The 144,179-nt window shown below is 36.9% G+C and overlaps 5 protein-coding genes, 1 long non-coding RNA gene, 1 other non-coding gene and 1 pseudogene across 9 annotated transcripts; 2 read left to right on the top strand and 6 right to left on the bottom strand.

Moving 5' to 3' along the window:
• Positions 1 to 25,773: 25,773 nt before the first annotated feature.
• LOC113272016 (F-box protein CPR1-like) lies at positions 25,774 to 26,973 on the bottom strand. The gene has a single exon (XM_026521933.1). It carries the CDS (start codon positions 26,971 to 26,973, stop codon positions 25,774 to 25,776), a length of 1,200 nt encoding a protein of 399 aa, XP_026377718.1.
• Positions 26,974 to 28,860: 1,887 nt separating this feature from the next.
• LOC113272018 lies at positions 28,861 to 32,018 on the bottom strand (annotated as a pseudogene).
• A 3,208-nt stretch (positions 32,019 to 35,226) lies between these two features.
• LOC113274750 (general transcription and DNA repair factor IIH helicase subunit XPB1) lies at positions 35,227 to 40,967 on the bottom strand. Of its 2 annotated transcripts, none has more exons than XM_026524137.1 (19): positions 40,877 to 40,967; positions 40,655 to 40,780; positions 40,484 to 40,570; positions 40,086 to 40,308; positions 39,940 to 39,996; positions 39,629 to 39,769; positions 39,446 to 39,526; positions 38,613 to 38,700; positions 38,030 to 38,367; positions 37,859 to 37,934; positions 37,575 to 37,768; positions 37,192 to 37,355; positions 37,029 to 37,101; positions 36,762 to 36,875; positions 36,412 to 36,492; positions 36,176 to 36,235; positions 35,912 to 35,995; positions 35,664 to 35,806; positions 35,227 to 35,545 (listed from the first exon to the last, which is right to left on the bottom strand). In XM_026524137.1, exons 4-19 carry the CDS (start codon positions 40,296 to 40,298, stop codon positions 35,452 to 35,454), a joined length of 2,001 nt encoding a protein of 666 aa, XP_026379922.1. In that variant the 5' UTR covers positions 40,299 to 40,308; positions 40,484 to 40,570; positions 40,655 to 40,780; positions 40,877 to 40,967; the 3' UTR covers positions 35,227 to 35,451. The 2 variants fall into 2 exon arrangements, with proteins under 2 accessions (XP_026379922.1, XP_026379921.1); XM_026524136.1 differs by having other exon boundaries at positions 40,402 to 40,570.
• An 18,069-nt stretch (positions 40,968 to 59,036) lies between these two features.
• Positions 59,037 to 60,868, top strand: LOC113273539 (uncharacterized protein DDB_G0283697-like). The gene is made up of 3 exons (XM_026523226.1): positions 59,037 to 59,353; positions 59,559 to 59,632; positions 59,878 to 60,868. The coding sequence occupies exons 1-3, from the start codon at positions 59,090 to 59,092 to the stop codon at positions 60,713 to 60,715; spliced, it is 1,176 nt and encodes a 391-aa protein (XP_026379011.1). The 5' UTR covers positions 59,037 to 59,089; the 3' UTR covers positions 60,716 to 60,868.
• A 629-nt stretch (positions 60,869 to 61,497) lies between these two features.
• On the bottom strand, positions 61,498 to 61,598 carry LOC113276954. The gene has a single exon (XR_003324737.1). It is a non-coding gene; the product is annotated as a U6 spliceosomal RNA (small nuclear RNA).
• Positions 61,599 to 72,375: 10,777 nt separating this feature from the next.
• Positions 72,376 to 74,500, bottom strand: LOC113273540 (nuclear polyadenylated RNA-binding protein 3-like). The gene is made up of 3 exons (XM_026523227.1): positions 74,181 to 74,500; positions 73,878 to 73,969; positions 72,376 to 73,705 (listed from the first exon to the last, which is right to left on the bottom strand). Exons 1-3 carry the CDS (start codon positions 74,457 to 74,459, stop codon positions 73,438 to 73,440), a joined length of 639 nt encoding a protein of 212 aa, XP_026379012.1. The 5' UTR covers positions 74,460 to 74,500; the 3' UTR covers positions 72,376 to 73,437.
• A 23,195-nt stretch (positions 74,501 to 97,695) lies between these two features.
• LOC113274752 lies at positions 97,696 to 99,883 on the top strand. Of its 2 annotated transcripts, none has more exons than XR_003323197.1 (5): positions 97,696 to 97,768; positions 97,855 to 97,937; positions 98,128 to 98,592; positions 99,059 to 99,139; positions 99,232 to 99,883. It is a non-coding gene; the product is annotated as an uncharacterized LOC113274752 (long non-coding RNA). The 2 variants fall into 2 exon arrangements; XR_003323196.1 differs by having other exon boundaries at positions 99,421 to 99,883.
• A 1,346-nt stretch (positions 99,884 to 101,229) lies between these two features.
• LOC113273541 (stress response protein nst1-like) lies at positions 101,230 to 103,144 on the bottom strand. Its single transcript, XM_026523228.1, has 3 exons — positions 102,806 to 103,144; positions 102,500 to 102,594; positions 101,230 to 102,239 (listed from the first exon to the last, which is right to left on the bottom strand). The coding sequence occupies exons 1-3, from the start codon at positions 103,061 to 103,063 to the stop codon at positions 101,417 to 101,419; spliced, it is 1,176 nt and encodes a 391-aa protein (XP_026379013.1). The 5' UTR covers positions 103,064 to 103,144; the 3' UTR covers positions 101,230 to 101,416.
• Between the last annotated feature and the right edge of the window lie 41,035 nt (positions 103,145 to 144,179).

Here is a 144,179-nt window from a genome sequence, read left to right on the forward strand (position 1 = left end):
CAATAACAGAAACAGTATAACAACAAGAAACTACAAGACCAAGAAGAAAATATATCATACCTGCTAGGTTGAATGATTATATTGTATCAAGAGATGGTGAAGATACTGATGATGAAGTAGTGAATTTTGCACTATTTGGAGATTGTGATCCTGTAACTTATGAAGAAGCATCAAAAGAACAAGGTTGGATTCAATCTATGAATGAAGAACTGAATTCAATTGAGAAGAATGATACATGAGAACTAACAGAACTTCCACCAGGGAAGAAACCCGTAGGTGTTAATTGGGTTTATAAAATAAAATACAAGTCAAATGGTGAAGTGGATAGAAAGAAAGCAAGGTTAGTTGCTAAGGGATATATACAAAGACAAGGAGTAGATTACTCAGAAGTATTTGCACCAGTTGCAAGATTCGACACAGTGAGAATGATAATTGCATTAGCTGCACAAAAGGAGTGGAAGATTTTTCAGATGGATGTGAAGTCAACATTTTTGAATGGATTATTGGAAGAAGAAGTTTATATTGAGCAACCAGCTAGTTACATTATGGAGGGGAAGGAGGATGAAGTATACAAGCTAAACAAAGCTGTAGTTGCAGGAAATCCTACACTACACCCCTCATATGATTTCATTATTAATCGACTCATTTTTAGGTTTACACTCTTAATTTTATTGATTAATCTTTGAATGTTCTTACAAGAAAAGATAAAGAAATCAAGAATGATCTCTGCTCTAGACTTTCTCTCTTCTATTTACTTGTTTCTTACTCAAAAAAGATCTCCCCTTCTCTTTACAACTCGAACGACTATTTATAAGGAAATACATAGTGGATGACAGCTAATCTGTCCTTTATTTTCGGATATGGCTTGCGACATTCTCGCAACCTTATAAATGTTAATTTCTCAAGCTCTCTAATTTTCGCAGGACCATCACATCTTTCTCATGATCCTAGCTGACGTCATTTGTTATATTCTTCCTGAAATTGCTCTGCGACGCTATTGTGCTGTGCTATTGATAATTTCGCTAAGACATTATTGTTGTGAGATTTTGATCCTACATCTTGCCTTTTCTCATATCTTCTCTGCAAAGTAGAGAATGATGTGAGAAATGCCGCAGCTGCTTATCTTTTCATATTCCACATTTATCACACGTATTCTTTCTTCCATTTATTTCTCGACACGTCTTTTGTAACCGTTGCCTTTTAACCGCTTATATCTTTCCGCATTAATCGTGTTTATTTTCTCGAGGAGAAATTCCCTCTATATATATTCCTTCTCACTCTCTTTCTTCCTCTTTTTATTTTCTCTGCAATTTCATCGTTCTTCTGCAAATTCTTCATCATTCTTCTGCAAATTCCATTATTGCAACTTTTCTTCAACCTTCTTAAGTTCTTCTTCATCTTCATACTAGATCTTCACAGTTCGTAATTTTCCTCGAGACGATCTCCCTGCTATTATTTTTCATGGATCCATCAAGGTTAGTCTTCTTTTTTCTTCTTTATGGGTTTTGTAGAAATTGATATATTTGAATTTGATCTTGTTTGATGTTGTTTACGTTGTTTATGTGATTCCCATACTCTTGTTATTTCAGCAAATGCGGCTCCAACACTAAATTTACAGTTCAGAACCCTAACATTCCCAAATCACAGCATAAGGTTGTCGCACATAAAAGAAAGTCTGTGAATGAGAAGGTAGTAAGAAACACTATCTTTTTCTAATAACAATATTGTTTCCTCTGTTTCTTATCTGGATTGTAATTCGCAGGGTGATAAAGATCTTCATAAACCTCACAAGAAATCTCGCCACCTTAAAACTGTCCCAACTTTTGTTCCCTTCCACCTACTCATTTCTTCCAAATCTCCTGCGACATCTTCGCAAGATAAACCTTTATCTCCAATTCGCGAAAATGTTGCCTCTGATTTCATTTCTTCAATTGACCTTTATATGATTGAAATTCCCCCTGTGGATCCTTCTGCGAATGAAACCTCTTCTCTTCCCATTGAGAATGTTTCTCAACCTTCTATCTCTACCAGTTCTCTACCCAAGTCTCTCCTCTTCGAAAGAAACCGTGGAAGGGATAGATATTGCTTTCAAAGTTTTATCTGAAATTCTGGATGATGGCAAGAAGTCTTCTACTGATCCTATCAAGTCTAATGTTTGCGAAATTCTGAGCAAGCATTTGGGTTCTGACAGAGCTGCTTCGCAGACAGCTTTAGAAAAAGAATGTAATGCTCTTCGTCTTGAAAATCAGAAGCTTCAGAATGTTTTGCTGGATCGTGACAATCTTCGCAAGAAGAATGATGAATTGAGAGGTATGATTTTTCTGTCTATGTCTTTAATTTGCCTTTTCGATGGTTTTATCCTTCCCATTTAATTATCCTTGAAATCCCTCTTTCGCATGTTAAGCATTAAACAGAAACGAATAATGGAGAGATATCAATTTGAATCTGCTGTTGAAGAAGCCCGTGTTGATAAAGAAATCTTGATGGATCAATATAACCAATTAGATAACCTCTATTCATATTCTCTTGATCAGATAAATAATCTTACCAATGAAAATACCCAATTAGTTCAAAGACAAGATCTATTAAGTAATGAAGTATCTCGTCTTTCTTATTCTTTAACTAAAGCTAATTTAGGGATGGAAACTTTATCAGATGAGAATAAAACCTTATCTCAAGAGAAGCGAACTTATTTAAACAAGATGGCGATATCTTCGCAACAACTTAGTATTCTCAAAAAGTATGTGCTGACCAAGAGCAATCTCTTCGCTCTTTGAGAAATGAACTTAAAGAAGTAACAGAATCATCTATCGCTGAAAGAGATACACTCATTCAAGGTAGAATAGCTTTAAGTGTAAGGAATCAGCTTAAAGAACAATATTCCAAATTAGAAGAATCTTATTCTTCTCTTGCGAAGAAAAATGCCTTTCTTATTTCTAAAGAGAAAAATCTCAGTCTCGACTTAAAGGTTTAGTTGGAGATAAATTTGATGACGCAATGGACCGTTGGGAGAATAGTTGTCTATCCTTGATTCAACACCTTATTTCGCAAAAGGAAGGTAGTCATAATAGTTTGACTGCCTTAATTATCTTTTCTTTGTCATATCTCTCTGAATTCCTTATCTTAATAAAATTTTGTATTCTATTTTCGCAGAGTCTGAGAAGAATCTTCATTCTTCTATTTCTGTTTTGGAGGCTAAATATGCCAAAATTCGCAAAGAAAATGCATTGCTCGTCTCTACCCTTACTGGTTCTCGCGACCGAGCAGAAAGAAGACTTGATTATCTTGCTTATTTTAAGGATATTCAAGATAGGAATCATCAAGAGCACTTCTTCGCCAAGTTCATCTCCGGGCTGAAGTCCTTGTAAATGACATTTTATTGTCCAACTCTCTTCCTCCTACATCAATTGATCCTTTAGAAGTAGATGATGATGAAGTTCCTCGTCCTGCTGATAGTGATTATGATTACGAAAGCGGTGCAGAGGATAATTTCTTGGAAGATGAAGAAGAGGTTCCTTCTAAAGAAGTATCTGCTGGTGTTAATCAGAATGAGAAAGAAATTTCTCCTGAAGAAGTAATTTGGCGATAATCAAGATGCTAGTCATGGAAGATCAAAACCGAAATGAAGGAGAGGCTTGCGAGAATATTGGCGAAGAATTTCTGTCATCTCCTGCTACTGAATTAATATGAAGCTTGAGCTTCTTATCTAGCTTTGTCTTCTTGAACTGTCTTATTTTTATCACTTTTGAGAGTTACATTTTTCAACCAACTTTGGAGTCAACTTTTCCTTTTAATATTTTGTTGATAAGAAAGATAATGCTTCTTTGTATTGATTCCCATACTTGCCTCTCATTATCTTTCTTGCAAAAAATCTGTTACGAATACTTATAATTAATTTGTTTTATCATATGGTCTTATTTTGCCTTCCTAATTAAAGGTCTTATTATGCCACTCTTGTCATTGCGACAAAATCGCAGGACGTCCTTGCACTTTCATGCAAAACCCATTGATCTTGCCTTAACTTTTTCTTTTGTATTATGGCCTCTTCAGGAATGTTGCGACAATATGACAGGCCTAAATATTCTTGCGAAAATAAAGCCCCATGACATTGCCGTCTTGCGACGAAATCGCAGGACGTCTTCGCACTTTCATGCGAAAACCCATTGATCTCGTCTTATCCTTTTCTTTTGTATTATTGCCTCTTCAGGATTGTTGCACAAATATGACAAGCCTTAATATCCTTGCGAATAAAAAGCCTCATGACATTTGCGTCTTAAGACACTTATCAGCTCCCTAATGGAGGGTGCCGCCCTTATCTCCCCCTGGTTGCCCCTTCAAGGAGGCGTACTTCTACCATACAAGGTTAGCTCCTCCCATCCAGTCTTAACAACAACCAGTTGTTTTCGCAGCCTCTTATCCCTTTTACCTATAGGGCTTATGGTTACGAGACTGCACCCTAAGTGGGGTTTTCTTCAGGCCGAGTGCAGTATAAGCCAAGACTTGTCAAGAATGGCAAGGACGCTTCAAACGTCCCTGGCACTCTTGACTCAACCGTGTACCTCGGCGCCTTGATCAGATCTGCACTCCTTGGGAGAGTCCTTATTACCTTAGTCGCCCAACCCAAGTCATATGCTTAAGTGAGAATCCAAGGTGCCTCTCCCGGATGGGCTTTATTGACCCCAAATCTCCATGACTCAGGTTCCGGTGGCGGTGTAGCCTTTCCCTGAGCCATGTAACAGGTACCCCCTAATATGACGTACTTTAGGTCTTACATTTGCCTCTTGCGAAATTTTATTCGCGAACTAGGGTGTACGCCATAAAGGTTCGCCCCTTTCTTTTATGTCAGTTGTTCTCTGCGAAAATTTCGCACATCATGATCTTGTTTTGATATGAGTAATCTTGCAATTATTCTTTCAGAATTCCAACTTCTCAAAGCTTCTTACGGATAATATCTTTTTAAGTACAATGTTCCATGGTCTATCTAATCTATGACCAACATCTCTTCCTTCTGGATCCATTAATCTATAAGCTCTTGTTCCAACTATTTCCTTAATGATGTAAGGTCCATCCCATTTTTTCGCTAATTTTCCATCATTTTCTCGTTGATATATTGGTGTTTCTCGCAGAACTAATTCTCTTAGTTGAAATTCGCGTATTTTGACACGTTTATTATATTCTCGAGTTAATCTTCGCTGATAATTCTCCATATGTTGTAAAGATTTTCCCTTCTTTCCTCTAACTCATCAAGTTTGTTTAAAATTAAGCCCGCACTAAGATTTTTTCTCCCAATCTTCTCTTTTTGTTGTCGGAATAACAACTTTTGTTGGTAACACCGCTTCAACTCCGTATGTTAAACAAAAAGGTGACATTCCAGTAGCTTCTCTTTTAGTTGTATTATAAGCCCATACTGCATTATGTACTTGTTCGCACCATGATCTGTGATGTCCTTCCAATTTCTTCTTTAATATATTTGCAATTGTTTTATTTGTTGCTTCTACTTGCCCATTAGCTTGTGGATACAAAGGAGTGGACTTTCCACATTTTATCTTGAATGCATTAAGTAACATTTCTATATTCTGCCCCTCAAACTGTTTCCGATTATCAGATACCAACTGTGCAGGAATTCCAAATCTGCAAATGATATTTTCGAATATGAATGTAAAGATATCTTTGTCATGAATATGGTGTACTGCCTTCACTTCTGTCCATTTTGTGAAATAATCTGTTGCGACTATTAAGTATCTTCTTTGTCCAGTTCCTGGTAAAAATGGCCCCACAATGTCTAAGCCCCATTTTCCAAAGGGCCACACACTGGTTGAAGATGACAATGGTGCTCCTGGTGCATGTATTTTCTTTCCATGCCGCTGACAATCTTCGCAACGTCTTGATATTTGTTTTGCATCTTCATGCATGTATGGCCAGTAATAACCTTGCATTTTTGCTCTATGTGCCAAAGATCTTCCTCCACTATGATTGCCAGCATCTCCACTATGTAACATTTTCAGCACCTTTTCTCCTTCCTCTCGTGTCAAACATCTGAGTGATGGTCCACTAAAGGATTTTCGGTATAGCAACCCATCTCTTAATTCATAATTCGTTGCTCGGCTTTTTAACTTGTGTGTTTCCAATCTATTTCTTGGTGTTTCTCCTTTCGCCAAATATGCATGAAGTTCCATTCTCCAGTCTGCGACATTGTTTATTTTTCTTTTTTCATTATCTTATCATCACATCCACATCTTCCTCTTCTTTATTATTGATGGTGACAGAGTGTTTGTATTTTTATGCATCTCGCAGTTGGATCTGTCATCATGCTTGAGATGAAAGCAAAAGCGTCTGCGAGTCTATTATCCTTTCTTGAAATGTGCCTCCATTTTATTTTGGGATTTTCGCTGAAATTCTTCAACCAGCTTCTTGTATTTCTTCAAGGATGGTTCATTTGTAGTATACTCTCCTTTTATTTGGCGAATAACTAGCTGCGAATCACTAGTGATCCTGGCATTTTCTAGTTTCATTTCTATTGCGAATTTTAAGGCATGTATCACAGCTTCATATTCTGTTTCATTATTAGTGGATGCAAATTCCAATCTGAATGAAAAAGCCATCTTTATTCCTTCTGGCGAAATTAAAACAATTCCAACTCCATTTCCTTCTCCATTTGATGATCCATCTACCAATATTTCCCATCTATTTGGTTCTGTTAATAAATCTTTTGGATCTCCATGTTCTTCTTCTACATCCATCATTTCTTCTACTGCTTCATCTTCTTCTAAAGGAAATTCTGCCAAGAAATCCGCAACAACTTGTGATTTTGGTGAAGACAAAATTTCATATTTAATATCAAAGTGGCCTACTTGTGCATTCCATCTCTCCACCCTTCCTGATCTTTTAGAATTCTTCATCACTGATTCAATTGGTACTTTTGTTAATACCTTTATCTTGTGTGCTTGAAAGTATATGCGGAGCTTAAATGATGCATAAACTAATGCTAAGATTAACTTTTCAATCTTTGAGTAATTCTTCTCGCGGTATTAAAAGTTTTGCTAATGTAATAAATGGGTTTCTCCACTCCTGCGTCTACTCGCAATAACACAACACTTAATGCATGCGACGTTGTCGCAAGGTAATCAATAATTCTTCTCCTGGTTCTGCCTTTTGTAAAATAGTTGTATTCATAAGATGTTCTTTGATTCCTTGAAAAGCCTTTTCACATTCATCACTCCATTTAAATTTTGCACCCTTCTTGAGTATATCGAAAAAATATTTGCATTTGTCTGATGATCGCGAAATGAATCTCCCCAGCGAAGCTAGAAGCCCATTCAACTTCTGTACATCTTTTATTGTTGCTGGTGTTGGCATGTCACGAACTGCTTGCACTTTTTCTGGATCAACCTGTATTCCTTCCTTTGATACAATGTAGCCTAAAAATTTTCCCGATGCAACTCCAATAGTACACTTCTCAGGATTCAATTTAATGTTATACTGCCGCATTTGTTCAAAAATCTCCCTCAAGTCTTGTACATGGTCTTTAGCTTCTTTACTCTTTACTAACATGTCGTCCACGTATACTTCTAATGTTTTATGTATCCATTTTGCGAACACCTTCTCTACCATTCTTTGATATGTCGCTCCCGCATTTCGCAAACCAAATGGCATTTTCGTGTAACAATATAAACCTCTAGGGGCAAAGAAAGCAGTATTTTCTTGATCTTCTTCAGCGAGAGGGATTTGGTTATACCCTTTGTATCCATCTAAAGATGATACCCTATCGTTTCCCGCTGCGGATTCTACCATTTGAGGAATATCTGGTAGCGGAAAACTGTCTTTGGGGCAAGCTTTGTTTAAATCAGTGAAATCTATGCAAACCCTGATTCCTTTGTTTTTCTTTGGGACAATGACCATATTTGCTATCCATTCTGGGTATTTAGCTTCTCTTATGATTCCCGCATCAAGCATTTTCTGTAATTCTTCTTCTATTTGGGAATGGTAAGTTGTTGCTATTTTTCTTATTCTCTATTTAAATGGTCTCACATTTTTGTTAATCTCCAACTTGTGGCATGCAATTGATGGATCTATTCCCGATATCTCAGCCATGCTTCCTGCGAAAACATCTTTATATTCTCGCAACAAGTTAACAGTTCTTTCTTCTTCTTCCTTATCCATTTTGGTTCTAATTGTCAATATTAGAGGTTCCTCTATAGTCCCAACATTTATTTCTTTTGTTGGTTCTGTGGCAGTGTAATCGGGTTTAGGTTCTCCCATTGGTGTTGGTTCTTTTATTGTTTTCATAGGCTCTTCTCCTTCTTCTGAAATTTCGCTGGGTATTCCTTTGCCTTCTTTTGCCCTTATCATATATACTCTAAATTCTTCTTCTTTCTTTTCTTCCTTTGCAAATTTTCTGCGAAATTGCTTCTTTTTTGCTTGTCCTTCATAATGCTTTACTTCAATCTGAAGAAATAATTTTGCATTATCAACATCTCCTCTGATTTCATCTACTCCATTTGGAGTGGGGAATTTAATACATTGATGCAACGTTGATACCACAGCTTTTATCGCATGTATCCATGATCTTCCTAGCAACATATTATATGGTGATTCCATATCCACTACGCACAATGTTACATGTGTTTCGATTTTTCCAAGTGGAATTCGTACCACTATCTCTCCTTTAGGTTTTGTTGTGGATTTTCCGTAGCAGTGAACAAAATATGTTGAACTGGACATTTCTTCATCTTTAAATCCCATTCCCCGGAATGCGTGATAAAATATTATATCAACTGAACTTCCTGTATCGATTAAAGTTCTGTTCAACATCCATTCTCCTGTGGATTTTATTGTTGTCTCCTTCTCTTTTCGTGTAATAGGCACTGTTATGACCAATGGAGACGTGTGGTTCAAATTTTCCTTTGGTATTTCTTCCGCCATGAATGCAATTTTTTGCTTTTCCCAATCTTTCAAGGGTGATGTTTTTTCTACCGCCATAACTTTCCTTCCTTCAAAATTTCGTTTATGTATTCTTCCTTTGATGTTTTCATGGAATTCATTAATCATCGTTTTTGTTATCATATTAGACTCCAATCTTTTGCCATTTTAATTAATTCTATTCATCTTTCTTCTAACTGATTCACTGATTTATTTAATCACTTTCTTGACTTGAATATTCTCAATCAACAATCTTCAACTTTCGACCTTCAATCCCTGTTTCTAGCGCCATTATGTAGTTGCAGGAAATCCTACACTACACCACTCATATGATTTCATGGATGATCAGCTCATTTTTAGGTTTTCACTCTTAATTTTATTGATTAATTTTTGAATGTTCTTACAAGAAAGATAAAGAAGTCAAGAATGATCTCTGCTCTGAACTTTCTCTCTCCTATTTACTTGTTTCTTACTCAAAAAAGATCTCTCCCCCTCTTTACAACTCGAATGACTATTTATAGGGAAATACATAGTGGATGACAGCTAATTTGTCCTTTATTTTCGGATATGACTTGCGACATTCTCGCAACCTTACAAATGTTAATTTCGCAAGCTCTCTAATTTTCGCAGGACCATCACATCTTTCTCATGATCCTAGCTGACGTCATTCGTTATATTCTTCCTGAAATTGCTCTGCGACGCTATTGTGCTGTGCTATTGATAATTTCGCTAAGACATTATTGTTGCGAGATTCTGATCCTACAAAAGCTTTGTATGGTTTGAAACAAGCACCAAGAGATTGGTATACAAGAATAGATTCCTATTTCATTAAGAAAGGATTTACAAGATGTCCACATGAGCATACTTTGAATTTGAAAGCTAATACTCTTGGAAATCATATCATAGTGTGTCTATATGTGGATGATCTTATATTTACTGGAAATAGTTCGGAGATGATTAATGAATTCAGGGAGGATATGGTGAAGGAGTTTGAGATGATAGATCTTGGTTTAATGTCATATTTTCTTGGCATAGAGGTACAACAAACTGAAAAAGGAATTTTCATCAATCGGCAAAGATATGCAGAAGGAATACTAAAGTGTTTCAAGATGGATAATTGTAATCCAATCTTAACACCAGTAGAAGAGAGATTGAAGTTGACAAGAGAAGACTCAGGAGAACTTGTGAATTCAACAGACTTTAAAGGTCTTGTTGGATGTCTTAGATATCTGACCGCTACAAGACCTGACATTATGTATGCAGTTGGATTGGTTAGCAGATTTATGGAAGAACCCGGACAATCACATTTACAAGCTGCAAAACGTATTCTGAGATATGTCAAAGGTACAACCAGTATGGGAATTCTCTATAATGTTTCAGAAGATCCAAAACTAGTTGGTTTTACTGATAGTGATTGGGCTGGTGATACAGAAGGAAGAAGAAGCACATCAGGTTATGGATTTCAGTTAGGAACTGGTTTTTTCTCTTGGTCATCAAAGAAACAACAAGTTGTTGCATTATCTACAACAAAAGCTGAGTATATAGCTGCTAGCAACTGTGCTACACAAGATGTATGGCTAAGAATGATGTTGAAGTCATTTTTTCAAGAACAGATGACACCAACAACAATAGTTTGTGACAACAAGTATAAAATTTCATTAACTAAGAATCCAGTGCTTCATGGAAGGAGTAAGCACATTGATATTAAGTATCATTACATTAGAGATCTTGTCAGTAATAAGGAGATAGTTGTGGAGTTTGTTGAGAGTGAAGAGCAAGTAGCAGATATTTTCACCAAGTCTTTGAAGTCTAACACTTTCATTTACTTGTGTGGAAAGTTGGGAATAATTAGCAAAGAGTATCTTTGTTTAAGGGAGGATGTTGAGAAGTAAACCAAGATACTATGAAAAAGATAGAAGGGATCAACAATCTATGTTGATACAGTGTGAAGAAAGTGATATGGATCAACAGTGTGTGTTGATCCAGTATAGTATGGATCAACTGGGACAGTTGACATGAAGTGGATGGATCAACAAGAGTTGTTGATCCATGGTACGGTATTTAGAAGTTTACTTGGGTTGCAAGTATTACTGGTTTTAAGAATTTGTTTACGTGAGAATTGTCTAGAAGTTTCTTGTTAGAGTTTGTTTTTGATTAGGAAAGTCTTTTTACTTGAGAGTCAAGTTTGTGAGTCATATAAATAGGATGTTGATCCATGAGACGAAATACATCAATTGAAGAGAGTTTGTTTGAGTTAAGTTTTGTGTTCTTTTCATTAAGTCTTTGATATCATATTTTCTACAGTGCATGGAATAGTGAAACTACCGGGATCTTTCAATTTAGATGGGAGTTTCTTTTTAAGATACGCCGAAGCGTTTTCCCACACACTCATTACCTCATTACCGGTTAGCTTGTCCTTGTTATTGCACAATTCCTTTACACACTTTGCATAGCGAGGAGATTTTCGAATTACTTCAATGAGTGTAATATTGACTTGGACCTTCTTAAAAACATCCCAAACATCTCTATCTTGTTCCACCTTCCTATTAGATTTAGCGAACCTGCCAGGAAAAGGTAAAGGAGGAACTAAGTAGATGTAGTTGCAGGAAATCCTACACTACACCCCTCACAAGATTTCATTAACATTCAACTCATTTTAGATTAACAATCTTAATTTTATTGATGAATCTTTGAACAATCTTACAAGAAAAGATAATGAATCAAGAATAACCACTGCTCTAGATTTTCTCTCTCCTATTTACTTGAGGGAAATCAGCATCCTTTTCCTCCAAAACTGGTTCCTTTGGGGTTTCTTCTTCACCCGAATCAGTAATTTCAGGTTGCAAAAGTTGTGTACCACTTCTCAACGTAATAGTATTGGCACCCTATATTGGGTTAATAAGTTGGGAAGGGAGTTTCTCACCATTTTGTGCATGCAACTGATTAATTTCCTCGGCCATCGAACCAACTTGTGTTTGCAAGTCCTTGATTGCACCCTCCGTTCTTTGCATAAAAGGTTTCAGCAACTCTTCCATATTGGACCCTTGATTTTGAGGTTGTTGTTGTTGTGGTTTACCAACTTGTGATTGCAACTCCTTAATTGCGTTATCTGTTTTCTGCTGATTTAAGTTCACTAGTTGTTGATTTTGTTGTACTACGGACATTAGAGCCTCCACCAAAGTAACCATCTTTGCCAATTCTGAATTTTGGGCTTGTTGCGGTTGTTGCACTTGTTGTTGGAACTCACTCGGATGGTTGTAAACAGAACTTGTACTTGCAACTTTCTCGTAAGTGTTGGAGTAAATACCATATGGCTGAGTTGAGAATATAGCATTGACATGCTCTACGTTCTCATAAGCTGGACGTGATGGTTTTACAACCACTGCTACAATTTGTTGCATCATTGCCATCATGTTGCTCATTTGTTGACGTAATTCAATAATCTCGTCAACTTGATTAACTCCCTTGGTAGGTGGTTATGATCCACGACTTGAAAATTATTGAGAATTTGTTGTCATACTCTCAATCAACTCTCTAGCTTGGATCACCGTCTTGTTCATAAGTGCACCACCACTTGCAGCGTCAATAAGATTCCTATAACTTGCTTGGATACCTTCATAGAAGTATTGGATAATCATTGCGTCACTAAATTGGTGGTGAGGGCAGCTTGCTACCAATCTCTTGTACCGTTCCCAACATTCATACAACAATTCCCCCACACTTTGTTTCATCCCACAAATCTCCTTGCGAATTTGAGTCGCTTTCAACTCAGGAAAATATCTCTCCAAGAAAAGTCTCTTCAACCCATTCCATGTTGTAATACTACCAGGCGATAAGTAATATAACCAATCTTTAGCTGCATCGAGTAAAGAGAAAGGAAAAGAACGCAACATTCCTTCATCTACATTAGCTCCATTAGGTATCATGTTTGTCATCAACCATTGAAATTCCATAAGATGTTTGTTCGGATCTTCCCATACACATCCATGGAACTTTGGTATTTGACTGATCAACCCTGACTTGATATCAAAAGTGGAAGTTGCTTCAATCGACTATTGTTGTTGATCCAACTTCTGAGAAGCTAGCTCCTTGAGTTTGCGATTTGCATCACCCATTGCTTCTCCCAATTTGTATTACAATAAGGTACCTGAAACACAATTCTCAAAAACAAGTGAGAAACAAGACAAGAAACAAAAAGAAAATAGGAAATCAGAAATGATGATAAGATACTAAAAACTTAATAACAAGCTGTATGCCTTCTCGGAAACGGCGCCAAAATTTGATCGCTGTCGTATGCGTCAAAAATAATTCGCTTTCTCACTTAACTAAATTTTAATGAAGTATGTGGTAAGAAAGAGTTTGTTCCCACATAGACGCTTTTGTTGTTATGCAAATTTCAGTTTCTTAGTAACCAAGGGGGGGATTTTTGTTTTAGCAAAGCAATAAAAGTAATTTAAAGCAATAAAATAATTTGAATAATCAATAAAGAAGATATTGGTCACGGGATAGTATCATTCACAAACATGTATTTTCATCAATGACTAGAATTGGTATTTTAATCTCTCATTTACTAAAAGTCCTAGGATACCTTGATCGCAAGTATATCCCGCTAATTCCCTGATTTCATCACAACCACATTAAAAGATGTATAAGTGAATTCTTCCTAAAAAGCATCCTAAAGTGTAAAAGAACAAATAAGTTTAACTCCCTAAAAGCACTAAGTTCTATGGAATAAGACTAATCAAGGCAATCAAACGTGTAAATGCACTAATTCAATTTACCAAGGTTATGATTCACTTGTGACTAGTAGGATATATCACTACAAGCACTACCCACAATTATGCTACTTAGAATCAGGGATAAACAACTTTTTCGTATTGAAAACCCTAATATAGCTTTAGAAATGAATGCAAATCGGATTGATTCCGGACTCAACCAAACAAACAATCAAATCATATAACACTATTGATTGTGAAACATAAACAATAAATTATTGAGACAAAACTAAATCATAGATGCAAATACCATTTGTGAAATCCACTTAATCCCATAACCAATAATAGTTATTTAGCTACTCATATTAATGGAGTTCATCATAATCATTTTCATAAAATAAAGAAATGAAAAAAAATATACGAAAGCAAAACCTAGTAGAATCGTCGCTCTCCAAAACTCCCAGTAGAAAAATACGTCCCCCAAAGATGTAAAAATATTTCCTTTTGTAGTTCCTCATAACACACCACAATCCAGTTTACCATCGTCTCTCAGCTGACCATTTCAGCAACACTGCAATAACAACATCAATAAAATCACTTGTAGCTTTTTGACCCTAACATACATCTAGGCACTTCAGCAGCACCACCAGGGTCACTTCAATCTCATCCATGGAAACACACTGAACCTTCATGCAGTTACTCATCAATGCAACTTCAGATGCAACTTCTTCCTTATAATGCCAACATGACAGCAAACCCATTTCCTGCAGCTGCAATGCCAACCAGTTCACAGCTCAAGCCAACCTGCAATCCATTACTGCACTTTAACTCTCATTCACAATCCATATCGCTTCAGTTCTCAAACAAACTACCACCACTGAATCAAACCAGACTCCATCAACACTGCCAACAATTCCATTAGCATCTTCTTAACATCAAGTTCTTCATATCCTCCTTCATCTCGTCACCAGCAGCAACAGATTTATCTCCTTTACCAAATCATCCAGTACCTTATGTAATCAAACCAAAACCCAGGCCAATTCTCGATCAATAACAAATCCTTCATTCTTAGCTTCAGTCGACAACAACAACACTTTTACCTTGATGTAAACTTGAATATGAGACATTCCCATGTTTCTAATTCATCTCAAAACCCATGAACATCTGTTTTCTTTATTTGCATCTCAGAAAACCCTAACTCGATTTCAAATCTCAGATCCCCAAAAGAAGTAGAGATTCTCTTCTTTTCAAACCCTAATGGATCTCAAACCACCATCGTACCCAAGATCAGACTACCAATTGTTCAGCGTCTTCTCTTCTTCTCTCAGCTTCAGAATCATCATCCATCAACCCCTGAATATGTTCTTCACTATCTTGAGTTCAGTAAAAAATCCTCCATTACTCCAATTGGGAGCAACTTCGCCTAATTCTTTCATAACCCATCGCAGATTCCTTCTCGAACTCTCTCGGCAATAACATCAGCCGTTTTCCTACTCCTCTGAGTCTGAGTTCGAAAAAATGATTGAGAGAATTAAATTTCTCTTAATTTTAGGGCTTGACTGCCTGTAATAACATGTGATGGTCATTGACACCCACAGTGGATTAGGGCCACCTATGTTGTCTGATTCTACTTCCAACTGTCAGTCTTAGAAGACTGACAATATAATTTCCTGCATAATTCTTGTTCTTAACGCCTTGGAGAGTTGTGTGCTTGCTAGCTTCGAGTCCTCAAATATCCAATGTTGCCAATTGATGCCATAAGCCTCCATTTCTTCTTCTTTTGCTCGGAATAACTCCAAAGTACCTAAAAAATCAAAAGTAAACATAAGATACATAATTTACATGAAAATTCGCAAAGAAGGTATAAACAATAGATAAATATCAAGGTGTTTTAGACACCTATCAAAAGCTACAAGAGATACCGTAGAGCAAGAGAAGTTACTGAGAGAGTTCAAAGAGAAGCACGACTGGACGAACAAATACGAAACGATGTACAAAAACGACTGGATATGAGAAGATCAGCACGAATGAACCATTGCAAGGATGGGGGAAGAACAAATCGGCACCAAGTATGGATAAGAAGGAATAATGACGAACATCAACAATGCAATGCCATAATATCAACTGCAAAAGATGTTAAGGCGTTTCACGATAAAGTGCTAAGGCGACTCTTTAAACGCGACTTCAACGGAACAGAAATATACCCGAGGGGGAAGGAAGAACCCTTGAAGGAGTGGCAGAAACAACTGATAATACTCAATGCAGAGGATGCCCCAAAATAAGGAACACCACATGAAGAAAACTTGGTCGTGACCTTAATAATGAAATCATACTGTCGAGATGTAGACAGTGCGATACCACCCGTGGCAGTTGACAGAGTTTTGGTGGACAATGGAAGCTCTGTAGATGTGTTATTCTACCGTACGTTCAAGGCGATGGTATATGATGCGATAAACCTCGCACCTGTGGAATATGATATATTCGGCTTCAACGGAACAACGACAAGACCCAAGGGCGAAATCACACTGACAATACCAATAGATACGTTGGAAACAATAGTGACATTAAGTGTCGTGGAAGTGGATATCCCTTACAATGCGATTATAGGGAGGCCCTGGATATATAGAGTGAGAGGAATTGCATCCACCTTCCACCAGTGCATTCGCTTCCCCGTACCAGATGGGATTGGAGAAATCAAGGGAGACATCATACATGCGAAGGAATATAAAGATTTGAACGTGCGACATCAAGAAGGACGGCAACAAAGAAAGAAAGATAAGAAGAAAAGGGCGACAGAAGTTAAACAAAAGAGAGAATTCCAAGTCTACATGGTAAAAGCAGCTGAAGGCAAAGGAATCCCCAGTGAGATTCCCGAAAAAGAAGGAGACCCAATACACCAGATAAGAGAGCCAACGCCACAGGGGGAGCCTACATCAAATTTCACAGCTGAAGAACCTACAAAAGACATCAATCTAGGAACAAAGGATGAACCTAAAATGATAAAGATAGGAACCACAATGGAGGAAGAAGAAAAGAAAAACCTCATACAATTGCTCAAAGACTACCAAGATGTCTTCGCATGGAATATGGATGAGATGCCTGGCATAAATCCTTCTCTTGCCTGCCACAAATTAGCTATTAATCCAGCTGCAAAACCGGTTAGACAAAGGATCCGAAAGATAGCAACGATGTATCACGAGCAAATCGAGATCGAACTACAGAAGATGATCGACGCGGGAATTATTAGGCCAGCAAAGTACGCAGAATGGGTCGCAAATATGGTAATAGTCCCTAAAAAGAATAAAAAGATTTGCATTTGTATCGATTTCACCGATCTAAATAAGGCATGCCCAAAGACAGCTATCCAGATATCCCCCAGACTGTAGAATCTGTTATCGGATACGAAAGGGTATCATTAATGGACGGCTATTCAGGGTATAATCATATACCGTTAGCAGAAGAATACCAAGAGAATACGGCATTCTTCGCGCCAAGAGGCCTATACTATTACAACCGAATGCCATTTGGATTGCGAAACGCTGGGGCCACCTGCCAGCGAATGGTGGAAGAAGTGTTTACACCATGGATACCCAACACCTTAGCGGTCTACTTTGACGACATGTTGGTAAAAAGCAAAAAATCTATTAATCACGCGAAGGATCTGGGAGAAATATTCGAGCAAATGCGAAAAATTAAAATGAAGATAAATCCGGAGAAATGTATATTCGGAGTCGCGTCAGGAAAATTATTGGGATACATTATCTCCAAGGAAGGAATTCGGGTTGATCTCATCAAAGTACAAGCTACACGCGAAATGCCTCACCCGCCACCATCAAAGATGTACAAAAATTAAATAGTCTGGTCGCATCGCTAGGAAGATTTGTATCACGCTCATCTGACAAGTGCAAGAATTTCTTTAACATCTTGAAGAAAGGAAGTAAAATCGCATGGACACAGGAGTGCGATGCCTCTTTGAAAAGCATAAAAGACTACTTGGAAAATATATCAATGCTACAGAAACCTGAGCCAGGCGAAGAACTACTGATATACCTGGCTACCACACCTTATGCACTCAGCACTATGCTGCTACGATCAGACCAAGGGGTAGAAAAACCAATCTACTACATCAGCAAAACTTTCAACTCTGCCGAGCGAAATTACACTAATATAGAAAAACTTCTCCTCGTGTTACTCTACGCGACTCAGAAACTCTGAATTTACTTCCACGCGCATAAAGTCAAAGTACTCACCAAAGCACCCATTGAGTCAGTGTTAAAATCCTCCAAAAGAGTGGGAATAATCGAGAGGTGGAATGCACATATCGAACAGTTTGGGTTGAGTTACGAAGTTTTATCCTCACCAAAGTCTCAAGTAATAGCAGATTTTATCGCGGAATTTCCCCTAGAAGAAGATGATCCTGTGAGCGAAATCATAGATATTGACGAAGAACGTCCTGATCCGGAAGACCTACTTAAGGCGGATAACCCAAAAAGATGGGAAATATTCGTGGATGGATCAGTGAACAGTCAGGGAAATTAGATAGGAATTGTCTTTGTCTCACCAGCCGGGGAAAGAATAGTCTATTGTTTCAGATTGGAGTTCGAAACTACGAACAATGAGGCTGAATACGAAGCCGTCATACACGGATTAAGATTGGAAGTCGAAATGGAGTTGGAAGACATCAGGCTTACTAGTGATTCACAGCTAGTCATTCTCCAGTTGGATGGGAGATACAAAATCAACGATCTCGCACTACAATGATATCCACAACTAGCGAAACAGTACACCGATCGTATTCCAAGTGTTATATGGAGACACATAGGTCGGATAAAAAATCGACATGCAGATGCTCTCGCCTTCATCACTTCAATGATGGTGAACCCTGAAACAAGATTCATTCGCATTGACAGTTTGAGGCAACCATCAATCGACATTCGAGGATGTGCTCCGGAGGTTATAAATGTAAAAAATAACACTGGAAGCGTTGAAAAGACCGATTGGAGGACCCAAATCCAAAAATATCTACAAGATGGAGAGACACCCCGCGATAGGTTGGAGGCACATAAACTCAAAAGTAGAGCTACAAACTATGAACTACGCGACAGAGTATTATACACAAGATCTTTCCAAGGGCCACTTTTAAGATGCTTATTACCAGAAGAAGGCATCAAGATTATGAAAGTTATACACTATGGGTACGCTTGGAATCACAGCAGAAGAAGGTCTTTGGCTCTCAAAACTATAGGGCAAGGTTATTATTGGCCACACATGCACGAAGAGGCAAAGTATATCGCAACTAAATGCGAAGAATGCCAAAGATACGGGAAACGCATCCACGTACCAGGAAGAACCTTAAATTCTGTGTTAAGTGTTTGTCCCTTCGCAAAGTGGGGCATGGATAAAGTACGACCCCTCGTACCAGGCAGTAAACAGCGAAGATTCTTGATTGTACCGAATAATTACTTCACAAAGTGGGTTGAAGCAAGGGCGACACAACACATCAGAGACTCCGACGTATTCTCTTTCATATTCGAACAAATCATATGCAGATTCGGGATACCGGTACAACTGGTATTAGACAATGGAAATCAATTCGAAGGACAGAACATTGCCATGTTACTCAATGCATTCAAAATCCAGAGTGAAAAATCTACTCCACTATACCCCCAGAGCAATGGTCAGGCAGAGGCAACTAATAAGACCCTGGCAGACGTTCTGAAGAAAAAAATCGATGGTCATTATAAAGGATGGTGCGAACAGCTCCATAACACTCTATGGGCATACAACACGACGCGACGGGAAGCTACTGGAATGTCTCCCTTCTGTCTAACATATGGTATAGAGGTTGTGCTACCAACAGAAGTTATCATACCAACCACTAAGAGTGAATCTTGGGAGAACAATTTAAATACAGATCTCATATTGGCGAAACTTGATGACGTAGAAGAAAATGGAGAAATCGCGCTGCAGCACATGATCAATTACTACAGAAGACTATCGCGGGAATACAACAATAAAGTCAAACCAAGGCACTTCAAAGTGGGGGATTTAGTGTCGCGTGAAATCCCACCATACCAAAGAGAATCAGGAGGAAAACTCGCGAAAAAATGAGAAGGGCCTTATATCGTGAAGAGCATTGTTAGGAATGGAGCCTATGAGCTAACAGATAAGGACGGAGAACATACGCTCACACATCCATGGAATAGCACCTATCTCAAGAAATACTACCCATGAGGCAGTAAGATATGCAATGTACTCAAGTACTCGACATCTATTCCCAGAAGATATGAAACAAGTTCTTTTGAAAAGCAAGCGAGCAGGACAAATGCGAAATCAAAAGCTACATAGCAAAGCTGCAAGGATTACTCGTAAGACCTCAATAGGGGGCTGCGAGATACTATTAAAACCTCTACCTAGGGAGGCTGGGACTACAATTATGGCGTGCCAACTTAGTTCGCACAAAACTGTGCGGCCGGAGGACTGCACAGTGTGTAAGAGGCGACCCTTAAGCCCTAACGCGCGTCATAGCTGCTGATCCCAGGAAAGTTACTTATATTGGGGTGAAATGCCTATCCATCAGAGGCCACTGAGAATGAACCACTCAGCGAATAAGTTCTCCGGTATGGGGTGTAAAAGCATGCCAGTGGAGATAGAAGATGGCCTGGAACTTGTGATACACTCGGTCCAAAGAAACCCCACTTATGGTGTGATCTCGTGCCTAATAAGCCACACAGGCTAAAAGCATGAGGTTGCGACAACACTGGTCGTTGTATCACCGGATGGGTGGAGCCCAACTGATATGGTTAGGGGTGACCTCCTTGAAGGGGCGATTCAGGGGGAATATAAATGGACGGCACCCTCCATTAGGGAGCTGATTGTGTCAAAGACGACAATTTATTGGGGCTTTCTACTCACGGGAGTACCTAGGCCCGGTACATTGTCGCAGAATAGCCTCAGGAGGTAAGAATACTAACACCGATAAGGCGAGAACGATGGCCAATGACTCGCAAGAGCATATGGAACTGAGATCTCGTCGCCCAGCAGGTGGAAGACCCTACCCAAGGCGACCATAAGTCCTTTAAAGTTCTATGTGGGGAAGGCAGTAAGACTTTACCTAGGAGGCGATTAAGACCTATAAATATCACATGAAGACAAGCAATCTAAGGAGCGCGAGTGGACATTGAGGCACAAAAAGGATACACTGAGGCAGGAAAACACACACACCTCTCGAGCTAAGTATACCCAACTCTAAGATTTAAATATTGTAATAACCAAACCATGACTTAAGAGCACAACCATAATTCACGCACACAGGGTTCGCATTCTAAAAACTTATTTTATACAGATGTCAATGTAGGAAGTCGCAGAGCTTATATAATCTTCGCATTCTCATGCTCGCATGTCTATACATGATCATCTTAAAAGCATAGGATGATGAACAAAAATTGCATTCGCATACTAAATTTAAGAATCTTCCTCGGAGATAGAAAGCGAGGGAAGATAGGTGAGAAGTGCTTCCCACCTCCTTGGAAGATACCCAAACATATTTTCGCACAAGCATGAAACAAACAGAACTTAAAAATTCAATCAAAATATTAATTTATTATTTAGATTATTTGGGTACATGCTCGTTTACAAGGTTAGAATACAGAAAGCAACCGCAACATATAAACAAAGACATGTAAAAGCACGCGATTAAGATCTCCATCCGCGAAGCCGTGGGAGCAACTGGGATCAGTATCACCGGAGTAATTAGGATCAACATCACAAGGAGACTCCAAACTAAGATGCGAGCAACAAAATAAGTCCTCCCGATAGACCCGACGGTTCAACCATTCTGAAGAGTGATCAGAGATAACTCCAAGATCAAGGCGAGAATCACAGTGAAGTAGATCCTTCCAACAGGATCGGTGGATAGCCCTTTCCGAAGAGTGATCCTACCGACAGGCTCGGTAAACAACTCTTTCCGAATAGTGACCCGAGGATGAAATTGGGTACCTTACAGCTGAGAGGAAATACCATCATGCTCAAAGAACAAAACGCATCTGCAAAAGACCCCCAGTCATGATGAAAACAAGATCTAGACCTGCAAAAGAAGAAAAGCACCAAAATGAGATAAGGAATTTCATAAGGCAAGAGAAAGTTACAAAGCATGGAGGACTGAGGCAAAGATTTACCGGAAATGTGACACAACAACAGCAGGAGGAAGCATACCACAATCTACCATCAAAAACATGAAGTTTGAAGAGCACATAAAACCCTAAAATCTAAAGAGAAAGGGAAATATGAGAAAATGTTCCTCACCACTCCTGGTATTTATATAGGGAAAGCAATAAAGACGCACCGCCGGAAAAGAAGGAAGTTGACAACACATGTAATAAATATGCGGAAATCACGGAGATACATTGAATAAAGAAGATTTACCAAGAATTCTCGCATTATTCCACTTGCAGAAGAATAACGCGAGAAGAGGCAAAATGTAAGGGCGAAATACCGCACAGAGTTAACCCACAACCTCGCCCTCACTAAAATAATTACTGGTATAAGCGAAGAGAGAAATCATGTGAAGGAATACAAATGCGACAAAGGGGACAAACACAAGAACACCCACACGACGAGCACAACACGAAGAGTACGAAGCTGCAACGCGAGAGATAGCGACATCTTCCCAAAGCATGGTGAATAAGACAGAATGAACAGGGATCAGGTAACAGAGATTTGCACGTGAACTCAGTTGTCTTCTATCATGATGACCGGCTATATATATAAGGGTTCAAATAATGAAGAGAGAGGCAGGTTGAAAAGAATTCAGTCAAGAACAAGAGTAGAAAATCACCACTAGAAAAGAGAAAACACTAGAGTTATCTTATCATCATCATCTTCCTTATATGTATAAATCTTTGTGATATCAATAAGAACATCATTTTTCTCCATACATAGCTTGTGTAAAGCTCATATCTAGTGTCAAGGGGTGTATAATATCATTAATGTTTGAGTTTATTTTCATGACTTAGACTTAGTGTTCTTATCACTTTTTTGGATGTAGTTGTGGGATTTTCCGCAACTACACTTCCGGAAGTAGGAGGTCTGACATAGCTGCTGCTTCTCGTATGAGATTGGGGTTTCTCGGCAAAAATGAGGAACTAGACTTGTATACCTTCTGGTGACGGGTCCATTATGATCGGGTCCCATCCGCGAAATTCGCACTAGTCACTACAGACCTTTTCGCAAAGTGGAGGTTCGCTTGAACTATGCCTAACCAATGAAGAGCTCCATTAAAAAGCACAGCCTTTTTTTCACAAGGAAAAGAATAATGGCAGCGTGTTTGACGTGTGTTCTATGCCATTCATCTGATCCTAATCTATAAACTCGAATGTCAGAGCGGCTAAAATTCATACACTATTATTCTTAATCCTTACCAACTTTTAACCATCCCGACTCAACCAATCATAACCAAACCCATATCTAGTGGCATAACGAGGGGCTATAGCTCTATAAAACTCGAAACTTGGTTGCAGTACTTCTTTGTACTCTCTGGTTGATGGATTCCAAATACAAGTGACATTGTTTTCATATTGAGCACCGGAAACACATAAGCAAATCAACCGACTGCATGAACCCAAAATTTCAACGTAATCTATTATATTGTAGTCTTGAAAAGGAAATTCTATAGCAACAGATCCTTTCCATAGAATGGATTGTGATAATGCCTTCGGTGTTGAAGCATAAACCGAAGAGTATAGCACTGAAGGGGAAGGTTGGTGGTTAGAGTAACCATGACCCTACTATTGTTTGTCTGGATACTTCGAATCAGGTGATTCTTAACAAATTCAGGGTTACAAAAAGTGATGATACTCATGATTCCTGAAACGTACTCATAACTACAGAATAGATTTCTTGTTTAACAAATTCACGTATGAGAAAAGCCGACTTTCTTTTGTTCACGGAGCTTAGTTTGCGAGACACATGGACTAGGCATGCCTTGTGATCAACTTAATTCATAAACTGAGATCGAATTAATAGATGAAGTGATCAGAAGCAAAAATAATTAATCCTAACCAAAAACCAATCAGCTACAAATGAAGAGGCCCGGACAGCATTTTGAACATTTTCAAGTGTTTCGCTAATAGCCCAGCTAGGGCTATGTTGTTGTTGCATAACTTTATCCTATAGGATGTACGGGGTTAGCTAATAGCTCATATAGAGCTATTGGATGGGGCATTCAATTCATAGCTGATTGGCGATATGGAATGCAAAGCTAACTTATTATGTGCACAATCTCCAAGATAGTGTTCTCCGATGTAGTTTTAAGGACATTTTAGCATAACAAGAAGCAGGGTTGGGGTGTTTGGACCTCAAAGTATGGGAGTGCCTCTAGGTCAACTAACAAATGTCACGTATTGACCAGCCAATTCAGAATTACCCACCTGCTGTATGCTGCCCAAGTAGTTTTCTAGTTTCTCTGAGTATAGGCCAATCATACATACTTTTCTAGTAGTCGTCTCTGGTGCCGATCCAGACACCATAGGTCCACAGCTGCTGCTAATCCTCCCATCATTATGAAGGAGGCCTTGACTGTGAGTCTTCTCTTCTTTCTCCATTTTTTAAAAATCTTCTTCTTTTCTCGATCTATGCTTTGGATTTTTGAACCTTGGTTGTTATTTTACTAAAATTGTGTCTGATTGTGATTATATATGTAGGGTCGTGGAAAGTGAAATGTATGTTGTTAATGTTGATTGTTTCATTTTTATTTTATTTTTGTTTGTAGTTACAGTCAATTGTCATTACTCCACATTTCTGAACGTTAACTCATGTTATTATGGAATCGGATTAGTACATATGAGTAAGAATAGTGTTGTTATCCATCGGCATGAGCATGCCCAACAACCGCACATGACCACCCAAGCTTTCCGGAGACCAAACAATCCATTGAGCTCCAGTTTTGACATCAAATGAATGGAAGATACTAGCCAGTACCTAGAACCGTAGGAGTTGTTATTCCGAGCTGCACCATGATCATTTTGTTTACTAGTGACTAATGTCGTTGTAGTACGGTGGTAAAGGCACGGATAATCTGAATTTAGAATTTGTAAGCACCAAAAAAATAAAATTTAACTACCGAATAAATTTCTAGCAGTGCCTCGCCTTTTCTCTATAAAACTCGAAAAATCTAACCTGCTGTGATATTAGATTTACTCGAAAAATATTTTCTATAAATTTCTAGCAGCGCCACGCCTAGCGCCCAAGTACTTCTTTGTACTCTCTGGTTGATGGATTCCAAATACAAATCAAGCCATTGCAAGGACCCAAAAATTCAACGTGATATTATTTTTTAGTCCTGGAAAGGAAATTCTATAGCAACAGATCCATTCCATGCATGGAAAGGATTGTGATAATACTTTCGGTACGTGTTGAAGAATAATCCGAAGAGTATAGCACTGAAAGGAAAGGTTGGTGGTTAGAGCTAACCATGACCCTACTGTTGTTTGTCTGGATACTGCGATTCAGGTGATTCTTAACAAATTCAGGGTTACAAAGTAATCGACTCCATTGTTTTCTTCCGTTTTCTTACACACTTGCAAGTTAAGATTGAATGCACAAGTAACTTTAGAAATTAAGAGCATAAGAACCACAATCAGGAGAACGAAATTGATGCGAGGCTAAGTGAAATTCAACATGAAGTCGCTTCTAACTTCCTCGATAATGAAAGTGATGATACTCATGATTCCTGAAACGTACTACTAATGAAAATAATGATACTTATGATTGCTACAATAATGTGAATGAGGATGATGCTCATGATTCCTTAAACGTACTCATAATAAAAATGATGATACATATGATTCCTACAATAACGTGAATGCGGACGTCCAACATACGCATCACGAACTTCCTCACCAAGCCGATCGAATCATCGAAATTGCTTGCAGGGTTTTATCGTTAAATTTATATTCTAGTACAAGTAAAAAGAAAAGAAACGATTCATTCATTGTCTAATTAATGGACTCTGATCATAAGAACGACACCCAGAATTTGAATATTAATAAAAAAGGGTAAAAATATCAGAGTGTATATGGTGCTCATGACAGCAAATAAAACATGTTGATCTAGTTTCAAGAAAATAGTTCAGCATATACCTTCACTCATAATGCGTAGTCCGTTTTCTTTTTTTCTTGTTCTTTTTAAGTACGTAATTACCCGAGTTCAGTGAAACTAAGCTCTCCACATAGCTTGCGGAATCCATTATCGTCGTCCCATCAAGAGAAGAAATGCACACTTTTCTAATACTTCCTTCCTCTGGGTCACATACAACAGATTGCCAGATAGTATCTGCCAGAATATCACCATTTTTAAAAACCAAAATAGGCTTCCAAAAGGAAAAATCAATAATGCTATCTGCATTTTGGATAAAGGTGAACTGTTTAGTCCAGGAGTCTCTCAATCTGTAATCCTTCATAACCCATACGTCAGTACTGACACGAGGAACAACAAAAACTAAACAAAGGCAATCTTCTAATACTCCCAAATTTTTATACTGCTTAGCTTCTGGGTGTGGCGGTACTGCAGGTAAAGGCATATCCACCATTTTGTCATTGCTTAGATTGAAAGACACAATAACTTCAGTGAAGGTTACACGGATTGTGCCTAACAAATGAAGAGCTCCATTAGAAAGCAAACCATCCGATTTTCTTTCGTAAGGAAAAGAGTAACGACGACGTGTTTGACGTGTTCCAGTTCTATACCATTTATCTGATCTTAGTCTGTAAACGTGAATTTCAGAGCGACTACAGATTTTATTATTATTAATTCTTACCAACTTATAATCATCCCTGACACAATCATAATCAAACCCATATCTAGTGGCATAAGGGGAATATATAGCACTATACAACTCAGAACCTGATACTGGTACTTTTTTATGCTCTCGGGTTGATGGATTCCAGATACAAATGACATTGTTTTCATATTTTCTGCGGGCGTCAGAAACAAGTAAACAAATCAAACCATTGCAAGAACCCAATATTTCGAAGCGACCAAATCCTCGGTAATTATGAAAAGGGAAGTCGATTGCAACAGATCCATTCCATGAAAAGGATTGTGATGATGATTTTGATATTGAAGCATAATCGGAAGAGTAAAGCATAAACGGGTGGTAACTACTAACCATAACCTTACGTTGGTTGGTTTGGATACTACGATTAAGGTGATTCTTGACAAATTCAGGGTTACAAAGTAACTGACGCCATGATTTACATACGCACTTGCAGGCTAAGATTGAGTTCACTGGTAACTTTAGAAAGATCTCTACCTGGATATCTTTTGGAAGGAGTTCTGACATGGTGCCTCCGCGCTGCTTCTCGTACGAGAGATTCACAAGAATTATAAGATCTAGTCTGTTTTGACGGGTCCCACTATGGTCCCTGTCCAAAACATTTTTTTTTCTTTTTCTATTTTCTAGAGACGGTCTTGGACTTCACGCTGCCATGTGCTCATGTCTTCCACACCAGATGCATCATACGTTCCCCTGATGCAAAGAGTCGCTGCCCAAGTTGCCGCTATCACTTTCGAGTACTACCCCTTCACAAGTGTTCATATCAAATCATGTGCATCATCCATTTACTGAAAGACGCTAACGAAGGGGATGATTTTCCAGAGCTTTTTTATTTATTTTGTTAAGTGTTTCAAAGCATATGCATCGCACCCACCTTATTCTTACTTCTGCAACACTACTATTGTTTTATTCCCAGTGCTTCCCAGTAGCCATGTTTGGGTTTCGTTTCTTTGATTTATCTATTTAATGGGCCGATATCTATTTGTCTCAACTTTTGATGATATTTGTATCTTCTCTTAATATGTAGGAGTATGTTTGCAGTTATATTGGGAGAATATAAAGAGATGTTTCTAGATTGGACTGTATTTATACCTTTCTGATTATTACTGTAAAAGGTTGCTTCATGCCTGCATTGTTTGCAGGATATCAGAAATTTTATATATTTAAGAATGGCAATACTTGCTTGTATTATTAGACCAAAAGATATGGCTCACAAAATTACAACTTCTTGCAATTAGTTGATAGATATGGGACAACCAAAATTACAAATCCTACATAAATCGACATGACTATATCTTTCATTCTCTGCGAAGTAGAGTTTAGGCTAGATGGTGACTTGAATTGGTTTCATTCATCTTGCAAAATTCACATTCGAAAGTACATAAATGGTTAGTTTTCTTAGATTTCACTTATAGCTTTCTACTATTATTTTCTACTCTTTAGTTTTTGTTTGTACACATCTACTATTCTATGCCCTGGCATCTTTCTGCTAGTTGTTCCACCGACTATTGCTAAACTATAGGAGCCTTGGCTCCTTGGGGAACTTTTGATGAACAAATCAGCTAATGTAGCCTTCTCAAGCTGCTGTCCGGAAAGTAGTGTTCAAACAAATAGCCGTCAGAATTTAGTTAACTTCAGAAAGTGGTTACTGGTGTTTTGTGTTCTGGATATCATTATAGATAATAAGGTCATAAGGATAAGTACTGAGAAAAACTAGAAGCCAATGGGCATGAGCTAAACCCTGAAATTTTGTATCCAATTAGAGTCTGCATTTTATAACTGTAGACGTATTTGCAAACTACAATGCATGTCTTGAGAGACCTAACCTAAGGCCTAATTGAATCCATGAGTTGTTGCATTTGTTTTTCTTTCTTGTGTAGATTTTCCTCTTGGGCCTGGTCTTACAATTTTCGTTTTTTCTTTTGATCTTTGTTGAAAAAACAAGTGTCTGGGAGGCGGGAGGCTGGAGCAGTGAAAGAACTATAATTATTCCATAATGCATAAATCCAAGAGGTTTCCAATTGTTTATAGGATTTCATCTTGCATTGGGTTATAGTAATTTGACAATTCTGGTTGCAGTAATTTGACAATTCTGGTTGCAGTGATAAAGCTGTTCTGCTCTTTATTGGGTTATAGGTGTACTTTTTCAGAAATAATTCGTGGATGTGCAACAGGCAGGCAACGTAAGGTAGGAATTCAAACTTGATCAAAGTTGAATGTCATACCGTCCTTCTCTAATTTCTTTCACTCATCCCTAATGTCCTTCTCTATCAAGTACCCAAACTGGTTTATTTGAGGCTGCAGATACGAAAGGTATGGTGTACCAGCAAGAAATAAAAAAAAAAACTTAATTTTCAGCAACGGCATATTTTGAAATGGCTTCGAAAGCAGATCTCATAGTGCACTCGTAGTCGTAGGTCTCGCAGAGCGGCGTGCTTTTAGAAGTGCAATATCATCTGTATCCTCATCTAATTGCTCCAAACCAACAGTATCATCACCAGCATCTAGTACCTGCCCATGACACCACAAAAAAGTATCTTAAAACTCTTACTATTCAACCAACAAACAAGAAAGAGTAACTGAAGTGTTACATAGGAACGTAGCAAACCAACTTTACCTTGCAAAGAAGTTGTAGTTGATCGTCGCGGGTGTGATAGCTTAGATTTGATCCGGAATCCGATGGTGGTAAAGTTGTGATGATCTGCCAATATTTCAAAGTCTACCGTTATACAACAAAGTTGAAAGGAACTACAATGCACTTGTGCGTGTGCACAGACATGAGACATCACAGAATGGTATCTCAGATACTAAGAAAACAAATTCAGATAAAAGCTAAGAAGAATTGCTAAAAATATCTGCACCTTAAAGCTGAAACTTTGATCGATTAAAAATTGTTGCCTTTTAGTAGAATAGTACATCTCCTGCACAAGCAGCAACCCTTTAATAAGCATCCGCATTTACAGAAAAGATTATGTTCAATTTTCAGACATTCAAACGTATTATTAGCATGGAAAGATCAAACAAAATAAACGCGAGAATTAAAATAGTTTGATATAAAACTGAGAGCTAAAACTATGAGCTACCTGCGTATTTGTAGATACTAGGGAATAGAAAAAGGCATTGTCCTCTTCTTTATCTCCAGCCATTCGATCTTGATTTTTACCCTGTCAATAAAATGTTGAAACTGGTAAATCGAATATCATAATCACATACAAACACAAGAACCGATGTACATGATACTTATGAAGCTGCAGGATGAGGTGCAGAAATCCATCACAAGTGACTGAAAGCTAAAGCCTAGACAGTGAAGGCATGTCCCAAATACTGGACTTCCTGACGCTGAACTTCCTTTGCTCTCAAAATACGACCCAGACGCTGGACTTCCTGACGTGGAGAATCGGGATGAGATGATATCTGGATAATCACATTGGCCTCAGGGATATCTATTAGGTTATCACCAACCTGCGAACCACATGGCATCGTCAAGATTCAATGTTAGATGCATCTGCTTGCAAAAACATGAATCAACCATGAAGCTTAATGTACTCGCAGTACTTGGAAAATTTGAGTTTTTAATGCAAACAAAGATATCAAAGACCAAAAGGAAATATACCTTTGAAAGGAAAAGTGTATTAACATCTGGACCGTTCTTAAAAGCGTGAACAATTCTTGATCTCTCCTGGTGGCTACAAAGGCAAACTCCCAATAAGAAATGTGAACTTAGCTAGCATAGGAAACCCTGACAAGTAAATCTATGACATATATTGATTATTAACCTGGTGGAACCATAAATCATAGGTTTCCGAAGCTTCATGGCATACTCAGTAAGCCCGAAAAGATTATCAGAAAAAACAATGATCTTATCACCCCGCTGCTGTTCGTGAAACCGTATCAAGAACTCGCATGCCCGGAACTTGTTCGGATTCATCACGTAGAGAGCCTAATAACGAATTAGAAATGAGTTGCATAAAAGTAATCACTGAAAACAGCTACTGATGAAAGAGATATTCCCTGACTAATGGACTACATGCACTGAAATGAATTATGGAAGTAGGCAACATATAAAGAGTCTTTTCTTGGAGTTTTCTTTTCTCAAATACTCAGCAAAGAACTCCTTTGTCATCGGGCACCATACTTCAGCACACTGGACATTTTCAATGAACCCTCCCTTTACCAAGTCCAACCGATTGGCTTCATATAATTTTGGACCAATAAGGAAATTCAAATCTGTAATAGGGTCATCTTCTCTCAATAGTGTTGCTGCAATACAGGAGACCACAAAATATCTTGTGTGAGAACGGTGGAACCCATAGATGATTTTTGTTAATACATGCACATGTGTTAAAACAAACACCCACCAGTGAGTCCAAGCTTGCAATGTGATTTTGTTATACTGATGACTTTACGTAACATATGCACAGGAACCACATCCACCTACAGATCCAAAATTGCAGAAAAAAATTATGGGAAATGGGACATAAGCAAATCAGATAAAAAGTTCACAAGAGATATTACCTCGTCCAGAATAAGTAATCCCCACTCCTTGTTTCTTATCTCTTCAATAATTTTCTCAGATTTTTTGATTGCTTACCACCGGATGCCACCATGTTATATGTGGTCACAACGACCCCAGCATTACCACGGAGTCTTTCCTTGCTATCAGATGTGAACCGACATATTAGATCTTCTCTAATAGTAGACCACAAACTGAACTGAAATGCCCACTGATCCACGGAAGCAGCATTTTTTGTGAGACAAAGGCAACTCTTGCGTATTTGGCAAGCTGCAGACACTCCAACTAACGACTTTCCTGCTCCATAAGGGAGAACAATAATGCCTGATCTTGCTCTACCAGAAAGTTCTTGCTGTTAGAAACTTTTCAAGGTGAAATCAAATATCCCATGCCTGCTTTGTCCATTTCAAACAAGAATCTAGTTTCAATATAATACAACATGCATCTACTAAAAAGGTGCAAGACGTTTTGATAAAAAGAAAAAAAAAAAGTTTATGACAGTTTACGAAGCACAAGGATGGGATATCGTTTATGCCTCACCATTTCCAAAAATTTTACTAAGACTCTCTTCCTGGTAAGGTCGTAGTTGTGCTTGAGGCTTTAGATCCATGTTCAGGTCAGCATTAACCTGCAATCCCAAAGTAGCATTGACCTAAGCAAGCATATGGTGCCATACAGTGTACAACTGTCCATGTGTAGATTGGGTGAAACGTCTATAATATCTAAACATCTTCTGGTTAACTAATGAATATACAACATGTCTTTGTTAAACAAAACTCACCGTATCGTTTCTGAAGTCATATTCCTCCAACATAGGGTAATTTAAAGCATTCGACCAGCAACATTGCTTAACATTTTCCATCTGTTAAGAGGCAAATGAGTCAAATTTCTTGTGCTACAAAACACACATTTAGTTTCATCGATTAATTAATATATTCCGAGCAACCATTACTTAGGGCATCAGAATGGTTCTTACCTGGAAAGGATCGACTTCGAAGACGTGTTTCTTTTTCGTTAGCTGCTGCCAACTCACTTCCATTCAGCAACTCATCAGAGTACTTTCTAGTTCTATCTCTCCTATGGCTTTGCTGATCGACAAAGAATCAATCCCAACCCAACCCTACAGAAGACAAAGAGTGCGAATAAAGAAAAGAACGGGAAGTTAGCAGCCGGGAAGCATTGCGAATTGAGATCCATTGGAAGGATTGTGACGATGACTCTAATATTGAAGCATAATCCGCAGAGGAAAGCACCGGAGGGAATAACAAAGATCTTTACCTGGATATCCATTTCTGATCGTTCTGACATAACTTCTGCTGCTGCTTCTGCTTCTCGTATGAGATTAGGGTTTTCCTCGTAAATTATATGACGGGTGCCTGGGCCATTATGATCGGAGTCCAAAACTTCTGAAATCTTCCAAAAATTGCTTGTAACCTTGTACGACCAAGCATCTAGATGGAACTAGACTACTTCTACTTCTGTCACGGGACTATAATACGATACAACCAGATACTTGAATATTGTTTTTCTCTAGTTAGTCATTGAAACATCTGGTTCGACTATCTATATATCATGGTATTCATGTTGTATGTTAAGGTGTAGGTGGGTAAATGTCGACCTGATCTTCGGTCAGCTAAGCTGGCCAGGTTTAGATTTTGATCCAACTGCAGCGAGACCGTAAGAAAACAAGCTGAAAGTTACTTGCAGGTTCTATCTTTAGATTTTCTTCTAGTGCACATGCAAGTAAAAGAGGCACTTCAAATTAATATCCATCAGGTTTGTCTACTCGTATGGTGGACTCTTGATCATATAAAGAAAAACTAGAAATCAAACATTAGAAGAAGAAAAAAATGCTAGTTAACTTAAATATCAGAACTAAATGGTGCTCATGGCAGGAAGTTGATCTAGCTTCAAGAAGATAGATCAGCATATCATTCATAAATCGAACTGTCCTCTTCTCTTCTTATTGAAATGCAGATAATTACCGGAGTTGAGTGAAACTAAGCTCTCCATGTAACTTGTGGATTCCATTATCCATTTCCTAACAAGAGAACGGCACACCTTTCTAATACTACCTTTCTTTGGGACACATACAACAGATCCCCGGGTAGTATCTACCAGAATATCACCATTTTGAAGAACCAAAATAGGCTTCCAAAAGGGAAAATCAATAATGCCATCTGCACTTTGGACAATGGTGAATTGTTTAGTCCAGGAGTCTCTCAATCCGTAATCCTTCATCACCCATAAGTCAGTCCTGACACTAGGAATAACAAAAACCAAACATAGGCAATCTTCTAATACTCCCAAATTTTATATTGCTCAACTTCTAGGTGTGGCATTGGTACTGCAGGTAACTCTATATCCACCGTTCTACCATTGCTTACATTGAAAGACATGATAACTTCAATGGAGGTTACTTGGACTACGCCTAACCAGTGAAGAGCTCCATTAAAAAACAAACCATCAGATTTCGTTTCGTCAGGAAAAGAGTAATGAGTTAATATTCCATTACTATTCCATGAATCTGATCCTAATTTATAAACTTGAATTTCAGAGCAGTAAGGTTTTATTGCTACTAATTTTTACCAACTTAAAATCGTCCCTGACACAATCATAACCAAACCCATATCTAGCGTCATCTGTTGCTCCAAGAAACTCGAAACTTAGTTCTGGACCTTCCGGTACTTTTTTATACTCTCTGGTTGATGGATTCCAAATACAAATTAATGCAGTATTTTCAGATTTTAACCTAGCACCACACATATGTAAGCAAATCAAACCATCGCATGAGCCCAAAATTTCAACGCAGTCAAATTTATCTTGAAATGGAAAATCTATCTTAGCTGATCCATTAATCCATGAAAAGGATTGTGTCGATGATGCCTTGGATATTGAAGCATAATCCAGAGAGTAAACCACTGGAAAGTAAAACTTGTGGTTAGCGCTAAGTATGACCTTATGATTGTTTGCTTGGATACTGCGATTCAAGTGATACTTAACAAATTCACGGCTACAGATCAACTGACGCCATGGTTTGCATACACATTTGCAAGTTAAGATCGAATGCAGCGGTAGCTTTAGAAAGATCTCTACCTGGATATCTTTTGGAGGTCTGACATAGCTGTAGCGGCTGCTGCTTCTCGTATGAGAGATTAGGGTTTTCTCGGCAAAGATTGATGCTAAAAAAGGACAAAGAAGCAATATACTTACATCCCTTTTGGTGACGGGGTCCTATTATTTTATTTTATATGCTGTTTGGAATAGTTTTCTTACATAACAGCGCTAACACCAAGATATTTGCTGCCCACTCACTTGAATTGCCCATTGGAAAGAAGATTTAGCCCCATCTTTGTTCTAATTCTATCTGGAGTTCCATCTCTAGGACTCTCCCCAACTAGTTCTCTGCAGTTTCCAACTGTTTATAGGATTTATTTGCAGGTGTTCATCCTCCATTGGGTTATAGTAAAGATTTCGCATTAGACTACAGATAACATTATCGACATTCAAGAAGGCATCAAGGAATTTGACGGTGCTGGTTGCTGTAATAAAGCTGTTCACTGCGTTCGGCTCTTTTTTACTAGGACACATGGTTGCGTTTGGCTTTCCAGATGTGCCATATTACTATGCTGGGTAGCTCAGCTCATCCCAGCCCATTGCAATCCCATCTCTGTCAATACTAGTATTGAGGTTACACGAAAGTTCGCAGTATTATGTTGGCATATAATGAATGCTGAAAATTAAAGGTTAAATGTCCCCGGACTTCACAAATTATAAGCTCCAAATTCCATTCATTTGAGGGTGTCCTGCAAAATTAGCTCACACGTACTAGAAACTAGTAGACACACAATCCCTCTTCCTTTATGAACCGGACAATTACTGTCAGGCAGCCAGCCAAATTACCATCAGGTAGCCAGCCAAGGATCCTCAAAAATCTGGATGTTTTTCCAGTCACCTTGTTTCATATCCCCTCTGCAACTCATCATAGCAGAAGCCCATGTGGAGGAACATCTGTCATGGTTCAGAAAGTCTGTCCTAAGATATTTTGCTTTCATTAATCTGCCTCATATGCTGTTAGGATCATCTAGGAATCTCCAAATAATTTAAGCCAGCATGATTAGAAAGTTCCTCTTCCAATCAGCATCTTACTGGTTTTAGAAGTTGATATCCGAATTACTTATCGACTACATTCTGACACCAAGGATATTAGCAATGTCCATTTGTCTAGTACTAGGGACACCCTCACTAAAATAAATGTCAGATTCTCTGATTTTACATAGTTGAGAGATTTTACATAGTTCAAGAATTTGAATCATCCGAACATTATATACATTTCTCTGATTTTTCCTCGAGTGTTCTTATCACGCTCGGGAAAGTATTGACGTGCTAACAACAGAACATATAAAAGTTGTCAGTATCCCTGAGATATGAAGCTGCGTTTCAACCAAATCGCTTTTTGAACAAGCTGTGTTTCAACCAAATCGCTTTTTGAACAAGCTGTGTCGCTTTGTCGGGTCCTTAGGCTTAATACTTTTAAGATGCCCCTGTCCAGGATACTTCCCCTTGCTGCATACAAGTTAAGAGAAGGAATTACAAGTGCGCAACTATATAGCCAGAAGAAAAAAACGTATATAACATAGTACAAATGGGAGCTTTACTAAAGAGAAAAAGAGAGCTGTATTACGTGAATTCCATGTAAGCCATGCCATCAGCACCAGACATGTGACTCATAGATCTCATAGTGCGACGTGCTTTTATAAGTGCAATATCATCGGTATCCTCATCTAATTGCTCCAAACCAACCATATCATCACCTGCATTTAGTACCTGCGCATGACAACCAGAAAACCATCTTAAAACTCTTACTATTCAACCAACAAACAAGAAAGAGAAACTGAAGTGTTGCACAGGAACGCAGCAAACCAACTTCACCTTGCCGAGAAGTTGTAGTTGATCGTCGCGGGTGTGATAGCTTAGATCTGATCCGGAATCTGCTGGTGGTAAACTTGTGATGATCTGCCAATACTTCAAAGTCCACCGTTACACACATGACCAACAAAGTTGAAAGGAACTACAGCGCAATCCTTGCACAACTATGTACATGTTTTTGTGTGTGTGCTCAGACATCACAGAATTATCTCAAGTACTAAGAAAAAAATTCAGATAACAGTTGAGAAGAACTGCTAAAAACTGCACCTTAAAGCTGTAACCTTGATCGATCAAAAACTGTTGCCTCTTAGTAGAATAGTACATCTCCTGCACAAGCAGCAATCCTTTAATAAGCTTACGCATTTTCAGAAATCAGGATTATATTCATTCAGACATTCAAAAGTATTATTAGCAATGAAGGGCCAAACAAAATAAACGGGAGAACTAAAAAAAAAAAATTAGAATAGTCTGATATAAAACTGAGAGCTAATACTATGAGCTACCTGTGTATCAGTAGATACTAGGGAATAGAAAAAGGCATTGTACTCCTCCTTGCCTCCAGCCATTCGATCTTGATGTTTACCCTGTCAAGAAAATGTTGAAACTGGTAATTTGAGTCTCACGGTCCAGCATAATGACAAACAAACACGGGAGCTCATAAACATAATGCTTCTGAAGTTGCAGGATGAATTACACCGTACCACCATTTTATAGGTCCTATTTCAAGAAATGTGGGTTTCTTTTAACGAGTGACTGAAACCTAACTTGTTATAGATCCTGTATCAAGTCCAAAACAGTGAAAGATGTCATAAATGCTGGCCCCATTAAGATGGGTGTACATGAAGTTACAAACCTTTGCTCTCAGAATACGACCCAAACGTTGGGCTTCCTGACGTCGGGAACCGGCATGAGATGAGATCTGGATAATCACATTGGCCTCAGGGATATCTATTGAGTTATCACCAACCTATAAAACAAATGACATGGTCAAGATTCAAAGTTAGATGCGTCTGCTAGCAAAAACATGAATCAATTATGAAGCTAAAATGACATTACTGTGTTACTTGGAAGAATTTGAATTTTGAACGTAAACAACGATATCAAGACCAAACTCTTATACCTTCGAAAGGAAAACAGTATTAACATCTGGACTGTTTTTAAAAGCATGAAGAATTCTTGTTCTCTCCTGGTGGCTAAAAAACAAATTGTCAATCAGGTATGTAAACTTAGTAAGACGAGAAAACCCTGACAAGTAGATTTTTAGGCATGTATTGGTGATTCACCTGGTGGCACCATAAATCATAGGTTTCCGAAGCTTCATGGCATACTCGGTAAGCGCAAAAAGATTATCAGCAAAAACAATAATCTTATCACCACGCTGCTGTTCGTGAAACCGAATCAGGAACTCACACGCCCGGAATTTGTTTGGATTCATCACATACAGAGCCTAAAGATGAATGAAAAATGAGTTGCACAAAAATCAATCAGTAAAAACAGCCACTGACTGATGAAAGAGATAACCCCTAAACCCGTATGGTGGGAAATTGCGAAATTATTCGGGCAGTAGAATTAACAACTAAATGCACCAAAATAAGTTGTGGGTATAGAAAACATCTAATCTTATGACTCTCAGTGATAGATTCTAGTTGGAAAGTATTAAGAGGACCTGTTTTTTCTTGGAATTTTCTTTTCTCAAATACTCAGCAAAGAACTCCTTTGTCATCGGGCACCATACTTCAGCGCACTGGACATTCGCAATAAACCCTCCTTTTACCAAGTCCAACCAGTTGGCTTCATACAATTTTGGACCAATAAGAAAATTTAAATCCGTAATACGGTCATCTTCTCTCACTAGTGTTGCTGCATACAGGAGAGCACAAAGTACCTTGTGTGAGAACGGTAAAACCAATAAATGGCTTAGGTAATACATATGTTAAAACATACACCCACCAGTAAGTCCAAGCTTGCAATGTGATTTTGTTATACTGATGACTTTACGAAACATATGCGCAGGAACCACATGCGCCTACAGATCCAAAATTGCAGAAAAGAAAATTAAAGGAACTGAGACATGAGTAAATCTGATAAACTTGAAATTCACCAGAAAAACCAAGAGATTACCTCGTCCATAAGAAGTAATCCCCACTCTCTATTCCTTATCTCTTCAATAATTTTCTCAGATTCTTCGGATCGCTTACCACCAAATGCCACCATGTTATATGTGGTCACAACAACCCCAGCGTTACCACGGAATCTTTCCTTACTATCAGACGTGAATCGACATATTTGATCTTCTCTAATAGTAGACCACAAGCTGAACTGAAATGCCCACTGATCCACAGAAACAGCATTTGTTGCAAGACAAAGGCAACTCTTGCGTATTCGGCAAGCTGCGGAAACTCCAACTAACGACTTTCCTGCTCCACAAGGGAGAACAATAATGCCTGATCTTGCTCTACCTGAAATTTGTTAATTGAGGTGAAATCAATTATTCCACGGCTGCTTTTTCCATTTCAAACAAGAACCTGGTTTAAATAAAATACATCCTACATCTACTAAAATGGTGCAAGACATTTTAACAAAAACCAGAAGTTTATGACAATTTACTAAGCACAAGGATGGGCTATCTAAACTAATTTCACAGACCCGCAAGAAATGATTAGCCCGTAGCTAAGAAGATTTTATCATCTAATAGATGCCTCACCATTTCCAAACATTTTACTAAGACTCTTTTCCTGATAAGGTCGTGGTTGTGCTTGAGGCTTTAGTTCCATGTTCAGGTCAGCGTTAACCTGCATTCCCAAAGTAGAATTAACTTAAACACGCAGATGGTACAATACAGTGTAAAACTGTCCATATGAGCAAAACTCTTATCTCTCAAGGTATAAGAATAATAGCAAATTTCACATTCAGATATCAACACTAGTTCCATCTATATGTATATCTATATCAATCTGTCTAGGTCAACCAGGTCACTTTTCAAGCTCCATCAGATTTGAAGATTTAGCCTTTAAAATTAAATGGGAAGATATTGTAAGGCATAGGTGATATACTGTTCTCTGAGTAATATGTCCTGACATTAAATTCTATCCTACGCTTGGATGCTCTGGGTGATAAGCACTTGTCTCTCGACTTATTGTAATTCTTTCACTCATTTGTATTTAGAGAATTATATTGTTTTATTGATCAATAACAAAAAAAACATAACTATCTGTCTATACTAATACACACTATTTGGGAACCCTTGAGGCTGATGTGTCGGCACCAAATAACTCTCAAGATTTCTTAAAAGTAAGAATGCCACTAGTAACACATTTATTAAGTGACCCTCTGAAAATGGGTTGACGGTTGACCTAATGTGAAACCTCTATTGTCCACGGATGTTCCAGATAGACACAAAGAGATGCACCTCTATAAACATGAAACCTCAAACCTGTTTATTTACAAGATACACATGAAGAGATGTATCTCTACCAATGGTATCTAAACAGCTTCTGGTTAACTATTACAGCACGTCTTTGTTAAAGAAAGCCTTACCGTATCGTTTCTGAAGTCATACTCCTCCAACATAGGGTAATTTAAAGCATTCGGCAAACAACGTTGCTTCACATTTTCCACCTGTTAGAGGCAAACGAATCAAGTTTCTTGTGCTATAAAGAGACGAAACTTATCTATTTTTCCCCAAGTAACCATTCCTTCGGGCACCAGAACGATTCTCACCTGGGCAGGATCGACTTCAAAGGCATGTGTTTCTTTTTCTTCAGCTGCTGCCAATTCAATTCCATTCAGCAACTCATCATGAGTACCTTCTACCTCTCCTATGGCTTTGCTAATCGTGAAAGAATCAGTCCCAGCTGAACCCTAAACAGAAAAAAAAAGAGCGAACAGAGAAAAGAATAGGGAAGTTAGCATCTTGGCAGCAATGTGACGTGACAGTCACCCTTTATGATAAAGGAAAACCAACCACATGGCTCTCACTATTTCAGTTTAAATAGAGTAATAATCGAAAATATTCAACTAAATGAACAAACCTCAGAAGAAAGCCTTGCTCTATAAATGACCTCATCCCGCAGCAACGTCTTCAACACCTATAGAAAAACGAACACGCAAACCCCCTCTGATATCAATTGCCGTCCCAATAAGTAACAAAATAAATCTTATTCGACAAAGCACTTGCCTCTGGAAACGGAGATTCAACGAAATACCGATTCTTCTTAAGCACAAGCTTCACTTTCCCATAATTAGAAGTAGAAGCATATATAAAATCAATCATTTCTTTTGGTAACTTCGTTTTCGACAATTTATTCAGCACACTAATGATAGTTTCAGTCTCAAGGCCAACTGATACCGCAGCATATAACGAATGTGGTGTCAAATTATACTCATGCATCGACTCCGGTCTACAAAACCACACAAAGATCCAATTCTAATCAAACCCCACACATTAAACCCTTCTTCACTAATCAAATTCAAACTCAAATACACAAATTTACCTACAAACCGGCTCAGCAATTGCAATAAGGAAATCATAAGCTTGTTTATACAATGATGAGAATGTTTAAAGAAAGATTCTACCATCAGCACAAGCCCATAATGGACGGTTCAAATGATCTGGTTTTAGTTCTAGTTTTGTGAAATCCATCTTTTACCCTTCTCTATCACCTTCAAATAACAAAAACATCAAATCAAATTTTTTTCACTCCCAAAATCAAATAAGCAGAAGACACCAAAATTAAAATCCATTACCATCTCGATTATTATCATCATCGAATTCTTCTCCGTAATAAGCACTCTCATCATCTACGTTCTCGGTTATCTTTGCAGAGGAGGAGGATGATTTGTGTTTCTTACTAGGCCGGTGGTGCTTTTCACCTGAAAAAAAAAAAAAATCAAAGTACATGAAATTAGATTCAATAATAGGATTTTAGAGTGAGGTTAAAGAGAGTGATTTGGTTCTAAGTTTCTAACCATGTCCACCAGCCATTTTTGTATGAGGTTTTTTTTCTTTTGTCTTTTGAGATTTTGTTTTGGGGGAAGAAGAAGGCGGAGGAGGTTCAGATGAATTGGATCGGTGTTAAATGAACCGACTTGAAATATTTATAGAGGTGTTTTCTTACTTTTGCATCCTTCACATGTGACAAAATTTGCAATACCCCTTTACAAATGCGACCCTTTCCAAAAGACCCCACCTCCCATATAATGTACGTAATGAGGGTAGTTCCTACGGACTCGAATGAAAAAATGGCTGGGCGAATGAAAAATTTAATGATTTGCCCACTGCTGTCCTTGAAGAGTCGCGCATCTCTTTTTAAACTGCGTCAGTCATCAGATGACGCCAGTGGCCTGACTTAAACTGCGTGGTTCAAGTAAATCCACGGTCGGTCGTTGATAATCTGTCCGGCTCTTCTCTGTCCGCCAACGACTATATCTCATCTTCATCATTCAACGGCTCTTATTCTTTTCCCTATAAATTCTTATTCTTTCCCCTATAAATTCAGCTTATTTCAAACTCAAAATTCACGCCTTTTACATCCGTACCTCTAAATTTTTCAATTTCATACTATCTCAATATTCGTTTTTCCTTGATTTCAAGCACAATATTTATATACCATCTCAATCTGTCAGAAAAAATTCCAAAAAATCTCTTTCTACAACAACCATGGCAACCACCTCGTAACAATCACAACAACAAACGCAACCAAGATCCGGTAGAGTCTGTGGTGTCAAGTTAACGATGGATGAAGATGAATCAATTTGTAGGAATTATGTATTTTTTACAGTAGATTAAATTAATGCGGTTGCTAGCAACTGGGGGACCACGTTTTATGGAAAGATTTTTGAAAAATCCCGTGAAGAAACGGGTAACATCTATAATTGTGATGACGAAGGGTTACGTAATACCCCGACTCGGCTGGTAGGGTTCGTCGAATGGAATATATAATGGTTTGTCCTAACACCGAGGCCTTTTGAGCACAGTTGGCTCCAGAGTTGGCAGAAACTATACAGTTAAGTGTGCTCGGGTAGGAGTAATCCAGGGATGGGTGACCTCCCGGGAAGTTGTTATATTACCGCAGCGATGCCCGTTGAAAACCCCACACTACCGGATGACCGTAGTGGCTAAGTGGGGACAATATCGATGGAGGGAGGGGTTATTACAAATGCTACCAGAGCCGACGACCAGTCACCTGCCGAGGGTGGGAAGGTACGTTGAACGGGGTTAGTTCGGGTGCTTCTCTCATGAGGGGCGGGGAACGTCGGATATCTTCGCTTGAAAATATATTTTGGAGCGAAGAACGGTTCCAATTTAAGATGGTGGTATTGTAATACCCCGACTCGGCGGGTAGGGTTCGCCGAATGGAATATATGTAATAGTTTGTCCTTTACGAACACCGAGTCCTTTTCAACACAGTTAGCAGAAAACTATGCAATTAAGCGTGCTCGGGAGGGATTAATCCATGGATGGATAACCTCCCGGGAAAGAACTTGTGAACTCTCAACAAGAATGGATAAGGTCTTGGCAAGATGGAAGAAATGCAGTCTCTTTTAAGAATCCACATTCAGATCTCTTGGCAGTTATCATTATGTGGTTATATGGAAGCATAAATGTTGTATAGTGTTTGAGAATGTTAACACTAACCCAAACACTATAATTTCCAGCATCCAACACTTTTGCATTAAATATAATATCTTAACTAGTAACTCTCACAGTAATTGCAGGGATAAAAATAGAAAAGAGAAGCTTAAAAATTGAAGATTACCTCCTAACGGATGGCTTAAAATAAATTTTGATGCATCTTTTGATTATGATTCTAACATTGTTGGTATAGGGCTAATTATTCGAGATGATGCAGGTAGATTCATGGGGGCAATGGTGAAAGTGATGAAAGGTAGAGATCCAGAGCATGCTGAAGCTCTGACAATGTTAGAAGCTTTGAAATGTATTAGGGATAATGTATATCAAACATAATTCTAGAAGGTGGCTGTAAGTCTGTTATTGAAGCTGTTGTTTCAAATTTTGAGAAAGGAAAATGGGAAGATCATAACCTTCTAGCGGAAATTAGTAGGATATTGCAGGTAGTTAGGGTTTTAGAGTGTACTTATATACCCCGTGAATGTAATAATATTGCTCATGTTCTCGCTAAATATGCAAAAGACAATAGTATTTGCTCTGTGTGGGATGTTAATCCTCCCGTGTTAGCTATTCTCTCTGAGGATAGCAAACCTATGTAAGTTTCTCTTTTAGTAATGAATATCTTTTCTATCAAAAAAATAAAAATAAATAAATAAATCAAAGGTGACTCGTTTCTTAATTGCATTGGGTTGTTTAATTGTATTAGATTAGCCTATGGTAAAATTTGGTGTATTGTAAATATGGTATGGTAAATTATTTTTATTTAGTCAATAAAATAAATACTTTGTTTTATATAAAAAATAACGAATCACAATGCAATTGTATAATACAAGACGAACAATACACTTTAATTAGGGTTATGGATCAACGATCCTTAGATCTCCCATATGTAAGTAGGTGTTACTGCTATTGATACTGGTTGCTATAGATTCTATCATTTTAGGTTCGTCACTATGGTTTGTATGAAAATCGTTTACCAATATTATAGTCAGCCGTGTTCTGTTAACTTTTGTGTTTAATGACCTTAGGATAACTCATAGATTACTTCTGAAAAAAATTAAAGAAAAAAACCCGTATTGGATTTGGATTTTTCTTTTTTTGATCGGTAAAATCAACATACTGGATTTGGATGTTGATTGGTCTTTATTAATTTGGAAATTTGGTAATTTGGACCCGTGTAGTTTTTTTACTAAAGACTGTAATTGTAATTAAGGTATAAATCTGATTAAGGTTGGAAATCTGTTACCAAAGCTTTCTTTAAACATTGTGTAAGAACTTAGTTTTTGAAAACTAGCATTTTTAGTGAATTCACAAAATGTGATCAATGGGATTCAATCAGGACTCGTTATTTTCTAATGGAATATTAATTTTTGGAAAGAGATATGGACTTTTTTTTGGTTAAAAACAACCTCTTAAAATGTATCATTCACCTTTATATTTGTAGGTTGGTTTGGATTTTATTTTATTTTTGAAAATAACCATATATATAGAACAGAGAAGAAACTAATTTGTAGATTCAAACTCATTTGGAATCAACTCTGGTAGAGTTGTCCGTCCGATGACTGAATCTGTGTGATTAGTTACTTCTAAAACAGATACAAAGTTTGAGTTCATATTACATTGCTCATAGGCTTTGACAGAATCAAAAGTAATAGCTGGAATTAAAAAGGAAGGTGTAACAGAGAAGCTAGTAATTAGTTGTGTTGAAGTTCTTCCTTCTTTTGCCAACAAATCTGCCACTTTGTTTGCTCTTCAATCCACACGGTGAAATCCCCCAAAAGAAACTAGTTCAGCTGCCATCTTCTTTACTTCATCTAATATGGCTACACATTGTCATTTGATTGAGGTTTGTTTGCCTTGTAGGTACTTGATGGTGTTTTGATTATCTCCTTCTATTGCCAGATTTTGAAAGTTGTTGTTGTTAATAGCCCAAGTTGTAGTCTGCAGCAAGGCTACAGCTTCAGCTTCTTCTGGTGATTCTGCCCTGCAGCTGTCCATCCCTGCTCCTTTCAAAGTCCATGTCCAGTGGCGTAAAATAAATCCAAAACCAGCATTAGTTGTATCAGAAACCCAAGAAGAATCATAGTTTAATTTATAAAAGTTTTTTATTGGCAGAGTCCAATAAATCAGATCATGAGTTTTGATGATGTTTTGTGTTATGACTGTTTTGTGTTATTGGATGCCAATATTCATAATGTCTTTGTATGTCTTTAGCTAATTGAACTGGCGTTCTACTTTTATCCTCAAAGACTCTGAAACATCTTTCTTTCTAGATGAACCAACACTTAGTTGCAGCTAATGCCATGGATATTGAGTTCAGATCTCCCCTCATCCATTTATTATACATATCTTAGAAAGAAGTATGCGTAGAAACAGTGTTAGAAGATACTCCATGCGGGGGCATTGGCTGAAGTGTCCAAATTTCTTTTGCATAGGTGCACTCAAAAAACAGATGAAAGGTAGATTCTTATGTATGCTGACAAAACACACAATTCCTATCCCCATCTCTACTTGAACCAAGTTTCTTTTTAGTTGGTAAAGAATCTTGTAAGCATTTCCAGATGAAAAGCTTGATTTTCTGAGAAGGATTGAATTCCTTATAAGGTTTGTATGCAATACTATTTGTGTATCCGGTTGATAAATAACTTGATTATGTTCATCCCTAGATAAAACAGGCATATCACCTAAGAACCGAAGACTTACCATTCTCTGACAAATCATCCAATGAATCATGTAAAACTTCCTTCAGCTGGTTCTTTTCATCCTTTGGCGAAGTTTCTTTTGTATTCTCCTCACCAACTGAACCATCAGAAGACAACGATAACTCCTTTTGAGTTGATAACGAAACATCTTTATCGTTATGTAATTATTCATCTTCGTCGACCAGATCTTCTTCTTGCATAGAAACATGATTTTCTTCATCGTTCTCTTCAGAAGTAGTGTTTATATTCTCATCAACTGATGCATTATAATCTTGCAAAACATACGAAACCTCATCTACTCGTTGTGTTACTTCTTCTCGTTGAGAAGTAGCTTTCGTATCTTCTCTGCCAAGTGGTGCAGTGGAAATATCGTCAGCATCATTCTGAACTAAAGAAAGATCTTCCTCGTCAAATATCATCTCGACGGACATAACCTCAATAATTTCCCTTGATAAAGAAAATTATATGTATTCTCAAAACAGTTGTGCACTACACGCCTGTCATACTGCCATGGTCTTCCAGGAATGAGATTTATCACAGGCATATTGATTACATCACATAATACAGAATCTTCATACCCAGGAAAAACAAAGGTTACGAGACATTGATGTGTAACCCATCCACGAAAGGAATCATTAACCCCTTTAACTGCATGAGGGTTGGGATGTGGTGTAACTGGTAAATCCAACTCCTCTATCACAATAGAAGCGATGTAATTTTCTGTACTACCACTATCTACACTCATATAATAGAATTTACCTCCAATTATACAACCAGATTTGAATGTGTTGTTTCTCTGTGTAAAAGAAGGTTGATCACACGAGGTATGACGAATCATACCTAAGAAATTCGAACCATAAGCTTGGTTATCTTGTTGTTCCATTGTATAAAACTTTTTATGAAGAAAAATAAAACTAGGGTTTTTTTTTTGTTTTTGTTTGTTTTTTTGATAAAAGGGTTTTGATTTGCGGAAGCGGGTTTAAGGATTTGTTTTTAGATAAGAATCTAAAAACACTGTATGTGATACCAACTAGTGTAGCACAAATAAGGGTAACAGGGATAGGGTTTAAGTTCGTCAGAAACTTAATTAAATCTGATTCAAGGATCAAGATTTAAGAGAATAAAGTTGATAATCAAACTGATAATAATAATATTGATAATAAGATGTATTTATAAACAAGAAGGCATAGCCTTTACATAGGTTCTACAAGAGCCGACTAAAAGAAAAGAAAATGAATTTTACCTAAACTAGGAAAGTAAAGGACTTGCAAATCAAGTAAACTAAAACAGACGCAAAGGATCAACAGTCATTGTTGATACAGACGGAAAGGATCAACAGTCATTGTTGATACAGACGCAGATGTCCTACATCACATAATTTCTTCCAATTTTTTTTGTCTTAATTGTGGTTGAATCATTGAAGTTTTGAAGTTTGGCATATATATACTTCACATAGAACTCTCCATTAGTAGTAAGAAGCCATCTGATTTTGTCTTTTTTTCAATAATCCCTCTTTAGTTAAGAAAAGCCTTATGTTCAAGATTTCCCTGACCAAATATAAATCAAACATTAGAAGTTAACAGGTTAATATTCCACTTCTTTGTTTCACAGTCAATCAACTGTGATACAAGTGTTATGTTGGAGTTATTGTTTGGGGGAGAGTGAGATAAAGTCTCTCTCCTATTTGATATCCATTTATCTTGCCAGATATCAAATGAAGTTCCATCACCCACCTCCCAAATGGTATATTTTTTGATGTGTTCCATACCCTGCAAGATACATTTCCATACCCAAGAGGCTTGTGATTTCTTCTTGGAATGTAATGCACCTGTTTTTTTAAAATACTTTCCTTTTAGAATTTGTGCCCATTAATCGTCAGGGTGACTAACTAACCGCCAAGCGATTCTGCTAATCATTGTTTGATTCATTTCATTAGCTTTTTTGAACCCCGATCCTCCCTGGTCCACAGGTTTGCAAACGAAATCAAAAGCTTTGATGTAGATACCTTTAGAGTTTGTGTGTTTTCCCCACCAAAAATCTCGTTGGATATCGTTGAAACGCTTAGTTATTTTTTTTTTTGTAGCACAAAACAGCCCATGCTGAAGATGAGCATGCTAGAAAGTACTGATTTTTTAAAAACCATTTTACTTGGTTGAGATAAGATTTTTCCTAGCCAAGTTTTTATTCTTTGTTCCATTTTTTCGATTATGTTATCAAAAGCTTTTAATTTAGACTTATTTATGAAGAGGGGAGCCCCCGGATGTGTATCTTTAATGTTAATTATTTTTTTTTCATGAGCCAAGAGATAATACCCTGATGCTTGTTATGAACCTTTTTACTAAAAAACAAACCTGACTTGGCAAAGTTAATAACTTGCCCTGATTCTTCGCTAAAGAGGTTAATAGCTTCTATCAAGTTCTTACAGCTTCCTAGGTTTGCCTTAGTAAATAGCAGAAGATCATCTGCAAAGAACAGATGTGAGATTGGTGGTGATTTAGGCGTCAATTTAATGCCTTGAACTTTTTGGACTGTTTCCAGATGACAAAGTAAACGTGAAAAGACTTCCATACAGAGAATGAAAAGGTAAGGGGATAGAGGATCCCCTTGCCTAATCCCTCTTGAAGGATTGAATTCCTTATAAGGGAAACCATTAAGAAGAACGGCTATAGAAGAGGATGAAACACATTGAAAGATTAATTCACACCATTCTCTAGAGAAACCAAAAGCTGTTAAGGTTTTGATTAAAAATTTCCAACTGACTCTATCAAAGGCTTTCGACATGTCAATTTTTACGCCTATGTTCTCAGTTTTCTTTTTACTTTTTTCATTGAATGAACTACTTCATGGGCAACTATAATATTGTCAGGGATCTGTCTAGAGGAGAGGAATGCAGATTGAAGAGGGGATATGATCTTTTCCAAGAGTTTTTTGAATCTATTTGCCATCAATTTAGCAATGATCTTATATGGTGTGTTGCAAAGCCCTATCGGCCTAAACTCCCCTGGTTTTTTTGGATTTTTTGTTTTAGCGATAAAAAACAAGAAAGTTTTGTTTAGGTTTGGATTTAGTTTTTGTGTCTGAAAAAAGTTTTGAACAACTGCCACCAATTGTGGACCACCTGTTTCCCAGTTATGTTTGAAGAAGCTAACAGGAATTCCATCTGGCCCTGGCGCTTTATTGGATTTTAATTTTTTAACCACCTCCCATATTTCAGTAGCAGATGGGATTTCCATTAATTTTTTGTTTTTTCAGGTGATATGCATGGTTCTATGTGAGAGAAGATTTCATTTTCTGAGTTTTCAGTAGATGCTTTGAAAAGGTTTGAAAAATAATCTGTTAGCACGTTTTCTATGTCGTTTCTAGAAGAGACAACCTTGTCTTGACTATCCTGTATGCAATCGATATTATTTCTTTTCCTCCTATTTAAAGTGGTGACATGAAAAAACTTCGTATTTCTTTCTCCTAGAGCAATTGTGTTATTTCTAGATTGTTGTTTGGCTATATCTTCTTGAGTGTCATAAAGAGATTCTAGCTCAATCAGTTTTTCTCCAATCAGTTTATTGTTAAAATATCCTGAGTTTCTAGCTTGTATATTTTCTATGAGTTTGAGAATGTTTTTGATTTTTTTATTCGGTTTTCCAAAGATATCTCTTTTCCAAATGCCTAAGTTCTCTCCTAAAGTAGAGATGATGCTTATGAGGTCAACATCCGGATTCCCAGATGTTGTATTGTTCCAAGACTGTTTGATGACTTGAAGACAAGAATCCTCTTTCAACCAAGTATCGTAAAACTTAAAAGAATGACTCAAATACACCTTATTTGAGTTTAAGGAAAGGCATATAGGCTATCAGAGCCTATAGCCACCAAGTTTTCAAGAATTGCTTCTTGGAATTCAATATTCCATTCCGCATTTTCCAAGGCTCTGTCAAGCCTTTGTTTAATGTTAGCTAATCCTTCCCTTTTATTGCTCCAAGTAAAAATGTTCTCCTTAAAGCCTAAGTCTTCTAAACCTGTTCGCTGAATTAAATTTAAAACTGATTCCACTTTTTTCCTATCAAAGGGTAATCCTCCTTGTGTTTCCTCACTATTGAAGATTATGTTTAAGTCTCCTATTACTAGCCATGGCATTTTATTGAAGTTAACTCTTTGTGCTATGTCTTCTAAATAACCCATCACTTCTAATTTATGATCATGTTTGGGTGCACCATAAAAAGCATGTCAGTAGCCACCCCGGAGAGTGGAAGTTATTTTTAACTATGATGTTTTATCATGTTAAGGTTCCATTGAACCACTTCAAAATGAAAGTCATCCACCCATGCAATTGCTAATCCCCCAGCTATTCCATCTGGGTCTATGATGAGTGCCAAATATTGTATATATTTATCCCTTTCTGTTGGCATTTTAACTCATCTTTTGTGCATTAATTCTACATTTTATCCCATATTCTGTATTTTCATTGTTTTCAAGAATAAATATTTTTCTTACTTAATTTTGCATTTTTAGGTAATAAATAAAGTTCGGATGAGTCGCGGAGCGAAAAGAGCAGAAAAGTAGTGAAAAGCCGGGAGAAATCACGCAAGGAAGCCGCGAAGAATGGTGCGCACAACCTCATTTTCTACACACAAAAGCGCCTCCATTCTCAGCCATTAGATCAGTTCTCAGAAGCATCCAACGGTCGCTCCTTCATAGAGCATCAAAATCTGAAGTCTCTGCCAAGCACCACAGCGCTGAAATTCCAAGCCTTTAGATTAGATGGTAGTTGAATCCAACGGTCGCTCCCTTGCTGTGCATCAATGTTTGATATCCCCACCTTACACTACAGCACCGAACCTAATCTAGCACCGTTCGTTTCGCTGTATCCCTTCATCCGACGGTCGCTCCTCGCTTGCCTCCGCATCACCGTCCGATCTACCTACCAGCTTCGCATCCAATGACTCAGCGTCGCAGAACATCAAATTTGATGAAGCCGCCTCACACTCTAGCAACCGAACCTATACCACCTACCCAAACACCCCCCTTCTCCCAAACAGTCGAGCCATCTCCTCCACCACCCCCCTCTGCAGAGCCATCACCCTGCAACTGCCGCACCACCCTCTCCACCTCTGCCACCAACTCACTGCCACCACCACACCTCCACCATCATCACCCTATCGCCCAACAACCAAAACCCATCTCCCCCCTAGCCCTCTAGTTCCCTATTTTCTCACTTTTTCACGCTTCTTTGCCTGAAACCCTAGGCGTGAAGAACTGATAAATTAGGTAACCTAGAGTTGCAAGTGGCGCATGAGAAGAGGTCAGGGAGCAATTACAAAGCATGGGTCGACGATTTCAAGGATCAATTTCAAAGAAATTAGGTAAACCTAATTCAACTGATTTTTGGGGAAGAACCCTAATTTTGTGGTTTTGAGAAATTTGGGTCTGTGACTATAAATAGCCTTGTGGGTATGATGTAAAAACTATGCTTGGAATAGCCAGCATCCAGGACTTTCATGTCCTGTTAATTTTCAGTTTCAGCTCAGTTCATGTTTCAGTTCAATTTCAGTTAAATGTGTATGTTTTAATTTCTTGCTTTGTCACTGTTAAATGTGCTTATGTTATGTTCTGTTAATGTTATGTGCTTGTTTAATTTCATGTTTGATTTCCAATTCATTCCTGTTACATTTGTCCTGTTAACATGTGTTGTTGCTCACTGCCATGTAATGTTTGTGTAATGTCATGTTTAATTTGCTGTCACAATTGATGGAATGCTAGGCTAGGTATCTGTGAAGCTTTGAACTAATTGTGCAATGGAAGAAATCAGTGCTCATAGCAAGCTGATTTTCTTGCCATTCCTTGTGTATGCTTAGGTTGCAGTGTTGATTGAGCTTTGGGAGAAACTAGTGCTCATAGCAAGCTAGTTCTCTTCCCATTCTATAGGAATGCCTGTATTCTTGCCTTAGTATTGCTTCATTTCAGTTTCTTTATCACCCCTGCCCTTGGCTTAGGCCTTGGTTCATCTTGCACTGTTTTATGCTTGTAGTTGCTTTGTTCTTTGTTTCTGTCACTGTTTTACTTCCATGTTCATTTTATGTGCTGATTTACTTCTAGTGCTGCTACTTCTTTTGGCTTGCTGCAACTCTGTTGCTTCTCTTATTCCACTGCCTTGCAGCTGCTGTGCAGCACTTGTGCTGCTGCTGCATTGCCTTCTCTGCTGCTGCAACTCTGTTGTTGCTGCTTTCTCTGCTTGCACTGCTTGTGCAGCTGCTGTGCAGCTCTTGCTCCTGCTGCTGCTACTACCTGTTGTGCATTGCTTCTGTTACTGCTGAAGCCCAGATTAATTACAAAAGCCCACTGTGGACTTAATCAAAGCCCAGGTGAAAAGCTAGAGCCCAATTCTCAATTCACAGTCACTGTTAGCCCAAGGCCCAAAAGACCAAAAGCCCAGGTTTAATCCCAAGCTCAGTTCACTACACTGAGCCCAAGCCTAAGTTCAAGGCAAAGCCTAGTTCACTGCTAGGACAAAAGGTCAGGCCCAGTCCATTATAACTGTTAGTTCAAAAACTCTGAGCCCAAAGCATCAGTTCACATTACAGAGCCCAATTCATTCAAAGGGCATTCAAACCCATTAGTACTCAAAACCCAATTTAAGCCAAAAGGCTTCATAGCCCAATAGCAATTTAGGAACCCAAATAGTTAGAACACTACAAAACACACCCGATCTCTGTGGATCGACCCGTACTTGCACGAGCTACAACCGACGACCGTGCACTTGCGGTATTACTGTAGGCCCCGTTTTTCATTTCGCTTCAATTTTATACGCTTTCCCGGGTCCACCAAGTTTTTGGCGCCGTTGCCGGGGACTACCAAGTTTTTGGCGCCGTTGCCGGGGACTACCAAGTTTTTGGCGCCGCTGCCGGGGATTGGTGCTGTGTTTTATCTGTGTTTTTCTTAGCTATTTTGTATTTCATTTCATAGCATTTGCATCTGCATCTGCTTCACTTCATTTGTTGTTGGACCTGCTGTTCTGAACCTGTTTTCCTCTGCTGGGACGCCACCAAGGAAAAGAACCAAAGCCCAACTGGGTTTTTGCAACAATATCAGAGCAGCTGGGCTGTGCTTAAAAGGTAACCCATTTAAGAGAACCCGAATTGTGGGCTTCCATTTTTTTAATTGTGGGCATGTAATATTAAAGCCAATTTTTGGGCTTCTCTTATTTTCTGTTGGGTTTGTAATAATTTATTTGTGGGCTTGTTTGTTTAATTTGTGGGCTTGTGTATTTAATTTTTGTGAGCTTGTTTAATTTGGACTGGTAATTTGTATTCTGGGTTTTTAAACCCAGCTGAGCTTGTAACCGATTGTGGGCCGCAGCCTTCCTTCATTCCATTAGAGGACCAACAGTGGGCTTGCTCCCAATTTTAAAAAACCAAATCTTATTTTCTTAATTTTATTTTCTTTTTTTAAAAAAAAAAAAAAAAAAAAAAAATTTCTTTTGCTCCCAATTTCAAAAACCAAAAATTTCTCCCATAAAAACCAAAGTTTTCCAAATGTCTCCCGACAAAACCAATTTTTTTCCAAAAAGTCCAATCCCATTAAAAAACCAAATTTTCTTGTAGATAATGTGTTAGTTAAATTTCCTTTTGTATATATTTTGCTAATCCAATATGATCTCGGCTGAAATATGTTGGATTTTTGCCTTGAATAAACGGAGTTTTAATTCTGCTTTCGCCGAAATCGGGTATTCTCTCTCCTTTTACTCTACTCAGCATGTCCCTTTCCATATGTTGCATTTTAATTCTTTCCATATTTTGAAACATTGAGGACAATGTTTAGTTTAGGTTTGGGGGTATAGAGTAGATACCATGATAATTTGCCATAATTAAAAACGAACTCCTTCTTCTTTTTGAAAAAATTGAAAAATTCCAAAAAAAAAATTGAAAAATAAAAATTCAAAAAAATTAAAAAATGAAAAATCATAAAAAATGGAGCTCATTTACCTTGAAATGTTGACTCTTGTGCAAATATGTAATTATTAGGAGTCTTAGTCTAGATATTTAGGCACCCTGATTCTAGCACAATTCACATAGTGATAAGAAATTTGCACGCGCACGATCTACCAATACATGTATGGCCTCGATCTTCAAGGTGTTTGATAGGAAGTTACGATTGCCAATCACTTTAGAATACTGAACGAAACTGGACTAGCTTGTTCTTTGGTTGGTTGGGATAGAAGGTGGAGGTTACATTAAGAAAGACAACCATCGAATTTAACTGGGTGCATCAAAAAGGGCTACCTCTTGCAAAGTGTCATGTAATCTTTTGTTTCCTTTTGTATATGTATCAAAAGTGTTTCCTTATTCAAAAAAAAAAAAAAAAAAAAAAAAAAAAAAATCAAGTATTTATCAATTCCATCTCTCTTGTTCCAAAAATAAAAGAGAGTAGTCAATGTAAATAAGAGTCATGTAAATAGTCATTTTGTTTTTTTCATTGTAATAAGCAAGGAGGGTGTATGCCATTGATGTACAACGCGAGTAATTGTGAAATACCTCCAACTCATTCACAATTCTCGTAAAGTCCGGACAGCTAGCTAGATTTCGACCTCAGTTCGTAGCCTGAGAAACTATCTCTTGGTGATTAGTAGTCATAACTTCAAATCTTTCTTTACACATGTGTAGATACACTTTACACTCTTATCACATGTCTTTTTTTTGTTATCAGTGCTAGGATTGTGCCTTCGATAGCTAGATTGACATCTCCATTTTGCTGTGAGCTTAACTGTTTTGCACATGTCACATTTGATGGAATCTGAGCTTATATTTTGACCTAGAACTTTGTAGATACGTTCTAAGCAAACCTTCACGAGACTTCAACTCGTCCACTAGGGACACTTAGTGGTTTAAAAGGCTTAGTGCATACGCTAAATGCATTCGAGAGACCAGCGACAGTGGTATAGTTAGGATTTCCTTAGTTTTGTTTTACTTGAGGACAAGTAAAATTCAGGTTTGGGGGTATTTGATGAGTGCCAAATATTGTATATATTTATCCCTTTCTGTTGGCATTTTAACTCATCTTTTGTGCATTAATTCTACATTTTATCCCATATTCTGTATTTTCATTGTTTTCAAGAATAAATATTTTTCTTACTTAATTTTGCATTTTTAGGTAATAAATAAAGTTCGGATGAGTCGCGGAGCGAAAAGAGCAGAAAAGTAGTGAAAAGCCGGGAGAAATCACGCAAGGAAGCCGCGAAGAATGGTGCGCACAACCTCATTTTCTACACACAAAAGCGCCTCCATTCTCAGCCATCAGATCATTTCTCAGAAGCATCCGACGGTCGCTCCTTCATAGAGCATCAAAATCTGAAGTCTATGCCGAGCACCACAGCGCTGAAATTCCAAGCCTTCAGATTAGATGGTAGTTGAATCCAACGGTCGCTCCCTTGCTGTTCATCAACGTTTGATATCTCCGCCTTACACTACAGTACCTAACCCCATCAAGTACCGTTCATTTTGTTGTATCATATAATCCAACGGTCGATCATCGCTTGCCTCCGCATCACCGTCCGATCTACCTACCAGCTTCGCATCCAATGACTCAGCGTCGCAGAACATCAAATTTGATGAAACCGCCTCACACTCTAGCAACCGAACCTATACCACCTACCCAAACACCCCCCTTCTCCCAAACAGTCGAGCCATCTCCTCCACCAACCCCCTCTGCAGAGCCATCACCCTGCAACTGCCGCACCACCATCATCACCACCAACTCCACTGCCACCACCACTCCTCCACCATCATCACCCCATCACCCAACAACCAATACCATCTGTTCCCTTCTCCTTAGCCACCTATTTTCTCAATTTTTGCACGTTCTCTATCAGAAACCCTAGGCGTGCAAAATTGGTAAATTAGGTTGAGCTAGAGTGAAATTGAAGGCATGGAGTGATACAGGAGAGTCAGAGAAAGGATGGGTCGACGTCAATTTGACGATTAGGTGAGCTAATTTCACTGTTGGAATTTGGGGATTTTTCTATAAACCCTAATTTTATAATTTTGAGAAATTTGGGTCTGTGACTATAAATAGCCTTATGTGTGTGTTGTAATAGTTATGCTTGGAATAGCCAGCATCCAGGACTTTCATGTCCTGTTAATTTTCAGTTTCAGCTCAGTTCATGTTTCAGTTCAATTTCAGTTAAATGTGTATGTTTTAATTTCTTGCTTTGTCACTGTTAAATGTGCTTATGTTATGTTCTGTTAATGTTATGTGCTTGTTTAATTTCATGTTTGATTTCCAATTCATTCCTGTTACATTTGTCCTGTTAACATGTGTTGTTGCTCACTGCCATGTAATGTTTGTGTAATGTTGTGTTTAATTTGCTGTCACAATTGATGGAATGCTAGGCTAGGTATCTGTGAAGCTTTGAACTAATTGTGCAATGGAAGAAATCAGTGCTCATAGCAAGCTGATTTTCTTGCCATTCCTTGTGTATGCTTAGGTTGCAGTGTTGATTGAGCTTTGGGAGAAACTAGTGCTCATAGCAAGCTAGTTCTCTTCCCATTCTATAGGAATGCCTGTATTCTTGCCTTAGTATTGCTTCATTTCAGTTTCTTTATCACCCCTGCCCTTGGCTTAGGCCTTGGTTCATCTTGCACTGTTTTATGCTTGTAGTTGCTTTGTTCTTTGTTTCTGTCACTGTTTTACTTCCATGTTCATTTTATGTGCTGATTTACTTCTAGTGCTGCTACTTCTTTTGGCTTGCTGCAACTCTGTTGCTTCTCTTATTCCACTGCCTTGCAGCTGCTGTGCAGCACTTGTGCTGCTGCTGCATTGCCTTCTCTGCTGCTGCAACTCTGTTGTTGCTGCTTTCTCTGCTTGCACTGCTTGTGCAGCTGCTGTGCAGCTCTTGCTCCTGCTGCTGCTACTACCTGCTGTGCATTGCTTCTGTTACTGCTGAAGCCCAGATTAATTACAAAAGCCCACTGTGGACTTAATCAAAGCCCAGGTGAAAAGCTAGAGCCCAATTCTCAATTCACAGTCACTGTTAGCCCAAGGCCCAAAAGACCAAAAGCCCAGGTTTAATCCCAAGCTCAGTTCACTACACTGAGCCCAAGCCTAAGTTCAAGGCAAAGCCTAGTTCACTGCTAGGACAAAAGGTCAGGCCCAGTCCATTATAACTGTTAGTTCAAAAACTCTGAGCCCAAAGCATCAGTTCACATTACAGAGCCCAATTCATTCAAAGGGCATTCAAACCCATTAGTACTCAAAACCCAATTTAAGCCAAAAGGCTTCATAGCCCAATAGCAATTTAGGAACCCAAATAGTTAGAACACTACAAAACACACCCGATCTCTGTGGATCGACCCGTACTTGCACGAGCTACAACCGACGACCGTGCACTTGCGGTATTACTGTAGGCCCCGTTTTTCATTTCGCTTCAATTTTATACGCTTTCCCGGGTCCACCAGTCTACAATGTGGGTGTTAAGAAAATAGTTAAGAATGTTTCTCATTAAGCTCCTTTGAGACTTAGTTTCCGAAATAAACAAAACATCTGATTTTTCAATGTTAAGTAAAGTTTTGGAAATCCAATTATTATTTTGGTTATATTTTGTGCAGTAGAGGTTTATCAGTCCTTTTTTTAAACTTTATTATACCTTTATTAAGTTTTTGCTTCTTCCTTTTTTAATATTTTTTTCAAGCATGTGATATATTAAAACTACTAGATTACGAGTACACGTGGGTATTTAGTACATAAAGAGTCGTTTAATACAAATTGATTAAGAAAATATGGGTTTTGTGGTCCCAATAGTTACTGAAAGATTTTCCTCCTGACTATCATCTGTTGCGTAGTTGGCCAGACCATCTGCAGACTGGTTTCCTTCCTTGTAGTTGTCCGATACATAACAATGTGCAATTTGACATATTCTTTGTTTGATTTCTGAAATCATTCCAATTATGTACCACGGTGGTTCGAAAGGAGGGATCATGAAGCGCATGAGGCTTTCTGAGTCCATTTGAATATAACTTTTGTTCAGTTCCTTTCTGATGCAGTTCTGGATGCCAAGAGCATGGCCCATGTCTCAGCTACTATGGCGTAAATACCATCACAAATCTGGCTTTTGTATCCTTACAAATGAAGTATGTGCACGCGATTCCTAGATGTCCCCTGGTTGATCCATCAATATTGATTTTAATCCAGTCTAGGTTAGGGCCGACCCAACCTATCGATATGATTTTGTTGTTATGATGGATCTTGTACGTAGAATTTAAGTACGGTGGATCCCCTGGTATATCGGAGGCAAGATCTCATTTGCATAGTTGTATTCCTGCTGAAGTTTTAGTTCCATTTGTACAATGTTTTCAGGTCTGAATGTTTTTGGTGATTATTAGTTAATTTTTTGTATCCATAAGGACCAAATTTGAAAACAGAAGGAGGTCACATTGAGGATGAGGCTTTTGTTTTCAACAATTGTGTACTTGTTGGTTTCAAAGTTAGGGGTTTGGAGATGAAGGAGTGGTATATATTTGACTGGTTTGAAAGCCGAGTGAGAAGGGCGTTCCAAGCAGAAGCTGCGAGATGGCATTGTAAAAGTATGTGTTTATCCGTTTCGGGGTCAGAATTATATTGGGAACATATGTTGGAGCTGGTTTAGATGAATTCGATTTAGAACGGTGACCATCATTTTGGTGTTCCAAACATGGTATAGTAAATTATTTTTTATTAGTTTTATAAAAGACATTTTTTATTTTGAATATCAAGCAAGCAACCGTAATGTCATTGTAGGATACAAGTTATTTGACAGTCACGGTTAAGTTCAGAAAAATTATGGCAGATATGTTCTAATTCTGAATCTTTTGCAGAATCAAAATAGAAAACTGTATTGTTGACATTTTTTTCTTATCTCAATATCTGGCTTGTCGTTTGAACATACCTAATTAACACTGACAGATTACGGCGAGTTATGTTGGCGATATACAAAAACAAACATGAAATAAATATGGGACAATTAATCAAAATTTTAAATTTAAAAGAGTAATTTTAAATGAACCGTTCCTAAAAACTAAATAAAAACCGTGTACTTATATATGGATGGGCCCCACATCTTTGGGAATGAGCAAGGGATCATTTTTGGGCCTCATCATGGGAAGAAGTATGAGTACACGATTTCTATGTTATCGTCTACTTGGACAATCCATTTAAAATATTTGAATCTGAAAATGATTAGATAAAAATATGTGAGATGTTTTCTCAATGCGGTCTGTTATCATCGTACATACAGTTATCCTACCTCCATCGTCCCGCCTCTAGTATAAGGTGGAGCGAAAAAGAACTTCCATTCCACAAGATAATACTTTTGCCAAGAGTCAAATAAAGTCATAAACAAAGTCAACGACTAGAAATAGGTGTATCATGATACTGTAATGACATTAACTATACTAGAGTTAAGCCGAAATGGTCTAAGATCCAATAAAGTGATCTCCTGTAGAAAGTCCATCTTAAACATTGTGCATCACCTATAATCCACCCATCAACGGCCAATATTCCTCATCTAGAAATTTCCAGTTTATCATAACATACAAAATTCACCTATGTCAAATACCGAAAACACCCTTCTCCTTTTCACTCTTTTGATTCTCAGTACTTGCTTTCAGACAACTAGTTTGGTTAACGTGTTACGTCACCACAACTTCCTCTTTGAAAGACCATTTTAGTATGTAATTAATTTAAAAATGAAGGAGAATATTGTAATTCAATAAAGGTTCCCCAAATATATACAGAAGAAAGAAAAAGAAAATGAAATCAGAAGTTAAACCTGAAAGTGAAAAAGAAAATTATCGAGTAAGAGAGGTTTCTGAGTGAGATCTACACACGATGAGGATCCGTAAACTCATCGCTCAGAAAAAAATCTCTGAACCTAATTCAAATGTTCTTACACCTTCTCCTCCTTTAACTCCAACGAAAACGATAATCCCATCTTCTGCTGCTGCTGCTGATGTCTCAACCAGTTCTGAGGAGGAGGAGCGCGTGAATAATTTTCAGGAAAAAGAAGTTGTTGTCTGTGAACTGAATATGTCTTTATGGGATGTGATTCCAGTTAAAGAGCTTCGCTATTACCTCCCAAAGAAGGTTTATAAGGTTAGTTTGTATTCATTTCTTTCTATTATCGATCTTCTTTGTTTTAGGGTTCCAACATTTTGGGTTGGTTAGGGTTTGTATTAATGATCGATTTTTCTTGGGATGAATTAGGAAAATAAATTATGGGTTCTCTTTAGTTTCTGTATTTGGTTATATGGTGTTATCGTATTTGAGCTCGGAGCAACTGATAATAGTGAAACTGCAGGCTAAGAAGAAAGGAAAATACGACGATAAGAGAATTAGAGATGAATCAGTTAATGCAGACGGTGATCGAATAAGGTATGTCGACTATCTTTACTGATTTCAATTTACGATTATTTGAGTTCATGGATGAAATGAGAAATTAGGGTTTTCATTTTTGGGACACAAAATTATCTATCTCGTAATAAAAGGAAAGGTTTAAGAAACCAAAATTTCTATTTGTTATCGGGAGCTTTCGAATGATTTGAACTGAAATAGAGCCTGTGATTATCGGAAATGAGGAAATTTTAGGGTTTTTCGTTTTTTCATTTTTGGTTGGGCAGTATTTTGGGAGATGATATTGAACCCGAAGATGATGACGAAGAAAAAACTGAATTGGTAGAGAAACAATATGCGACGGCGTATAAAAGGAAATTATGGTTGAAATCATTGACGAAGAAGAATAACGAGAAGAGGAAAAGAGATTGCAATGACGATATTGACAATAATGAAAAGGAGAAGAAGAAGAAGAAGAAGAAAGTAGTGTATTGTTGCAAAACTGTTGGGGAAGGATGGCATTGTCGATCGAAAGCACAAATAGGAAGTCGATTATGTAAACATCATTTGATTCAAATGCAACGTAATTCAGATCATCAGAGAGATAATAATAATCAGGAAAAGAAGATTCAAAAATTGGAAAAGAAAACAGCAAGAAGAGGTAGACCACCAAAAGAATCGAGCACTAATACTATTCGTGGAAAAAGGATTAAGGGGAAATTATCGGGGAAAAAATCATCGGAATTTTATTATTATTCAGGGTTTGGTCCGCTATGGGGAAAGAATAAACGAGGTAGACCACTCAAAGAAGTTAAGAAACAACAAGTTTCAGAAGAGGAAGATGCAGAAGAGGGAGACGCAAAAGTGGATGAATGTGTAAAATTAGAAGAAAAGCAAGAAATTGTCAATGAAGCCGTAATTGATCATCATCGAACAAGTCCTAAAATGAATATCGTCAAAGAGGAAAATGTTGATGGAAATGATGATAATGGTTGTATGTTTGTGGATGACGACTTTGATGACTCTGAGGACTCCGATGAAGATTGTAATGGTGTTGATGTCAAGAAAAGATATCGAAAACCCATCAAAGCTCGATCACTTGCATCGTTGTTTTCGAATACTTAGTTTCTTTTAGTTTCTGGTGGTTGTTTTTTGATTTTTTTTATGGTTGCGTATTGTGATTTTTTTTTACGTTGAAAAACAATGGAAAAATAATGTATTTTGGAATGAATTCTCAAGGGCCACAAAGTTAATCTGATGTGATCAACGGTTGTGATTCTTTGACTTTTTGAGCTGGAATAGTGATCGTTGAATTTAGTTGACTTTATTTGGGTTAAGTAGAGAGATGGAAGCAGAACCAGATCCGTGGTTTGGGTCCCAAACTGCTTCCCTGGCCTCAACTTGAAGCAAACGAGAAGCTGACATGTGTGTCACTGCATACAAAAATAAAATAAAATAAAATGCTATTTGCACACCAAATTCTACACCCAAGAGGTGGTGGGAGGGAGGGGCCAGAAGATGCCCATACTTGTCAAACACCAAGCTGTTTATTGTCATTCACATCCGTACATTTGGCGTTTTCAGACAGATGATGCCTTGGTATATATAGCAGTCGATGTTCCAACTTCCAAGACCAAATATTAGCCACTCAATGAATTTCAGTGTCAAAAATTCTACCAATCGCTCTTCTTTTTTTTCCAATATTCTTTTTTCTTTTGATATGCAAAAGTCAGACCCAGACTCCTAACGCAACCCAGCTAGTTGGACTGGCCCCGCTGTCAGATCCAACACCGCTAAACCCATGATATAACTAATCTAATATAAATCTTTACGGTGACGGGGATTGAACCCCTAACTTCCTCCTTACTGGAGTTGATGGGATATCACTGAGCTATGCTCTTGGACCCAAAAATTTGAACTATTTCTCGATTTGTGCGTGTCATCCTTGAGCAGGGGCCATGGTAATCTTCTCTATATCTTTCCAAACATGAATTATCAGCATATGATCATGGTTTTCAACTCTAAGGCTTCTTTGCATATGTAGAGATTTCGGACTCGTTTCTTGTTCCGAAAAAAATAAATAAATAAATTCAAGTAAGATCTAAAGCAGCTTATTGTAAGATTCCAGAGAGCTAGCTAATTAAATGCAGATTAGATGAACAAGGAATTTAATCTTTTCAATCCTTACATCCCCATTTACTGTATTTGAGATTTTTTTGACTTGGGTTTTCATAGGACCATACAGAGAGCTAGCTAATCAAACACCGATCAAGAAGGAAAAAAACCCATCAACTGAAACAAATCAGGTTTTTCCCCGAAAGCGCTACATATCCCCATATTTGTCCCCACATCTGTCCCCCATTAGGTGGCGCTGTTTTCGTCCGTTGATTTCATTAGATTGGTGGGGCGGGGGAAATGCAGGGGGCCATTATTTGGTGTTATGTGAGGTGGGGGACAAATTTGTGGGATTTCTGTGGGGGACGAGGGGACGAGAAGCATTTTCCGCTTTAATTCTCATTCAAAACTGTTCTTCTCGGCTCTAATGTCTAAACTTCGAGGCTAGCCAATATTAGTCTCTGATGTCTCTGATACCATTACAATTGTAGGCTGACTAATTAATCTTCTCCATTTCTAATTAACCATTTCTTTTTAAAACTTTTCCAAATCAATGTAAGAAGAATCCTTTATTTCATTTTTTTTTCTCTGTCAATCTCAAGCCTAATAGGCTCATCAATTAACAAAAGTGTTGAATCCTCCTGACATTTTACTTAGAATATTATTTTTTGGTGAATATCTTCCACAGATATTGTGGAGATCTTGGAGTCTTATTTATACTGATAATGGAAAACAGGATTTGTTACAGACTCTAACTGAATCAAAAGACTTAAAACAAATTCAAAATACCAAAGACTAAACTGATCGTAAATATAGCCATACGACTCTCACTGTGTACTCGTTCAGCTGACTTAGTTACACAGCTGTATTCTTATCTCTAACATCCCCCCTCAAGTTGTACTGGAGCTTGCGAATGTGCAACTTGCTTCTAATGTACTGGAACCGTGGTGAAGATATCCCTTAGCTGATCTTTTGAACTTAATGAAACGAACTTGTAACTTCCCCTCAAACTGTTGTATGAGAAAATTGGTGTTTCTCTTCAAATTCATAGTGTGAGATAGTCAAAATACCTCTTCAAAGTCTTAGTATGAGATAGTCGAAATACCTCTTCAAAGTTGTAGTTCTGTGTTGGTTAACAGACACAAAAGTTATTGATCTGTGTTGGTTAACAGACATAAGTGGTATTGATAGTGATAATGTTGTTTAACTGATTTTGAAAGAGGATGTTGATGGGAATAGAGACATGTATTGATGGTGTGAAAGATGGTGGAGATTAGTGATATAGATGGAAAACAAACACTTCTAAAAGGTTTGATAAATCCACCATGGATTTGATTTCTTCTATTTGATAAGCCGACCACAGATTTTAGTGAAGAAATTATTTTATTAAAAAGAGAATAATTTATAGATCTGATTCAATTACTTTTTGTTTTTTTTGTTCTTCTTTTGTCGCTTGCCTGAGAGTTGAAGATGAACATAAAGAGTTTGGAGATAGGGATTTGAGTGTTTGGATGCTGATATGAAAGTGGTTGTGATGGTGGTGGATGTTACAGCGGAAAAGTGAGGGGATCGAACTCTCCTGATACCAACTTAGAACATTATTTTTTGGTGAATATCTTCCACAGATGTTGTGGAGATCTTGGAGTCTTATTTATACTGATAATGGAAAACAGAATTTGTTATAGACTCTAACTGAATCAAAAGACTTAAAAAAAATTCAAAATACCAAAGACTAAACTGATCGTAAATATAGCCATACGACTCTCACTGTGTACTCGTTCAGCTGACTTAGTTACACAGCTGTATTTAGAGCTGGCAAACGGGCGGGACGGGTCTGGCTTGTGACCAACCCGCGGGTTACGGGTTAATACAAGCCTGATCTCGCGGGTTGAAATTCTTCACGGGTGGTCATTTATCCCACCCGTGCCCGTCCCGGGTAAAGCTTGCGGATTTACGGGTGCTCACGGGTTACCTGGTTTTTGTTGAGTCAACTCGCCAGAAATCGATTTCTGGGCTATTTCCTTCCACATTCAGGGCATCTAAAGTTCCTTTCCTACAAGCTACAACCTAAGTATCTAACATTCATCCAATTCATTTGGTATATCAATTCAAAAACTCAAAATTGCAAAACTAAACAAATTAGTCTTCTTAAAGAAACACAGACACAGTCACACAGATACTATCATAGTATCATACATTCATAACATCTCAACATCATCATCTTCATCATCAGCACTCATGACATCCTTGAAATGGTCTGGTTCTGGTAACTCTTGCTCTTGTACACTTGACATCCTGAAATGGATGGAGCGGCCGCAAAGAACAAGTCAAAGAGTCATTCAGAAACATGAAAATTACATAAACAGAAATTGAAAAAATACATAGACAATGACATCCAACAAAACTATTATAGTACATGCATTTTCAAGTCACCCAAAACAATAACATCTAACAAAACAAACAAATCAAACAAATCCCCTAAATCTCTGTAAAGAACATAAAAAATCTCAAGACCCACATGCCACAACAGTAAGAAATTTAATTCAGTTAAAACTGTCATTCCATGTTTCAACAAGAATTCATGTGATAAAAAAAAAAGATGGAGACACCAATAAGCAGTATTGCAGTAACATTGTAAGACTAAGAGTCTAAGAGTCTAAGACCCTGACTTAAATCAAGAATTGCATTATATGAAACAACATCTGTCTGCAATTCCATTTCAACATCTGGTCTGCAATTCCAAATAACACTTTAGTTTTGATAATGATCCCAATTCCCAATACATGATTAAATGTAACATAAGATGGTAAAAATACTAAATACTAATTGATCAACTAAAAACTTAACCAATAAACCAAAGTTACCAAACCACAAATTAGACGAAATTTGTGAATAATAAACCAAAACTAATTGATCCCAAATTCCCAATTGTTAATATTCTTAAGGATTTCAACTAAAAACTTAACTATCCACAAATTAGACAAAATTGTGAATACCCATTGATTGGCTCACAGAAATCAAATCACCAAATCAACTAAAGCCTTTAAACCAAGCAAAACTAATGAGTAATAAAAAATTAAAGGTTAAGAAAAAACCCTTTTTTGTGGTAACTGGTAAGAACTGAAACATCATGAAATTAAGAAAATTAAAGATTACCTATCTTCACAGAATCACAATCACAAGTTCACAACACAACAATACTAAGAATATTAAAGATTTGTTGGGATTCCTATGTAAAACCCTAGATTCCTAGAAGAAGAAAATAAAGAAGAAAACAAAAATTAAAATATGATTACCTGCTAGCCTTGAATCTTTAGATATTTGTCGATGATGGAAAGATATGAGATGCAGCCTCAAGACTCAGGAGACTCTCTCTGAGTCAGGGAAGAAGAAAAAAAGAGGAAGAACAACCGAAGTCGAAGAAGAATGATAGGAAAGCTTAGGGTTTCCCCGTTTTATAGGATGGAGATTTGGGTGACAGGTAACTAGATACGTGTTTCAGTTTCAGCAGGGTATAAATCTACGAGTTACGGGTCAGACCGCGGGTTTTACGGTACGGGCCGGATTAACCCGTTTCTTCACAAGCCACTAATTGTACAACCCGCGCCCGTCTTGTTTACTTACCATCCGGGACGGGTACGAGTTTTCACGGGACGGGACGGGTCAACCCGCGGGTTTTGGCTCGGATTACCAGCTCTAGCTGTATTCTTATCTCTAACAATTTTCCTAATCCTACAGCCGCCCCAGGAGCACGAGAATATCCAAAAGCAGCGCAGGGGGGTTTTAAATACTCTATTAAAGTGCCACGTGGGATCCACGTTGCTGTAATAGCTAGATTTGGTGTGGTGGCCATGACGCATCACTCTCTCCGATTTTGGCAGAGGATAAATTAGCCATGGCACAACGGTTGGAGCAAAGTACACGGATCACACTAAGCTCCAACCAAAATAATACATTTCCATCAATATTTGTGAGTCACCTTCCAATAAAACTGTGCTGAGCCGTCCTATCTATGGCTATATTTATTGATTTATACTATGTTATTACTCCCTCCGTTACTTTTTAATAGGCTTATTTGGTTTTTAGAGAAAATTAAGGAAATTAAGTGAAGTAATCATTGAAAGTGGTCCTCACGACACTTGTCAATAAAAGAAGTGAAGTGAAGTGGTCCTCATGACACTTGTCAATAAAAGAAGTGAAGTGGAATGGTCCCCCATGACACTTGTCATCAAAAGAAGTGAACTGCAAGTGGTCCCAAAAAATTAAAGTAACATTTGACTTTCCCAATTTAGAAACTCGCCTATTTTTTTGAAATTTTTATTTATAGAAACTGGCCTATTAAAAAGTAACGGAGGGAGTATCTTAAACAACAAAAAAAAGGTCAACAATTCTCAAGGATTTGCCTAAGATGTCGTCTTATTTTCTTGAAAGTGATACTTATAAGATTACGTAACGTAATATAGTACTTCAGCAGCAGTCCAATACCAGACGACCAGGCCAGTTTTGTAGCTTTTGATTCGAACATTTATTGCGATGGGCAGAACATATAGCCATAGGTCCTGGCGGACTCATTCTTTTGTTTTTGATTTTGATTAGTATTAGGCATAGTAAATCTAAAAAGGAAAATGTACAAAACAGTCCTAGTATTAGGAGCGGATTCACAAAAGTATGTTATTGTTATAAACTATTAACAAAATGATCATACTTCCGTTAAAAAGAGAGTTAAGTGGAGACTCACAGTTAAATATATTAATGAAATTACCCATGTGTCAGTCATATTTATCCTTTCATACATAATTTTAACTTTTGATATCATTATGATTTTTTGACGGTGGTGCTATTTGTAGGTGGTGGTGGTGCGCTTACATATCGTTACACCGCATTCAGGATCGTAAAATCGCATTTAGGTTCGTTACACCACATTCAGGATCGTTACACCGCATTCATCCAAAGGGTTCACCGCTTTTCCTTCGGGGTTTAATAGAGATTCTTAAGCTTTCACCACCACCACCACCCCTTCATCACCACCACTTCAACTAATTAGTTAATTAGAAAGGGCATTTTAAGGGAGGATATTATCGGAAAAGATAACACCATTCCGTAATTGGACCATCTAAAAATCGTGCGGAATGATGCATAAGATTTTATTCTGAAAGTAAAGTGTTCACCGTTCACTACACGTAGATGATTCATCACTCGCCAAAAACAAAAGCATACCGTATGGAGGCAATAATGGTCACCACTGAATTACTCAAGACCGAATTCTATCGTGTTGTTTCTTTTCGTTTTTGTCTTTAAAAGAAGAAGAAGACACGTCTTTACCGTAAAATGGTCCCTACGTGGCTATTGATGCATTTTAATAACCATACAACTGTGAGTATAGTAACATAGTGACCATAGAGTCATGTGTAAAGTAATTTGATCAAGAAAATTTGGCATTGTCTTGCCCCAAATCATAGTAAATCATAGTAGATAAATTTCCCATTGACTTTCATTTTCCTCGTCAGACTGATTTTCTTCCTTATAGTTGTGCTGGATTATTTGCAGAATTTGACTCATTCTTTACTTTATTTCATTGATTATATCAGTGATATACCAAGGCGGTGTAGCCAGAGATATAACAAACCAAAGAAGGTTTTCTGAGTCTGTTTCAAATAAAATTTTTGACATTTGCCTCTCCGTGGTTGTTCTAATTGTTAGAAGTAAAGCTCAAGTTTCAGCAATTAATGCAGTTGTTATTCCTAGCGGTTGCCAAAGTCATTATCGTTCTTGCCTGCGAGTCTCTGCAAATGAAACCTGCACCTGCAAATCCAGGGTGTCCCCATCAGCCCTATATGTCCTGATCTTTATCCAGTTCATCATAGGAGAGGACCATCCAGCTGAGATTGTTGTCGTCTTTTTTATGCCTTCTGATTGGTTGTAAGATGGCGATTCCCCTGGTAAAACAGGAGGCAAAGCTTCAATTGCCCAAGAGTATTCTTGTTGTTGCTTTAAGGACCAAGATAAAATTTCCTCTGATGTTGTTTGTTCCTGACGGTATAGTAGTTCATTTTTGGCAAGCCATAAGGTGCAGAAAAAAAACAGAATGAGGTGATAAGTGAAGTTCAACCCGGTTCTTGTAGGAGTTGGGAGATGGTTGTTTGAGGAGACAGTTGTATAACTCTGGTTTGAATTTGAGATGGTTGAGAGTCGAAAGAGAAGGTGTTCCAAGATGTATCCCCAATTGGACAATAGATTAGCAAGTGAGGCGTTGATTCTAGTTTGGAATTGCATCAGGGGCTGAGGTTTGAGTTAGTCAGATGGATGTGGTGTAGGATAAAAAAGATCGGCAGACCTTCATTGATTACTTTCCACAAGAAAAGTTGATTTTTTTTTTGGACACGGTAAGGTCCACAAGAATTTGATAACCGGGAGGGGGTTCTGATGAATTTGCAACCCCCAATATTCACTTGGCCAATACGCTCAACATAATGCGCCACTCTTGGCGCGATATTGGTCTTTGGACAAATACCTCTTACCATGCAACAGAAGCTTTGGATGAAGCTTCATACCAGGCCATGGCGCATCCTCGAGTATGCGCCATGTTAAAAATATGGGGTGTTACATTGACAGTGTCATAAGTCATACTAGGAATTAAAAAAAAAATAGGGGCTAAGTCCTCCCAAGATGTTGCTGAGTCTGAATTTCTTCCCTTATTAATTTGCCAATAAATCTGGTGTTCCATTTGCTCGTCTGCCTGAAAACTTGAAACCCAGAAAAAAAAAATTGGTCTGCAATTCTTTTCACTTCTTATAATATTAATATATATTGCCATTGTATTGAAGTAGTTTTTCCCTGAACATATTCAATGGTAGCTAAGTTGTCTCTTTCGAGAACCAGATGTGTTAAGTTTTTATTTTTGGCCGACCCATGTTGTTGGTTGTAGCAAAAGTGCAACTTCTGATTCTTCTGTTGATGATGTTCTGCAATTTCTCATTTCCGCTCCTTGGAAGGACCTTGTCTAAGAAGAACCAAGAACCACCACAATTGATTATGTAAGTGTTTATAACATGTGTTGTCCAATCCGTGTTTATCTGTAATCTCTTAGAAACTGATTTTTTAGTCCTTCTAAGGTTGTTTGGATGTCAATATGTATAATGTCTTGACATATCTATGACTAATTGTTCGGGTGTTGTGCTCTTATTTTCAGAAATTCTAAGACATCATTCTTTCCAAATGAACCAGTATTTAGTCGTTGCTATTGTCGTAGAAATTGAGTTTTGTTTTCCTTCCTTCTTTTCATCTATTCATTATATTGTTTTAAGAAAAAATTGTCAAAAATAGAGTTAGAAAAACCTACCTGTGTAGACATTTGAGGTAATCTCTATATTGTTGTTGCATAATCACACTCAAAAGAAAACTCAGGTAAACGATACCCTTTCATGGTTAAACAATTCCTTAACGGGATAAAAATGTCCACGCACACACCTAGATACCTACTATCATACCATGTTAAAAACCATGGGTTGAACCATATTGAAAAATCACCATTTGAATTTAGGGTTGCTCAAGATATGTACACTTCACAAATCCATAAAAATGTAGGGGTTGTGGGTCCATTCTAAATAATGACGCTTTTTAATCGAAAGATATCGATGAAATTCATTAGCTAAACAACGAGAAGGATGACAAGCTGCTGAAGTGTTTTCCTAATCCATCTGCTTTTTGTTGCAAATCATTCCTCGACATAATTAACAAGCATGCCTTATCCAAAACTCATTGGTCTGAACTCTGACCTGTAAGAGAGCTCTACCGTCGACGATCACAACCACTATTATTGGAACATTGGTATTATATTTTTCCACGAATACTTTTCAAAAATTAAGGATCAGGATATAGTTAAGTAGGAGCCAAGCTCAATCTCCCTTAATTATTTATAATTCCTCAAATATCTATCGAGTTTCCTAATAATGTACTAGTATTTATTTTCACATAATATCCCTTTTAAATTGATTTTTTTTTTTAACCCGACTAGTTTAAGGCTTATCCCTACCAATTACTCTAGGCCTGCCGTATTCTTCTCCCAACCTAGAGAAGGGGATATGGTGTGTCTAAATTAGTTAAAAATATGAATTTACCCTCAACACTAAAACACAACCATTTTTTTTTCTAACACTGATCTCTTGAACAAAAGCAAAAACTTAATTAATATCGATCTTTTCAACTAATCTTTGTAACATTTTAGAATTGTGTTTAAAATAAGTTTGTGAATCAAACCATTCCTCACACTAGCTAAGGAAACTAGATTATTTATATATTAACTTCTCATCAATCTAAAAAAGCTTTTTTCTTGAAATCTAACCGGCTGGTTTAGATGTTTTCAGTCCGTCGATTGTGCTTGATGTTTTTCGCTCATTAAGAACATCAAGCAGAATCAACTGATGTTCGAGAACGTGTATGTCTCACAATGCATATGATTTCATACGCATTCTAAAAATGAGTACACAACCTGGACATTAGAATCAGTTACTATGGACATTCATATCCACGAAATCCTAGTGTTCTTCGTGAATGAAGAACATGTTCACAGATTCTTAGTTGATGTTCACAGATCCTATGTGGGCATGAGGATCCACATATTCTTAGTTGATGTTCTTCAAAAAAAAATCAAAATTTTCATGTCTTAGTAATCAATTAGTATTAGTTGATTTCTCGGGTAACAAAATTAAACATCCATCAATCGATTGAATTAATATTAATTAACTGGGATAATTAGCCGTTAACAAAAATAGTCGATTGAGGGATATTTGATTTTACTTCAAAATTCTCCGATTTTGTGTTTTAGTGATTGGCCTCCAATAAATTGGATAGGCCTTAAACTAGCCAGGTTTTTTAAAATGGACTTTTATAAAATGAAATTGTGGCCTCATCCATGTCTAGAATTTAAGTGTAAAGTTGTGACAACGCTGCTTGATAAATGCTAGATTATAGTACCAGTTTGTCTTTGGTTGGTCAAAAAAAGAAAAAAAAATCACGGAAAACTTTAGCTCTATTGGTAATAACCCGAACCAGAGTGGGCACAATTACATAATTTCAAGTGATTTTTAGAAATCTAACAGATACAATTACAAACCAAACACTTAACACACATATGAGTTTTTTTCTAAAAAAAAAAAAACACAAAGAATTGGGCATTAAGGTTTAAACCTCAAAAAAATCTACTATCTGCAAGCCCAGGTATCTAAAAAAAGAAAAAAAAGAAACTCCACCCGGTTATCGATAATTTTCAAACTATGATCTTTAGTATCATCACCCAACAATTTTACCAACGTATCACAATGACATTTACAACATAAAAACGGGGAGTGCTATCCACTTCTGCTCCACTCTCCGAAGTAGGAAAAAAAAAAAGTAAATTTATAGTAAATTTGCATTTGCAATAGAAATTGCACATAAAGGTGTAAATCGGCAAGGTAGTCAGTTGCTCTAGGAAAATACAAACACATGCTCAAACGCCCAAGCCTCCTACGAGAACCACCACTACAGGTCTAGGGTGGTCCGTGTCAACTGGGTGTTCAAAGCCTTAGACAAGGACCACACACTTATCCACTTGTGAATTTTTTTATTCAAGTAAACCAGGTGTTGGGCTCTCGTTAGCTGCACTCCATAACAACTAAACAGCTTGCACCAGGGCTGAACATGGTGTCGGTTAACCGTTGGAAACCGACCGAACCAGACCAATAAGCAAGAAACCGAACCAAACCATTTAGATTTGGATTGGTTTGGTAAAAAATGTTGAAAAACCGACATTACTGGTTTGGTTTTGGTTTGACCTGAAAACCGAACCAAAAACCATTGGGGAACCGATTAATTTTTAAACTTAATTTTTACCGTCGATTTAAAAGTATTAGATTCTACCCATTAATTTAGAGGAATAGAAACCCTAAATCTAATATTTCATTATGATACTCTCCCTCTTTCTCTTTCTCCTTCTCTCAGCCGCCTCCCTTCTCCACCCCCAACTACAGCTGCTGCTACTCGACTTTTTTCTTCCCGTCTTCCTTCTTTTTTATTTGTTAATATCTAAATTAAGATATATTATATATCTTTATTTGATCTCTAGAATTAGAGTAAGCTTTAACTATTCTTGATTTTTTTTGTCTGTATATTTGTGTAAACCAATACTATCGGCAACTACGATTTTTTTATCTGTAAATTTGTGTATTTTTTTTTGGTTTGACATAATTATTGGTTAACCAAAAACCACTGCGACAAACCGAAATCAACTGGAACCATTTGGAAACCGAACCAATGGTTAATGGATTGGTTTGGTTTAGATTTTTAGAAACCACCAATATTGGTTTCGGTTTTGGTTTGGCTAGAAACCGAACCAAAACCGACCATGAACAGCCCTAGCTTGCACCAACAGAATAAATCGAACTACGAATCAGTTGGGACCCACAAACACTATCCTCTGATTTTCCTTCTCCTCCTGTCTTTAGTTATTCAAACAGAAGCCTAAACCGACTCCAACATAATCTCTAAACAGGAAAAGTCAAGGATATCTAGTCAACATATTTGAATTATTTCCTTGTTCAGCTAATTTACGAGTCAGCCTTATATAAAACTGCATTTAACTTTAAGCTCTAACAAAATTGGCAGGTCAAATTTCGTAAGCTCAAGTGCTCAACTGAGTCAGAAACTAACGAGCCAGACAAATACAAATGAAAAACGAGTCATACCAATATTTGCAGACAGAGCCAAAAACAAAAAAGATTAAAAGTAAAAATAAAATAAAAATAAAAATAAAATAAAGTAATTCATTTGTTTCCCTTTCACATCAGTACTGTAGAGAGTAGACTACACCATTGATCACAACAAACATTTGTGGTCCTGGATCTTTCTCGATACCCAACAACAAGGTCCAAAACACCCTTCACAAAATAAGTTAATTATTTACCCAATCCCATCCACGAGGAGACACGACAAGCTCATGACTCCACCACCACTACCTGAAGTTACTAATTTACTATATCGTCAAAAAAGTATCTCCCTGGACATCATCAAAAAAGTTTGAATCCCAAAAACTAAAAATCCAATCAGAACAGTGAATTGAGTGATCGAGCTTTGATGGGTTTTCGGTTTTTTGTCTTGCCATTAAGACCATTACAATCTTCATCGGTGTTATAATCATCATCAAACTCGTCATCAACGAACATGATACAACCATTATCATTATCACCATCATTATCCTCTGTGACTTTCGCTGGACTTTTTCCACCAGTAATTAGGCTTCATCAATAATAACTTGCTTTTCTTCATCTAATTTTTCTTCTGATGAATCTGGTTGTTTCTTAACTTCATCTGATGGTCTGCCTCTTTTACTCTTGCCCCATAACGGACCAAACCCAGAATAATAATAAAATTCAGATGATTTTTCCCCTGATAATCTCCCCTTGTTTGATGGTCTGTCTCTTTTGCTCTTATTTCTTTTAACCCGATTAGTAGTAGTACCATTGGTATTAGTCCTCGATCCCTTTGGTGGTCTACCTATTCTTTTCTTGGCCAGTTTTCTTTGACGATAGTGATGATCTGAATAACGTTGCATTTGAATCATATGATGTTCACACAATGGATTCCCTGTTTGTGCTTTGGATCGACAATGCCATCTTTTCCCATCAGTTTTGCAACAATACACTACTTTATTCTTCTTCTCCTCTTCATAATCATCTATATCGTAATCGGAATCGGAATCACTTTCTAGTTTCCTTTTTCTTCTCTGATTTTAACCCTAACTTCCCTTCATTGTCTACTTCAGTTTCTTCAATCTCTTCTTCTTCGGATTCAATATGATTTTCTTCGTAATCTCTTTTCCTCTTCTTATCATCATCATCATTCTTCATCACTGATTTTAGCCCTAGTTTCCCTTTATCCTCCGTCGCATATTGTTCCTCTTTCAATTCTTCTTCTTTAGTTTCTTCATCATCTTCTTCGGATTCACTATCATCATCTCCTTCAGTACTGCCCAACCAAAAATGAAAACACGAAAAACCCTAATCAACCCAATTCCTTACTTCCTCCGACAAATCTCAAACTCTATATCAGTTCAAATGAAGAACCCTACATTCTTCATTCATGAACTCAAAATAATCGTAATTGAAAACTTGAAATCAGTAAGAAATAGATGAAATACCTTATTTGATATTCTTCTGTATCAACTGATTCATCTGTAATTTTATGAACATCATCATAATCTTCTTGTTCTTTATCTTCGTTCTTCATAACCTGCAGCTCCCATATGAGCTCCAATACGATAATCAAAAAGAGAAACAAGATAGAACCCATAACTTACTTCACTTAACCAATCCAACTAATTTCCATGTTTGTAACATACCCTAACTAACCCAAAATGTTGAAACCCTTAAACCCCCATAAATGAAAATCAATTCCTTTCTTTTCTGCGAATAACATCTATAGAGAGAAATGAAAAACTAACCTTAGAAACCTCTTCATCTTTGCGGTAATAGAGAAGCTCGTCATCTGCAGTCACATCCCATACTGACATATTTAGCTCACAAGCAACAACATGTTGTTTCTGTAAAATGTTCACAGGCTCCGCCTCCTTCTCCTTTAAACCAGTTGTTGAAGTTGAAACAGTACTAGTTGCAGCAGCAGGACATGAAGAAGGGATAGAAGAAACAGATGAAGAAAGATTATTCGAAGAAGGATTAGGTGCTGAGATTTTTTTCTGGGAGATGAGTTTACGGATCCTCATCGTGTTTCACAAATTAACCTACTCGATATCTTGATTTTCACTTTCAGGGTTAACTTGTGATTTCATTTCCTTTCTTCTTCTTTATGCTTATATATATATTCGGGAAACCTTTATTGAATTACAATACTCTCCTTTGTTTTTGAATTAATTACATACCAAAATGGTCCACTTTCAAAGGGAAAGTGGTGAACTGGTGACTGAAGTAACACGTTAGCCAAACTTTGTCTGAAAGTACTGAAAATTAAAAAAAGAAAGTATAATAACAAAATGAGGAGGGTGTTTTGGTCTTTTGAGTGTGGTTAGTCCTGCTGCAGTGTTATACGGAGCCTAGTTAGCAATTCGGGATGAAGAGGTTTCTAAGATTAGTTGCAAACGTACGCGAATAAAACGGTAAAATTCTTGATACGGAAAAATTCGTGAATCATTCGCGAACTTACTAACTAGGATATGGATATCTCGGCCGTTGATCTGTAGATTAGTGTGATGTGATGTTATTTGATGAACGAGCTGTACCCACTGTAAGATTTAAGATTTATTTATTGGATCTTAGTTTTGGTCCTTTTAGGCTGAACTCTGTACAGTCGCAGGTACCTGATGTCAGTACGATATCATGATGTCACCTATTTGTAGTCAACTTTGTTTGACTGTTCAAAGACATTAGAGCATCTGGGCGAGTATAACCAAAAATTTGGGATGAGATGGTAACACAGTGGGACGGAGTAAAGATCAAATCCCAACCAAAGATCAAATTCCAGACCAAATATGGTCGCGACCAAATCCCAAATTCTAATATAGTCGGGCGTAAATTTAAAGTACGCTTGTTGCTGGGCGTAAATTTAAAGTACGCTTGTTAACGGCGGAGATTTAAATTACGCCCGATGAAATTTTAATTAAATAAAAAATAAAGAATGAGGCGGACTTTTAAAGTCCGCCTGATGAAATTTTAAAGTCCGCCTGATGAAAGTTATAAAGAATGGGGCGGACTTTTAAAGTCCGCCTGATGAAATTTACAAAAAATGGGGCGGACTTTTAAAGTCCGCCTGATGAAATTTTACAAAAAAAAAAATGGGGCGGACTTTTAAAGTCCGCCTGACGAAATTTTAATCATGTACCGTTGCGTCACAACACGGACTAAACCCAAATTTTGGTCTTTTTTTTTGATCTTTGATCTTTGGTTTTGATCGCACAACTGCAGTTGCTCTTAGAAATGGAAACTTTATCTTAGCTGCTGAAAGTCTGATTAGGAACACATGTATGAACAAGGAAAGTACTTGCAAATAAGTAGATTTCTTTTGCCTCATTGCTTAAATGAGAGAAGCATGCTTAGCTAGACACTCTGCTAGGCATATCAGGTCAGGTGTCACGTGATGGCTTGGTTACCTGGTATGATAAAAGGGTACATGCCGGGATAAAAAATAGGGGATTTTAATAAAGTGCCACACTTCCAATTTGCAGTTTAAGAAAATGCCACCGTTTTTTTCAGAGTTTATTTAATGCCACACGTTTGACCTTTTCCATCCAAAAAAACTGTTGCCATCAGTTAGTGCATAGGTGGCATTTATCCAGCTTAGTAAAAGACATATACACCCTCAAATCTGTCACAGCTCTATCTCTGCTTAAACATCTCAACTCCATTTACTCCAGCCATCACCCTGTAATCTGGCATACTCAGCTTCACCAGGACCACGACCAGCTTAACCTCCTTTCTTCATTTCCAACAATCTCTGCCTGCGAACACATCAGAACTACCACCAAACTGCAGCGGCAACAATACCAGCTGCACCATTTCATCTCATAAACATACATCTCCTCATACCATTTCCAGTGCCAATTCAATTTCATTACCAGCAAATCTGTTACTCATCTCGCTTGCAATCTCGCCATGTCCAGTTCAACAGCATCATACCCATCCGTAATCCATCACCGATTCCTCCTTGTTCTTGGGTTCACTGCACCTGCAACATCCACCAGTAAAACTCTCCAGCATCAACACTGTCATGTCACCTGTCCTAGCATTCATCTAAGTCACCAAATACCCATGGAACTCTGTAGCAACACTTCAGTTCCATGGCAATTCATCACCAACCATCGCAGTCATTTTCTCTTGCTTCATCTCAAGAGCCTACAGCAACTCCCTGCAGCTCCTGTGACATTAACCAAGCACAAACCACCTTCAATTCTGTTGCAACTACCACTGCAAAACACACCTGCAATTCCAGCTCAAACCTATCTTCAGTTCATCTATAATATCAACAGCAACATCATTTCCTCAAGTACCATCAATGGCAGTAGCAGGAGTGTCTTCTTATCCCTTGTTCTCATCAACTTCCTTTCCTTGAAGATGTTCTTCACTGAACCCTAAAATTCAATTCGATATTAATTTCATCCCCAAAATCACTCAAAACTCGAATCCGAGTTGAACTCATCTTCTATTCAACAACTTTCAGCAACATCCCTTGTACACAGGCTCAACTGGTAGAAACTGAGCTTGAAGAGGTGAAGAAAAATCCATTTAGGACTTTTATCGAACACCTAATGTGCCATTCTCATCTTGGTGTAACATTGAAATTTCTAGCGGTTCTAAACTCACTGAAACACCTGCAAATTCAATTCACAACAAACCCATAGTTCAGAAACTATTCAACAATCATAAATCTCCAAATCCAGTCCAAATTATCAACCAACAAGACCATTATCTTCACTGGTTTAATTGGTCTTCAAACTCCATCAACTGCTCAGCATTTCGAACTCATTTCAGCCTGGAAGTCGAGATATAAAATCTCTTGATAGACCCTGGAAAATACCCATTGTAGGCTCTGAAAGATGATTCACGGAAGCAACACATTTCCTCCTGTTATTCTTTTCTTTTTTTGTTTACCGGTGATAAAGACGGTGAACCCATGACTAGTATAATAGGGTTTTCAAGGGTAAATATGTAAATCACGAAAGATTCTTTTGACCGAGTCAGCGAAAAAGACCAAGTGTGTGGGTCCTGACGGAAAAACTAACGGTTGTGGCATTTAATAAACTCTGAAAAAAACGGTGGCATTTTCTTGAATCGGGATTTGCAAGTGTGGCAGTTTGTTAAAAATCCCTAAAAAATATGGTAGGAAAGTACGGAGTAATTGTACTTAATTTTTTTGGCAAACGTGGAAGCAGAGCTTCAGTTTTTCAAGTTAGGCAACCACTTGGACTACCTTACTGGAAAGGTCTAGAGGGAAGTCGTCCCTCACCTTCTTCGCCGAAAGGGATTTAGCCAATTTTTAAAATTGGTTATTTAGGTAGTAACCAATTTTTAAGGAGCATAGTATTTTATACTTTTCTTTAATCTAGGTTACTATCTGTGTGGAATTTCATAGAATTGGAGGAACTATTTACATTGTGTATGTGTTAATTAGGAACTATTAGGGTTTGCTAATTAGGAAAGTTCTGGATGTTGACATAATTTGGACATGAATATAATTCTTATCTTTATTGTCCAAAGATATTCCTTGATACTCAAGGTGATTCCAATCAGAAATATTGAGAATCTTATAATTAAGAATTTTCGAATATATGCTTTTGATTTTACAGCAAATCAAAACATATCTCTTGGAAAATTATATTAGTTAAGTGCTATAAACTAATATTAGATATTTTCTGGTGAGAGATTTCGGAATTACAGGTTGGATATTAGTTGGAAATAGGAAAACCGAAATTAGGTACTCACTGCATATCTTGCGAATACATTTGGTTTTGGAATTTCTTTGTTGTCCAAACAACCTTGGTCTATGAATAATTGAGTTTGCATTTCTTGCAAACTACCCTAAGATCCAGGAAAACTTCATTCGTGTTTTTTTCGGTGAACCGTCTATCCGGAGAGGAAAGTACCCTAATTAGGCGAAATCTCTTACGACCGCTCGTTTAAAGACTTATGTGAGATCAAGAAGCTCTACGAGTACAGTTGGTGGGAAAATAGATCATTCCATTGTTATTTTAATTTTCGATTATTAATTTGATTGACTAACGGTTGTTGAAACTTTGATTGCACCTAGTTTAATTATTCTTGAACCTTCTCTTTAGACATATGAGTCACTCAAACTAGATCAATGTATTAACAAGGTGTTTAAAACTGTTGTTAGTTCTAAAGACAACTTGTGATCATCCATTGTTAACAGACTCTGTTTTGTGCGTGATCGATCATAAGTGGATTCAAGTATGGGTTATGCAGGTTCATAAGAAGGCAATTGAAGATTTGAAGAACAAAAAGTTTCTTTTTTTATTGGTTTCCGTATCTCATGATTTGTGCACACATCTTGATTGGTTGGGATCTGACTTAGATTAAATATATCTGATCATAAAGTTGTTTATATCAGCAACTATCATTTGGTGGTATTCTTCAATATTCAAATCTGATAGTTGTGAATCCAAATCTAAGTTATTAATTTGGATTGATCTTACCCGACAAAGGAGTTTACTTGTTTAAATGGAAGATCTTTTGTCATAACTCAACGAATATTTTTTTTAAAAGATTATTGGAGTAGATACTAAACAGCTTTGTTCCTTACTGTTTGGAAGAAGATCAAAAGGAGTTGAGTGCTTAAGAATTTACATCGGTAAAGCAGTTCAAGATTGATTTTCTGTCTTGGAATTCACGTGCGTGACCGGTAGGTCATAGACGTAGGAATACTGAAGGAACTAAGTAATTAGGGGTAGATTAATTAGTCTCAACTATACGAAGTTGGAATTGTACTTTATGTAGCGGCTTAATTACGAGAGTATTCAAAACTGTACTAGGTCCCGGGTTTGGATTTGCGGTTTCCTCGTTAATTAACAAAATCTTGTGTGAGTTATTTACTTTTATTTTCCGCAATTATAACTGTCTATTATAATTATAAGTAAATACACTTGTACATTAACCCTAATCAACTGACTTTGATCATATATTCAATCGGTCTTATACCGCAACTATTGTCAAGTGAATATCAAGCTGTTGTATTTTCTCGACTTTGTCCATAAACGATCACACTTGGTCTCATTTAGCTTGAAATAAAAAGATTATGGTGTATTTGGGTAACCTCATCTTTTCAAAACGTATTCGGAGATCTCATTATAGGTAATGCTACCAAGGCGCTTTCCCATTAACCAGAAAAACACTCCAAAATTTCTTGCGACCTTCGACAGCCTAGCATCGTTCATAAAATTTCTTTCAAAAGCCCCCTTAACCTTGAATCCTAGTTCCGCCATTGGAAATTGCTATAAAGATTTCTCTTTATTAGCGATTTCACGCGAGCTCATACTCGCTCTTCTTCAGAGCAGTTCTAAAATGCACCCTCTTTTTTCTTCTTCCATTTTCCCATTTTGTTTGCGTTGGTGTCCCACGTTTTTTGTTCATTATTAGGTTTTCTTTTAACATATCTAGCACCTTAGAGCATCTCCAATCCAAGGGGTCAAGGCCTTAAAATTGCATTGCACCTAAGGTTTAAGACCTTTTCCACCAAAATTTAATCTCCAATGCAACGGTGAATGTCATAAAAAAGGATGACATGACTAAATGAGGGTAGAGGAGAAAGTCTAGATTGGGTCATAAGTCCACATCATCATTTCAGTTTTGATAATAAATAAATAATAGATAGAAGACGCAATTCAAAAAATTATAAATCTAATGTATTATGGGTGATAAATCTAAGGTACTAATCTTTGTTTCTAAAAGGAAACAAAGTTTGTTAGGTAAGACCTTGGATATTAGAGATGAACTTTTGGTGAAAAAATTTCTTAATTTTTTTTTCTTTGTGTTTTAGCGATGACCCACTAAAAGAAGGTGTTGATAAGGCCTCCACATAAAATGACCTTGACCCCAAGGATTGGAGATGTTGATAATGATTTTCTTCAATCAGTTTAATGGTTTTCGGTATGATACAGATGGGTTAGTTAATATTAATGATGCATACACCAACAAGATTAGATTTTACAATATGATCGGTTATTTTATTTTATTTTAAATATTGTACAACTTACTCCCTTTCATATAAACACATCTTTTGTCTTTTGCAGAAAAAACATCTAACCAAAGTCATCATATTTTTCAAAAAAAAAAAAAAAGTTTACTTCCCGTTTTGTAGAATATATGAAAACAGTTTGTATATAGCTTTTTATTCAATCTCTTTTCGAACTGTTGGGCAATACCTACTATAAGGGGTGTTAATGTATGTATGAAAATCCTATATATCAAGTATAATCCGAATATATATCGGATACGCGAATATCTGATATTTTATCCGAAAATGTGACTATATCAGTATTCGAAATTTACACATAATGTAATACTACATATTTTATTTACTTTTCGGACCGGGTTTTACCCGACAAAGCTAATATCCTTTTCCTTATTATAGGTTGGTCTAGATATTTAAAGATTCTTCTTTTACAACTTATTATATGGTTCAGGTGGAAATCGTTATCTCATTTCGGTTTTGATAATAAATAAATAATATATAGAAAACACAGTTCAAAGAATTAAGGAAAATAATAAATTTAATGTACCAATCTTTATTAGTATGAGTGATATTATTATTGTCATTACTGTGTATAGTTTATAAAAGGAAATAGAGAGTAAAAGAAAGAGAAGAGTTACATACTCTTCCGAGCTTATAAGATTATGTAATTTTTTGGAATCTCTTTTGTTGCCCTGTTGTTTGTTGTTAAAAGGATTACCTTTTTGGAGCAAATCTAGTTTTTTTCTTTGCATCTCTATATCTCTTGCTCTGTTTGAGCTCTAAAAAACAGAGCTTCTAAGTTCTATCCATGTAATTCTCTGTTTTATTCAAGTAATGAAGTTGTTTTGTTTTTGTTTCTTTCCTCTGGGTTTTTCTTTTTGCTTTGCTTTTTTTCTTTTTACCTTAGTTACATTTTTAGGGTTTGAAAAAGGTCATTTTAACATTTTACTTTACTTAGATTTTAGAGTTTAGATTTCATTAAACTAACTATGTATCAGAATATCCAAGATGACGCAGATAAAAACAATGTTTAAAAAGAAAAAGCCCCCCAATCAACCATGTGCACGCAACTGTTAACGGGTCCGATTCCTTCATATATCGGACTCCGCTCCCAAACCCTCTTACTATAAAACTAAACCAAAGATAGCAAACCAGTCACAGTTTCCACCAATCCAGAGCGCTGATCAAAAAGAAACGCCAAGCATTGGAAATGTTGTTAATGATGTTCATTAATCAGTTTAATGGTTTTCGGTATGATACAGATAGGTCAGTTAATATCAATTATGCATACACCAACAAGCTTAGATTTTACAATATGATCGGTCATTTTTTTTAAAATACTGTATTTACTCCCTTTTATATAAACACATTTTTTGCAAAAAAAACATCTAACCAAAGTCATTATATTTTTCAAATATTCTTTTTTACTTCCCATTTAGTAGAATATATGAAAATAGTTTGTATATAGCTTTTTATTCAATCTCTTTTCAAACTGTTGGGCAATACCTACTATACGGGTGTCAATGGATGTCTGAATATCTTATATATCAAGTATAATCCGAAAATATATATCGGATACGCGAATATCCAATATTTTATCCGAAATTGTGACTAATCAGATACATATTAGTATCCAAAATTTGCACATAATGCAATACTGCGCATTTTATTTACCTTTTCGGGCCGGATTTTACCCGACATAGCTAATGTCCTTATCTTTATTCTAGGTTGTGACACTTGGGTCTAGATATTTATAAATTCTTCTTTTACAACTTACTAACAGGTTAGGGTGGAAATCGTTACCTGATTTCAGTTTTGATAATAAATAAATAATAGATAGAAGACACAATTCAAAGAACTAAGGAAAATAATAAATCTAATGTACTAATTATTTTTTATTAGTATGAGTGATATTATTATTGTCATTAGTGTGTACAGTTTATTAAAGGAAATAGGGAGTGAAAGAAAGGGAAGAGTTACGAAAATCAATAAACAAGTAGAGTAAGGAGGAGGAGAATGAGATAAACATGGAGCTTGGGTTTCTTTTAGGAAATAAATCAATAGGAAGTTGTAGTAAAAAAAGAGGTAGAATATTGGATCTCCTTCTCTTTGTGCTTTTGTAATAGTTGATTATTGTAAGAGCATTGTTCGGTTGAACCCACAAGTTTTGCTATCTCAAGCTTGTTGTCAATGTTAGATAATCAAAACTATATATTGATTTTTAGTCTACTAAATAAAGTCTCGGACTAGGTTATAATTTTAATTGAGTATCAGAGATCACCCTTGAAGACTGAAGATCGACGAAGACATTTGGAGAACTTCTGTATCAGGTATGTGAAAACTGAACCATTCTATTTTACTCACTATACCATCATTCTGTCTATTGAGACTATGTCTTATGAATTATAGTAGAATTACAAATGAGAAGTTTTGAGTCAAGCTTGTCTTGTGAAAAATCTCGAAATATGATTAGGTTTCATTCATGAAGCCAGGTCCGACTATCTTTACTTTGATAGTTTGTGAATCCTGATCTTGATTTTTTGTTATCGAGGTTCTCGTAATATCTTTTCGGAAAGATAGATAGTAATCGCAAATTCCTCTTCGTCTTAGACTTTTTGTGATTCTTCAAGATAGATATCTAATGACTGATCTTAGTTGATCTTTTGAAGATTGTTCTTGAGAGGTGTTTAAGAATCTAGGATGCTCTTCGGGAGTCGTAAGTTCCGAATTTGTAAGGTTTGCTAGCTTTGTTTATTGAAAACAAATTTTCACACCTTGATCTTTGATCTAAATGGAAATCAGATAGGCTTATCTGTTAGACGCAGATTGGTATCAAAAGTTTTCACTTCAGATGATGCAACTCTTAGGTTGTAAATGACGTCGGCTAAGGGAATCAAGTGAGTAGAACCTTACGAGGTTCAAGAGATAAGGAGAGCGATTTTAACTGAATCGCTTGGTGGGTGGATTCGGTCTCAATGACATTCCATTCCGAAGTCTGATAGTAGGCTAGTGTCTGTAGAGGCTAAATACAATGTGGTGTTCAATATGGACGAGGTCCCGGGTTTTTCTTGCTATTGCAGTTTCCTCGTTAACAAATTTCTGGTGCCTTGTATTTTTCCTTTTCTGCATTATATTGTTTATCTTTATAATTGGATTTACACAGGTTTTTACGTATTCAATCTAAGTAGATACGTCCGCTTAATTGTAATCGATTACGAGACTATTTTCTTGTAGAATTAGTATCTTGAAAGATAGATAACAAGTTCAATCACTTGGAAGAATTCTGATTGAATTGGATAGGACTAGATTGATCTTGGATATTGATTTTATAGATCGTCCAAGTATTCTGCTTAACAATCAGGTTCACGGACCTTGTATATGTATACATACTGATTGAGTAGAGGTTGAGATATAAACTCTCTCTCTCTCTATATATATATATATATTGTTAAGGATCATTCAGTTGGTCTACTTTCTATTATATTAAATTTTGTCTATACAGGTTGCCGAACGAAAAAGTTGGGTGTGCTTGATATCCCTACGTTTCCAATTCTGATTTCGATTAATTTTATATAGTTAGGATTCTGAAATTTATTTGTGTAATTCTATGCATCCAATTAATGATCAGTCTTTCAATATTGATAAATATCATGTTTAGGAAAGCCTGGTTAATCCATCGTAAGTTCACCGTTGAATGTGTGTTCTAATTTGGGTGATGTTTCTGAATTTTCTGAACAATTTCGTTTTAACATGTTTTTGATTGATTTTGGTAACCCTATAATGATGTTATAATGATTTATAATCTTAACAAAAGTTGTAGATATATATGATAGCTTTCATTGTGTTTTGGATTTGACCAATCCAAATTATTATGAATTTAATATGATTATTTTGGTAATATCATGTAATCTGCCCAATGTTTAAGATTTCATTGTAAATTCAATACCGTTTATTTGAACTGTTGGTTTTGTTTGAAACTTTTGTATGATAAACTTTCGAACGTCCTGGTTGGTTGCATAGAATCTAGTTAAACCTTAACCGCGTTATACGAATTTATAAATTACTTATGTGAAATGATAGTATGATTGTTAAATTGAAAATTATTGTAAAAACATAACTTGTTCAGCTTGGAATATTTTGATACATGTTGTATGATTATATGATTTTGTAATAAATATATATATGCTTGCTTGTGTGGACGTGAAACAAAACTATGATTTAGAGCATTGCTCGGTCGAACTCGCAAGCGTTGCTATCTCAAGCTTGTTTGTCAAGTTTAGTTGCCAAAACTATAAGTCTTGATTTCTAGTCTACTTATAGCTATCTCGGATTAGGATAGTAAGTGTAGTTGATCCTTAGACTCCACGACGTTCATCGATTGAAGACGAAGAACTACTCAAGGGAACTTGTGGAACTTCATCGACAAAAGGTATGTGGAGACTTGAATTTATCTATCACTCAAAAGTCTATCTATTGTATCTCCTATTTTGAGACAAAAGTCGTATTGCTATATAGACTTTGATTATACACATTTGCTATTTAGAGCCGAGTTTTATCTCTCTTATCTATTTCTCAAAATATGTGTTGGTAAGCTTTCGCTTTGGCCAAGTTCATCTTTACTCATGACGAAAGTCATGTTGATTATTTCAATAACTTGAAAATCGCTTTGATGAAAAATATTTTGTGAATAAACAACTATATAACATCCTCTAAGAAAGTTTTAAAGACTGAAATGAGAGTTTAGATCAAGTAACTATGTTTGGATATAAACATAGTGTGTTCTCACATTTGTATAAAAGTCCAAAACCGGGAACCTATAGTATGCGTACCCGTACGCGTACCGACGGTTGTTGGAAATCTGGGCAAGTATGCATACCCGTACGCATACTGGAGGAAGTTTCACGTCCTTGAATTTCTGTTGGAGTTTGGAAGTGTGAATTGGTATGCACACCCGTACGCGTACTAGCGTAACCAAACTCGGTCCGGCTACTTAGCTATGGGTACCCGTTTGCATACTTAATTAGGTTACTTTCTAAAATCGATTTATCCGTGAACTAAAACATCTATATAATAAGGAATGCAATCTTTGAAAACCGTGGCTATAATGTTCATGAATTGATTCGAGTGAATCAAAATCGATTTTGCTTCGATTGTGTCTTGTATACTTCTATGATATCAAAGCAATTGAACAACTCTAAAACTAGTTCATTTGAACTAGTTATGGTGAAGATGAATAAGGTTGATATAAAAGTGCTCATATAGCTAACCATTTGTTAACTATTGTTGAACCAACTAAGTGTACACGTTTATGTACGGTTACCCAAACCTAAATGAAGTTACATTTAATTTATGTATAACAAGCTAAGTTCAATCTAACGGTTGAAACATATTAGCTTGAATCTAATCAGGTTTTCATCTGACGGTGAATATTGAATGCTTTGTTGCCAAGGTAACTTAGATTGAAAACCCCGATTTGGAGACTATATAAAGGAGATCTTTAGCAACTGAGAAACATAATCCCCACACCTCCTGTGTGATACTAGTTGTATAAGCTAGAGTCGATTCGCCTTTAACCTTAGGTTTTTCATGAAACCTTGTAGGTTAACGACTTAAAGACTTCATTGGGATTGTGAAGCCAGACCCAACTATTTTCTATGTAGTTGCATGATCTGATCTTGGTATTTCTATCGTGAATGAGTGCAATCGTAAGATTGGCTTGAGATTTATATCTCTGATAGGCAAGATAGAAAAGTAGTCACAAACATCTTCGTCTCATCGTTTGTGATTCCACAATATCTTGTTTCGTTAATCGATTAAGATTATTGTGAGGTGATTGATATTTCTAGTTGTTCGTCGGGAATATAAATCCAGTATATCAATTGGTTCCTGTTCACCTTGATTTATCAAAAGACGGAACAAAAACTCGTAGTTATATATGTGGGAGACAGATTTATCTATTCAATAGACTTTTCTGTGTGATACAGATTTGTTTATCAAGTTCGACTTTGGGTCATAGAAACTCTTAGTTGTGGGTGAGATCAGCTAAGGGAATCAAGTGCGTAATATCCTGCTGGGATCAGAGACGTAAGGAGCACGACTGTACCTTGAATCAGTGTGAGATTGATTAGGGTTCAATTATATTCCAGACTGAAGTTAGTTTCTAGTATGCTAGTGTCTATAGCGGCTTAATATAGTGTCGTTTTCAAATATGGACTAGGTCCCGGGGTTTTTCTGCATTTGCGGTTTCCTCGTTAACAAAACTTATGGTGTCTGTGTTATTTCTTTTCAGTATTATATTTTGTTATATAATTGAAATATCACAGGTCGTGCGTTGAATCGATCAATTGGTAAATCCAACCTTTGGTTGTTGATTGAAATTGGTTGATCCTTGAACATTGGTCTTTGGTACCGTTCAAGTTATCTCTCTTATATTCAATCGGGCTCGCAAATTATTATTTGTTTGATTGCGGATTGAATTGAGAGATTGAGATATAAATTTTTGATATACTTTTCTTAAGATTGAATATGACTGTCTAGTTGATTCTCTTGAAAGTATATTGGAGTTAGTCCATACATATTGTTAAGCGAAATATTGGGTGAGGTTGTTAGACCCTCGCTTTTTCAATTGGTATCAGAGCAGGCAAACACGTTTAATACCTCATAAGTCTGTGTTTGTAGCGATCTGAATCTATGGACGACATTACTATCTCTGATAAACGCGTTACCAGAAACAAAAGTTATGTTTCGATAATGTCTATAAAAGAGAAAGATTTTTCAATCTCAAATATAGACGAACCTAGTGTTCTAATAAACAGACAGACACTGACATGTGTTACCCCGATTTCCCTTCAAATGAGTCTGAATTTTTTGATGAAAGGGAAGCAGCCAAAGAGAGTAAACTGATTCTAAATCTTGTTAGAATCCAGGCTAACATAATCAATCGGTTGAAAAACAATGTCAATGTTCTTCTCGGTATAGTGAGAGATTGTGACTCTAAAGAAAAAGCTCCTTGCAAGGAAAATGCTGAAGTTCGGTCTTCACGTATATTACTCGAGGCGAACCTCAAAAAGGATGCTTTGGAAATTGAACATCTCTTGGGTAAACTCTCGATTCAAGGATGTTCCAAAAATTCTACTATACCATCTGCTTCTGTCATAACTGAAAAAGTTCCAGTTCCAGAAGTAAGATCAGAATCCCTTCCTATTGGAAAAGATGTGCTCATAGCCTCCTCTAATCAAGGATGTTCCACATCACATTTAGGGAAGAAATCTCCCAACGATTATGTTAAATCTGTCCTTTCTAATCACTCTTGTGATCAGAAAGTGTGTCTCTTTTAAGATTCAAAAGGGCATGTTAAGCAAAAGATAAACTCTAGGTTGAATAACAATTCATTTATTCGTCTTCAACACACCTTAAATTTAATCTTCAAAGGTGTAGATGACATTCGTATGTCTAAAACAATTGGTGTACTCACCCTGTGTAATCTACCAGGAAAGTTAGTTTGATGTGTTCCTCTAATGCTCAAAACCATAATAGACTCCTTAAAAAAATCGTCCAAGAAGAGCTCAAGAATTCTCTTCTATCAAAAAGGGAGATAATGTTGTTTTTGATGTTGAAAAGTATCAGGAGAAGGGAGCAAAATTGATGATATGAAGAACAATCTAAACGTGATAATTGAAGGATATAAAGAGATTGTCAATAGGCTGTCAACTCCCTCTTGTCAAAATTCTTCTGGTAAGAACTCAAACTATGTCTCGTATTTTGATGACAGTAAGGTTTATGATAAATTTTTACATCAAAAGGGATTTTTTCCTAGATTCGAAAGGAAAAAGAGACTCAACCGTAAACACAGTTCATCTAATGAGCTTAGGGCTCATACTTGTGCTAATTAATCACAAGGGTTGAGAGCTTACTCATAAAAATCCTGTTGAGTAAGATGTGTTAATAATCAGGTATACTTTTGGAAAAATTTCTTTCTGTTTAGTTGAGCTATTTTCTTATCATCCAAAGCTAAACTATTGTCCACAAACAACTTTGCTTAAGTATTAGTTGTGTCTAAAAATGTTCTTCGTTTCTTTCTTTTTGTCTTTATCAAAGAAGTTCTCGTTGCAACTAAGTTTCCTGCTACTTTTGTGCTCTAAATTGTTTCTCTATGAAGATATAAAATTTATTGAGCCAAAAAATTTGTGAAAATATCCACGTAGCAAAAATTCTGTCATGCCGTAAAAGAACGACCTTTGTGTGCGTTTTTGTTTTTGGGTCAAGTTGTATTCGTACGGGTACCCGTGTTACGGTCACGAGTCAATTTTGGAAACCCTAAAAGTTACCTTCCCTAAGAAACCATTTAAATACCAAACCTTTTGAGTCAGTACGCATACTCTGGTTTTTGTGTTTTGTCAAGAATGTCTTAATCTTCTCGCTCTAGTGATTTTGCAAGAGGTTTTCTTGATAAAGGTATCGGTTTCGAGTCCAAAGAGAGGAAGAAAAGAACCCTAGTGATTAAATATTTTTCGTGGGTTGTAGTAATGAGGTTCAAACTCTCGGATTTGTGAAGGATAATTTTTTTAGACTTAATAAAAAATAAATAAATATATACAATAAAATATTAACAATGGTGAGAGTTACTGGGGCTTAGGATTCGGCCAAATTCATTTCTTAAATGGTTCAGAAATTAATTCTAGGCAATTATAATTCAAAACAAAATGAATATTAACTCTATTCTTTGCCAAAGTAGATTTTATAAAATATTACTTGTATTTCTTAAGCATGGCATATCAAAAATCCCTAGGACTAAGCATAAACCATCAAATGGAATCACAAATAATTAATTAAAATCTTAATTCAATTAAAATTAGTGCAAAAAGTAAATATAGAATTAAATAAAATTACCACATAGATGAATTAAGGCTTCCTCCATCGCCCCAGTGTTGGGGTTTAGCTCATCATGGTGAAATACCTCTCAAAATATTTTATTAAGCTCAATTGGTATTTACAAGAAGAGAAAACAATGAAACAGGAAATATGCAACAGCGCATTTGCGTTACAGACCGACTGTTTCAAGTCTCAACTGTTATGCTGAAGATAATCGTTACAAATCTAAAGATAAATGTTGCAAACGAGGATGAAGGAACTGTTACAATGAAGATAAATGTTGCAATCCAGTTGAAGAAACTGTTACGAAGGATGAATAAACCGTCGCCGTTTCCCTGTTCTTCACGAGCAGCAGGAGCAGCAGCAACAGAGTTCTGAAAACTCTTGATTCACGCCTCCTGAGCTCTCCTATCGACCCCAAACTCTCGACAACCCTTCTAGGCAACCATAGAAACATATTTATAGCCAACAGACCCATCGAATCTCGCTCATTCACTCCATATAATTCTCTTTAACTCGGCAGTAAAGAAAAATATTCTTGGGAATATTTTCTTTCCATTCTTGCTCTGGTACGCATAGATTTCCATCCTGGTCACTCTAGAAGTGTTTACACACGACCCACAACGTTGCTAGAGCCCTCATGCATGATCAGAACACGCTCAAATCTTCTCCAATCCCGTGTCCAACCCGTGTTTCCCTGTTTTGCTTCCGTGAATTGTCCAGCTAATTATGGCCAAATTTGATCGAACCAAAAGCCCAAAACGTGTTTGATAGGACATAACAACTTCCTACCAAAAATCAGCCATTGAATCGCCCTAGAACACGTTCAAAAATTCCAACAAACATCTGCCAGTTGATATATTTTTTTCCCGCCAATTTTTGGTTTTTGAATTTGGGAAGAAGATGTCCTTCCCCTAACCAGAACTGGGGTGTGAATAGCAGCTGCCTTGGGGGTGACATGGGGGTACCCCTTAGTAATTAGGTTACCCCTTATCCAAAAGCGAGAGTCCGAATAACACTTGTCCTCCGGGTGACAAAATCAACTTTTCGAGCCGAATTTTCCAAAAATATTTATTTCCAAAAAAATACCTACAAATACATAAAATAACAAAATTAGTACAAAATAGAGTGCCAACAATATATAGTATTGAGATCAAATTAGACACAAAAATGTGTCTATCACCTAGTAGAAGATGATTGTCCTAATGCCTCATGTTATTATCCCTATAAATATCAGGATATTGAGAATGAGGATATGGTTTCTTCTGAAGTGGTTCATGATTTTCTTAAATACTTTGAGGAACCAAAACTGCAACTTGTTGATACTTTGAAGAATCTTGATGTGTTAAGAACTGAGTTGAAAAAGGTTACTTTTGACCTTGTTCTCATAAAGACACATGTTAAAGAACTTCTCAATGAGGATATCTTCTCTGAAGAAGCAGTGGATGCTGTCAATGACAAGCTCAAAGATATCAAGGCTCGTGAGGATTCCGAAAAGGCTATTTGGATTTGATCTTGATCGATTTTGGTGGTTAGGAGTCATTCTTTGTTTCTTAGCTTGTTGATTTCTTTTTGTCTACGAAACATCTTATGAGAATTTATTCTTATGTTTTTAAGAAGGATAAATAGGGTTTGGAATAGCCATTATTGTGAGTACACATAGCTATTTCCAACGATTTTCATCTTGCAATGTTTTTAAATTTATTTATTTAAATTCTAAAGTTCATTTGGAAGATGATTTTGCAGTATTAATCTTTATGGTTTTATATATTGCAACTTGTTATGGGATATGTGTGTTTGCGTCCGTGAACTTTGATTGTCCCATATGTGTTCAAAAGTTAAGTCTTTTATATGTCGGTATGCAAGTATTGATAAAAGATTGAATGAACTTTTGATAAGCAAAAGTTAATAAGCCTATTATGACGTTATGCAAATATTGATGGCAGATAGGATGGACTTTTGTTTACAAAGATTAAAGTCTATTATATGTCATTGTGCAAATAGTGATGAAAAATAGAATGAACCTTTGTTTATTCTGCAGTATTGATCTTCGCTGATACATATTTTTTATGTAAATACTGTGCGCCGCTCCGTAAGTTTCTTATGTGAGCATTTCCGATTAAATTAATCATGGGTTCTCTTGTGGTTAATTTAATTGAGATTTTTGGATACAAATTCATATTCTTATGCGTTTTGTTGATGTCCAAAGAAATCCTTCTTTTCTTGTGAAAGTAAGGTCGCTATTGTTGTTCTTTCAGGTATGACATTTTATGGGGGAGAGTTCTTAATTGAACTTGTGCTTAATTGCCAATTTTTTTTTTGGGGAGTGCGGCTGTGGAATATATAGGGGTTATCTTGTATCTTTATAAACTCCTTGATGAATGCATTTAGTTTCGACTATATGATTGCATCTAAAAAAGTTGATATGTGCTTTTCTTTTGGCCATGAAGTATTTCTATGGAAATTTCATTAGGATCCTACTAATTTCGTACCTTTGTCAATTTTATTGACAAAAAGGGGGAGAATTAATGTGTATTTCACACTACAAATACATATGGTTTTCGGATTATTATGTAACGGGGAGTGATTTTCATGTGAGATGAAGTATTGACTAAGGGGGAGTGATACATATCACCATAGTATTGTTGTCAAAGTTGTGATACAGTTGAACTTTGATGCTGTGTAATAATACTATGACACTGTATAACAATGATTGAGAGCTATTGTTTTCTCATTGTTATAGCTACGGAACTTCAATAATGATGATGCTGAACTGAACATCTTTAGAATCATTGGAGTACTTGGAAGTGACGAAGATTTTGAGTAATGTTGAAGAACCAAGGAGATCAAGCATTTGGATGAGAAGGTACAAAGTTTATTTATTTTATATTCCATATGTATTGATAGTTTTGTCACTAAAATTTACAAAGAGGGAGATTGTTAGAGCGTTGCTCGGTCGAACTCGCAAGCGTTGCTATCTCAAGCTTGTTTGTCAAGTTTAGTTGCCAAAACTATAAGTCTTGATTTCTAGTCTACTAATAGCTAAATCTCGGATTAGGATAGTAAGTGTACTTGAGCCTTAGATTTCATGGCTTTCATCGATTGAAGACGAAGAACTACTCAAGGGAACTTGTGGAACTTCGTAGACAAAAGGTATGTGGAGATTTGAACTTATATATCACTCAAAAGTCTATCTATTGTATCTCCTATTTTGAGACAAAAGTCGTATTTGCTATATAGACTTTGATTATACACATTTGCTAATTCGAGCCGAGTTTATATCGCTTATCTATTTCTAGAAATATGTGTTGGTAAACTTTCGCTTTGGCCAAGTTCATCTTTACTCGTGACGAAAGTCATGTTGATTATTTCAATAACTTGATAATCGCTTTGATGAAAATAGTTTCTGAATAAACAACTATATAACATCCTCTAAGAAAGTTTCAATGATTGAAATGAGAGTTTATATCAAGTAACCATGTTTGGATATAAACATAGTGTGTTCTCACATTTGTGTAAAAGTCCAAAACCGGGAACCTAAAGTATGCGTACCTGTACGCGTACCGGCGATTGTTGGAAATCTGGGCAAGTATGTGTACCAGTACGCATACTTGCGGAAGTTTCACGTCCATGAATTTCTTCTGGAGTTTGGAAGTGTGAATATGCCCACCCGTACGCGTACTGACGTAATCAAACTCGGTCCGCCTACTTAGGTATGCGTACCCGTTTGCATACTTGATTAGGTTACTTTCTAAAATCGATTTATTCATGAACTAAAACATTTATATAATAAGGAATGCAATCTTTCCAAACCGTGGCTATAATGTTCATGAATTGATTCGAGTGAATCAAAATCGATTTTGCTTCGATTGTGTCTTGTATAGTTCTATGAGATCAAAGCAATTGAACAACTCTCAAACTAGTTCATTTGAGTCATTTGAACTAGTTATGGTGAAGGTGAATAAGGTTGATATGAAAGTTCTCATATGGCTAACCATTGGTTAACTAATATTGAACCAACTAAGTGTACACGTTTAGTTACGGTTACCTAAACCTAAATGAAGTTACATTTCATTTGTGTATAACAAGCTAAGTTCGATCTAACAGTTGAAAGATATTAGCTTGAATCTAATAAGGTTTTCATCTAACAACGAATATTGAATGCTTTGTTACCAAGGTAACTTAGATTGCAAACCCTGATTTGAAGACTATATAAAGGAGAACTCTAGCAAGTGGGAAACCTAATCCCCACACCTCATGTGTGAAACTAGTTGTATAAGATAGAGTCAATTCTCCTTTAACCTTAGGTTTTTCACCAAACCCTGTAGGTTAACGACTTAAAGACTTGATTGGGATTGTGAAGCCAGACCAAACTATTTTCTCAGTAGTTGTGTGATCTGATATTGTTGTTTCTATCGTGATTGAGTGCAATCGTAAGATTTGCTTGAGATTTATATCTCCGATAGGCAAGATAAAAAATTAGTCACAAACACCTTCCTCTCATCATTTGTGATTTCACAATATCTTGTTTCGTTAATCGATTAAGATTATTGTGAGGTGATTTATATTTCTATTCTGTTCTCCGGGAATATAAGTCTGGTATATCAGTTGGTTCCTGTTCACCTTGATTTATCAAAAGACGGAACAAAAACTCGTAGGTATATCTGTGGGAGAAAAATTTGTATATTCAATAGACTTTTATGTGTGATACAAATTTGTTTATCAAGTCTTCGACTTTGGGTCGTAGCAACTCTTCGTTGTGGGTGAGATCAGCTAAGGGAATCAAGTACGTGGTATCCTGCTAGGATCAGAGACGTAAGGACCACGACTGTACCTTGAATCAGTGTGAGATTGATTAGGGTTCAACTACATTCCAGACCGAAGTTAGTTTGTAGTAGGCTAGTGTATATAGCGGCTTAATACATTGTGGTGTTCAAATCTAGACTAGGTCCCAGGGTTTTTCTGCATTTGCGGTTTCTTCGTTAACAAAACTTCTGGTGTTTGTGTTATTTGTTTTCCGCATTATATTTCGTTATATAATTGAAATATCACAGGTTGTGCGTTGAATCGATCAATTGGTAAATCCAACCTTTGGTTGTTGATTGAAATTGATTGATCCTTTCGTCTTTGGTACCGTTCAAGTTATCTCTCTTATATTCAATCGGGCTCGCAAATTATTATTTGTTTGATTACGGATTGAATTGAGATATTGAGATATAACTCTTTGATATACTTTTCTTAAGATTGAGTCTGACTATCTAGTTGATTCTCTTGAAAGTATATTGGAGTTAGTCCATACAGATTTCTAAGCGAAATATTGGGTGAGGTTGTTAGACCCTCGCTTTTTCAACCCCGATAAGAGGATTGGCAAGGCACGAACTGAGGAAACTCCTCCACCTTGTCGGCATGACCTGAATAAATGGATACATGGGGCACGAACCGAGGAAACTCTTGCATTAAGATAAATGAAGGGTTATATACAAAAATAGTGCTTAATTTTATTTGATAAATATGAATAAGTTAAAGGGTTCATGCCGGGATAAAAAAAATGATAGGAAAGTACACAGTAATTGTGCTTAATTTTATCAGCAAAATGTATACGAGATCCAGTTTCTCAAATTAAGTATATCCTGATAATCCATATATCCTCAAATTCCCTGAAATTAAGGTACAAAACCTACTATTATAAGGTGATTGGTTATTCCTAGTGAGTTGTTGGAGATGATAGAACTCAAGGATTTACCAGTAGTAGAAGATGGTTGTGACAGAAGGATTTGGACAAGTACTCTATCTGGTAAATTCTCTGTAGCTTCTGCAGTGGAGTGCATAAGAGAAAAATTCCTTATTCAGCTATGGACACAAAAGATATGGAGTACTTCTATTCATCCAAGTTTATCCAGTAAAATTTGGAAACTATCTAAAAATATTCGTGCATCAGATGAAGATATGAAGAAGAGAAACTTCAACTTCAAGGTGTGCTTCAAGTATTGCAGTTTCAAGGTGTGCTTTCTGTAAATATGAGGAAGAATGTATATAACACAACTTATGGTATTGTAATTTCAGAGAGATTATCTGAAGATGGTTTGGTAGGATTTTTAACATTCTAAATCCTAAGCCCTTCGAAGAAATGTTACATTTAGCAAAAAATAAGAGCCTTGCAGTGAAAATAGCTTCTTTCTCTACAATGAGAGATTGAGAGTTATGGTTCATGAGGAATAAATGTGTGTATGAAAATGCTATTTACAATGTGGAAGTCATAAAAAAAAAGTATTGCAGTTTATAGTTGAATGTGAAATGAGGATGAAGTGAGCTATGTGGAATAACACTTATGATTTGCAGGTGTTAAAATCATTTGGGCTAAAGAATTGAAAAGTAAGAAATATCAGGGCAATGGAAATTTTCTTCCAACTTTCAGAATCAAACATATTGCTATTGCGTTGTGATGGTGCTTCAAAAGGGAACCCACGGATATCAGGATATGGATTTATTCGTAAAAATAATAGATGGGAATATATTATTGCGGTGTCAAATAGTTTGAGAATATCCACTAATTACCTTGCAGAGGTTAAGGAAGTTTTGAATGCAGGGGAATGTGAAATTAGTAAAGGCTTTTACCATTTATACTTCAGAACTGATTCAAAAACAGTAGTTACGGCTTTTCAAACTCAGAGGATCCCATGGTATGCTAAAACAAGGTGGAGGAATTTTTTTTGCTAGCCTATGTTCTTGGTTTTCCATACACAATTATAGAGAAATAAAATTCAGAATGGAAAAAGAATAAATTTTAAAACCAAACCCACTATATTGGATGATTTGGAAAATTCAGACCAATAGATTTCGTTAGTTTATATGCCTAGGATAAAGACTTTTCTTTTTAATTCTTTGAGCCGGTTCCTATTGGAACTTTAGTGTATTCTTTGTATAATACTCTTAAGTGATTAATAAAATTTTGTAAAATACCCTTTGGTGATTAATAAACTTTTTATTGTTGAGCTTGTTGGGCAAATTTGTGAAATACCCTTTGGTGATTAATAAACTTTTTATTGTTGAGCAAAAAAAACAAAAGATCAGACTTTATTCCATCGGTCGGACCATTGTAATGGACCACTGGTGTTTGGATGGAACTGAAATCTGGTTCCGATGATTTTCGTTATGTTTGGTTCACGCAATTTAGTTGATTCCCTCGTAACTCAATTTTTGGGTGTTAAATTTAGGCCCGCCAATGGGTACCCGATTACTTGGAACCGTACCGGATCTTGATATATCGGGTCCGGTTCCGGGTCTTAGGATTGGACCCATTAGCAAAATCACTACCCGAGTGGTAGACCTGTTAGGAACCAATAAGTTAACGGGTCCGGTTCTATCAAGTTAGGTACCGGATCCGGAATTGTTAGGACCCGAAACCGACTAGAATTACCAGTTATGGACTCAATAATACTCGTTGGCACCCCTATCGATTACCCGATCCAAACACGATGGAAGTTCAAAACCCATTTTTGACCACCATTTTCTTAATACGGAATTTGTAATTGAACAACGGAATATACTCTATTCTCATGGAAAGATAGTTAACACGGAACTGTTTGTCACCAAACACAACTTTAATTAATCCCGATTAAAGATCTGCTTACTCATAAAGATGAAAATGGAAAGAAACGGCATCATGAGCTAAATTGGGTTACAATTTGGTCTTCAGTGGTTTGGTGGTACTACTGTCTATGGTGGCCCCCATTTGCTTTTGTTTTAGGCAAGTGATGAATCAGCAATATGGTAGTGAAAGTGAAAGCTTAAGAAAAGTTAAGAGTTAAGACTGTATGACGCTGGATCATTCTTGGTTTTACTATGTCTTAGAGTCGACAAATACAACTGTTTTGCCTTAAGAAGAAGAAGAAATCCAACTTTAGGAATTAACCAACCTAGCAAGGCATTTTGCTGTCTGGATTGGGATGATATATGACATCCAATTCTGCCCCATTCCCTAAGCAAATACCGTGTGTTCTACCCATCCTAGTAAATGTCAGATTCAAAAGACATTAACTTGGCCACTCGGCTGGTGTTGAGCTGAACTATATAGTACTAGGTTTATGCAAGGGAAATGTATAAAACAGTCCCACTATTAAGATCCGATTTGCAAAATGGTCATACAGTTACAAACCATTTACACAACAGTCATACTTCCGTTAGTTAGGGTGCTAAGTCCGTAGGTCCCACAAAGTCAGAGTTAAAATAGAGTAATGGATTTACCTTTCTGTCCCCAACCTAACAAAACCAAATCTGTAACCATAGATCGTGCTGATGTTAAATCTCGAGGATAATTTCAACGGATAAGATTGGTCAAAACAAATCAGATGATATAACAGCTAGGGTTCTCATCTTCTTCTTCATTATTGTCCGCCGTTTCTCTCTCCATTTCTATTCTTTAAGCTCTGCAACAATGGCGATTGAGTGAAGGAGAGATTTCTAGTAAGTTTTATCATCAACAGATGCTTCTAACAGCACATAGTTTGTGTTTATGGTTTGGTTTTAACTTTAATGGTGTTTTATGACAGTTAAAAGCTTAAACAAGTAACTGGTTATGGAAAACCCCAGTTTTCTTACAAGAGAACGTCACGATGTTTGCAAACATAATGAGGTTGGTAATCACAAACCCATACTGTGAATTTCGAATTATTTTCAAAAACCCTAATTTTTTGAATTCAGGGATTTTTATCATTAACCATAATTAGGAAAATTGTGGATTAATACTAAAGATCATCTGTTACAATTGATGGTTGTGTTAATAATTGATAGTGTAAATTGTATTTTGTTGTGTGTCTTTGCAGGAAACATGTGAAGAATCCATTTAGAAATTTTAGGTTGAAATTTGTGCTACTACTAATAAGGTTATTTTTTTGATAATTTGGGTGTGAACTGTGGTGATTTAGAGGTCCAGTTTCTGGTACTGAAGAAATGGGTATTGAACTCTATAGAGAATTTGTGAAAAGTACTTTGGGGTGAAAATTGTTTTGATTAACTTGGCAAGGTACATACTCAAGCTGTTGGCGTTGATACAGTCGGGAAAGTGATGCTGCTGCCGTTGTATTTGATAGTGATGCTGCTGTTGTTGTATTTTGATACAGTCGGGAAACTGATGCTGCTGTCGTTGTATTTAATTACTGCAATCATGGCGAAGATTTTATCCCAAAAGGAAGAAGATATACATATGCTTTTAGCTGCAGATGCACATCTCGGTACCAAAAATGTGAATTTTCAGATGGAGAGATACTTTTTTAAGAAAAGAGCCGACGGTAACTAAACACCAAACCCTCTCCAAATCTTCTTTTTTTTTGCCATGTATATAGATTTTCTAGAGTTTGATTTGATGTTTAGGTCTTGCGGGGTTGTTATTAAAATATGTCACTTAGGTCTGTGCGTGAAAGGATGGATTAGTGTTTTTGTACTAAATGATTTAGTTAGGGGTTTTGAACAAATGAATGACATGTTTTAGAGATCAAACTAGGGGCATGTATGTTGTTGTCTGTAATATAAATGGTTTTAACTGAAACCTATAGAAATGCAAAAATTGGTACTGGAATTGTACGTCTTATTTCCTTCGTCTAATTGGAGTAGACAGACTAGTTTATCACAGAAAGTCAAATGGATAAGAGAACACCATATGCATGAGGTGCGAGTTTGTATTCTAAATTTTTCTCAAGCTTAGGCAAATCCAATATTGTCTTTATTCGATTTCTCATGTTTTTTGAACTTCTTTAGGATGGAGTGCGCACATTTAACAACTTCCTACGCGAAGGGCTAATCGAATATCTTGACGTTAATGAACAGAACAATGCATTGGTATGTCTATAACTGTAACATTTGCTAGGTTCTTGAAAATGTTAATCCCAAGCTATCAGTAATGGCTTACTTTGGAAAAAATTGTTGCTTAGATTGCTTTATATGAAGGGGAACCAAAAGAAGATATCACTCGTATAGAAATTGAAGCTTTCATGATCTTGGATGTTTGTGCTGGGCTAATTCCATTTCCTCTCCACTATCTACACTTTTTGCCGGTCGATTTTAGCTTACATGTTCAATTTCTCAACAAAATGTTCTAATTAAATTCGATGGTTTTGCAGATGTTGATGGTGGTAGAAGTAGACCAAGCTGTTGTTGGTGCTGCTGTAGTGGTTTCGATGATGTTGATAGAGGTTCTTATGTTTATTTTGAAGATGTTGATGGAGGTGGATGGTTTTGCTGCGATGATTTTGCAGATGCTATGGGTGGTGGAAATGGACCAAATGGCTGTTGCTGCTGCACTGTCCATGGCGTTCAGAACACAAAAGGTCCGCCATTTCAGATCCAGGGTTTAGGTGCAGATGGTGCCATATGCGTCTAACTGTGGTTAGTTACTTGAGTTATAAGGGAAGGGTATATATGTAAGAATTTGGGACTGTTTTTTTCAAAACTGTTAGATCTGATGGAAGATGACTATTTTGTAATTGAAATTGAAAAGTATGACTATTTTGTAACCCAATTACAAAAAGTATGACCATTTGATTGCAAATTGATGTAATCTTAACATCACTTTCAAGAAAACAAGATGACATCAGATATCTTAAGTAAATATACTTGAAGTATTCACTTTTTCTGTTTGAGATATAATGATAACATAGTACGTAGTATAAATCAATATCATAGCCATGGAAGGTTCAACACAATAATCACAAATAAATGTGAGGAAATGTAAATTTTAAAAATTATATCCGTGTATTTTTGCTTCAATGGGAAGTGCACGAATGCCGTAGTGCCATGGCTCCACTTGCCAAAATCAAAAAGAGTGATGCCTCATGGCCACTACAAGCACCAAAGAGGCAAAGACTGAAACAACCTAGTTAGCTTTACACTGGGTCCATTTCATATCAAGACAAATCTAGCTATTAACGTGGATTCCACGTGGCAATTTTTAGACTTCAATTTGTACAGACTCGCGAGTATTTAAACCCCATTTTGGATATTCTCGTGCTTCTGGCCGGGGCGGCTGTAGATGAGGAAAATGTCAGGAGGATCCCACACTGGCAGTATCGTAATTAACTAGCTTCATTTCTTAAGGTTCGTATTTTAACCATGAGATAATTAACAGAGAAATAGTGAAATAAGAGCTTCTTACAGTGCATATCTGGGAAAAATTCAAAAAACATACTAGATAGAAAATGGTTGATCAAGAAACTGTCCAACATTTTCTTTTCATCGGTAAAGTATTTGGTGTCGGCGAGTATCAAACTCAGGTCACTCGAATGGAAACATCATCCAGTAATTTTATCCGTGTATTACAGTGATATCGGCAATCCGTCAACCGTTAATTCTAGAAAAGCAGAAGATTATGAGAATCCGAGTGGTTTTTTTGAAAAGGGGATCTAGCAGCATAGAAAAAGATATGAAATGATAGGGTATGTAGAGAAATGTATAGACAGAGCGAGATTACCTAATCTTTTTCATGTCATTTGCATTTTCTAACAAGAAGACTACAAAAAAAGGAAGACGATCGAAGAAGACAAGCTACTGTCAGTTTACCTAATCGAATCTTCCTATAATTGTGTTGTTTTTCCGGAACAACAAACGAGTCTAATTCGAGAATCTGCTTCAGAAATCACATGGTGTTTAAGAAGAATGGGTCACCGTCACGCTCCCACCACCTCTTGGGTGTGTGGATAACTAAATGGAGAATTAGGTGTCCAAATAGCATTTCCCACAGTGTTTTATGATATCAGTAGTGTGTCACATGCTGATGGCTTCTCGTTTGCTGAATTCACAGCAGAACAAAATCTCTCCTTCGACTTTTTACTAAATCAATAATGCAAAAGTCAATCCAGTTCAACGATTATTGTTCAATTTAAACAAGTCAAAGAATCAACTCATTTCATAACCGTTGATCACATAGGATAAAATAATGAAATTTGTGGTTCTAGATTAAAATAGTGGTAACATTATTTTTTCCCCTAAAACATCCATTCCAACGTTTGAAATACCGAAAATGCCCTTAGAACAAGGTCAAACAGTATATCCCTTGGTCTAGAGTGGGCAACAGAGAAAAAAAAAATACAGCAAACAATAACCAAAAACTAAAAAAAATGCTCAAAAGAGTGATGCAAGTGATCTAGCTTTGATGGGTTTTCGATATCTTTTCCTGACATTAACACCATTACAATCTTCATCGGAGTCATCATCATCTGATTCAAACTCGTCATCGATGAACATACAACCATTATTGTTATCCTCTTTTACAATATTCATTTTGGGACTTGTTGGATCATCAATTAGGGGGGCTTCATCAATAACTTCTTGCTTTTCTTCTAATTTTTCACATTCCTCCTCTTTTGCGTCTTCCTCTTCTGCATCTTCTTGTTGTTTTTTAACTTCATTTGGTGGTCTTCCTCTTTTATTCTTACCCCACAACGGACCAAACCCGGAATAATAAACAAATTCAGATGATTTTTTCCCCGATAGTTTCCCCTTGTTCTTTCTTCCCCGAATCGTAGTAGTAGTATTAGTAGTATTGGATTCCTTTGGTGGTCTACCTCTTCTTGCTGTCTTCTTCTCCAATTTTTGAATCTTCTTTTCCTGATTATTATCTCTCTGATGATCTAAATTACGTTGCATTTGAATCAAATGATGTTTACACAATGGCTTCCCTTTTTGTGCTTTTGATCGACAATGCCATCCTTGCCCATCAGTTTTGCAACAATACACTACTCCATTCTCCTTCTTCTTCTTCTCCTCCTTTACATTACTATCAATATCGTCGTGGCAATCTCTTTTCCTCTTCTCATTATTCTTCTTCGTCAATGACTTTAACCACAATTTCCTTTTATACGCCGTCGCATATTGTTTCTCTACCAATTCTTCTTCTTTAGTTTTTTCATCATCATCTTCGGGCTCAATACCATTTCTACGGAAACTGCCCAACCAAAAATGAAAAAAACGAAAAACCCTAATCAACCAAATTCCTCATTCCCGATAATCACAAGCTCCATTTCAGTTCAAATCATTCGAAAGCTCCCGATAACGGACATAAATCAGGGTTTCTTAAACCTTTCCTTTTATTACGAGATAGATAATTTTGCATTCCAAAAACGAAACGAAAGAAACCCTAATTTCTCATTTCATTCATGAACTCAAATAATTGTAATCGAAATCAGCAAGAATTAAACAACATACCTTATTTGATCTTCTTCTGCATTAACTGATTCGTCTACAATTTTATCGTCATCATCATAATCGTCATCATAATCTTCTTCTTCATAGTTTAAATCCTGCAGCCTCCCACCATGTATGAGCTCAAATACGATAACCAAAATGAAAAAACTAAATGAATCGCGTAACTTGTTTCCCTAAATCAATCCAACGAATTTCTATATTTGTTACCAACCCAAAATGTTGAAACCCTAAACCCCATGGAAAACCAATTTATCTTCTGAATAAAAAAGATCTATGAAGAGAAATGAAAACAAGTAATTAACTAACCTTAAAATCTTCATCTGAGAAGTAATAGAGAAGGTCTTTAGCTGGAATCACATCCCATACTGACATATTCAGCTCGCAAACACCAACAACTTCTTCCTTTTTTGTCTGTAAATTATTCACACGCTCCTCCTCCTCCTCACAAATAGTTGGAACACACTGAACAGTACTAGAAGCAGGGATTACTGGTATTGTTGTCGGAGTTGAAGAAGGAAGAGTTTGGCAGACTTTTTTCTGAGCCATGAGTTTACGGATCCTCATCGTGTGTTTTTCTGTAGATCTCACTCACTCGGGAAACTCCTCGATATTGTTTTGATTTTCACTTTCTGCGTTAACTTCTGATTTTGTTTTTCCTTTTCTTTCTTTTTCTTTTCCATCTTTTATATATTTTTCGTGTTTTTATTGATCCTTTATTAGATTACGAAATTCTCCTTTGTTTTCAAATAAAGTTTTCATCATGTTTCTGTTTTAGTTGGAAAGTTGTGTGGAGCTAACACGTTAAGCAAACTTTGCTTGATAAATAAGGGTATTTTTGGAATGTGAATCTGATTCAATTTTTACTGCGGCTGCGAAAAGTGGAAATGTTTGGATGAGGAATATTAGCCGTTGATCAATGGATTAGAGCAGTTATTCAATTTTTTAAGGTGGACCGTGGACCTACTGTAAGATTGGATTATTGGATCTTAGACCATTTTTGGCTTAACGCCCGGTAATTAATGTCAGTAAGGTATCATGATATCACTTATTTTTAGTCACTGAATTTTTCGGGGACTTCGTTTGACTGTTAGAGAAAGAAGCAAAGTTTTAGCTGTAAAGTCTTATAGCGTATTTGGATGCTAGAAGCAGAAGTCAGATGCAAAGATAGTTTGTTTTACAAAAAGTCGATTTTTTTGCTTCCAGAAGTCGTTCGGAAATTTTACACTTAAATTAACTTTTTGTTTTTTAACTTTTAAAAGTATTGACTTTTTGTTCTGACAACCCACCCAGGGGAGGAAGATAAGATTCAGTGGACTTTAGATGACTCTGGCAAGTTCTCTGTCAAAGCCATTTACAAGGCTAAGATAGACAACTTATACATAAATGAGGTCCTAACAAGAAACTGAGAAGTTATCTGGAAATTGGACATTACTCCAGTTATGAAGATTTTTATTTGGAAGTGTGCTCATGAAATCCTACCCACTAATGCAAAAACTGCAAGTATTTTGCACTATATAGACCCTATCTGTCAAGTTTGCAATAGTGGGGAATTGACTATGACACATTTATTTTTAAATTTCCCTGCAGCCACTGCTGTATGGCATGAAATCATTGGCACATCCCATGACCAGTTTGATAAAACTACAAACTTCATGGACTGGTTCAATACTTGGTTTATGCTTGGTATCACTTCAACAAAAGTAACATCTATACCACAACATGTTGGTTCATTTGGAAGACTAGGTGTGATCTGATTTTCAATCATACTCAACCAAATGCCAAACAAACAACAATGAGCATTAAACAACATCTATGTGATTATAACAGAATACATAAATTACCAGACCATATCTTGAACAGTTTTGCTCTAAATGGTGGAGAAATTTACATACAAGAGAATTGTATGGTGCCTTATGATCTAAACCATTATCCCCAACATGATTTTGGTATTATCATAAATATTTGCACAATACAAGAACCTGAAAGTTCCAAAAAAAAATCTGCACTAACTATTCAGGATGTTGCAGGAAACTACATTGATAGCAAAGGACACCCAGGACACTCTCAAGATTGGGGAGCTATAGGAGGAGCAAACTTAGCTTTCAACTGGGCAAAGGAAATGCAACACACAAATATTGAAATACAAGCTGAATCCAGAGAAATCCTTCTCAAGTTTAAAGCTCTCTACAATCAGGCCGTCAAAGGAAGATTTAATCTTAGTTATCATGAGTCCTCAAGAAGTGACGTGGAAGACACTATTTCAGGAACAAAACCAATATCTTTTGTTTTAACTGGTCTTACTACTATTCATAGACTCCAAAATTTAGATGCCTTAAATATTGCTATCTTATGTAAAAACAATATTGGCAGATATGGCTGCAGCCATGTTAACACTTTGTTTGCTTCTTAGTCCAGTTTATGGTCAAGTTTTTCTATAAAAAAAAGTGTATCCAATTTGTTTTTTGACTTCTAAAAGTAAAAAGGTACTTCTGGATGTGTATCCAAACGTGCTATTAGAAACAAAGAAGCGTTTGTGTTTGTAGGTGTTTGAACTTCTAGATCAATTTTGTATTTGCTTTAAAGGATATTAATTTTGATACTGCAGGGAAGAGTATTCATGTTAATCACCACACCATGAACAATGCTGTAACTTTGCTCCATATTTAGTTAAATTTGAACTATTTATTGGACATTTTTTTCGGAAAATAACTCGATTTGGAAAAGAGTAACACAGGATTATTAGGTGTTTGAATTCCCATTCATGAAGTTGTTTTAGACAAGGCTACTAATGGGGGTATCAGTTTTGGGTACGCTAATTTCTTACATATGAATGTTTTGTCTTCTATGGAATCTAGTATACTCTCAGGCAACATCGGTTTGGAAAAACCAAAAGGTGGCACATGAATTCAGATTGTTCTCTAAGAGAAAGGTTAAAATTATACTGACTGGGAATCAGTTACATGAGCATCAAAATGCCTTAATATTGGTTGTTTTTATCTGTCAAAATACAATCAACAATTACTTTTCAATGTATTATCAAATCTCTGAAAAAATTACGTTGAACCATTTGCTTGTAAAATCCTAAAAGAAAATATAAGCTTTGACTTCACATATATAGTAACTACCTCTTTTTTAGCTAACTTACTCTCCAATTGCATTCATCCCAAATTGGCCAACATATTGCAGATATTAGCAAAGATCGTATCTTACTTTGTCTAATGAACTTCCAAGCTGAAGTTTAGTTGTTAAACGTTCTCCTTGGACTCATATGACATTATCAAAAAAAATATGTCGTTATGAAATAAATTTCAATGCTTATGGCTTTTGGAAAAAATACCTCCACATCTTGAAAAGCAAAAAAAAAAAAAAAAAAAAAATTGGCCATGGTTGCCAAACCTCCATTTTTGAGAGTTATATTACTTTTGGGTTGTTTTACAACCCAAAGGAATGTATGTATCCTCATTAAAAATATGATAGAAAAATACAAAACATCTATTATAAAATATATACTTAAAACTGTCAACAAAACATAAGAATTTTATTTTGTTAAATATCAACAAACTCTTCTTCTTTTTTCTTTTTTATATTGGGAGAGATATTTGCTAAAAATGAACAAATATACAAGAAAATGTAAAAGTAAACCCAGAACATAAATATGACAGAATCATTGAATTACTCATATTCCAAGATGACACTTCTCTGTATACAACATGCTCTGTTACCACTTAATGTAGAATGGAAGCGTGAATAATGAAATTTGATAGCAAAAGTAGAAAAATTATAGATAAAATCAAGATTGATTCAACAATAATGTGTTATATCGAAACTACAATAAACTTTTTTCCTTTTATAGAGAACAATAACTTAAGTCCTATAAAATAAATTAACCTAACTTGGAAAATAAATAGTTCTAAAAACAAATGATTTCTAAAAATAAGAAAAATCAAAAATAATGACAATAAATAAATAAAAAATATAAATCCTAAATCCAAAGGATGTTCTACATTGGGAAACATCTTGAAAAGATTTCTTCCCAGATTAAGAAATAACGAAGAATGTGTCTTACATCATGCCCGCCATCTTGAAAAGAAGTCGTCTTCGACTTCTCCATGATGTATTTTGACCCCGCTTAACCGTCACCACTACTTGTATAGAGAATATAGGTGAGTTTTTTAATCTTATCTTTATCTCTCCACCATAAAGAAGCATAAACAAATTGTAACCTTAACTACATATAAATACCACAATCATGATGTATTTTCAACTATGCTACCTCAAAACTTATTCAGAGAAGAATTTTCCCAAAGAATACTGCTAGAAGTACTACTAGATTAAACTGTAGGAAGGTCACTACTTCAAGAAGTAAGCTCTAATCCGACTCTTGGTTATCAAAAAGATATGTTATTACCTATAGTTATTTAGTACCACCACCATAAACACAAGAAAACACAAAGCATAAAAACCATAACATATAAGTAAAACATACTCTGATAAGATAGTCTATGATTACCAAGATTTCCAATCTTTAGGACAAAATTCAAAATACTAAGCCATGTAGATGATTGTATCAACAGTTGAGTAGATTATAGTTTGAAATCCATAATAACACTATGTCTTAACTTATAAAAACCAGTAATTACATTTTATATTATCTTCTTTGACTACCGCCTTGTACCTAAACATCTAAATTATTCATATTCTGAGATGATACTTTTCTGGATACAACATGCTCTGATACCAGTTAATGCAGAACGAAAGCGTGAATAATGAAATTTGATAGAAAAGTTGTAGAGAAAATCAATATTCATTGAATTAAAAATAACTAATGTGTTGTATCCAAATTACAATAAGCTTGTCTCCTTTTACAATTACTTAAGTCTTAAGAAATCTCAATTAACCTAACCTGGAAAATAAACAAGTCGACGAACATTGTCTTCAGGACTAAGACCATTGTCTTTATCGATACCTGTTATGATGAAATATGGGCACTAAAATAGGTTGTTTTATTATTATTTTTTCGTGTATTTTCACGAAAGAATCTTATAGAAAAGATAAGGAAGGAATTTGAATTAGAAAAGATGATGAAATGGATAAATAAGACAAGAAATTGAACAAAGATGAAAAGGTGAAGTAGAAGACAATGATGACTTATTTTTATTTTTGGATAACTGAAAAATAAAAGGATAGTTGATAGAATTTAGATGATAGAGCTGAAAAGTGGGGGTACAACAACCACACCCAATATTTCACTTAGCAATCTGTATGGACAAACTCCAATATAATTTCTAGAGAATCAACTAGACAGTCAGACTCAATCTAGATAAAAAGTATATCAAAGAGTTTATATCTCAATCTATCTATTTGATATATAATCAAGCAAATAGAAATCTGCGAGTCTTTATCAAATACTAGAGAGATAACTTGGATGGTACCAAAGACCAATATCCAAGTGTCAATCAATTTAAATCAACAACCAAAAGGTCGGATATTCTAATTGATTGAACAACGCACAACCTGTGATATTTCAATTATATAACAAAATATAACGCGGAAAAGAAATAACACAGACACCAGAATTTTGTTAACGAGGAAACTGCAAATGCAGAAAAACCCCGCGACCTGGTCTAGTTTGAACACACATTGTATTAAGCCGCTACAGACACTAGCCTACTCCAAATTTACTTCAGTCTGGACTGTATTTGAACCCCAATAAATCTCACACTGATCCAAGGTACAGTTATGATCCTACGTCTCTGATCCCATCAGGATGCTACGTACTTGATTCCCTTAGCTGATCTCACCCACAACTAAGAGTTGCTACGACCCAAAGTCGAAGACTTTAATAAACAAACCTGTATCACACACAAAAGTCTACGGTAATAGATAAATTCGTCTCCCACGAATATACCTACGAGTTTTGTTCCGTCTTTTGATAAATCAAGGTGAACATGAACCAATTGATAAACCGGACTTATATTCCCGAAGAACAGCCTAGTGTTATCAATTACCTCACAATAATCTTAATCGACGCAGCGAAAAAAGATATTGCAGAATCACAAACGATGAGATGAAGTGTTTGTGATTTCTTTTATATCTTGCCTATCGGAGATATCAATCTCTAGCCAATTATTACAATGTACTCATACGATAGAAACAGCAAGATCAGATCACACAACTACAAGAAAGTAGTATCGGTCTGGCTTCACAATCCCAATGAAGTTTTTAAGTCGTTAACCTGGTTTAGAAGAAGAAACCAAAGGTTAAAGGATAATCGACTTTAGCTTAGCACAACTAGTATCACACAGAAGGTGTGGGGATTAGGTTTCCCAGTTGGTAGAGTTCTCCCTTATATAATCTTTCAAATCAGGGTTTTGCAATCAATGTTAGCTTTGTAACAAAGCATTCAAGCTAATATCTTTCAACCATTAGATCGAAAACTAGCTTGTTACACACAAATGAAATGCACGTTTCTAGGATTGTGTAACCGTACCCAAACTTGTACATTTGTTGGTTCAACAATAGTCAACCAAATGGTTAGCCATATGATCACTTTCATATCAACCATATTCTTCTTCACCATAACTAGTTCAAGTGATTCAAATGAACTAGTTAGAGAGTTGTTCAATTCCAAGGAAATCTTATGTAACTATACAAGACACAATCGAAGCAAAAAAAATTTGATTCACTCATATTGGTTCATGAACTATATACCCACGGTTTGCAATATGCATTCCTTAGTTTATATAAGAATAAGTTCACAAACATCGTTTTTAGATATAACCTACTCAAGTTCGCGGACTGGGTTCGCGGACTTAAGTTCCCGGACGGAGTTCACAAACTCCAGCAAAATTTCTCGGGTCGAGAACTTTCGCCAGTTCGCGGACTTGGCTCACGCCACCATTCCGGTTCAAGGAATAAAGACTTATACATATATGTGTTTCCACAACAATGCTTATATCCTCCAATGTTTATATAATCTAAAGTCTCATTTCAATCATTGAAACATCCTTAGAGGACGTTGATATTCTATAGTTGTTATTCACAAACTATTTTTCGTCAAAGTAAGCAATTTTCAAAGTGATTGAAACTTGTCATGACTTTCGTCACTAGGTAAAGATGAACTTGGATAAAACGAAAGCTTACCAACACATATTTCTACTCGGCTCGAAATAACAAATGTGTATAATCTAAGTCTATATAGCAAAACGACTTTTGTCTCGAGATAGGAGATAAATAAACTTTTAAGTGATAGATAAGTTCAAGTTTCCACATACCTTTTAGTCGATGAATATCCACCGGTTCCTTGAGTAGTCCTTCGTCTTATATCATGATTGCCATGGAGTTCTTGAGTTCAACTACACTTTCTATCCTAGTCCGAGACCTTAGCTATAGTAGACTAGAAATCAAGACTTATAGTTTTGATCACTAACATTGACAAACATGCTTGAGATAGCAACGATGCGAGTTCGACCGAGCAATGCTCTAACAATCTCCCCCTTTGTCAATTTTAGTGACAAAACTATCAATACATATGGAATACAAAAAATAAATAAATTAACTTTTCTAGCTCCTATTCCGCATGTCTAATCTTCAACATTACTCGAAATCTTCGTCACTTCCAAGTACTCCAATGATCCCAAAGGTTGTAATTTCAGCATCATGGTTGTTGAAAATACGTAGTTATAACAACGAGAAAACAAGAGTTCTCAATCATTATTATACAATGTCATAGTATCATTACACAACGTCAAAGTTCAATTGTATCAAAACTTCAACAACAATACTATGGTGATATGTATCACTCCCCCTTAGTCAATACTCCACCTCACATGGAAACCACTCCCCCTTACATAATGATCCGAAAACCATATGTATTTGTAGTGTGATCTACATATTAATTCTCCCTCTTTTTGTCAATAAAATTGGCAAAGGTACTAGAACGGGATCCTAATGAAATTTATGAAAGATACATTTCATGACCAAAAGTAAGAAACATGTATCATCTTATTTAGATGCAATCATATAGCCGAAGCTAAATGCATTCATCTAGGAGTTTTTAAAGATACAAGATAACCCCTATAATATTCCACAGCCACACTCCCCACAAAGATTTGGCAATTAAGCACAAGCTCAATTAAGAACTCTCCCCCATAAGATGTCATTCCCGAAAGAACAACAAGAGCGACCTTAATTTCGAAAGAAAAGAAGGATTTCTTTGGACATAACAAATCACATACAAGTATGAATTTGAATCCAAAATACTCAATTAAATTAACCATAAGAGAACCCATGATTAATTTAATCGAAAAATGCTCAACATAAGTGAACTTATGGAGACTCAAAAAATATACAATTAGATTAATCACAAGAGAACCCATAATTAATCCAATCGAAATACACAACCAAACTAATCAGAAAATTAATCAATTTAATTGGTCATCCTCATCATAAGAAAACTTACGGAGCAACAACTAAATGACCAAACAAGATGATTAATTTAGTTGAATATGTTCGACATAAAGTATCTCGCGGAACAACAACTGAGCTAATCATAAAAATAATCAACTTGGACGTTTAGTGCTCAACATAAGACACTTTACGGAGCCTCACAGTAATACATAAAATATGGATCAGGGAAGATCAATACTGCGGAATACACAAGGATTCATTCTATTTTCCATCACTATTCGCATAGCGACATTCAATAGACATAATCCTTGCAAACAAAAGATTTTAACCTATCTTCCATCAATAGTTGACATAATAGGCTTAAATTTTGTATTTTTCAAAAGTCTATTCATTCTTTTATCAATACATACATATCGACATACGAAAGACTTTACTTTTGACAAGGTATGGGACAATCATAGTTCACGGACGCAAACACACATATCCCATAGCAATATTGCAATATATAAACCATAAAGATTAATACTGCAAAAATCATCTTCCAAACAAATTTATAATTTAAACCAATAAATCTAAAAATATGAAGATGAAAATGTTGGACATAGCTATGTGTAATCACAATAATGGCTATTCCAAACTTTAGTTATTCTTCTAACAAAAACAAGAAAATATAAGATTTAATAGGCAAATAAAAGAAATCAACAAGCTAAGGAACACAAGTAGACTCCAGTGCCATGGCCGAACACGAACTAAGGTCAAATAGACGGTTCAGGATCCTCATGAGTCTTGGCGTCTTTGAGCTTGTGATTAGCAGCATCCGTTGCATCTTCAGAGAAGAGATTCTCTTTTTGAAGACCATTGATGTGAGATTTTATGAGACCAAGGCCAGTTGAAACCTTTTAAAACTCAGTTTTCAACACATCAAGACTTTTCAGAGTATCAACGAGCTGCAGTTTTGCTTCCTCAAAATACTTAAGAAAGTCGTGGATCACTTCAACAGAAATCATATCCTCCTTCTCAAAATACTCATGAGTATATGCATAGTAACATGATGCATTAAGATGATCATCTTCTACTAGGGTTCTTTTCTTCCTCCCTTTAGACTCAAAACCTATACCTTTGTCAAGAAAGCCTCTAGAAAAACCACAAGCTCGTGAAGAGGAAGACATTCTTGACAAACCAAAATAACCTGAAGTACGCAAACGTGACTAAGAGGTTTGGTATTTATATGGTTTCTTAGGGAAGAATACCTTTAGGGTTACTAAGAATTGATTCGTATTAGTAACAGGTACCCGTACAAACACAACCCGACCCAAGGAAATTTTTTTAAGGCTTTTGCTACATAAAAATTCATAAATGGCTCAACAAATTCCATATAAGAGTAATTTAGAGCACAAGTGTAGCAGACCACATAGATAAAAGAGAGAAACAATACTAGACACACAAATATTATTTAGGCATTATTGTCTGCAGACACTAGTTTAGCTAAAAACGATAGGAGGATAACTCAACTAAGCAGAACACAAAAATACGATAGATACCTGATTTTTACACATCTTGCTCAATAAGATTTTTATGAGCAAGTTCTTAACCCTTGTGATTAATTAGCATAAGTATGAGTACTGAGCTCATTGAAAGAACTATGTTTATGATCGAGTATCTTTTTCCTTCTGAATCTAGAGAGAGAGATCCCTTTTTATGTGAGAAATTATCATAAAACTTACTGTCATCAAAATACGAGACATAGTTAGAGTTCTCACCAGAAAAATTTTGACTTGAGGAGGATGACAACCGGTCGGCAATTTCTTTATATCCTTCAATTATCTCCATCAGGTTATTTCTCATATCATAAATTTTTCTTCTTCCTCCTGGAATTTCGTTCACATCAAGGGTAATGTTGTTTCCAGAGGAAACGACTTGATCTTTCCTTAGGCGATTCTTGTTAAGACTTCTATTCTTCTTCAGGACATTTGAGGAACTCATTGAACTGACCTTCCTGGTAACATACACAGGGTAAGTACGAAAACCAACTGGTTTAGACATACGAATGTCAGTTACACCTTTGAGAATTAAGTCTAAGGTGTGTTAAAGTTGAACCAAGGAGGTTTTATCCAACCTAGAGTTTCTCTTTTGTTTAGCAGAGCCTTTTGCAGTGCAATAGAGGCATACTTTCTGATCACAAGAGTGATTAGACAAAGTAGTCTTAACAACCTCGTTAGGAGATTTCTTCCTTCCATGTGAAGTGGAACTTCCTTGATCAATGGGAAATTCAGACACATTGTTTTTGACAGGAAGGGGTTCCGATTTTACTTCTGGATATGGAACGTTTTTAGGCGTAGCAGAAGTACTTGGTATATTAGACTGCTTAGAGCATCCTTGAATAGAGAGTTTACTCAAGCGATGTTCTATTTCCAAAGCATCCTTTTTGAGGCTTGCCTCTAGAAACATACGTGAAGAGTGATCTTCAGTATTTTCTTTGAAATTAAAGTCCCTTATTACACCAAGCAGAACATCGACATGGTGTTTTAACCGATTAAATCTATCAGCTTAGATTCTAGCAAGATTTAGAATCAAGACACTCTCTTCAGCTGTTTCCCGTTCATTTTGTGAGATAGACTCTTTTGAAGGGTAATCGGAAATACTCATGTCGGAGCCTGTCTGTCTTGTTTGAACACAAGGTTCGTCTATATTCGAGATTGAAGAATATTTCTCTTTAATAGAATTAGACAAGACAGAGCCCTTATTTCTGTTGACGCGTTTATCAAAGATAGTACTCTTGTACATAGAGTCATATCGCTACAAACACAGACTCGTAAGGTCTTAAACGTGTTTTCCTGCTCTGATAACAATTGAAAAAGTGGGGGTACAACAACCACACCCAATATTTCACTTAGCAATCTGTATGGACAAACTCCAATATACTTTCTAGAGAATCAACTAGACAGTCAGAACCAATCTAGATAAAAAGTATATCAAAAAGTTTATATCTCAATCTCTCGATTTGATATATATTCAAGCAAATAGAAATCTGCGAGTCTTTATCAAATACCAGAGAGATAACTTGGATGGTACCAAAGACCAATATCCAAGTGTCAATCAATTTAAATCAACAACCAAAAGGTCGGATATTCTAATTTATTGAACAACGCACAACCTGTGATATTCCAATTATATAACAAAATATAATACGGAAAAGAAATAAAACAGACACCAGAATTTTGTTAACGAGGAAACCGCAAATGCAGAAAAACCCGGGACCTAGTCCAGTTTGAACATACATTGTATTAAGCCTCTACAGACACTAGCCTACTCCAAATTAACTTATGTCTGGACTGTAGTTGAAACCCAATCAATCTCACACTGATCCAAGGTATAGTTATGCTCCTACGTCTCTGATCCCAGCAGGATGATACGTACTTGATTTCCTTATCTGATCTCACCCACAACTAAGAGTTGCTACGACCCAAAGTCGAAGACTTTAATAAACAAATCTGTATCACACAGAAAAGTCTACGGTAATAGATAAATCCGTCTCCCACGAATATACCTACGAGTTTTGTTCCGTCTTTTGATAAATCAAGGTGAACATGAACCAATTGATAAACCGGACTTATAATCCCGAAGAAAAGCCTAGTATTATCAATCACCTCACAATAATCTTAATCGACGCAGCGAAAAAAGATATTGTGGAATCAAAAACGATGAGACGAAGTGTTTGTGATTTCTTTTATATCTTGCCTATCAGAGATATCAATCTCAAGCCAATTATTACAATTGTACTCGTACGATAGAAACAACAAGATCAGATCACACAAATATAAGAAAGTAGTATCGGTCTGGCTTCACAATCCCAATGAAGTCTTTAAATCTTTAACTTGGTTTAGAATAAGAAACCAAAGGTTAAAGGAGAATCGACTCTAGCTTAGCACAACTAGTATCACATAGAAGGTGTGGGGATTAGGTTCCCAGTTGCTAGAGTTATCCCTTATATAGTCTTTCAAATCAGGGTTTGCAATTAATGTTAGCTTGGTAACAAAGCATTCAATATTCATCGTTAGATGAAAACTTAATTAGATTCAAGCTAATATCTTTCAACGGTTAGATCGAAAACTAGCTTGTTACACACAAATGAAATGCACGTTTATAGGCTTGTGTAACCGTACCCAAACTTGTACATTTGTTGGTTCAACAATAGCCAACCAAATGGTTAGCCATATGATCACTTTCATATCAACCATATTCTTCTTCACCATAACTAGTTCAAGTGACTCAAATGAACTAGTTAGAGAGTTGTTCAATTGCAAGGAAATCTTATGTAACTACACAAGACACAATCGAAGAAAAAACGATTTGATTCACTCGAATCGGTTCATGAACTATATAGCCATGGTTTGCAATTTACATTCCTTAGTTTATATAACAATAAGTTCACAAACATCGTTTTTAGATATAACCTACTCAAGTTCGCGTACTGGGTTCGCGGACATAAGTTTCCGGACGGAGTTCACAAACTCCAACAGAATTTCTCGGGTCGAGAACTTCCGCCAGTTCGCGGACTTGGCTCACGCCACCATTCTGGTTCTCTTGATCCACAAAGTTCGCAAACTTCGGTTCAAGGAATAAGAACTTATATATATATGTGTTTCCACAACAATGCTTATATCCTCCAATGGTTATATAATCTAAACTCTCATTTCAATCATTGAAGCATTCTTAGAGGACGTTGATATTCTATAGTTGTTATTCACAAACTATTTTTCGTCAAAATAAGCAATTTTCAAAGTGATTGAAACTTGTCATGACTATCATCACTAGGTAAAGATGAACTTGGCTAAAGCGAAAGCTTACCAACACATATTTCGAGAAATAGATAGGGGAGATAAACTCGGCTCGAAATAGCAAATGCGTATAATCTAAGTCTATATAGCAAAACGACTTTTGTCTCGAGATAGGAGATAAATAGACTTTTTAGTGATAAATAAGTTCAAGTCTCCACATACTTTTAGTCGATGAAGATCCACCGGTTCCTTGAGTAGTCCTTCGTCTTTTATGATAATTTCCATGGAGTTCTTGAGCTCAACTACACTTTTTATCCTAGTCCGAGACCTTAGCTATAGTAGACTAGAAATCAAGACTTATAGTTTTGATCACTAACATTGACAAACATGCTTGAGATAGGAACGCATGCGAGTTCGACCGAGCAATGCTCTAACAAGAGCAGTTAGTAGAAGAGACGAAAGAGTAAAGAAAATTTAGATGAAAAGAAAAAGAGGGCCGGGAGCCAAAATCCGGATACCACTTAATGCAGAAGTGAAGTGTAAATAATGAAATTTGATAGAAAAAGTAGAAGAATTGTAGAGAAAATCAATATTGATTCAATAATAATAATAATATCTAAATTACAATAAGCTTGTATCCTTTTATAGGGAACAATAACTTAAATCCCAGCAAATCTTAAATAACCCAACTTGGAAAATAAATAATTCTAAAAATAACAAAAATAAAAATATTATAAATCCTAAATCTAATGGGTGTCCTACATCAACTATAATCTGTCAATTTTCCTGGCTATGGCTATACTAGACAATTGCTTCAGCAGTGCTGAGACGATCAAAGTAAGGGGCTTATTTTTGGTGACGCAATTTGTAACAGCTTTTGCAACAATATCTGTAACATGGATTTTATATTTGTGTAACACTTATTTTGTAGCAATTATGTAACATATTTTCTAACATTTATGTAACAGTTTAGATCTGATGGCTGAATTTTGTTGGCAATCAACGATCAAGATTAAAATTAAAAGTTTAGGTGACGGTTTTTTGACCATTTTCATGCCGTATTAGCCGTCAATTGGGTCGACTTCCATTCATTTTCATCGCTCCAAACCGTAGTCGGGGACGATAACACTCCAATTGTTGACTCAATTTCGAGAAAAAACGACCGATACCCATTCAATTGAATCGATTAAAAATGAAAAAAAAAAGCGTTGCAAGCAATGCATTTTTAGGCCCCATAGTGACAGTATAGAAGGGACTCCCTTCGGTCGTCCCGAATATAGCCAAGACAATAACCACTATAAATCCATCCTTTATGCCAAAATAACATTCCTTGGCTTAGTGTGTTGGAAACTGAGTTTCCGTCATTAGATTTTTTGGTCCACAATCCAAAAAACACAAAATTCAAGTCCAAATGGTGACTACTAGCATAAAAAAGGGGTTGGAGCTCATTAAAGGTAATTTTGTCTGGCAAGTAAAAAACGGAGCGTCTACTAAAATATGGGAAGATAAATGGGTACCTAATACATATATTATTCAAAAACCAATTAATATTCAAGATCCTATTCCGCAGAAGGTAAATGAGTTGATGACTACTGAAGATACCTGGGATCTAGACAAGTTTAATACATACTTTGAACCAGATATAAGAGCTAAGATTTTAGCCATTTCTCCGAAAAAACAATAACAAGACAAAATAAGATGGCAACATCAATCCTCAGGAGTCTTTTCGTCAAAAAATATATATAACTTTATCATAAACCAGAACCAAGAAGATTATAGCCTAAATACTTTTCCTTGGCAAAAAATATGGAAGATACAAGTAATTCCGAGAATCAAATTATTTGTTTGGAAATTAGCTCAAAAAGCCCTTCCAACAAATTTAAGACTCGGAGCCCATAATAAGGAGGTAAACACAGAGTGTCCAATGTGTGATTCGCAGGATCGAGAATCGGAACAACACCTCTTTCGGTTTTGTCCTTTTGCAAGAGCCATTTGGTTTGGTCTCTCTCTAGAATCAATGAATACGAGAATTGGTGCGGCCAATAGTTAATTGGATACATGAGTGGATCACGGACAAAGAATTCTCCCAATGGTATGATAAAATCGCAACTATTTCTTGGTTTATTTGGAAGTACAGATGTTCGGTGGTCTTCGAAAAAATCATTCTGAACCCGAATCAACTCTTAGAGCAAATCAATAAATTCCTGAACCAGAATTCCCAAGAAAATAGACAAATAAAAATGAACAACAAAGAAAAAAATATCCCTAAGGAAAAATGGTCAGATCTAAAGTTGGACTGGATAATCTTTATTGATGCGGCTTTTAAAAAAGAAGATTCGACGATGGGGTACGCATTTCTACTTTACTCAGTGGATAGCGAATCATTTGTGCACATTGCAGCGGGAATGGAGTGGGCCTCCTCAGCTTTTCATGCAGAAACGAAAGCTTTGTTAAAAGCCTCATCTTGGTTAAGTGAAAATATATTATCAAGTGTCTCGATAGCAACGGACTGCAAAACTCTAGAGGAATCGATTAACAAGATTTGCAAAGATTCTCCTTGGGATGTAGATAACACCATTCAGGAAACTATCGCAATTCTGGAAAAGCTTCCACAAGTCCAGGTAAAGTATATAAACAGGAAATACAACTACGCAGCGGATTACATTGCCAAAGAAGCTAGGTTAAAGCATCTCAGGCACATGTCTTCCAATATCCAACAAAGAGTTTCAAAATCTAGTGTTATTTCCAATGTTTGTCAAAAATGAGATTTTAAATCTCTTGTACTCTGTTATTTGATTAATAAATTTTGTCTTTCCATAAAAACAAAAAAAGAAAGACCAAATGGTGGACCCATAATGTCATGTTATGGAAATGGAAACTCACTTTTCATCATCTATCTCTTGGCTAAAATGCTTCTCAAACATGGAAAACTTATTAGTCAAAGCTCATATGTTCCTTACATTCTAGCCAAGGGATGGATCATAGTGGTAGCTTTTGACTAGAATATAGTCATACCCAAGAAATTTACACTGCCGTAGTAGTGCTTGGCCTTAACAAAGTTGGATTTGGAAACATAAAACGTACCACAAATATTTAGGTTGTTTGTTTTAAGAAAAATGTTATAATTGTATTAAATGGAAAGAAATTACACAAGTATCAAAATGCCCTCATAATAGGTGTTTCATCTGTTATATATAATGGACTATATAACTTTTGAATGTGTTATCAGGTCTCTAGAATAAGCTGCGTTAAACCATTTGCTAGTAGAGCATCGAAGGAAAATATAAGCTTTAATAGACTGAGAATGGGTTATTCCATGATTTATCATGTGAGGCTAGTTTTAATGGTGGGAAGGGCCCAAATTCTATCATTTAAATTAGTAACAGACTGGGTTTGGATTTATTATGTGGGTTAGCTTCTGGAAAAAATACCTTCACTTCTTAAGAAGCTTTGGTGGTGGACTTGTGGTTATCAAACCTTCTAATTAAGATCGTTACAACTCAAATGGAAGTATGCATCTGATTAAGAATATGATAAGAAAATAAAATGGCTATTTTGCGTTTCCTCCCCTATAAAGATCGCTAATTTCCATTTCCTCCCCAAATAAATCAAAATTAGTGTTTCCTCCCATCGTTATTTTTTCCATCCAACTTCCAATTAGCTGAGTCAGCACTACTATACACGTGGCATATATAAAAAATTATTTTACTAAATTTCCTATAATACCCTCATCTTCTTCGGTTCATCGGAAATTTCTTCAGCTGTTCTTGCTCACCTACCACAACAGAACAAGATACCCAAATTCCACAACTATTTAAATTACCAACAACACACTAATATCATTCTAATTCGTTGTTTCTATCAGATACATACACACATAATCACTTGATTGTACCAATTAATATTCAACCAAATACAAATCATACAGACAAATTGTTCAAATCCATTCGATATTGATGTAACGGAAATTAATTGAAAGTGGAGAACCATGAGTAATTATTGAATGAATTAATTAAAACCCCTTTTATATGAATTGTAGATGATGACGAAGAAAGAACCCAAATAATTCTCTCCCATATTTTTAACTGATAACTTAACTCCATATCCATTCAAAAAAAGATCCCCTTATTCACCACTACCGTTAAAATTAAAGCTCTAATTGAAATTAATTTCTAGTTAATACTTAAGTTTGGCTGATTGTCACTTTCACATTTGTTTATATACTGAACCCTTGTTCGATTGCTTTGCATAAGTGGAATCAAAATTAACCATTATTTCCTTTTGATTGGATTTATGAGTAGCAGAAATAAGAAGAACTTGATGAGAGAGAAACAAAAAAGAGGATTCCTGCTGTGATACTTGTCCACGATGATGATGAGAGGATGGTACCGACTCTGATTTGGGATCGGATAGTGATATTGATTCGTTAGAATCGGGTGAAATTGGGGAAGAATTATGTCGACTGGAGTGAATCTAACTAGGCAGTATTGTTGGATCTTCATAACTTACACTTCAATTTTATCCTGAATTCTAAAACCCTAACAACATTAATCCAATTTCTCATGTTTATATCATATGATTCATCCCAAAACCCTAGACTTTACTCAAATTATTCAAACCTTAAATGATAGATTGATACCTCTCGTCTTATTTCAACAGAATAACAAATCACACATCTATAGTTTTTGATGAGAATCATTCACCGATGGAAACCCTTCGTTTTGAGTCTGCAAGCTTAAGCTTCCTTCACCATTAATTCCAACCATCAATTTATTTTCTTCCTTCACCATTAACTCGAGCAATTACCTTCAACTGCAACTGTTTTATTCTTTCACGAAGAACTGATGGTTTTTTTGCTATTTTAGTTTGGGACGGAGAACCTGTGGAGGAGATGAAGAAGTAAAATCAATTCAGATACTTTGGTTTAATTTAGCGAAACAGATGAGGGTATTTTGGTAAGTTTGGTTGACACGTGTATATTTTTGCCACGTGTATATCCTTGCTGACTTAGCTAACTGGAAGTTGGATGGAAAAAGTAACGATGAGAGGAAACACTAATTTTGATTTATTTGGGAAGGTAACGCAAATTAGCGATCTTTACTGGGAGGAAACGCAAAATATCCCAAAATAAAAAGTTTTTCCTTTAAATATATACGTAGAATTTGTTGACAAATATTAAAGATTTAACATTTTTAAATATTATAATGACCCATTTCCTCACCAGTTGTGTCCCCACTTAGCCATTGTGGCCATCCAGCAGTGTGGGGTTTTCAATGGACACTGTTGTGGTCATCCAACAACAACTTTCGGGTAGGTCATTCATTTATCTCTTGATTACTTCTTCCCGAGCATGCTTAATTGCGAAGTTTTTTTTTCCAACTTTGGAGTTATTTGTGCTGAAAAGCCTCGATATTAGGAAAGGATAAATCATTATTTATATTTCATTCTGTTAGAGCATTGCTCGATCGATCTCACAAGTGTTGCTATCTCAAGCTTGTTGTCAAATTTAGTTGTTAAAACTATATCTTGATTTCTAGTCTACAATCAGTTAAGTCTCGGATTAGGATAGAAGTGTTGTTCAGAAACGGACATCACGGTAGTCATCATTGCGTTCTACCGTTTGAAGGCGAAGATCAACCGAAGCTTTTGGAGAACTTTGTCAACAAAAGGTAAGTGAAGACTAACCTACCTATTTCTCAAGTTATATTCATCTATCTGTGTATGATACGATGTCGCATAAATAATTAGACTATCATGCATATAGAAAAATTTCGAGTCGAGAACTAATCACCAATTAAGTTAAGGAACTTCTCGAAATATAATGACTAATATTAATGAACATTTGTTCATACTTGATGAATTTCGGTTAAGGACAATTTATTATTCGCTATCAAAATCATGACTCAAGTTTTATCATTCTAAAATAGCCTGAAACAGTGATATGTGTCATTGATGTTATTCGGGAATGTTTCGAATCGATTTAGAGAGAAATATAGAACTACTATAGATTCTGATATAAGACAGTGTTATCTGTCTTACAAACTGGGAAAACTTTTATAAGTCTGAAGCCGTATTACATGTACTCGTACACGTAGCGGAGTAGCTGTATGTCGACAAGTATATTTTTGGTATGCATGTCCTTATGCATATCCTATAAAAATATGTTAACTCGTGAATCAGATCGGAACGCATACCCGTATGCAAACCGAAAGGAACTGTGTGGTCACGGAACCGGGTTGGTATCTATACCGGTACACGTACCAGAAAAGTTTTGTGTTCCGGAACTCAGTTTGTGTATCCATACCGGTACGCATACCAAAATAGTTTTGTGAACTCCAAAGCCGGTTATAGTCTTAAGGTATCCATACCGGTACGCATACCTAAATAGTTTTGTGAACTCTGGAACTTGGTTGTGCTTAATGGTATACAAACCAGTACACGTACTGTGACTGACCTGACTCACGATTGGATATGGTATTTGTACTTTGTACATCTACTAACCATGTCGATTCTTTTCAAATGCAATAAATTATTAGCATTTGATAAAATCTCTAAAACACTATAGACTTGTTTGATCACATGGATTGTGACTCAAGATTAAAGCCTTAAGTGTTTATGAAACTGAATATTAAGCTTATAATTTCAAATTGGCTAGTTTCGGCTAACCAACTTGAACATAGTCTTTATACACAGTTCGGTTACGATTTCACCTAACCAGAGTTTATATCTTGTTTATGTAAATCATATTCAAATATTCATCTAATGGTGAATATTGATTGTGAAAAGGCGAGGGTACCCAAATATACCTCAAGCTAAATTTTTTCCTTCCTATAAGTCCTTTCTCCGAAAATGACTGTCTATGGACTGAGTCGAGACAATATAACTAATCGGTTCACACTTCGTGTGATCGTCTATGGATACGAGATCGAGACAATATAAAAACGAAGTATGTTTACTTGATACAAAGGTTCAGACTTAACCAAACACAATAGGATTGCTTATCAAGTAAATAGGAATTAACGTTTGTGTAATTTACTTTAATTATAATAAAACAATTATAATGCGGAAATATAAAGTAAATGACACAATAAGATTTTGTTAACGAGAAAAACTGCAAATGCAGAAAAACCCTGGGACCTTGTCCAGAATTGAATACTCTCAGGATTAAGCCGCTATACAAAATAAACCAACTTCGTATAGTTGATACCAAGCAACTAAACTTATAGTTCACCTAGTCCCGTCTGTATTCCCACGCCTCCAACTTATAAATAAGTCACGTACTTGGAAGAATTCCTTTGGTTCGTATTCCAAACAGTAAAGGAACAACAAATCTGCTTGGTATCAACTCTCTTCAACCAAGTGATATGAGTCGGACAAAGACTTTTCTGTTTATCTTAACATAAACTCCTTCGTCAGGTTCTTAGATCTATCTTATGTTCAATTACCCAAAGTAATCATAAGATTTTGTAATCAATACCTTTAATCCCAAGGAACCGTATTGATGCCGATCTACTCAACTATTCTATCCAATCTACCAAAAGGATAAACTGATTATAGTGAGATCCTCTTTTTATCAAAACAAGTATTGTGCACATCAAAGATTTATATAACCAAGTCAGAAATCTTCTATCTCTTCTTTGTCTTCAAATCTTCTTAGATCTTCAATAAACACCTGCACACAACTACTTGAATCTCTTGTGATCAATCACACACATAACAGAGTCTGTTAACAATGGATTATCACAAGATCGTATTTAGAACTAACAACAGTCTAAATATCCCTGTCGTAACTTCGAACTAGTTTGAGTGAATCTTATATCAGAAGAGAAGATTCTCAAGCATAAACAAACTGGTGCAATCAAAGTTCAACCACCGTTAGTCAATCAAATCAATCGAAAACAAAAGATAAACCGCAATTATATAGTTTCCACCAACGGTACTCGTAGAGCTTCTCAATCCCAAAGAAGTCTTTAAATTGAGCGGTCATAAGAGATTTCGCCTAATTAGGTTACTCTCCTCTCCGAATAGGCGGCTTCACCAGTAACAGTACAACAGAGGAAGTTTACTGTCTCGAAGGATTAGTTTGCCATAAATGCAAACTTCAGGTATTTATAGACAAGGAAGTTTGGACACCAAGGAATTTCCAAAACCGAAAATATTCTCAAGATATTCAATAATAATTTTCATATTCGGTTTCCATAATTCCTGAGAATTCTCTGTCCAAAAATATTGATCGAAAATCTCCTTGGAAAATCTTTAACTAGCAAATGCACATTACTGATTATTATTTTCCATATATAATTAAAAACCTAAATTAAAAGATTCTTAACTTATTTAATTTCGATCTTGGGATTTACTTCCTTTTTAGCTGTTAAGGAATATCTTTGAACAATAAAAGATACGCATTGCTACATGTGTTCAAAGTGTGTCGACATCCTTACTTTTTAAGTCCTCTTTCATAGTTACACACTTGAAACTGATTTACCACACTTCCAAACAAGTTTAAAATTGGTTCATCTGACTTTCAGGAGCTACGCGATTGATTAATAACTCTCAATCACAAATCATGGGTTTAACGGTTCTACCAAAACAAGTTTCGGTTCTACCTCCATGTGAGTACTGTGCATAGTCACACTAACTTCCCAAAATTCGGATGATTAGGTACTAGGATCGGCTCCCCACATATATATGGTATCTAACTTATATGTGTTGCACATGTATATGATCGGTTCCCCTTTGCCTAAAAACGTGTTGCACATGTCCATAGGATTGGTTCCCTTTCTGCTATAAACCTTGATGCACCCCATACAAGGATCGATTCCCCTTTACCCAGTGTTAGGTCTTACAAACTACACAAACTCGATCATACCATCAGGTAATTACTTAAGATCGGTTTCACTAATAAAAGTCATACCAACACAAAAATCAGGCCTCATGTGAATTGTTTTACCAAGAACAAAAACAATTCATGAGCGGTTATACTAATCACACATATTGGTCGTTCATAAGATATGCAATGAAGAACAATCCCAATAACGCCTGGCGATTTCCTTTTCGATTCACAAACAAAGTTCATAAACTTACTTCCTTAAAACACATGTAAAACATTGTTTCCTAGGATGAAATCCTCACCTCATACCCATACATAATCACAATAGCATTCAAACGATTATGTCGATGTCTCATCTACAAAGTTTAATGGTTAAGCAATAAACCCCGTATTGTATTCCTTAATACTATGTCTATCTAGAGTGTTCATGCTTTGCAGTTTTTGTTTTCAATATGCACGGCTTGAAAGATACGTTAGGGAATGAAACAGTTCAAGTCAAATATCACTAACCTTAAGTGGAAGGATGATGTTGTGGTTGTAGATCCTTACCTCTTCACTTCTTCAAGTCTTTGCAATACTTGTAATGTCTCATATCCTAATACTTTCAAGCTAACCTATACGAAGTTGACTCTAGTACATTTAATCAAGCGACTCTTAAATGAGTTTTGGTTCACTAAAATATGACAACCAAACTTGACATACCAACGCTTGGTGGGTTCAACCGAGCTATGCTCTAACAATCTCCCCCTTTGTCAATTTTAGTGACAAAACTCTTACAATCATATGGATAAACAAATTACAATAATTCATTACACATACGCTTGATTCCCGAATTCAACAGCACAAAACCTGCATTCATTCAATCCTTAAAAATGTTGTTGTTGACATTATAATAACAAAGCTCATACTCCCCCTAAAGATGAGATAGGTAGATTTTCAATCCTCATATCTTTGTTATACCAAATCATATGATATGTTACTCCCCCTTAGTCTATGCTTTTCCTCATTCGTTAGATAAACTTTCAAGCACCAATGTCCTTCTTACCTAGTGACACCAATCAATATAAATTGACACCAGCATCACTTGTTTACTCCATATATTTCTCCCCCTTTTTGTCAAAAAATGACAAAGAAATGAAAAATAAAGGACAACACGAAAAGGATCTTACAAATCTCAAAATAGACTTGCAACCTGTTGAGTCAAGCACGAGGGTTCCACACATCATTTTCGATAACCAATATCAAAACCGAAACTACAAAGTAATTATGTTTTGATATGTTATCATGGAAATAATTTCCCGAAGCAATTTTCCCAAATAGTTTAGCAAACCAAAAATCAATTAAGCATATTAGTTCCTTTGCTAAACCGATTGTACAAATACAATCGCTTCATTCGACAAGACCAAAATAAAGATAACTCTATTTTTCTCATCAGGTTCTAATTATCCATATAACTTAGACCTTTAGATTTTAAACAAGACAAATACTAGGTTAGTTAACTAGTATTTCTTGTTAAGGCATTCGATTAGACTTGAATAACCGAAACCTCCACTTTGATAAGTCTAACTAAGATCAGAATTAACTTAGTTTCTCTTATCCGGAATCGAATTGGACTAAACAACTCATCCCATAAACATATTCTTTTGTCAAGCCATAAATAATTCATACAAACCAAAACAAATCAACTTGCATAGTTATTCACCTCAACTGGAAGCAATTGAAACAACATAAACATTAAAGCACTGCAATTGCACCTTAAATTTTGTAAGCCTAAACAATTGATACCACATAACAAAGTAAGATAACAATAGTTTTTCTTAACCGGAACCAATTGAATCAAACACACATCCATACACACATAATGGAATAAAACATCAATTGTACCGAAATTTTGTTAAGCAAAAGAAAAAAGATATAAGCAATAAAATTAGGCTTTTCTTAAACAGGAAAACAATTAACTAACAAGATTGTTACCCCAATTTCGCATCCAACTTCTCCAATATGATTGCATCTTCTTCTTCCAGGGAGAATTGATATCGAAATACCATTATGTTGTCATCCTTATGCAAAACAAAAGAATAACAACAACCAACCTTTATCAAAGAAAGGTTGAAAATCGGTTTTAACTATTGCAATCAAAAGTTGAAAACCCACGAAACACATATGCTTTTATGCTAAACCAAAACCGATTCAACATATTGTGACTTTTTCACATATTGTTTCTATCAGAACCCCTCATGATCCTTTGATAAAGCCTACCAACATGGGATAGAACTTAATCCTGCTAAATCAAAAATTCACCCAAACCATAAGGGTTCACAACATATTATGGGATCGAATATCAAGGTAGTAAAACCAAAATCAAACATCTCATAAACATACATAGCATTAAATAAAGCATTCAAGCACATGCTATGTAAATCAAAAACTATCACGAGAAAAATTATAAATCAAATAGCTTTATTCATAATAGTGTTTATTCATAATAGACTCAATACAATCAATGAAAGAAACAAAAAATTGCAGCCTATTTTCCTAGATTAAGTATTACAGCATATAACTTAATCTCTAGTGGTGCTCTTGTTGTTCACTGAGATTTATTCAATGTTCAAACTGTTAAAGCATGTCTCAAGAGACTTGTCTGCAACCACTTCTTGTTTTTCAAGATCTTCAATTAGAACCTTAAGTTCAGCAAGAGCTCCTTTTGACCCTTCGATCTTCTCTTTTAACCAATCTTGATATCGAATAATCATAACAAGATTGGTTTCTAGTTCTTCAAAACCTTGGATATATTGAGACATACTATCCAACGAATCCACTTGGTTTTGGTTGGATCTTGCTTATTTTAAGCCAATAGACATGACTCATCTTGTGATCCTTCTGAACTATCAGAATCATAATCAGACATGATTTTTTTATCTATTCCTCTTCTTCCTCTCTGTATCGATTCCTTGACAATTTTTAACCTTCTGAGCTTCCTCCTTATTAGCCTTTGAGATGCTGCGAGTTATTGGAGGCATGCTCGAATATATAAATATATAAAGGTTTGAACAGGGTATCAGAATACAGGTAAGAAATAGTTTCCCTTCAAAACGAAACTTTCAGACCGAAATCCGAGAAACTGAAAATATTACAGTAAAATATTTCGTTTCCTTTTGTCCGAACTTTTCAAGTTGGAAGGTTTATTAAAATTCGAAAACTCCAAATTAAACCTATTTCTGGAAAATCATGTTAAACATGAACATTTTTAAGCAACCATGGATTCGCAACTATCCATAAAGTGTCACAAATTTTCTGATAATCAACTACACAAATAGATGTGCTCCAGATTTATTGTGCCTCTCCCATCCATGAAAAAGAGCACGGAAGAGAATGAGAGAGCACAAATTTTGATACAACTAAGTTCCATCTGAATAAGATTTTTCCAGCTTACATTGAATATCAGAAACATAGTTCATGTTTCTCTTAGGGAATTTCTGCCCAAGATATTTTCTCTCAAGACGATGATATTTTCTAGCTCTAGAGATATGATCATGTGGAGAAAACTTACTGATGTGAGAATTTTTAGAGATTGATATATCTCTGTTAATTCTTTTAATGATATTTTCATAGGATTTTCTCATTCTAAGAACTTCCTTATGATTCACGTCAGTGTGATTGTCTGAAACAGTTATCAGAAATTCTTGATTGTTTCTTTTGGCAGAGATTTTCTCTTTCCCTTTCTTATGGAATTTTTCATCAAAATAACTGTTTCGATATGGATGAGGAGGAACCTTTTTCCAGAAGTGATTATCAACTCTTTTCTATGATTCTTTTGAGTTCATCTTATCAGGTAGTGGTATAATCTGTCTCTCTACTGAGGAATGATCTTTCAGTGTTTTAAGACAAGAAACTTCTTTCAATATTTTTACCACAGTATGTTGAAGAAGTATAAGTTTCATGTCAAGTGACTGAAACGTGTATTCCTTAAGATTACTTTCACGGAATCGGTTCAAAGTTTCCTTTGGACAAGATTTCGTTTATCATCAGTATACATAGAAGATGGTTTCTTATCCTCCTCTGACTTGATGTAGTTAGGTAAACTACCATCATCTTGATCTGTTTCAGACGTGACCAAACCAGTTTTATCACAATCTGTAAAAGTCGAGCAAGGACTTTTAGTTTCCTCAGTATCAGAAGATATCACAACAAAATCATTCGTCAGAATCATAGGACGTGTCTTTTTTCCTTGAGAAAGAGATTTACCAAGAGCTTCTAATTTGACAGTGATATTCATATTCTTTAAGCTTAGAATCTTCAGTTGAATTTCTTTATCTTTGATCTCCTGTTTAAGAAGATTTGTCTCTGTCTTTAATATCAACACTTTAGAAGACAGAGAATTTATAAGCTTTAGGAGTTTTACCAACTCTTTATCATCATCTTATTTTTCGTCAGAAAAATACATAGATGTTTTCGCAACTCCTGGATCATGATCTAACGAAGTGGTAACATCTTAAACTTTTGAGTATTCATACTCTTGCAAAACGTTAACTGAATCAGACATGAATTCAATTCTTATAGGATGGATCGCACCAAACACAGATTGTTAGATCTTTTCGTGTTTGCCTGCTCTGATACCAATTGAAAAGGCGAGGGTACCCAAATATACCTCAAGATAAAACTTTTCCTTCCTATAAGTCTTTTCTCCGAAAGTGATTGTCTATGGACTGAGTCGAGACAATACAACTAATCGGTTCACCCTTCGTGTGATCGTCTATGGATACAAGATCGAGACAATACAACAACGAAGTATGTTTACTTGATGCAAAGGTTCGGACTTAACCAAACACAATAGGATTGCTCATCAAGTAAATAGGAATTAAAGTTTGTGTAATTTACTTTAATTATAATAAAACAATTATAATGCGGAAATATAAAGTAAATGACACAACAAGATTTTGTTAGCGAGGAAAACCGCAAATGCAGAAAAACCCTGGGACCTTGTCCAGAATTGAGTACTCTCAGGAATAAGCCGCTATACAAAATAAACCAACTTGGTATAGTTGAGACCAAGCAACTAAACCTATAGTTCACCTAGTTCCGTCTGTATTCCCACGCCTCCAACTTATAAATAAGTCACGTACTTGGAACAATTCCTTTGGTTCGTATTCCAAACAGTAAAGGAACAACAAATCTGTTTGGTATTAGCTCTCTTCAACCAAGTGCTATGAGTCGGACAAAGGCTCTTCTATTTATATTAACATAAACTCCTTCGTCAGGTTCTTAGATCTATCTTATGTTCAATTACCCAAAGTAATCATAAGATTTTGTAATCAATACCTTTAATCCCAAGGAACCGTATTGATGCCGATCTACTCAACTATTCTATCCAATCTACCACAAGGATAAACCCATTATAGTGAGATCCTCTTTTTACCAAAATAAGTATTGTGCACACCAAAGATTTATATTACCAAGTCAGAAATCTTCTATATCTTCTTTGTCTTCAAATCTTCTTAGATCTTCAATAAACACCTGCGCACAACTACTTGAATCTCTTGTGATCAATCACACACAGATCGGAGTCTGTTAACTATGGATTATCACAAGACCGTCTTTAGAACTCACAACAGTCTAAAGATCCCTGTCGAAACTTCGAACTAGTTTGACTGAATCTTATATCACAAGAGAAGATTCTCAAGCATAAACAAACTGGTGCAATCAAAGTTCAAGCACCGTTAGTCAATCAAATCAGTCGAAAACAAAAGATAAACCATAATTATCTAGTTTCCCACCAACGGTACTCGTAGAGCTTCTCAATCCCAAATAAGTCTTTTAAATTGAGCAACCGTAAGATATTTTGCCTAATTAGGTTACTCTCCTCTCCTAATAGGCGGCTTCACCAGTAACAGTACAACATAGTAAGTTTACTGTCACGAAGGATTAGTTTGCCCGAAATGCAAACTTCAAGTATTTATAGACAATGAAGTTTGGACACCAAGGAATTTCCAAAACCGAAAATACTCTCAAGATATTCAACAATAATTTCCATATTCGGTTTCCATAATTCTTGAGAATGCTCTGTTCAAAAATATTGATCGAAAATCTCCTTGGAATATCATTAACTAGTAAATGCACATTACTAATTCTTATTTTCCATATATAATTAAAAACCTTAATTAAAAGATTCTTAACTTATTTAATTTCGATCCTGGGATTTACTTCCTTCTTAGCTGTTAAGGAATATCTTTGAACAATAAAATATACGCATTGATGCATGTGTTCAAAGTGTGTCGACATCCTTACTTTGTAAGTCCTCTTTCATAGTTACACACTTGAAACCGATTTACCACGCTTCCAAACAAGTTTATAATTGGTTTATCTGACTTTAAAGAGCTATGCGATTGATTAAGAACTCTCAATCACAAATCATGGGTTTAACGGTTCAACCAAAATAAGTTTCGGTTCTACCTCCATGTGAGTATTGTGCATAGTCACACTAGCTTCCCAAAATTCGGTTGACTAGGTACTAGGATCGGTTCCCCACATGTATATGGTATCTAACTTACATGTGTTGCACATGTCCATAGGATCGGTTCTCCTTTTCCTAAAAACGTGTTGCACATATCCATATGATCGGTTCCCTTTCTGCCATAAAAATTGTTGCACCCCATACAAGGACCGATTCCTCTTTGTGATGTGTTGCACCTCTTACTAGGATCGGTTCCCCTTTACCAAGTGTTAGGTCTTACAAACTACACAAACTCGATCATACCATCAGGTGATTACTTAAGATCGGTTTTACTAATAATAGTCATACCAATACAAAAAGTCAGGCCTCATGTGAATAGTTTTACCAAGAACACAAACAAGTCATGAGTGGTTATACTAATCACACATATTGGTCGTCCATAAGATATGCAATGAAGAACAGTCCCAATAACTCCTGGCGATTTACTTTTCGATTCACAAACAAAGTTCATAAACTTACTTCCTTAAAACACATGTAAAACATTGTTTCCTAAGATGAAATCCTCACCTCATACCCATACATAATCACAATAGCATTAAAACGATTATGTCGATGTCTCATCTACAAAGTTTAATGGTTAAGAAATAAACCCCGTATTGTATTCCTTAATACTATGTCTATCTAGAGTGTTCATGCTTCGCAGTTTTTGTTTTCAATATGCACGAATTGAAAGATACGTGGTTAAGATTTTTGATTGTGCTTGTTGTAGTAGTAAAGATTCGAACTCTAAGACTTGTTAAGATTAATTTTAAAGGAATAAAATAGAGAGTTACTGGGTCTAGGATTCGGCCAAACTCATATCAATAGGTTCAATTATTCATTCTCAAACAATTATCGCTCGACAAATAAAACAACATCGACTCTTATTCTTGCCAAGGTAGATTCTCCAAACATTAGTTATAAATCGTAAGCATGGGAAATCAAACATCTAAGCAAGCATGACCCATCTAATAAAATGATAACTATTTTTTTAAATCATATTTCCATTAAAATTAATGCAAAAGTCATATAAAAAATAAAATAAAATCATCCATGTATGAAGTTCGTCTTCCTCCGTCGACCCAGTGTTGGGCTTTATCTTCTCATGATAAATACACACTCAAAAATATAATTTGTGGTCAAATGGTATTTTTATTAAAGAAAACTAATAATACAATGAATCTGCAACGCTATATTGGCGTTACAGAGTTCACTGTTACAATAGATGTTGCAAATTTAAAATAAGCGTGCCAAACTGACTGTTACAAGTACTGTCAGTAAACGACAGTTCTCTGCCACAGTCAGTGGACGTCAAATTTCTTCTTCTTCTTCTTCTCGCTGCAGAAGCAGAGAAGTTGCTCTGCAACTCTCTGTTTTCTTCCCCAAACTCTCGATGTTACCTCTACGAATCCTGTGAAGCCTATTTATACTCATAACACCTTCAAATCCTCCGATTAAATACAAATATCTTCTAATTATTTCTCTTGGAAAAACTTGAGATTTTCTTTCCTTCTTTACTTCTGCACGGCTTCTGCTGCTGTCAAATATCTTCTACACGAATTATTCTCGCAGAAAACAAACTCCAATAAGTCACAGAGTGAGTCAAACACGAGCAGTCACATGCCATTTACACAGTAAACACGGGAATATCTCACACCCTGTCGGATCGAGTTTGGAATGGGAATACTCTTCGTGCGCTGTTGACTGAGTTGGCTCAAGATATCTTTCCTTGTTTAAGATATATCGAAATCCTTCCGTAATGAAATAGAATCCAATAATACTCGATATTCTTTCCTTCCCTGTTGTATCGTGTGGACACGATATCTTCTTTTTTTTTCGATTCCAGGTCACTTACCGGTCCTGTTTTAGTGCAATAGGAAAATAGCAAACCAAGCAACTGAATCCATGTGGAACTCATGCAAACCAAATCCAGGGAATACCGCAGAAACCAATTTGTTTGAACTCTCTCTGTTTTGTTCGAATTTGAGTATCCATCCCAACTGAATCGAAACCATCACATATACCATCAATGTTTTGTCTAAACAGGCCCGAAGCAACCAAATCCAGCGCTCGAGTCTTACTCAAACTTGTCCAAATTGTTAACAGGGTTTCCGCCGGAAGATAAACCCGAGAATCTGTTGAATCATTAAATCCACTATTCTAGCCAATTCTGGTCCAAAAAAAGACCATTACCAGCCCTGTTGAGTTTAATCCAGTCATCCCATGAAGTTTCAGCCATTGAATCTAATTAAATTTCCTCCAAAACACGAACCCTAATCTGGTTCGCTGCTGCCAAAAATTCCCGCCAAAACTGAAATTTGAATTGTTGAAGATGAACTCCCCCTTAATCCTGTATGGGTGTCCCTTTAGCACTTGTCTTATGGGGTGTAAATAGTAAGGAAGGTGTCCCTTAGCGACTGGACGCCCTTAGTAATTGAGGTGCCCCTTAACCTACATCGAGAGTCTGAATAACATGTGTCCTCCGGGTGCAAATAACAGTTTTTCAAGCCAATTCTCCACAAGAGCTTATTCTTCCAAAAACAACTAAAACAAGTTTATTAGTGATAAAAAGAGTCCCAGCTAATGTATTTATGGGTGAAAATACGTCGCACTTTCGTGCTTATCAAATTTCCCCACACTTACATTTTGCTAGTCCTCGAGCAAAACAGAAAACTGACCCTCTACACAGCTGGTCATATAATAAGAGACATAGAGAGACCCGCTACACAGCTGGTCATAATTTTTTTTAAGACCCGCTACACAGCTGGGCATACAATGAAAGAACAAAGAAAAGACCCGCTACACAGCTGGTCATAACCCTAACAATCATTTTTTTTATATAGACCCGCTACACAACTGATCATTATTATTTTTTTTTTCTGGAGACCCGCTACACAGCTGGTCATAAAATGCAAGGAAATTCCTGAAAAAGAAAAGTAAAACGTTAACCACTCCTCCACACTTAAACATTACATTGTCCTCAATGTAATTGAGTCATCCAATGCAAAATTTAAGATGGGAAATCCATAAGATGAAAAAAATAAACGAAAATATAAAAAGAAAAAGAAAATAAAATACACCTACTGGAATGTACAAAAAGGATCCCCAAAAATTAACAACCTGAAAATTTGGGGATCGACCCAAAATACAACATTTGTAAATGATAGCTTCACACTTATGTTATAACAATGCGGAGACACTGAAACTATCAATAAAAAAAATTTACCCCTAAACCATGTTTTTACTGCACAAGGAAGTGCGTAAAGAACAAAATATGGGGATTCTATTGAGACTGGGGAATTATCAATTGACTCATGCACTGGATCAGGAATAGGCAATTCCTCTGGGTATTTAGATACAAAGTACTCCAATAAAATTTTAGAAGCACACAATTCTAACCCTAAATTAGGTAATTTTTGGAAGTCCAGGGGTCTATAAACTACCTGTAAGTCGGGTGAATGTTTTTGCGAGATAGATTCATCTAAATAATTAAGCAAATCCTATGCACAACCATCCACAGGGTCATCTATATATTCATATGGGACAGAGAGTCACTACATGATTCATCATCATCATCAGCAAATAATCTTTGACATTTAAGAACTCTCAATCTTTGTTCCAAACTAGGTGGTGTGTGTTTATAATACTTCTCGTATATCTCTAAAGGAGATTCTTCACTTACCGCATGTGGATCAAAAACTCCATACCGTTGCCTATGCATATATTCACCAAGCGTCATCGCAGATGAGGTTTCCTGATAATTTGAATTTCTACGCATATATTCCCCCAGCGTCATCGTAGATGACGTCTCCTCAGAAGAAGTCATCATCCTCAAAAAGTCCCTGAAAACAAATACAAAAAGAAACGCATAAAAAGGAAAAAAAAAGAAATCTAAAATGAAATTAAAATATTAGACAAAAAAAAACCTAAACATTAATCTAAAAACGAATCCCCGTTGTCGGCGCCAAAATGGTTAAGATTTTTGATTGTGGTTGTTGTAGTAGTAAAGATTCGAACTCTAAAACTTGTTAAGATTAATTTTAAAGGAATAAAATAGAGAGTTACTGGGTCTAGGATTCGGCCAAACTCATATCAATAGGTTCAATTATTCATTCTCAAACAATTATCGCTCGACAAATAAAACAACATCGACTCTTATTCTTGCCAAGGTAGATTCTCCAAACATTATTTATAAATCGTAAGCATGGGACATCAAACATCTAAGCAAGCATGACCCATCTAATAAAATGATAACTAATTTTTTTAAATCATATTTCAATTAAAATTAATGCAAAAGTCATATAAAAAATAAAATAAAATCACCCATGTATGAAGTTCATCTTCCTCCGTCGACCCACTGTTGGGCTTTAGCTTCTCATGATAAATACACACTCAAAAATATAATTTGTGGCTCAAATGGTATTTTTATGAAAGAAAACTAATAATACAATGAATCTGCAACGCTGTATTGGCGTTACAGAGTTCACTGTTACAATAGATGTTGCAAATTTAAAATAAGCGTACCAAACTGACTGTTACAAGTACTGTCAGTAAACGACAGTTCTCTGCGACAGTCAGTGGACGTCAAATTTCTTCTTCTTCTTCTTCTCGCTGCAGAAGCAGAGAAGTTGCTCTACAACTCTCTGTTTTCTTCCCCAAACTCTCGATGTTACCTCTACGAATCCTGTGAAGCCTATTTATACTCATAACACCTTCAAATCCTCCGATTAAATGCAAATATCTTCTCATTATTTCTCTTGGAAAAACTTGAGATTTTCTTTCCTTCTTTACTTCTGCACGGCTTCTGCTGCTGTCAAATATCTTCTACATGAATTATTCTCGCAGAAAACAAACTCCAATAAGTCACAGAGTGAGTCAAACACGAGCAGTCACATGCCATTTACACAGTAAACACGGGAATATATCACACCCTGTCGGATCGAGTTTGGAATGGGAATACTCTTCGTGCGCTGTTGACTGAGTTGGCTCAAGATATCTTTCCTTGTTTAAGATATATCGAAATCCTTCCGTAATGAAATAGAATCCAATAATACTCGATATTCTTTCCTTCCCTGTTGTATCGTGTGGACATGATATCTTCTTTTTTTTTTCGATTCCAGGTCACTTACTGGTCCTGTTTTAGTGCAACATGATAATAGCAAACCAAATCAGCAACTGAATCCATGTAGAACTCATGCAAACCAAATCCAGGGAATACCGCAGAAACCAATTTGTTTGAACTCTTTCTGTTTTGTTCGAATTTGAGTATCCATCCCAACTGAATTGAAACCATCACATATACCATCCATGTTTTGTCCAAAAAGGCCCGAAGCAACCAAATCCAGCGCTCGAGTCTTACTCAAACTTGTCCAAATTGTTAACAGGGTTTCCGCCGGAAGATAAACCCGAGAATCTGTTGAATCATTAAATCCACTATTCTAGCCAATTCTGGTCCAATAAAAAGACCATTACCAGCCCTGTTGAGTTTAATCCAGTCATCCCATGAAGTTTCAGCCATTGAATCTAATTAAATTTCCTCCAAAACACGAACCCTAATCTGGTTCGCTGCTGCCAAAAATTCCCGCCAAAACTGAAATTTGAATTGTTGAAGATGAACTCCCCCTTAATCCTGTATGGGTGTCCCTTTAGCACTTGTCTTATAGGGTGTAAATAGTAAGGAAGGTGGCCCTTAGCGACTGGACGCCCCTTAGTAATTGAGGTGCCCCTTAACCTACATCGAGAGTCCGAATAACATGTGTCCTCCGGGTGCAAATAACAGTTTTTCAAGCCAATTCTCCACAAGAGCTTATTCTTCCAAAAACAACTAAAACAAGTTTATTAGTGATAAAAAGAGTCCCAGCTAATGTATTTATGGGTGAAAATACGTCGCACTTTCGTGCTTATCAATACGTTAGGGAATGAAACAGTTCAAGTCAAATATCACTAACCTCAAGTGGAAGGATGATGTTGTGGTTGTAGCTCCTTACTTCTTCACTTCTTCAAGTCTTCGCAATACTTGTAATGTCTCATATCCTAATACTTTCAAGCTAACCTATACGAAGTTGACTCTAGTACATTTAATCAAGCGACTCTTAAATCATTTTTGGTTCACTAAAATATGAAAACCAAACTTGACATACCGACGCTTGGTGGGTTCAACCGAGCTATGCTCTAACAGATTGCTTGGCTCCAGTTATATTATCTTAAACCTAAAACAACCTATGCTTTGAATGTCTATGAAAGAAGAACTTCAGGCAACTAGGATCTTTGAATCCCGACACTACGTTCCTTGGGGTGTCCTAGTTGTAAATAGAGTTATCCTCTTCCTAACCCTTTTAGGGTTTAACGACTACAAAGACTTCATTGGGATTCGCCAGATCCAGTTATCTTTTATCTTCTTGATCGATTGTTGATCAGCTGCTCACTTTGTGAGATAGATAGAAATGGGTGAAAATCGTTTCTGCCGATTTTGGTAATTTCGGTAGGTGAGTGAGAAACAAATCTAAACCCTAAAAAAATGTACTGCACAGGAGTACTTTAGATTCGAGAGATCAATCTGTACAACTCCGGCCTAAACCAAGAAATGTTCGTTCCGGATTTGCTTCGGTCACAAAGAGCAGGAGAAGGGCTGGTTTAGGGAGGGAAGCGAAGAGAGTGTTGAGACCAGAACAGTTCTGGAAGAGTAGTAATTGACTTGTATCAGAAGGTGAAAGCTTTGGGAAATCTAGCAAAGTTTCCTTTCTGAGTGTTGTATTTCTCCTTGACCAAAAACTTGTGTCTTGGTGGAAATAGGTAAGACCTATTTATACAAGTCTAAGTGAAACATACTCTGGCCTCGTAAGAAAAAGAAACGGATGAGTTAAATGGGACGAGGTGGTAACGCCTGGTATTGATGGAATTTGATGGAATTGATTTTCCATAGCGAAAGAGGGATTCACCATTACTTCCTACATTTACTAACCGTTTTATTCTTAATACACTGTCTTGAAACAGGAATCTGTGTATGTCGCATGCTGTAAACCGCCAAACCAAAAACCTAAAGAGCATCCCCAGTTTGTGACATGTATTGATGTCTCGAGTGTTTTCGTGGAAAACGTGTAGCATGTCGCTGGTGTTTGATAAGTTGAGCTTGAGAGACGTGTCGGCTCAGTGGCGACCTTCGACGGTCGAGATTTTGCATCTTAAGAGGAATCGTGTCCTTTGATGTAGGTGCGGCATGACAAAGTGCAAGGGTTGCACGACATGTGCCAATGGCTTGTGTGGAATGCCTTGGATGTAGGTTGCTCATCGGGTGCAAGTGGTAATGCCAAAATGCAAGTGTTGCATGGCATGTGCCGTTTTGGCCCTAGGTTTGCACGGCTTGGCATGCTAGGTTGCAAGGGTCGCTTGGCATGTGCCAATGGCGCGTGTGGAGGCTTGGCCCTAGGTTTGCACGGTTTGGCATGCTAGGTTGCGAGCGTTGCTTGGCATGTGCCAATGGCGCGTGTGGCGGCTTGGCCCTAGGTTTACACGACTTGGCATGCAAGGTTGCAAGCATTGCTTGGCATGTTCCAACGACGCGTGTGGCGGCTTGTACCCTAGGTTTTCACGGCTTGGCATGCTAGGTTGCAAGCGTTGCTTGGCATGTGCCAATGGCGCGTGTGGCGGCTTGGCCCCTAGGTTTCCACGGCTTGGCATGCTAGGTTGCAAGCGTTGCTTGGCATGTGCCAACGGCGCGTGTGGCGGCTTGGCCCCAAGGTTTGCACGGCTTGGCATGCTAGGTTGCAAGGGTTGCCAATGGCGCGTGTGGAGGCTTGGCCCTAGGTTTGCACAGCTTGGCATGCCAGGTTGCAGGAGTTTCTTGGCATGTGCCAATGGCACGTGTGGCGTCTTTGGCCTTGGTTTGCATGCCTTGGCATGCTAGGTTGAAAGCGTTGCTTGGCATGTGCCAACTGCGCGTGTGGCGGCTTGTACCCTAGGTTTGCACGGATTGGCATGCTAGGTTGCAAGCGTTGCTTGGCATGTGCCAATGGCGCGTGTGGCGGCTTGGCCCTAGGTTTGCACGGCTTGGCATGCCAGGTTGCAAGAGTTGCTTGGCATGTGCCAATGGCGCGTGTCGCGGCTTTGGCCTTGGTTTGCACGCCTTGGCATGCCAGGTTTGCAAGAGTTGCTTGGCATGTGCCAATGGCGCGTGTGGAGGATTTGGCCTTGGTTTGCACGCCTTGGCATGCCAGGTTGCAAGCGTTGTTTGGCATGTACCAACGGCGCGTGTGGCGGCTTGGCCCCTAGGTTTGCACGGATTGGCATGCTAGGTTGCAAGTGTTGCTTGGCATGTTCCAATGGCGCGTGTGGCGGCTTGTCCCCTAGGTTTGCACGGCTTGGCATGGTATTTCCTTTGGCGTGCAAAGAGTGCGTGGTATGTGCGTTTGGCACATGTGGCATGGTTGGCATGCCTTGGCGCGCGAAGATTGCGCGGTATGTGCGTTTGGCACATGTGGAATGGTTGGCATGCCTTGGTGTGGAGACGTGGCTGGCATGTCTGGCATGCTGCTGGCACGGTGATGCGGCTGGCATGTGTGGCATGCTGCTGGCACGGTGGTGCGGCTGGCATGTCTGGCATGCTGCTGGCACGGTGGTGCGGCTGGCATGTCTGGCATGCTGCGGGCACGGTGGTGCGGCTGGCATGTCTGGCATGTTGCTGGCACAGTGGTGCGGGAATTAGGGTTTGGTGTATCGAAACCCTAATTTAGCGTTAAAAAAGGTACCCCGGTAATTTTTGTGTAAGCGCATTAAATGCTCTAATAAATGTGTTAGTGTCGCCGGTGACGTCATGCTATACGTGAGGTTTTACAGTTTTACCCCTGATCCTAAAACCACCATCAACATTAAGTCCCCTGCTTAGCTTGTAACATGGGCCTTTTTGCGAGGTAAGCATAAGATGGTGACAGACGAAGATAGAACTGAGACAGTAAGTCATGAAAGAGGGCCGAGGATATTTGTCTGACCTTTTTCGAGATGTAAGTAGAATCCGCAATCCTTGTATCTGGTAGCTTTGCACGAATCCCAGTATGATTAGGTGTCTTTGGGGCCAGGCTTTGGGACGCGAGGCGGAGCTGCTAGCATAGACTTGGCATGAAAGGGATTTGTCAGCACCAATGGGATACGAATGGGCGTGGGACGCTTGGCAAAGCATGGCGTCGGCGAGGGCAGCGCGGCAAGGGGAAACGCAGGTTGCCGGCAAGGCTCTGACATGGTCCACTGGTAAGGCGTTGGCATGGAAAGCACGGATTGTCCTGGCTGGCGCTGAGCGTTGGCATTGGATGGGATTAGCATGAAAAGCGCGGGGTGTTGCAAAAGCTGACGTGGAGCGTTGGCAAGACTGGCACTGGAAAGGAAAGCGCGGATGTCTTGAGAGTGGCAAGGCTTGCTCTTGTGGGCCCGATCACCTTTCTTCATGCGCGACTTTAACAGGGAATTCTTTCCTTATTCAAAAATCTTTTTCGAGAGGTAGGTAGCATCCGCAATCCTTTCATTTGGTAGCTTTGCGCAAAACCCGGTATGATTGGGTGTCTTCAGGGCTAGGCTTTGGAACGCGAGGCGGAGCTGCTAGCATGGACTTGGCATGAAGGGGACCCATTAGCACTGACGGGCATGGAACGAGTGTGGGCCTCTCTGTAAAGCGCTTGGCAAGGCATGACGCTGGTAAGGGAAGCGCTTTGGAAGGAAACGCTTGCAAGGGAAGCGCTTGCGGTTTAGGGTTTGACACGTCGAAACCCTAATTAGCGCCCTTTGCTATAATCGTTGTAGAATCCGCGTACGGACTTGGATGTTGACTGTCCGCCCATTTATCGGACACAAAACAGAATTCTCTATCTTCCCACGCGGGAATATTTAGGTTTCGAGCTCGCTTAGGAGGTGAAAACGGCCCGACAGTGAAAATCAGGAAGAAGTCAAGAGGGATGTTGCGGGCCCAGGGTGGCATAGTCACGCGCCAGTCACCTATTCCCGTTCATGGAGCAAGAAGGAATCTTAATTCTATTAAAGATCTAAAAACTCTGTTCGCATGGAAAGAGGTATCGACCCTCTTCTTTTTTCTGTTGCTCGTCCGAGTTCGTTCTTTCGTTCGCAGTGTCTCTCCAGTGGATTCCAAAATTTACCAAACTCCATTGCATTTTTGGGATGGATGGATGAAACATACGCTCAACAGCGATCATGTCAGGGCTAACTTTGGAGGTTGTGGTTGTGTTGTCGGTCCATCCTTGACTTTAGGTTGTTCAGTGTCTGGACCTTCCGATCAGGACGATGATATGTCGTGGATGATTGTATGGTAGAAATCTCCCGAAGTCACAGGATGAAATAGATGAGTTGGGAGACATTCTGTTGCCGATGTGCTGCTATCAAGTCTTCAAGTACTTTGTACCAAGAGACATCCTTTGAACCAGCTTCTGAATCTTGGACTGTCATATGGAATAGGATGGGGTGAGCAGTCCCCAGTTATCTTCTTGTTAAATCCGATGACATGGACGAATATGTGAATGTATCCTTGTGGTGTGCTTTTGGAGTCTTTGATGCACATGTACGGCTTCATGTTGAGAAATTCTTGCGGATCGTAAAACTTCGGCAGCAATGATGTTGAAATCAAACATAACCAGGTTGATGGGAGTGAAAGCGCCCCATGCTGGTAGTCCCCATGTGTAGCTTACTTTTATTGCATCGCCTTGAATCCACATCCACCGGATTTGATGCAAGCTTATTGTACTCTTCTAGATGTGTTGCCGGGATGCTCAGAATATCACATGGATGAAATATTCTTTGATGGTCTTCGGGATGGACTGCGATGATCAATGCCCATTCGTGCTCTTCTTTAGTTTCTGAAGTTGTTTCCTCTGGGCAGGCTTGGGATCCGTCGCGGCCTCGTAGAGTGTCGAAGGCGTCTTATATACAGAGAGGTGATGATATTCTTGCGCTGCACCCTTGAAAAGTAGTTGACCTTGTTGTGGCTATGGCCTTTTTGGTTGACTGTGTCTTCCGAGCTTTGACAGTGAAGGGATTCCGTATATATCCTCAGTCCCCAAGTATGGTTTACATGTTTTCATATTTGTAGTGAGTGCTGCTGTGGTGAAGCTCTGGCTGATATCAACAAATGAGCGCCAACAGTTCTTGGTAGCATATGTAGTCAGAGGAGACTGCATTATCGTGGTAACAAGGTAGGTTGGCGGGAATTGTACGGGCATCCATGGAAGTAAAAGGATTGGCTGGATGTGTTAGCGAGCAAACTGTCCATGATCACGAGTTTTGGCGGGATGGATTAAAAGGCGGCCATGACTACGAAAAATGGCTGGCTGTGATCATGATCCTTGACATGGGGAGCGCGGTGGTACGATCCTTTGTAGGAAGAAGCGGTGTTGAAGCATCTTTGGTTATTGGAGAGGATATTGAAACTTAGGAAGCCAAGCGTTGAAGTTTCAGCTTCGGATCCTGGAGCAATTTATAGAAAAAACGCTGAAGCAGAGCGGCTGTTAGAGAGAATGTTAAAGCGGAGCGGCTGCTGAAGCGAACATTGAAGCGGAGCCGCTGGAGAGGCTGCGTCAATCAATATGTTGTAAGGATGTACATACAGTGGTTAGGAGTCCCCAGTTCCATCTATCAAATGTGCTCTCCAAGGGAGGTTGGGATTTGGGGACGATTTCTATGGTTGGAAAAGGTTGCTTCCATGATGCGGTACGGTCGAGGGCTGTAAATATGTCTTGACGTTGTTCCTTGGGGAAACATAGAATCTCATATAAATGTTTCATCACCGACTGTTTTGTGGTCGAAGTCCCAAGAAATCATGCGTCTCTTGACAAGAAGAGAGTCTTCGTGAACTCAGGGGGTTTGATGATTTTCTTTGCTTCGATTTTGGAGAAGTTGTTCATGATCTTTACGTGTGATGAAATCGGATTGCTGATTCCCTACGAGGAGTTCAAGTGCAACGCTAGAAGGATGTAAGCTCCTAGCGCTGGGAAGATGCAAGATGATGTAAAGATGCAAGCTGCTGTAAAATGCAAGTTGTTGTAAAGATGCAAGCTGCTGTAAAGATGTAAGCTGCTGTAAAGATCCAAGCTGCCGTAAAGATCCAAGCTGCCGTAAAGATGCAAGCTGGAAGTGCAAGTGTGACGCTGGAAGGACGCAATCTGTCAGCGCGCTGGAAAAGATGCAAGCTGTCGGCGCTGGAAAGATATAAATTGCCGGTGTCGGTAGGACGCAAGCTTTCAGCGCTGGAAGACGCAAATTGTCGGTGCCGGAAGGACGCAAGCTGTCAGCGCTGGAAGACGCAAGTTGCCTGTGCTGGAAGGACGCAAGCTGTCAGCGCGCTAGAATAGATGCAAGTTGCTGGCCCTGGAAAGATGCAAGTTGTTAGCGCTGCATCTTGTTGGAACGAGCGCTGGATTGACATGGACGCTGGCTTGGCGTGGGCGCTGGTTCCGGCGTGGGAGATGTCTTGGCGTGGCGCGGTAGCAATAAAGTGGGCCAGCATATTTCAGGTATGTACTCCAGCGTTTCTTGTGTTGGTGCAAACCCTAGCCATAGGTACGCCTCCATAAACCTGTAGAAATATTGTTCTTCTCTTCGAATATTACCGTGGTAGCGTCAGCTACCTCATGAATAGTGACTGGTAATCGTTATGATGCAAAGTAGGTACACATGGGCATGCAACTGATTCCATGAAAATTGGGCGTTAGGGTTTCTCTGAGATCCAAGGTTGCAGGCCAAGGCGACCGAAGGTCCTTCTGCGGACGTGGTCAAACAACAAGAGGCGGAGGTTGGAAGGATGTCCAAAGAGTTGGAGCTGAAACAAGCGGTTCTCCAAATGACGAAGGACGTCTTATTCGAGAAAAGAAAATCACTGTTGAATGGCTTTCTTTGGATGCACTTCTGTCTTCTGAAATTCTTTTTTTTTGAAAGGAAAATGAAACACCTGGCTTATGGTTTTGATTTTCTGGATTTCTGGGTTGATAGACAAGTGTTACCTATGAGGGTTTTGGGTTATTATTCGGGATGAACTGTTTTAGGATGATGCAGTTTTTTGGTTATGATTGTAAGTAATACGAACATCCCAGGGAAGATATGGAATCGTGAACATTGTGTGTTGGTAGATGACATGGGATGAAACATAACATGGCTATCGGTTTTGTCATTCTCGTGAAAACTTGA

The sequence above is a fragment of the Papaver somniferum genome, chromosome 4 (assembly GCF_003573695.1).
Source record: "Papaver somniferum cultivar HN1 chromosome 4, ASM357369v1, whole genome shotgun sequence".
NCBI classification, from domain to species: domain Eukaryota; kingdom Viridiplantae; phylum Streptophyta; class Magnoliopsida; order Ranunculales; family Papaveraceae; genus Papaver; species Papaver somniferum.

Bases quoted from the DNA above. Each gene is read 5' to 3' on its own strand.
- LOC113272016 (XM_026521933.1), bottom strand. From the start codon at position 26,973: ATGTCAGAACTCCTTCCAAAAGATATCCAGGTAGAGATCTTTCTAAAG.
- LOC113274750 (XM_026524137.1), bottom strand. From the start codon at position 40,298: ATGCATGAGTATAATTTGACACCACATTCGTTATATGCTGCGGTATCA. The intron at 39,997-40,085 runs GCAAGTGCTTTG...GTTTTTCTATAG, and splicing joins TTGAATCTCCGTTTCCAGAG to GTGTTGAAGACGTTGCTGCG. The intron at 35,996-36,175 runs GTGCAGTTTTTA...AAGTATTGGCAG, and splicing joins ATCAAGGTTACAGCTTTAAG to ATCATCACAAGTTTACCACC.
- LOC113273539 (XM_026523226.1), top strand. From the start codon at position 59,090: ATGAGGATCCGTAAACTCATCGCTCAGAAAAAAATCTCTGAACCTAAT. The intron at 59,354-59,558 runs GTTAGTTTGTAT...GTGAAACTGCAG, and splicing joins TCCCAAAGAAGGTTTATAAG to GCTAAGAAGAAAGGAAAATA. The intron at 59,633-59,877 runs GTATGTCGACTA...TTGGTTGGGCAG, and splicing joins GCAGACGGTGATCGAATAAG to TATTTTGGGAGATGATATTG.
- LOC113273540 (XM_026523227.1), bottom strand. From the start codon at position 74,459: ATGAGGATCCGTAAACTCATCTCCCAGAAAAAAATCTCAGCACCTAAT. The intron at 73,970-74,180 runs GTTAGTTTTTCA...TGGGAGCTGCAG, and splicing joins AAGATGAAGAGGTTTCTAAG to GTTATGAAGAACGAAGATAA. The intron at 73,706-73,877 runs GTATTTCATCTA...TTGGTTGGGCAG, and splicing joins ACAGAAGAATATCAAATAAG to TACTGAAGGAGATGATGATA.
- LOC113273541 (XM_026523228.1), bottom strand. From the start codon at position 103,063: ATGAGGATCCGTAAACTCATGGCTCAGAAAAAAGTCTGCCAAACTCTT. The intron at 102,595-102,805 runs GTTAGTTAATTA...GGGAGGCTGCAG, and splicing joins TCTCAGATGAAGATTTTAAG to GATTTAAACTATGAAGAAGA. The intron at 102,240-102,499 runs GTATGTTGTTTA...TTGGTTGGGCAG, and splicing joins GCAGAAGAAGATCAAATAAG to TTTCCGTAGAAATGGTATTG.